Source organism: Carcharodon carcharias, chromosome 21 (assembly GCF_017639515.1).
Source record: "Carcharodon carcharias isolate sCarCar2 chromosome 21, sCarCar2.pri, whole genome shotgun sequence".
Classification (NCBI taxonomy): Eukaryota; Metazoa; Chordata; class Chondrichthyes; order Lamniformes; family Lamnidae; genus Carcharodon; species Carcharodon carcharias.
In genome coordinates, this window is record NC_054487.1 from 73,842,822 (window position 1) to 73,987,000 (window position 144,179).

The 144,179-nt window shown below is 42.3% G+C and overlaps 1 protein-coding gene across 3 annotated transcripts; it reads right to left on the reverse strand.

The window, feature by feature from the left end:
• Positions 1–5,427: 5,427 nt before the first annotated feature.
• On the reverse strand, positions 5,428–67,807 carry lrig3 (leucine-rich repeats and immunoglobulin-like domains 3). Of its 3 annotated transcripts, none has more exons than XM_041216249.1 (19): positions 67,574–67,807; positions 53,367–53,438; positions 53,188–53,262; positions 28,381–28,509; positions 27,011–27,154; positions 26,710–26,853; positions 26,148–26,291; positions 19,027–19,170; positions 16,811–16,891; positions 16,057–16,128; positions 15,571–15,642; positions 15,185–15,348; positions 14,640–14,960; positions 11,977–12,258; positions 11,289–11,738; positions 9,333–9,491; positions 8,769–8,915; positions 8,428–8,679; positions 5,428–6,162 (listed from the first exon to the last, which is right to left on the reverse strand). In XM_041216249.1, exons 1-19 carry the CDS (start codon positions 67,789–67,791, stop codon positions 5,918–5,920), a joined length of 3,315 nt encoding a protein of 1,104 aa, XP_041072183.1. In that variant the 5' UTR covers positions 67,792–67,807; the 3' UTR covers positions 5,428–5,917. The 3 variants fall into 3 exon arrangements, with proteins under 3 accessions (XP_041072183.1, XP_041072185.1, XP_041072184.1); XM_041216251.1 differs by lacking the exon at positions 67,574–67,807 and adding an exon at positions 66,985–67,016; XM_041216250.1 differs by lacking the exon at positions 67,574–67,807 and adding an exon at positions 66,664–66,695.
• Positions 67,808–144,179: the final 76,372 nt, after the last annotated feature.

Genomic DNA, 144,179 nt, shown 5'->3' on the forward strand with positions numbered 1-144,179 from the left:
TATGTGATCTCACTTTGATGGCCTAATACCACGGTTAAGGATTGCAGTTTTCACAGAATATTGAACCTCAAAACACCAGTTAAGAATTACTATTGCAATTCGACACCTTGTTTGCTGCCCCACTCCCAAACCTTGGTTGTCTTGCTCGTCACCCTCCTTGCTGCCTCACTAGCCACCCCACTCCTGATCATTTACTGCCTCCCTCCCACTTGTTGCCCTACTTCTTCACTATCTACCACTCACTGACAGCAAGAGCTCAGGAGAGGAGTGGCAAACGAGGTGGCCAAGTGTTGGGAAAGGATGGTGAGCAGGGTGGTCTAACATTGGGATTGGGGCAGCAAGCGAGGTGGCGAATGAAACAGCAAGCAGGACCTAGCAGAGTCTGGAGTAGGGCGATGAGTGGGAGGCAGAGAGTGTTCGACGGGTGCACGATAATGACAGCAGCGGCGAGAGGAACCGCGTATGTGTCAACAGACGGAGAGGGTGACAACTTCCTGCTTTGGTTCGGCGTCAGGAGATAGTTTTTTTGTGAAAGGCCAGAACAGTACCTCCTCCCTCACTGCACCAAATTCCTGGATTTAAACACTCGGCCTCGTTGCACTTAGTCTCTAGTGTACACCTTGTTGTGACTTACTTTGTGCATGTGCTGAACCTCGTCATGGCTAGGAAATTTAAACCTACTCACTCAGAGTCAGTCACTGCTGTCTAGGGACCTGATCTAAATCGTTACCAAATTAACTACCCTGCAGGTACCTCTAGACAGGGAAGGACCTTGATTATCAATAAGACTGAAAGTAACAACAATTTACTGTTATAGTTGTGTTAAATGCAAACTTAATTAGCCTTTAGAAAGTGATCAACTCTTAAAACTCTCTTACATCTCAAATTCCTGGATTTAAGCATTCGTCCTCACTACACTTAAGTCTCAAGCTGCCATCTTTGTGCAACATGGTGCTTAAAACAGCTGCACAGAAAAAATGTTATGGATCAAAGTAACTTGCAAACAATTGAATGCTCACTGTGCTGGTGCAGTAAATCCAGATTCAAAAGAAAATGAATTATCCTAATTCATTGTACCAGATTGTTTACCGTGAAGATCAATGTTTGCCAGTTGTCATGCAAGAAATGCAAATCTTCGACTCTTGATACTTTCTTTCTCCCTTTCTTCCTGAATAAATGAGATTCCCCAGGTTTAATTTTGCATTTAGTGCCAGTTGCTTCAAAATTACTTCAATATTTCATATTGCATTACTATGCAGCCTCAGACCACTCCTGCATCTGCTGCAACTGAGATGATGACGCCACAAAGAAATAAAAGGCTAAAACTTAACTGTGACCAACGGCTGCAAATGAAAAGTTTTGAGTTATTGTGGATCACTTTTCAATCCCAGGAATACCTTCCGGCTGAAGTACTTGCAGTAAGTCTGAACTGCAGAGAATGTGAAAATAAATGCTGTTGACAGCCTTCACTGGTTGGAGAATTCTACCTTCAACTGAAAATGTAAATTAGTGGTATAAATGCAAAGCAATGATGAAAACAAAGTAGAGGTGGAGTAGTTCTGAAAGAAAGTTATAGAGGACAGGTATGTAGTTATTAAGTGAATTACCAAGTAATGAAACTACAAACCTTTCTTTTTTATCTATTGAACATTTAAGTGGATTAGCCCCTTGGCTGAGCAAATATAGTCATTAAATATATTGCTTACCAGGGGAAGAGTTAAATTATGACGTACTGCATAAACTTGGTATGTATCTCTTTAATCTTAGCACTGACTGTTAATTTAATAGGTGTTCAAAGCAATAATAGGATTTGATAAAGGAAATTATCCAGATTAAGAGGGCATATTTTAAAATGAGAGCTAGGCCATTTAGGAGTGAAATCAAGGAGCACCTTTTCACACAAAGAGTAATTGAAAGATTGCGAATGATGCTACAATTGAAAATTCTATATTAAATCCAAGTCTGTGATGAGTTAGCTGATCGCAGGCCAGGTGCTTGCGAAAATATATCGTTAAACTTCAGTGTCCCAACAGGATTCCAGGTAGCTATTCAATGGCCATCACTGGAAAGTGGACATGTCAGTCAACTGAGAATTAGATGCCACTACAACTGAACAGCGCAGTTGAATGTCCAGTGCACCTTCTTTAAGTGTGAGCCTGAACAATGTATTTTTGCATGAGGCATTGGTATGACCATTGTTGGTGTAATCACCTCCCAACATGACTTCAAGAAGAGGGAAGACTGAGCTAGGGTAGGCAAAACCTGACAGTGTAGTAAATTAGCACACTTAAAACAACAGTTTATTTTTATACTGCACTCCTTGCATACCCAACAACTTAGGATGGTCAACCAAATGCACAAACTCAGAAAGTATGGGAATAATTAGGGGACTGTGTTGCAAAACGAAGTCAGAGAATTTTATAGCAGGTTTTTGAAGTCAGACAGATGTAATGTTTAGGGGGACAGCTTCAGAAGGCATGGATGTAGTCATTGAAGAATTCATCACCAACAAATCAAGTGAGGGGTAAGCAGCAAAAGTCAAGGGAAGAGGGGAATGTGGTTGGAACAGACAAGGCATAAATTGGATGCCAAGAATCTTGAAATCAGTGTGGAGAAAGGGGATTTTCACTGTCAAGGTGGTAACCAGTCAGGAAATTTCCCAACTCGACAGGCACACCTCAGTTTAAAGGGGCTCCATTATGCCCAATTTTCGCTGCGGGGGTGATGGGGAGGGGTGGGGGTGGGATAGAGTCAGGCTCACCAACCCCAGAAGCAGGTCCTGGGCAGCCCTGGGAGCAGGCAGAGGCCAAGGTGAGCTGATTAGAAGTTTTGCCTCAGTTCCCTGGGACTTTGTCACAGTTGTTATAGAAGCTGCTAGGTCCACCAGCCCTCACCCTCCCACCCAACTCCATGTTCTCTCATACTCACATGCCACCTCCATTCCAACTCGACACCACCCACCCCCATAGCCACTCCTCCAGTATTGACTAAGGACATACCTCAGGAGCCACGGAAATGTTTGAATTTTTAAAAAAACTATCTAATACCGCTCTGAGTCATATAAACTTGATAGTGAAAAAAAACTCCCCTTCATGAAACCCATTTAAAGCTTTTAAATATCAAGTGGTTAATCTCTTATAAGAACAAACTTTTATTCAAAGTGAGCTACTCCTTTAATAGCCTCTTTAAACTGTCAATCAAACTGCAAACTTCAAACTCCCCTAAGATAATTGTAGCTTTTGGAAATTAGCCAAGCATTCAATGAATAGCCTTTGGGGAAATGTCAAAGACCTCTTCTGAAACCGCACAGATAGTAATTTTTTTCTAACCTATACCAGATAGCCTGTCAAGTCAATCAAAGCAGTCCAGCAGAGGGTTTCTTTTTGAACTCTCATTGACATCTTCAGCCTTTTTCAAAAGAACAGATAATCTAAAATAACTTCAGATCATAAGATTTAAACTGAACTTATCTGCCTTTCATGAGCATTTGTGTACTCCATCAAATTGTGATTCTCACACTGTGGGTTGAGGCTTTGGGCCTGTCCAAGTAGGGTGTTTGAACTCAGCACTAAGATTAATAACCCTGCTGAGTTTGGGTTTCCCTCATGTGTGTGTCAAACCCTGCCTCCTGCTGCAAAAAACTGGATATATTAGAAACGGAGGCAGGACTTCCACATCCAGTTCCCACCCAACATTTTTAAAGGTTTGTAAAGATTTCCCAACTCTGAAAATCTGGCCCAGTCAGCAGAGTCAAGCAAGAGAGGTATTGGAAATGTACAACAGGGTGCACAAAAGCTGCAAAATTCTGATGAGAGGTTATGAAGGGCATGGGAGAGGTCAATGAGGGAATGGGGAAATGAAGGATGGGGGGTGGGTGAGGTGAGGGGCTGTGAGGGCTAAACTGCATCTAAAACAATTTGGACTAATGTCCCAGAGAACTAAAGCGGGCCTTCTAACTAGCAGCCCTGGCATTTACCCATGCTTGAGGCCGCCTAGGATCTGTTCCCAGGGTCAGCAGGCTCAAACCAATCGGGGCCCCTGCCTTTCCAGGGTGAAAATTGGGTGTAACGGGGGACTTTTAAACTGAGGTGGGTCTGCTAAGTCAGGACCCTTATTCTCAATCAGAATGTTCAAGTCCTTTGAATCACATGTACGTTGAGAAATCCAACTTGTAATTCCTAGTGGGGGGAAATGAGTCATTGCTTTCTTTTCATGTAATGCATGCGCAAATTAAAACAAATCAGTTGTGAATTCTTTGGTTGTACTTTTCTATAGATTTTACACTACAAATAGGCTAACTGTGTCTCAGTCAAAAGTCAAGAGTGAACAGTTAAAACATTAATTAAAACATAGAAAATAGAGGCAAGAGTAGGTCATTCAGCCCTTCGAGCCTGCTCCGCCATTCAAAATGATCATGGCTAATCCTCTATCTCAACACTGTACTCCCACTGTCTCCCCATACCCCTTGATGCCTTTAGAGTCTCTCTTGCAGTATATCTACACATTATCTAACTATATAAATCTTACCTAACCTGAGGTTTGTTTTGATTGCACACAGACTTTTTAAGAAAAGCTTAAATCCCAATGGCTAGACATACTACTATACATACTTTGAATACAGGACAATGATTTGCATCTGCAATTAGCCGTACATAATATTCTGGTAGTCTAACAGCCTGGATTCTGTCACTGCGAAGCAGGTAAGACACTAAAGTTGTGGAATTATGTATTTTGTTAAAGAAAGTATAACTTTCTCCAGACAATCTGTACGCATATCCTACTGACTGGGTAGCATGGCACCACCAGAAATCTGAAAGTATAAGGGATATGGGCAAGAATAAGTTTATTTTCTTGACAGAACAATTAGGGACAGAAAATAACAAATTAACTTTAGTGATATTTTCCTCTGTATACAATTTGAGGGATTAAACATCAACACAAAGAATGCCCTTTAAAAATAATTTACCATAGTGTTCAGTAAACAGGATCTTATCTGGGAAGATCCATAAATTACAAGATGTAGGACCTGAGCAATTATGGCTTCCTTAAAAGGAAAATAGGAGTTGAGCTTTATGTTTTATATCAATCATTATAGTGCACTACAGCAATATAAACCACAGAAATATAGGCACCTAATGTTTAGATCACAAAACTTATCCCGCTGAAAGACAAATATCTATACTGCTACAGCTCCTTCATAAGGTACATATACTGCACTCTAATGCCAATGTTCATCATTTTAGGCTCAACACAAAATATCACACCTCTAAGTGCAAATTTTCTTCTTCTGTATGTTGTCAAGGTTACTCAGTCAACTTCAGCAGCGGCTACGCTGGGCTGTTAAGAGCATAATGCAAGTTATAAAGATTATGTAGTCAACAAACTCAAGTCAGAACACAAATACAACGGGCTCCTTTGGAAACATAGTTTAAAGCCAAATGTCATTTTATTGTCAACATAAATGTGCAAACAAGGCACTAAAATTCTGACCTATAGTCAGACTTAGCACCACATAGCTAACATGCTGTACCGCCAATGATAAATTCTAGCATACCAACAAGAAGTTTCAGTAAAAAAAAAGTATCCCCTATTATACAAACATAGGTAAAATACTGGTTAATTATTTACATAATTTACAGGTGAAAAATTTATAATATTCAGTAAAAAAAAGTATAAAATAATAAAAAATATAGCAAATTCATCATACTTCAGAAGGATAGTGTTCTCAAAATAAAAGCATACATTGGCAATGCTTCCTCTTGGTCCATCAGTTTATGCCAACCTACAACCAGTTCAAGATACAAGTATTTCCTAAATGAAAGAATCAGTTTCTGGAGAACTGAAGCAACACGGCTTTATGAGGTAGTTTGTTCCAAGTCTTTCTTTGGTACAATAAATTTCAGTGTGATGGTGATGTCTACGTATTAACTCTGTAAGGTCGAAATGTTGGAGTCCTGCATTTATCAACGCTGTGCTCATAAGTACTATTGTGTTGCCCAGTGACAGAAACTGAGGGATTTGCTGACTCTTCTTCAGCCTCAGAGTCAGTGTCCAATGAATCGTGAGGATTATGATGAAGAGTTAATGACTGAGATGCAGCTGCTTGGGTACAGTCAGAATAGGGATCTTGGAATGTTCTCCACAAGGGCTTTCCAAATGTCCCTTGAAACAAAAAAGAGGCAAATGTCAAAAAAGCATGAGATCTTCCAAGTTAGTTGCGCAAATTGTCAAACTGCTAATCTATATAATTTTGCTTTTACCACCAAGTTCTAAATATCAAATTTAGTTTTTGAAAAGCACATTTGCTGTTATGCAACATATATAAATAAAAATTTCAGAAAAAGACATGGGCCAATTTAGTACAAAACATCAAGAATGAAGGACAGTACTGTAACGCAGGGATTCAAGGGACGTGGGGAATGGGTGAGAAAGTGGAATTGAGGTAGAAAAGCAGCTGTGATCGTATTGAATGGTGCAGCAGGTTCGAGGGGCCAAATGGTCTACTCCTGCTCCTATATCTTATGTTCTCTGTACACACAGAAATACAAATGAACTACAAATTTAAAAAGGTCTAGCTAATGCATGAAACATTGCGTACTCTTTATCCTTTGCCTTGTTCAAACTTCAGAATAAAATTTACAGCAACCGCTTTTGCTGGCAACTGGAATATTATAACAAGTCTGAGGGTAACACACTTAATGTAATCTGAAAAATAACGAAGTAGTTCAATTTTTGTGGTGACAGATTTTACAGAAATGTAAATGGACCCTAGTAGTTCCAAGTGTGCTGGTTTTCAAAGGGAAAAAAGTCACACATGAAGTTACTTCTAAATCTACTAAAGGATTTTTAAGTTGGCGACATATTAGTGTCCGGTGGAAGATGGAGCCATAAGATAAATTCTTTCCCCTCCTTATCCAGTGGAGCAGAAAGGATCTGTAAATTTTTAATCCTGAACAAAAGCAGAATTAGGAAGATTCACTGAACCACAAAAACCATAGTGTTCTTTGAACATTATTCAAGTTTCCAGTTTAGTTTTATTGACACAAATCTTTCTCCCTTTTTCAACCCAAGTCCCAAAAAAAAAAAGCTCATGAGAAACTAGCATAAACACTGACACTGAACTGATGCTGCATCTAAAAGGATCTAGTTAAAAAGCAGTGCGTATCCTTTTTTCAATTAAATCTAACAGTCCAATTTTAGGTCTATATACTTTACTATAGAAATGTGATCATACATTGTAAAAAACAAGTTTCTGAACTGTTACTGACAGCTCCTCTGATACCAGTTTATTCAGCGAATAGCTGAACCTCATGGGCTTCTAAATTTCAAGTTACACAACAAGTTTATGACAAGGCAAGTGATTTTAGTCAGGCTGGTAAGAGCACTAGTTTGCCAAAAGAGCACTGGGTTATGGAAAAAAATTCAAACAAATTGACTTCTGCATGCGCGCAGCATGTATATTTTGTTAAAGAATGAAGAAAACATGAATGGAACAGCACAGCAAGATTCTCAGTGAAATTTACAAAAACACGTGCTTGTGCTTTAACTATCAAACAATAAAACAATTTTAAAAATGAAATCAGTGCTACATCACCTTTAAATATATTCTGATGAAAAAAATGGGCATTTAGGGCAGGATTTTCCCCTCGGTGGGTGGGAGCGGCTGCAAAACAGACCACCATAAGTGATCAGGCCCCAACTGCGATTTCCCGCTGGCTAGCCAATTAACAGAAAGACATGCTGAAATGTTCAGCGCTGTCGGGGTGGGGGTGGGGGGGCAGGAGGAGCGCGAGCGCTGGAGTCTGCGCGTGCGTGGGGGAGCACGCACTGAAAACTCCCTGAAGGCACAGAGCTACCTCAGGGGGCTCAAGAATTTTAAATACAAAAATAAAAGTTTCACACATGATATAAACATGTCCCCACGTGACTCAGTCACATGAAGAGGGACATAAAAAAAAATTTTTAACGTCAGTTTTTACAACTGTTTTTCTTTCTTAGTAACCGTTGGAAACTTCATCTTGCCTGTGGATGAGGTTTTGTAAAAAAATGCAAAGGTCGCTTGGCCTATTCGTCTGCCCGCCAACTGAACGGTTGTGTGTGCAGTGAAAAATAAAAATTAATTAATTGCTTAAGGGCCTTAATAGGCCTCTTAATTGTCGGTGGGCGCGCCACCATCTCTCGAGTGCACCCGCCGACTGAAAGATCGTGAGACTGCACCGTGAAAGTCGGGATGCTCACCCGAGTTCACCGCACATTATTTTACTCCCTTTCAGGTCGGGCATGTGCCTGCCGCAGGATGAAAAATTCTGCCCTTAAAAAAGGAATACCGCAATGGTTAAAAAAGTTAAAATTTGGTCACTCAACGTGCACGACTAGGCTTTTCATAATCCTGTCATTGTACAATCAGTAGAAAAAAAAAATACCTACCACCATACATGGTTGCTGGAAATTTTCCTGGATTTATGGAAACTGGAATGCTGACAGCAGATCCTTTGTGCAGAGTTTGCATAGAATTGAACAAGTTTGAATTTGGGAGCTGTACCATTATCTTTGCAATGGCTTGGTCGAAGGGGTCTTCTGGGGATACCTGGGTGTACTGACAATATTCTTTTTTCTTTGAATGTATGCTGGAATCATTGTAGGCACCTGCACAAGCTACCACCTGATCGGAGCTTCCACCTGGTTTGAATAACAAAATATTACAGTGAAAAACAGAGACGCAGCTGCAGTAATCTGGTTTTGTATCAAAGTACTTTACTTGCATTTACCTTGCTGATGGATTCCTTCCAGCGTTTCAGAATCATACACAATTCCTCCCATGTACACTGAGCCTCCTCGGTCCGGGTCATGAAAAACTAGTGGGTCGGTCAAACCTTCTATGTCTGTGTCACTTCCATTGTCAATGTGACAAAGATCTTAAACAAAAAAAAAAACATTTTCTAATCAAGCTGGTTCATATGCATTTGGTTTTATTTGTTCTAAAAAATCTTTTCCTGCACATCACTACCTTTAACAAAAGCCTCAAGAAAGGAAGTTACATTCATATAAGTGCTATCACATCTCAAAAATATCTCCAATCCCGCCCTGCTGCTTGCTACCAAACTGTTAAGGAAGCTTTTTTTTAAGAATATTTTCATCTTCCCTCCAAAAGACAGCCAACCAACTCCCTTGGAATACTTGTACGCGGAAGTCAATGCCCAAAGCATATAATTTTGGTTTAGCAGCTGGGACTCATGTGCGTACAAGTTATCAACATTCACTAGTTTTCAGTGCAAATGAAGGCAGTTGGATTATTGATGATTTTCCCCATGCAAATTAGTTTGAATGCTTACCATCACTTCCTCTGTGCTGAAGTAAATATCCATTCATAGAAGCAGTCATAAGCTGATGGTGACTTCCAGCTTCTGATCGTCCATACCCTTCCTGGTGATCTGATAGTGTTCCCTGGGATGATAAGTAGCTTGGGATATCTGCAGGTAAGTTTGTCTCATCTGTGAAACAAATATTATAATTTAAAATTATAAATTATCATAAGAACATACTTGTTTTAACTCAGTTTAGAAAACCTACCGAGTAAAATTCCTTAAAGTCACGTTAGGTGCCTTTAGTGCAGAACATATTTAGGTTCAATACATTTATGGCAAATGCGGCCAATTCTGAATAGGGCAAGTGATGGATAAATACTTTTGGAAATTACTCTGTAATCTCCTTTCTAAACAACACTCTGGTGTGTTATATGTAATTATTATAATCTCTTCTATGGTCTTATACCCTTGTATTAACCATAAAAATTACAACTTTGAAAGAGCCACTTTTTGTAATTTAGTGCGTTCAATTTGAAATCCACAAGACTACAAAATCATGTAATTCTTCCATTAAGGAAAATAAAGTAGCAGCAAGGTAAGAAACTCAGCGTGTGTATAAGTGCTCCATAAGAGGTGGCACTGAGTTCTGCCGGCCAAGGAGACCTGAATATGACACTATCACTTGCGTTAGGTTAGGCCAACTCACTGAGGGCAATGATGGGTACAAAACAATTTGTAGCTCCACTGGCAAAGAGGGAAAGTGTTCTTGTTTCTGGTCACTACTTGGTTCCTCCTATTGGAGGACTTTAGGGACACCAATGGAAGGCAGGGTCAGGCTGACTGTAATTAACCCCAGAGTCAAAAGTGAATGTCTACAAGAGCATGGTTTACAGCCTTCAGAAGAGAAAGAATGACAGGGAGGAATGAGAAAAAGTAAGCAAAGATGCTGGGTCTTTATATTGATCAGGGATAATGTCTAGTGATGCTGTAATATTATCTAGGTATGTCGTCTGTAATTGACAAGTCAGTCAATCTGAAAGAACAAAACCTGTTTTAAAAAAAGTTCATAAATATTAAAATTTCAAAGTGCTTTTTTATCCCTATTTTTCTTCCATATCATTTTTATAATTAAAAACTCAGAAGGTAGTTTGCTTTAAAGCAGACTGTTCTGCTTAAGGAACTGTTAGAACAAAAACAATATGTTTTACACTTGGGAATAAATGTTGAACATTCTGTCTCCAATGCCTTCAAAATACTGTAGTGTGTCATAACACAAAAATGCAAATACAGGTGCAAGCGATGAGTTAAATTATCTTGGGACCATTCCTGTTTTTATTTACTTATAATAAGGGTGGATGGGGAGGGGGAACAGGTTAAATAAAAACAAGAGTTTATAGGAAAAAGTTTGCCAGTTCCTATGATGGCTTTGTAATTCAATCCAGTGAATAGCTAAGCCTTACATGTTAGTAACATCTCAGGTTCAATCCCCAATACGTGTTGACTTAAATTATCTCAATGGGAAGTCAGAATACTACAACTCCCAGGATGTTTGCATGGGAGGGGGGGGGCAGAAATAAAAATCAGCAAGGATTTTCTTTCCCAATTGTTAGTATACATGCCTGGATGTGAAACAATTTTAGGATTAAGCTGGGTTGTGATCCTCCCCATTGGGGAATAGCATACCAATACTAACAGGTCAAGGTCCAGTCACAAATGACAACCACTTTTCTAGGGTGATCTCTATTTATGGAATTGTACCCTATCCCGGCAACACTGAATGCAGTCAAGTGGAGGAAGCAGGGTGGGCGGTGGTAAAAGAGAAAAGTTGCGAGAACCTCCTTTTAAAAAATGCAAGCTTTCTTATTATTATTTCCAATTCTTCTCCTCAAAATTAATAAGAATGGAAAGAGAAAGTTAAGATAGGACATCTGTGTTTTTAGTGTTAAGTAATTATAAGCTTACAAACACAAAGCGTGTTCACACCTGTATTTGTTACACTGCAGTCCTCACTCTTCCTTCTTGTATGGTAAATGATAACCACCCAGACTAAAGAAGTGCCAACCACACAGCAGACCACAGCTATGATTACAATTCCAATCGTAGACCATCCATCCTCTTCGAATGGTGCAGCACTCTGGGTAGAGTCGCAGTTTGGTATAGGAATGACATTTAGACGTATGTGGCCCCGCTCAGTTCCAAGGGTATTTGACATTTCACAGGTGTACTTCCCAGCATCTTCCAGGTTGGAGTCTACAATAATCAGCAGCTGGTTTCCAGCAGCAAAAAAGTGTCTTTCAGTCACTGTTAAAGGGCTATCATCTTTGGTCCAGTTTAATCTTGGAGGAGGGCTTCCAGCTGCTATGCATTGCAGAACCGCAGTTTCACCTTTTGCTACTGTTTTATCAACCAGAGGACGTACAAATGAAGGTGTTTCTGGATCAAAAAAACATACCATAAGAAATAAGAATCTATTTTGTTATTAACGTCACTCAAAAAGAGTGCATTGGCTAAATACTGCAGATCACACAAGCTGCAAAATATAATTTCTCAACTATGTTGAACTGAACATTTTAAGAAAACAAGACTTTCCCTGTTTTATATTATAAAACGAAATGATTTACTTATTTCTAAAACTTCTGTTTACATTTGTTAAATGACGACATTGACTCACCTAGTACAGTTAGTGTTGCATTTGCTGAAATGGCTCCAGCACTATTTTGAGCTGTGCAACTATAGATTCCAATGTCCTCTATTTTCACATCTACAATAAAAAATACATCATCCTCTGGCATAACATGCATCCTTCTTTCTCGTGCAGCAGGGAAATCAGTGCCACCATCTTTTTGCCAGGCTATCTGTGGCGTTGGATGACCAACAGCAGCACATTCTAAACGGGCCATAGCTCCTGCCCGAATAGTAAGATCTGTTGGTGATTTTGTAAAGGATGGCAACACTGAAAAGCACAAAAAGAGAAAATTATGGAAGATATTATTGGACATTAATGGACATCCGAATTCTATACACAACCATGAGTCTACTCACACCTTAACTACAAGTGAAATAAGGCAATAGAAAATGCCAGAAATATACAGCATCCATAGTAGAAAAGACAGGTAGTGAAGTTTCAGGTGTGTACGTTTCAACAGAGCAGATGACGTATCACTACCCATCTTTTTTCCTTACACAGGAAATATATAGCAAGCAGATCAGTCACTTTCCATGAGAAGCAAGACAGGTAGCGAGGTTTGATCTGTTCTGTGGGAGTATCATTGATTTCCAGCTGTGTATTTCTGCCATTTTCTGCTTATTTCAGATTTCCAGCAATTGTTTTTTATATGTGAACTTGTGAGAGACACACTCTCTCTCTCTGTCGCTCTCTCTTCCCATTTCTCCACCTCTTCATTCCACTGTGATTGATCCACTTCTGCTACTTGTTCCAATAACACTGACTGCCGTTTGTGACACAGAGGTGGCCAGATAATAAAGGAATAAATAGTTTCTTTCTCAGGTTAACTAGTAGGCAAAGCACAACATGTGTTGCTACAATAGAGTCAATAAAGCAGCAAATACCATCCAGGCAATTTTATTTATTTTTATTTGTTCATGGGATGCAGGCTTCACTGGCAAGGCCAGCATTTGTTGCCCATCCCAAATTATCTGTTAAGAGTCAACCACACTGCTGTCTGGAGTCACATGTAGGCCAGATAAGGTAAGAACAGGAGATTTCTTTCCCTAAAGGGCATTAGTGAACCAGATGGGTTTTTACGACAACCGACAATGGCCTTTCTTTTAACTCTTTCATGAGATGTGGGCATTGCTGGCTCAGCTAACACTTATTGCCCATCCCCAAATGCCCTTGAGAAGGTGGTTTTGAGCCACTTTCTTGAACCATTGTAGTCCATGTGTTGTAGGTACATATGCAGCTCGCCAAAGTATAGCATTACTGAGATTAGCTTTTAATTCCAGATTTATTAATTGATTGAATTTAAATTCCCACCAGCTGTTATGCTGGGATTTGAACCCATATTCCCCAAAGCATTAGCCTGGGTCACTGGATCACTAGTCCAGTGACATTACCACTATGCCACTGCCTCCACACAAATAACATGACATGAGAAAATTGCCTTCTAAGAGTACTACATAATAAAGTAATTTTAGTAATTAGTAATTGATCAAATTAACTGAATGAAGTATAAAGCAGGACACAGGATTACATTGTTGTTATACAAAGATTGCCAGTTGTGAAGTCATGGCAATTTTAAAATCAGTTTAGTACATAGTTAATGCTATTTCCATACTTTCCATTGATTATATATCGAAGTTTGAACACAATAAAATAGTGAAAGGCTTACAGGAATAAAAGACAAATATAAAAAAGAAAAAAAACTGCGATCTCAGAACACTGGTCCATGAACACAACTTGTCGATTCAAGAGAAACAGCATTATTTTTGAGCACACCCATTTTCTGTTAAAGCAGGCGTATGTACCAAGACAGTTGCTTCACAAGACCATCAGGATGGGACAAGAAAAATGCACATAAACGTTGCTGCCATTGTGACAAATGAGAACACATGTTTCTGAAATTCCTACTAGAGAAGGAAAAAGGGGTTCAAAATAACCAGCACTTATTGGCAAGGATTTCACTGTGCCACAAGTGCCAGCTTGGCTCATTTGGTAGCACTTTCACACTACAATCAGAAGTTTGTAGATTGAAACTCCAATCTAAGACTTCATAACACAATCCCAGCTGACACCCTGGTGCAATTTCTTGTATTTAAGTCTGGGATAGACAGATATTTAGTCTCTCAGGGAATTAAGGGATATGGGGAGTAGGCAGGCAATGGAGCTGAAGCCCATGATCAGCCATGATCGTACTGAATAGCCCAAAGGCCATATGGTCTAGGTCTACTCCTGCTCCCATTCCTTATGTTCTTGTGGGAATGCTGGTGGTGTTGCCTCTTTAAATCAAACATTAAAAATGAGGGTGCCTGATACTAATCAAAGAATAGATGCCCTGGCCATCATTCCTCTATTAAGCATCACCAAAAAAATTAACTGGTCTTTCATCTGACAAGCTGTTTGAGTGGGGGAGGGACAGGGGGAGAAATCCTGTGCAAAAAATGACTGCCGTCCTTGTTTATACAGAACAGTTCTCATATTTCAAAGTAATTAATTGTATGTGAAGTGTTTCAGATGTCTAAAGAGGTGTTAACAAACATTCCTATACTGGCTTTTGTGTGCTACGAAATGTTCAGGTGGAAAGTTTCAAATTAAATATATTTAAAACTATATACCAACATTAACTTTCAGCAGTGAAAATAGTTGATACATACTGTTCACAGTTAGCTTAGCTTTGTTGGAGTAGGAAGAACCAAAGTGGTTGGAAATGACACACTGGTATTTTCCTTCACTACTGAAATTCACATGTCGAAGGCGCAAGATGGTAGTATATTCCATTACTTCGCCACCTTGAGACCGAAGATGTGCATAGTTCTCAATCTCGCCATTATGAAGCACTTCATTATCCTTCTTCCAGGCAAATGTCATCGGCGAGTCACTGCTGCTCGCTGCTGAGCAGATAAAACTGACATTGGAATCCTTTACAGCTGCTTGGGTTTCAGGCTGTTCAATAATCTCAGGTTTGGGGAAGTCATCTGTGAGGAATCATTTTCCAATTAAATTTAAACTAAACAAAAACAAAAACCCACAATAACTGTGGAATATTTCAGTGTGATAATTTGTATATAGACAGATGCTTTATGCAAAGTTTGGATTAACAAGACATTTGAGAATAATTCACATTAGGCATATATTAACAATTTTTGGTTCTTAAATGATTTAAGATTTTAATTTGCATTTAAAAAAGCTCACCACTTACCACATACAAAGTCTTCTGGTTTGGTAGCAAATATACTTTTGCCTTTCAGCCACTGGGGATGAGCACAACTTGCATTAATGAATGGTTGAAATCCATTATCTGTCACCCACTGGTGCAGCCATTTTAGTTGGCAATCACAAAGGAGGCTTGTAGTGTTCAAATACCTAAAAAAAACAAATGCTCTAATATCATGCAAGTAAAATAAGTTCACAAAAGAAAATAATTCAAAAACGAAAGTTACGGCTTGTAACTAAACTGTACGAATAGAACTTTAGATATCAAACTGCAACACTGCAATCACTTTGCTTTCAATACACCCAAGAGAGATCCAAAATTTAGTTACAGCCCTTCATGTTACAGAATATTCACAATCATGTTTCACTTACAATTCATGAAGTTTCTTCATTTGAGAAAAGGTATTGCTTTGGACAGACATAATTGCATTATTGCTCAGATCACTGTAAAAAAAAAACAAAAAAGTGTACTAAAACGTGTATTCATGAAGTACAACACCCACAAAAATTTTCTCTACACAGTTAGTAATTTTTTTACTCCATATTACTACTCCAACTTTGTCTGATTTAAAATATTGGGTTAAAAACACTAAAAGAGTGACTGCGCTCAGAGGACTAGTAAGCTCTGATTGCTTAAAGGCTACTAATAACATAATTTGATTGTAAAGTGACAATAAGCAAAAACAATTAAAATCCACAGGTCTTTGGCATGGCGCAAAGTGTTCATCTCTACTTCGATACACTACAATTAATACACACTTAAAATGATCATTTACCACTTTATCAGCAAGTACATACTAATGATTTAACTGGCTTAAGCATTCAGCACCGTCTGTGCTGGAATTAAGAGATACTTACAGGTATTCAAGTGCATCCAGGCCAGAAAATGCTTTTCTTGTGATTGATCTAATTCGGTTTCCCTGTAGTCCCCTAGAGAATAAGCATTTCATTTTAATTATAGGGCAACAGAAATGTGCACATTTGAGTAAAATCAGCAATATTAACTGGGCTTTGGAATAGATAGATGAATCAAGCTTCACTTCATACAAAAATCTCTTCTATATTCTAATAAGAGACACATTTTGCAAGCAAGTGATCACACAAACTTTTTGTGAAATAACTATTGCAGCGCCATTTTGCTAACCCTTAGTTGAAAATTCTGAAACTAAAATCTGCAGTTGCAGGCAAGATCACTCTGTTTAACAAGAAATCCAATTTTGTTGCAATACCTGCCCTGTCTTCTGCACTATGAGGTAAAATGAAGTAATTTTTGTCTGACTTATTATTCAAGCACAATCCTGTTTTAGATTTGCAAAATAAAGCTCAGGGTCCTCAAATTCCAACAGCATCTCCAATTGCATGACTGTATCGAGCTGCCCTGATCAAAGCATATCCGCAGACATGCTTACTTTTCTCACCCTACAGCAGAAAGCCCTCATTACTTTCCATACCCATAGGGCTCACTGAGCCTGAAATAGTTTGCTTCAACATTTAAAGTCACCTCTGATCTATCTTTGCATCTAAATTCAGATCACATGCACAAAACATTACACTGAAAGCATCCTAGTTATTTAGTGATTATCCAATCATAAACAAAATAACCAGCACTTACAATTTCTTAAGTTGGCTCAATTCAGAGAAAGCCCCATTCATGTCCTCAATAGTCCACGATATTTCATTGTTTTTCAGATCTCTGTTTGGGTCGATTAAAAAAAAGGAATCAAAGGGAATAGATAAGTAAATGTTTTGTAAAATATAATTTGACTCAATGCTACATAAATTTAAAACACGGTGTCCGAGAACTCAAACTTACTTGAACTGAACTGTAAGCCACCTTTGATATTAATACAAATACATGTCATTTGCATAAAAAGGTTATATTTCACCGTGTTTGTTCAGTTACAAGCTTTTACCATCACCAAGCTATTAAAAGACAACTAAGTTACTGACCAGACCAGAATTATCTAAGCTTTAAAAATAAACTGCATAAAAATTTTATAGGCGAGGAGGCATTTTGAAAGTCAAAAATAATCCATTGCCATTGATAAAAGCTGCATAATCAATTTATATTGAAGACCGGTTAAGATGAATAGGCTCTTATTAATTCTTGTGGCACAAAAAGGGCCCACATGAAATTACACTGACTTAACTTCAAATGGACAACAGGTTCAACTATCCTTTCACCGGCCAGCTGAATGGCCCAGAGCCTTAATAATCATCTCCAGCTATACACCTGCCTTTTAATGGCCCTACAAGCATCATTTATGAGCTACCTTGGATTTTATATCCACTAAACCATGAAACAAGCTTTCAGAATGTTACCACTAATTATGTTATTGGCTCTTTTCAAACCTACTCAAAAAAGTACAAACATGAGGGGTGAAATAAGCTCTTACAACCACTGTACAAGCAGAACAGATAAGAAATCTGATTAGATAAAGCTAAGCAACAATCATCTAAGCTCCATTTCGATTGCTGGGTGGACTTGACAACAAATTAAGAGTTTCAACATTCACCTTTGTTGGCCTGTGAAGTCACCTAACCCAGGTGCAAGGTGATTATATTAGTCCACTACCAGCACACAGCAGTTAGAAGCAGCCAGTAGAACTACTTCCCAAATATTGCATGATCTGTTGAGTATATCCTGCATTTTCAGTTTTTGTTTATTCCCCAAGTAATGTTTTACCCCCACTCTAAATCCTGACAGTCCTGGCATTGGGTTGTGTGTTATACAGAGCAACAGATAGATTGAGTGGGCATAGTTATGTACGTTTTTCCCTTGCATTGGTTCTCTCACCACCTGCTGCAGGTCTAGTTTGGCAGATTGGTCCTTCAGGACTCTGGTTTAGCAGCATCACTACTGACCACACTGGCACTCTCGGTGATGGACATTTAAATCCCCCGCCTGGAGTAGCTTGCTACCTCAGTGCTTCTTCCAAGTGCTGTGGTAGGTGGAAATCAGCAAGTGGTTTCCTTGCCTGTTTTTGAACCGATGCCATGCAACTTCATGGGGTCCGGAGTCAATGTTGAGGACTCCCAGTGAACTTCCATCTGACTGTATAGCACTGTACTGCCGAATCTGGTGGGTCTGTCCTATCAGTGGGACAGGACATAACCAGGGATGGTGATGGAGAAATCTGGAACACTGGCTAGGAGTATGATTACATCAGGCTGCTGTTTGTCCAATATGTGGTACAACTCTCCCAATTTTGGCACAAGTTTACACGTGTAGTGAGGAGGACCTTATAGGGTCGAATGAGCAGGGTATGCCTTTGTAGCTTCTGGCACCTAATGGACGCTGACAAGCGATCTGACAATTTAGGTACAGTGGAGGGTTCTAGAGAGATGGTGCTGAGGTAGAACTGTGTACGTGCAGAAACTGATGCTTTGCTTTTGAATGCCGAGGGACAGCATCAAGATTGGAAATAAGAGGGGACAAAGATAAATCCAAGGGGGACTCCAGAAATTATGGTGTAGAATTGAGAAGAGAAGCCATCGAAAGTGATTTTCCAGCTGTGACTGGATAGATCACAGTGGAACCAGGTGAGTGCAATCCAACCCTGCTAGATGATAAAGGAGAATGTGGGGGTCAATTGTGCAAAGGCACAGAGGAGAAGGTTGAGGAGAGTTAGTTTACCACTGTCACACTTGCACATTGTTATCTGTGACATGGAGTTGTTTTGGTACTGTGGCGGGGCAGAAACCTGACGAGAGCACAAGCACCAAGAAAACATCTTGGCAAACATAGGCTGAAATAAACACTTGCGTTTCACACGTACACCATTATTATTTTCCTACAAACAAACAGAGGACATATATAAAACTTACAGGCTGTGTAAGCTGGAAAGTCCTCCAAAGGCACCATCAGCAATGTAGCTCACTTGATTGTTTCCAATATACAGCTGTGCAAGGAGGCTCAAACCAACGAAGCTGGAATCTTCTAGACGTGTTAACTCATTGAATGAAACATCTCTGTCAATGGGAAAAATAAATTGAGCATCATGAACAGCAAATAAAGGTACAAGGATCCATACTAGTTATACTTAAGTAATCTCAAAATCAATATCTTTCCAATGGTTCAACAAGATTTTCAAGTAACCTGTTGGACTATACAAACCAAAAACACATCAGGTTTGATCCCTGGTCAGTTCCAAATTATTCAAGTTCACATAGTACGGAAGCAAGGTCCATGTTTTGACCAGGGCTGTAGTGAGGTCTAGCGCGGAGTGGTCTTGGTGGAATCCAAACTGGACTCAGTGATGCCTCAGTGCTGTAATGGATGCTCTATTTTTTCCCCTCAAGGTAATACATCTAGTTTATAGTCTGCACATTCACTTTCTTTGAATGCCCTCCAATGATCTGTTACTGCTTGACCCTGCAATTGCTTTTTCCTCTCTATCTGTGCTAGATAAATTCTTATATCGCAGATTAGCTCTTCCCCAGTTGAGCATTTTTACTTCTGATCTCTTTTCAGTGATTCTAAACTGAATTATGCCGCGGCCACTGTTATACGATATCCTACCGTAACACACTCCAACTGTCGTACGGAAACAGATCCAACATGCTTCCTTCTTTGTTGCAGTGGAGATATATTGATCCAAAAGTTGCCTCTACTTATTTGAGAAATCCCTCTCCTTCCAAACCATTAAGGTAATGAAACACTAGTCTGAGAAAAATGCAAGTATCTCAACATCACTACTCTTATTTTTGTTACACAACTTTGAAACTTGCCCACAAATTTGCTCACCCATCTCCTTCTCCCTCTGTATAAAAAAAAGACTCCCAACCATTTGACAGTTCACTCTCTGTTCCTCAACTCAAGCCTAATAATGACAAATTATGGAATCCTTTTAGGACAGAACTTGTAAAGAAAAACTGGAGGGAGAGAAAAAACCCTTAAAAGATTAGATATCCCAGCAGGTAGCTAGCAGTGGCTGATTAAAACAATGGAGAGTACTGAAATTTTGTCAAATCTCAGCACAACCGCAACTGTTCAAGTTTGGACAGTCAGTTTGTTCTTGGGTCTGTTTTGTATTGTAATACTGTACCAGTGAGTCAGAAAGTTAATAGGAGGGTTTTGCTTCAAGGCTCATTATTACAATACATACTAAATTGCCCCACGAGAGACCAGAGTTTAATTCTACCCTGTTTAGTAGGATTGCTTTTATATCATTTTACTAATTGAGATTCAGCTCCTGATATTACACTGTGAAATCAATATTCTGCAGCATGGCAGCAAACTTGTACACCCAGTTTTACCAGCTCCTAAAAATGTATATCTGTCTTAAAATGACAGATCATGTCCAAACAATAAACAAACCCAAGTATTAACATGGGATTCTGGATTATTAGTAATGCAGCAAGGGATTAGAGTGGATAGGCGGACTAAATAGACAAAGGACGTTTTCCTGCCTGAAACTGTTGCTATGATCTTTGTACTAGCAACAGTCTCCATTTAAACTAAAGCAACTCATACAGGTTATGTAGTTGGATTTTGTGCTCTTGTGGCACGGTGAGGGGGAGGCACTACAGAAACTGAGTGGTCCACTAGCTACCGCTGCTTCAGCTCATTGAGTCACGCGTCGGCTCGCCAATTAGTAGCTGCCCAGCAGGAAGGTGGCCAATTAGATGTGGAAAGGGGCAGCCGCTCCACACCCAAATCAGGCAGCAGAGGGGTTATGCTGTAAACAGGAAGTCGGTCACGGGTACAAATTTAAAGGCCCTCTGTTCTCAATATCTGTTTTTATTTGTAAAGAAGGTTCAAAATGGATTTAAAAATGAGTTGAAACAACACTACCACCTTCCCCAGCAGAATTTGTTGCTACATTCAGCCATGGTTCTGGTTACAGGCCTTTTCTTCTGCCCTCATGCTCCCTTGTCACAGCTGCCAGAAAAAAATGACCAAATGTTTTCAAGCCCAACACCTGAAAAATGCATTGGGCGATGAAAAATTGTGGGCGACCGGGTCATTACTAATTAATTGCTACTGGTAATTACAAAATGGCAGGCGGGCTACCAATTTCTGTGCCCGCTCACCTGCCATAATTTTGGAGGCTGACATGATGATGTCACATTGCAAACCCGACAATATCACGCCCTACTTTGCACTCATGTGGGTGGGTCGGGGGCAGCCATAAAAACAGCCCAGTGTAAAGATTGCTGTAATTTTGCGCAAATTCCGTAAACTAAGCTACAATTGGACAAGCAACCCATATTTGCTGGTTAATGTGTAACTTTCTCATTACAATGCTTGTTTAATGTTAACAGCCCCAAAATACCACAGGTACCCACTTCTCTCCAGCACTAGCATCCCCACAGGGGTGTATGGTCAGTAGGGTATTCGTGACTGGCGGATGAAAGGATCACTTCAAGCACTGATTCTACTGGGACACTGTCTGCAACAAATTCCCATTACCCTTCCCCAGACTCCAAAAAGTTTTTGGTAAAAGGATTTAATGCAGGAATTTAAAGAAGGATTTTTTTTTTTTTAAAAAAGAGGCCCAAGCCATTTGCTAAACAGCATTCAATATTTAACAGTAGCTCTGGTTCTCTAAACTGCACTCCCTTTGAGCACAGCTTCCATGCTAGAATGTGGAGATTAATGTCAATTAACCACAATTTATCCATTATCAATGGACTAATTTCTAAACACTCATGAAAGTTATCTTCACAAAAAAAAAGGCTTTATACACCATCATTACATCATTGGGACATCTCAAAACAGCCCCAAATAAACCCTAGCCGTAGGGTAACTTTTGAGGTGTAGTCATTTCTGTTATTTAAACAAATACAACAACCTAGATTCTCCCACAAGAAGAAACATCCTCCCCACATACATCCTGTCAAGACCTCTCAGGATCTTAAAGGTTTCAATTAAGTCCCTTATAGTCTTCTAAATTCCAGCGGATACAAGCCTAACCTGTCCAGTCTTTCCTCATAGGGCAACCTGCCCATTCCTGGCTTTAGTCTAGTAAATCTTTGCTGAACTGCTTCCAACGCATTTACATCTCTATTTAAATAAGATGACCAGTGCTGTACATAATACTTCTCACCAATACCCTGTACACCTGAAGCATAACCTTGCTACTTTTATAATCAATTCCCCTCACAATAAATGATGACATTCTATTAGCTTTCCTGCTGTACCTGCATACTATCCTTTTGTAATTCATGCACCAGGACACCCATATTCCTCTGAATCTCAGAGCTCTGCAATCTCTCACCATTTATATAAGCTTTTTTTTTATAATTCTTCCTGCCAAAATGAATGATTTCACATTTGCCCACATTAAACTCCATTTGTCAGATCTTTGCCCACTCACAACCTATTCATGTCACTTTGTAGCTTCCTTACGCCCCTTTCACAATTTACTATCCTACCCATCTTTGTGACGTCAGCAAATTTAGCAACCATTCCTTCCGTCCCTTCATCCAAGTCAATTATATGAATTGTATAAAGTTGAGGCCCCAACACTGATCCCTGTAGCACACCACTCATTACATCCCCTGCCAACCAGAAAAAGACCCATTTACGCCAACTTTGTTTCCTGTTAGCTATCCATACCAATATGTTACCCCTTGCACCACAAGCTTTTATTTTCTGCAATAACCTTTGATGTGGCACTTTATTAAATACATGTAAAGGTTCCCCTTTATCTACAGCCCATGTGACCCCTTCAAAAAATGCCAATAAATTGGTTAAACATGATTTTCCTTTTACAAAACCATGTTGACTCTGCCTGGTTGCCTTGAATTTTTTTTTGAAGTGTCCTGCTATAACATCTTCAATAATAGCTTCTCACGTTTTCCCTCTGACAGATGTTAGGCTAACTGGCCCATAGTTCCTTGCTTTCCGTCTCTCTCCCTTTTTGAATAAAGGAGTTATATTTGTTATTTTTCAATCTAAAGGAACCTTCCCCCAGTTTAGGGGGCAGAATTTTTAGTTGGGCAGGCGTGTGCGATCGGCAGGCCTCGGAGCGGCCTCGGAATGGACTGCCCCCGACCAAGATTTCACGCTGGGTGGCCAATTAACAGCACACTGAGATGCTTAGCAATGCCAGGAAGGGGGCAGAAGAGGGAGAGGGGAGGGCATTGATGTAAATATGGGTGCGGGGGAGCATGAAAGCTCCCTGAAGGCAAAATACCTGTTTAGTTCATCCACTATCTCCCTACTTTCCGTTATCAATTCTCCAGATGCACTCTCTATAGGACCAACGCTCACCTTGTTAACTTTTTTCTTATTTAAATATCCACAGGGCAGAATTTTGCCATGGTCGGGTGGGCTCGGTGGGGGCAGTCGGGAAGCTGACTGCCACCAGCTATCGTGGCAGGGCTGCAATTTCAGGCAGGCGGGCCAATTAAGGCCCACCCGCTGTGAAATGCGAGTGGCAGCGCTCAGCGCTGCCTGTGCAGGCAGAGGAAGGCAGCGAGCGTGAACGTCGCACATGCGTGTGAGTGCACGCTTAAAAATCTCCAAGGCGCAGAGCTGCCTCAGGGAGATGAAGTTTTCCAAAAAAAAGATTTAAAAAATGTTATAAAACCTGTCTCCTCATGTGATTCTGTCACATGAACAGGGACACGTTATAAATGAAGTGTAAAATGTTTTATTTTACTGTTATTTGCTATTGGAAACCTCATCCCGTCCTTGGTTTCCTAAAACGTGTAACGGCCGCTTGGCTTTTTCGGCTGCTCGCCAACCTGTAAGGTTGGACGGGCAGCAAAAAAACGTGGGTTATCTTCTTGATGGTCTTAATTGGCCTTTTAATTGTGGGTGGGCTGCCGATTACCGCACGTGCCCACTGAACTAAATATCGCGGGACTTCACGTTGACACTGGGACGCTCGCCCGATGTCAACGCGCGTCATTTTACATTCGAGCGGGTCGGGCACGTGCCTGCCTGCCGAGGTAAAAATTCTGCCCATAGAAACTATTACCATCCATCCTTATATTACTAGCTAGCTTTCTCTCCTACTCTAATATTTCCCTCCTTATCAATCTTTTTGTCATTTTTTGCTGGCCTTTATATTCTTTCCAATCTTCTGACCTGCCACCTGTCTTTACATAATTATATGCTTTTTCTTTAAGTTTGATACGGTCTTTAATTTTTTTTTAGTGAAACATGGATGGTGGGCCATCTCCTTGAAATTTTTCTCTCTCATTGGAATGTATATATTCTGTGTATTCTGAAATATCCCTATAAATGTCTGCCACTGAACTTCTATTGACATATCCCTTAACTTCATTTGCCAGTTCACTTTGGCTAGCTCTGCTTTCATGCCCTCAGAATTGCACTTATTTAAGTTTAAAATACTAGTCTTGGGCACACTTGTTTCTCCCTCAAAATGAATGTAAAATTCAATGTTATGATTGCTGCTACCTAGGGGTGCCTTCGCTATGTAGGTTATCAATTAATCCTATCTCGTTGCACGATATCAGGTCTAGTATAGCCTGCTCTCCGGTTGGCTCCAGAACGTACCATTCTAAGAAACTATCCAGAAAACATTCTATGAGCTCCCCACTTATGTTACCTTTACCCATCTGATTTTTCCAGTCTATATGTAAATCAAAGTCCCCCTTGATTATTGCTGTATCTTTCTGGCAAACTGCCATCATCTCTTCTTTTATATTCTGTCCTACTATGTAGTTACAATTAGGGGGCCTGTACATTACGCCAAGTAACTTTTTGCCTTTATTATTTCTCATCTCAATCCAAACCGCTTCTACATCCAGGTTTCCTGAACTTAGGTCATCCCTCTCTAATGTGTTAGTACCATCATTAATTAGTAAAGCCACCCATCCAGCTTTTCCTAACTTTCTGTCCTTCCTAAATGTTACATACCCTTCAATAACCAGGTCCCAATCTACGTCATCCTGTAGCCATGTCTCTGGAATGGCTATCAGAGTGCAAATAGAAATAAGTAAGTACCATATCAATTCATCTGTTTTGTTTTGAATGCTACGTGTTACATGTTAGATACAGAAAAAGTTTTGTCCTTTTTGTAGCATCTAGCCTTATCTGCTGATTTATTCTTAGATTTGTATTCTCTGTCCCTTCCTCACAGTCTGTTTATCATTGTCCATATTAATACCTGTCTCTCTTGCCTTGTCTCTGCTCTTGGGTTTACCACATCTTCCTAAATTTGATCCCTTGCCCCCACTATTCAGTTTAAAACCCTTTACTTCCCTAGTTAGGCGGCTCGCGAGAACACCAGCCCCAGCATGGTTCAGGTGTAGAATGTCCCAACGGTACAGATCCCACTTTCCCCAATACTGGTGCCACAAACCGCAAACCACAACAGTCTTTGAGCCACGCATTCATTTCTCTAATCCTATTTGTTCTATGCCAAGTTGCAAGAGGCTTAATCCAGAAATTATTACCTTTGAGGTTCTGCTTCTTAATTTGGTGCCTAACTCGTCATACTGACTATGCAGAGTCTTCTTCCTCATCCTGCCTATGTCATTGGTACCTACTTGGACCATGACCACTAGATCTTCCCCCTCCCACTGCAAGTTCCTCTCCAGCCCTGAGCAGATGTCCTGAACCCTGACACCGGGCAAGCAACAAAGCCATCTTGCTCTTTGCTACATAGGACAGTGTCAATCCCCCTTACTATACTGTCCCCTACTACCACTACATTCCTTTTTGCTCCCCCAACTTGGATGGCTTTTCAGTAAGATGTCTAGTTGCTAATCATGTTTTACATATTAAAGGATATTAAGCTAGTGCAAACTTCATTTAAGTTGACAGTTGTTAAAATTAGAAGTAGAAAAAGAGCAGCATAACCAACAAGTCATTTGTGGTTTGAAAAGAAATCTTGTATCTTACCTCTTATAAGAAGCATTGCTTTGGTCATCTTCATAAAAAACTTTATGAAAAATACTCACAAACACAAACCTAACGTTTTGGCTTTTGTCTACACTGAAACTGGAATGGAATAAAAGCTACTCACAGCTCACTGAGTTTCTGGCAGAACTCCCAGGCATCTGGGTTGATCCTGTTGATGGCATTCTGGCTGAGGTTAAGTTGCTGCAACATGAGCAAGCCATACAACCATCCTTTCGTTACTTCTGTTAAATTGTTAAAATCTAGTTGTCTGGAAAAAAAAATTAACAACAACATCAACTTGCATTACCCTGAAAAACAGGGTTTTATTATTTCTTTTACCTGTTTGTTACACGTTTAAAAGCTTGGCAAAGGCAATTTAAAAGAGCGAAGCCATGTGGCTGGAGTCTCTGGAATGAGAGTCAATTGCCAAAGCTGCTAGGCCAAAAAGGTAGAAAGCAGCTCATTTTACAACCAAGTTTTTTTTTTTTTACATATTTTGCTGAACCGAGTACTTGGTTTAAAAAAGAAAATGTTTTTTGGTTAAAACTCAAATGAAGTGATTTCATAACCTGTGAACATCCGAACATAAAATCTTTTACTGCATCTACGATTCACAAATCAATTCTATTTTTGGTTTATGAATTGTTCATATAAAACCATGCTAAATAATTAAAAGCAGTTCTTACAAGGTCTCAATGTTACTCAGTCCCCAGAAAGCTCCATCCATGAGTTTAGTAATGCCATTTCTTTGTAATCTAAGAGATTTCAAAGCACTAAGTCCTTGAAACGCAAGGCCGTCCACTTTTTTAATCTTGTTGCGGCTGAGTTCTCTGCAACAAAATAAAAATTAAATAAAGAAAGACTGGTATGGCAGAGCAACAAATTTTTCCATTTTAAACAAAAATTAACAGGGGCCGTAGAATTTGAACATTTAAACCAGAAATTCATTCGCTTTTTTTTTGCAATTTTGACATAAAATGAACTTACAAGTGCTGAAGATGTGGCAGCTTAAACATCTTGGAAGGAATAGTTGAAATTTTGTTCCGGTTTAATTTTAGGACTTGAAGTGTGTTGGAAAGATTGTCAAAGCAACCAGGATCCAGAGAAGTTATTTTGTTATTGTTGATGTACCTAAACAATAACACACTCATGATTAGGGATCTGTGATCTGTAAAACTACACCAAAGACATTTGCAGAAGCGTTCACTGAACAAAGTTAATCTGATTTCTTTAGTTCTTCCTCCTCCCCCTTCCAAAAATATCTTAAAAAACAGATGTCATTCCACATTCACATCCAAAATCTTAGCTTCAATCCTTAGAGCAGGGCCCTCTCACCAACATGTAAAATGACGCTCAGTGACGTGTACAAGATTATGAGGGGCATGGACAGGGTGGATAGGGAGCAGCTGTTCTCCTTAGTTGAAGGGTCAGTCACAAGGGGGCATAAGTTCAAGGTGAGGGGCAGGAGGTTTAGGGGGAATGTGAGGAAAAACTTTTTTACCCATAGTGTGGTGATGGTCTGGAATGCACTGCCTGGGAGGGTGGTGGAGGCGGGTTGCCTCACATCCTTTAAAAATACCTGGATGAGCACTTGGCACGTCATAACATTTAAGGCTATGGGCCAAGTGCTGGTAAATGGGATTAGGTAGGTAGGTCAGGTGTTTCTCACATGTTGGTGCAGACTCGATGGGCCGAAGGGCCTCTTCCGCACTGTGATTCTGTGACATCGGGCGGAAGCTGATCTGTGGTTGATTAACTCATTTATCTCAGAACTAGTGCTGTAAATACCAAATGGGAAGAGCTGGGAAGTTCCCCAATGTAATGGGAAAGTCATTATTAGTGACTCAGCTCACCAATGTGTTTTCTCCTCCAAATTCACTGTCTTCCTGTCAATACACCTCCAATACATATTCCTGGCCAACCGTGCCATCTCTTCTTGCCTCTCTGCCAATCATGACCCTCCTTGATAACCAATCCTAATATTTCCTCCATTGGTTTGAAACCCACTTGTTTTTATTACACCTCTGTGAAGAGTCTTGGGACATTATTCTACATTATATTAAATGCACAAAATAAATTCAAGCTTTTGTTGTGGCTACTTTTTACATTTGTCGTTACTAGCATGGTGCTCAGGGGAATGTCAGAAAGCATTCTTCGAAGGGAAATTTAATGCATTAAACAGGGTTTTGCCTGGTGAAAGGCAGCCTGCAAAATAAATAGGGTCCTATATTTTGAACGAAGTCAAGTTGAAAGGCTCCAGTTTTCTCTGCTTAAACTGAAGCGTTACTTATTTGCTAAGCAGAATTCTTTCAGCATGATTATCAGAAAATGCGTTCGAAACTATCCAACATACTTACAGATATCGAAGCTGTAGAGGAGGGAATGTATTCAGTTCAAAAATGTGATTGTTACTGAGATCCAGTGTTTCCATTGACTGAAATGGTGTCAGTTGTTCAGATTGTACCTCGACAATTTTATTATTAGACCTGCAGAGAAATCAAAATCAGCTGAACAAAATCTACTTTTACAAAAACATAACCTCTTGAAATAACGCAAAGTACCATACTTATAATTAATTTACATTTAGTATGAAAAAATTAAATAGAACATTATTTTCGGTAATTATAACCTTTTTCCTGTCAAAAGTGTGGTGTAGCAAAATAGCATATATTATAGGTGTAGACAAATTTGGAAAAATCCAGATTGTTGTTGCACTCTGAGAAAACAAATATCTTCTTAACCAAAACATGGCAGCTTGAGTTCAGAAGGCTACAAAGACTGTAGAGCATTGAAAAAATTTGATAACTTATTTGTGGCAGGATGCAACTGACTGGCTCTCTCTGGGTGCTAGATCTCCAGCCACAGTCCAGCATGTCTCAAACTGGACCAGGTTTCCCACTAGAACTATCAGGCGACCAGCCAGCTGCCATGGTACGCTTGCTTGGTTGGGGGGGGGGGGCGGGGTTGGTATTTATTTCAGAAAGGGAAATCTTACAAAAGTTACAGGAAGAAGATAAGACAATGAAGAAGGTAAAATGGATAAAGCTTGAGAAAGCCAGCAAAGGTGTGTGGTCCAAATGGTCTCCTTCTGTGCAATAGAACGATGATTCAAAGCTGGATAAGTGCACGAATAATTTGCATTTATATAATCTTGACATATCTAAAATTACTTGCAAGCAATGATGAACAACTCTGAACTGTAGTCACTTATGTAGGCAATGATTGGAGCCATTTCATGCACAGGAAAAATTCTAACAGCAAATTTAAATGAGTAACTAAATTAATCTGCTGTCTGATTATATTGATTGAGAAAACAGCAGTAGCCAGTTTGCTCACTGCTCTTCTTCAAATGCTGTCATGAGATTTTGAACATCTCATCTAAAGAACAGCATCTCTCAGTGCGTTGCAGTCAGTCATTATTGCATTGCAGCTGTAATGCACAAAATGCACAAAATTGTGTGCTTGGATTGAGGCTTGAGTTGACAAGCGGCAAGGTGAAATTTCCACCAGAGTAAAATTACCAATCTGTAAATGTATAAAACAAGAAAAAGAAGTACTGTCTGTATCTCGGTCTAGAATTGATTTCTACTAACTCAAACATCTCTGGCTCAGCATGAAAACCTCAAATGCTGACTGAGCAGTTTTACTCCTGAAATTTACCCATAAATAGTTATTGGAATTATTTTAAAAGTACATTCAAATAAGTTTATTACAGTTTTCTTTTACCAATGCTCAATTGATAGCATCATGAATGATCACCAAAGGGGATCAATTAGAAAAATGTACAATTTTCCACCATTTTAAATTTACATAACTAGATATTTCTAAAACTTGCACAAACCATTTATGGATGCTTACTTGAAAATCTGATTTATTTATAAAGGGAGTTTATTTATGCTGGTATAAGCAAGCAAAATGCAACACCGATTCAATATATTCTGTATAACTTCATGGGTTACAGCTGGAATTTATTTCCACATTTTATTCAGTTCCAATAGCAAGTATTAAGCTTCCGATTAAGTTGTCATTTTTAGGCAATTACATTTCACACTAAGCATGTGCACATTCCATTAATGATGTTAATGGAGATTCTGACATGCTAATATGTTAAAATTATAACTTTCAAAATAAACGTGTTCCTTTAATACCAGCATTCAGGCTGGTATTCACGAGCATTGGGGCAGAATCTTCTGCCTGTTGGGCGGGCTGGTCGGGAACAGGGCTGATCGCCACCCGCAATCGGCTGCGCGCCACCATTTTACATGGGCGGGCCAATTAAGGACCACCCAGCATGCGGGTGAAAGAGCACAGAAATCTCCGAGGCATGGAGGCTGCCTCAGGGAGATTAAGTTCAGTTTTAAAGTTTGGAGAAAAGAATAAAATTATTCAGACATGTCCCCTCATGTGACAGTGTCACATGAGCTGGGACATGTTTATGAATCATCAAAAGTGTTTTTACTTCTTTAATAAAACCTTCATGAAACCTCATCCCACCCAGGGAAGAGGTTTCATGCAAAACGCGAAGGCCGCTTGGGTCTTTGCCTGCCCGCCAACCTTAAGGTTGGACGGACAGCCCCGTCAATTGCCTAAATTGGTTCATTAATGGCCTTAACAGGCCTTTGACAGTTCAGCAGGTGCATAGGTGACTCCAGCAGACGGCCACTGAACGAAGGATTGCGATGACGCGCGGTGACTTCAGGACGTATGCCCGACGTCACCTCACGTCATTTTATGTGTCGGCGTGCGGGGCTCACCCCCGCAGGCCAAGGAGAAAGGCCCTTGGTTTACCATGGCCAATACAGAACACATCTTCCTCTCTCCTCTAGCTCTGAAGAATAGTCTTGAAACATTAACTGTGTTTCTCTCTCCACAGATGCTGTCAGACCTGCTGAGTTTTACCAGCATTTTCTGTTTTTATTTCTCTCTCCTCCAATCTGCTAAGTGCGATTGGGTGGGGGGGGGGGGGGGGGTGTTGTTTATTTTGTATTCAAGCTAGATGAAAGATTAACTATTTTAAAATTACACAAACAGGGGGAGGCTAGGAGGGTGGGGAGGGGGAAGAAATACAACCCTGCAAGCAGTAATCACACAATCCAAACAACAGGGATCTCTCCTCTGATGTTCAGGAACTACTGCATCAGGTGATGGAACAGTAAACTAAAGTGAGCTCGAAAACTCTCAGCTTCAGTGCCTGGCCTACTCAGTAACTCATCCAAGTCCACAGAGCATTGGGTTTGCTTCAGTGTTCCTAGGATAGGATGAGGGAGAGAAAAGAAAATGTTTTTTCTTGGTCACTAGCCAGTGGTTCTGCTACAAATACCTGTGTGGACAGGGTCACCCTAGCTCCAACTGGCCTCTATGGCTGAACAGACAGCCAATATTTACTGTGCAGTCAGTTGTGAAGAGCTATCATCATCACCCATGGAACTGTATCGGTACACAAGCTGCAACTTTTGTGAGAAGGCAAGGATGGATTGAAGGGGAAAACTGCACACACAAGGGAAAAGAAACAGAATAGACAGTTTTCTATACATTTTCCAAATATACATTAGAACTATAGAATCTTACAACATGTAAAAAGGCCATTTAGCCTGCCAAACTTGTGCTGGCTCTATGAAAAAGAGCTGTCCAATATAGTGCTACACCCCATCCTTTTCCGCATAATCCTGCAAATTAGTGATCTTCAAATACTAGCCTAATTATTAAAAGCGTCAATGATATCCATTTCTACCACTCCAAGTAATGCATTCCAAATCTGAATAACCCTTAATTATTTTAAATATACAACTTCTGATTACTGACCCACGGTGCAAATAGAGCAAGGTGCAAAAAAATTATAAAAACCTTTCAGAATTTTGAATACCTTTATGAGGTCTCACCGTTCCCTTGCTGCTCTAGGGAGAACAATCCCAGCTTCTCCAATCTCTCCATATAACTTAAGACCCTCATTCCTGGCAAACCTCCTCTCTACCCTTGCTAGGACCTTGACACCCTTCAAATGTGCTGCCCAGAATTATACACAATACTCCAGCTGAGGATTAAACAGAGGTTTATAAAGGTTTAGCATGACTTCCTTGTTTTTGAATGCAATCCCCCTATTTATAAAATTAACAGTTCCATGCACTTTAACTGCCTTAAAACTTATCCTGCCACCTTCAAAATTTATGAATATACATCTCTTCCGTTCTTGCACATCCCTCCAAACGGTACCAGTTAGATTAACTCTCCATGTTATTTCAACTAAAGTGCAACCTTATCTACATTATTTGACTTGCCATGTGTCTGACCATTTCACCAGACTGTGTTCATACTGAAGTCTGCTACAATGCTCACTATCTACTACGTTGCCAAGTTGTGTATTGCCTGCAATCTTCAAAATTTTAGTCTCTATAACCAAGTCCAGGTTATTTATATAGACGAAAAGAATAGTCCTTATGATCCTTGGGGAGTCCCACTGCATACTCCTCTCCAGAAAAGCAGGCATTCAGCGCTACGCATCACCTCCTATTGCCTGGTCAATTACGTACCAAAGTTGCATTTTTGAATAAGCTGGTTATGTGATACTTTATTAAGTGCTTTTTGAAAGTGCATATATACATCTTCTGCATTACCTTTACCATCCCTTTCTGTTACTTCAAAAATACTCAATCAGATTACTCAGCCAAGATTGTCTATTAACAAATCTGTGCAGGCTGTCTTGTATTAACCCTTGCTCCTTTAATCTCATTGCCTGTTTCCAAGTCTCAATGAGCCCAGTAAAAAGTGTGCTAGCAGGGGCACAATCTTCACTATGTACATGTATGCACTCAATGATGCTGTCATGACGTAGGCTGGGATTTTCTGATTGCGCCTGCTGTAGGACCCACCCAGGGTCAACCAACCTTGGCTGATCCATCAAACTTTCCATTCAGCCACAACGATTCCCATCGTGGGCGGGACCAGAAAATCCCAGTGGCTGAGTATACACTCCAACCTAGTACACAAAAAACACCACTGTTTTGTATCATCGTGATGTAATCACATTGCAAGTGCAAAGCAATCAATTTTTCAAGAAACATTTGCTGTTTGAAATATTCGCAGTCGCTGAGGAAGTTAGCTCAACCTAGTGAATTGGAATAGCAGCCCTCTTGGGCCGCTGTCTCAAGACCTAGCTCTTTGATTTAAGTGGCCTTCCCAAGTCCTCAGGGATGGAATGAGTGAAACAAGATACAAAAATAAATTATTCAAATTCAAATGGATTACACAGCAACAATACATCGCAGGACCAATGGGCTCACTTCTCACTCAATATAGCAAACCTAGAGACTTAATTATAAATAAACAACGTTTCTAAAAGGGCAAGAGTTAGTTCTTCAATAGTTTTACAGTTTATATTATGCAATGAGCAAAACTTCAGTACCAAAATTCAATAAAAAAAAGTATCTCACTTAACACGATCTTCTCTGAATTTACTATGGAGCATGTGAGCAACTCATCCTATGACTGTTTTCCATGTTTCATGGTCATTGCCCCTGGATGCTATTACACCATTTCCTTTGTCTGATCCAGAACACAACATTATAGTTTTGAACTGTACATTGGACAAGAGGTTGCACTGATTTCACAATGGTTGAACTGGAGGGACAAAAACAGGTGATCAAATATTATTGATGGATGTAAAATAACTGAGGAAAAGGTCAAAAAAAAGTGGACACATTAGATCTCCAAGGAATGAGAAACTACACAAATGGGGACATGGGACTGGAAAAGACTACTGTAGTCCATCTAGCCAGCCACACTGTCTCACAAATTACACATCACTTGATATTTAGCCATTTCCTGAACTTACATGTGCAATCTGCCCTCACTAGCCACCTCCCTCCCTTCCATACATTCACCAGCCTGTGTATAAAGTAGTTAGATCTAAATGTTATCTTCAGAAAATGCAAGTGAAAAGGCTAGATGCGCTTAAAAAAAAATAGGGCAACCTTATTTGGACAACATGGATCTTAAAAGTCTAGAAATAAGGGGGATTCAAATTAGTGAAATTGCAACAGACAGTTCACTGAATTCAGGAAATTTTGAAAATTGGAGAGCAGCACTGAAAAAGCAAACTCTGGAACAAGAAAGTGGTCTTTTTCAATATATGTGTGGTGCCGATCTGGCACAAAAGTGACAGCAATGCCAGTACAATTGGCTTTGGCACCTAACGCAGGGTTTCTGTTACTAGCCAACAAGTAACTCTAGCTGCAAAGTATATGCATTGGTGCAGAAAGATGGCTGAGCTGCGAAGCTTGCCATTAGTCAATGTTAAAGCGCGCACACACAAAAATTAAGTATTCTGGAATAAGAAAAGTGTCAGGTGGACTGTTTTTACACAAAGTACATTAGGTTTGAGAAACAAGTTGTCTGCAAAATGCTGCAGGAAATTTTGCAAAAAGGTTCTTTATAAACAGCTATGAATTTGCTACAACGAACAAATCAGAAGAATTTTTCCCCACAGCAGTATGAGATGATGCAAATTGAGAAGATGAACAGATGAGATATGATCAATTGAAGGGGAACGATCAGTGAGGGCTGACTGCACCTGTACGTTCAGGAAATGGCTAAGTATCAAGGTATCAAGTGATATGTAATTTATTAGACAGTGTGGCTGGCTAGATGGACCACAGTAGTCTTTCCCAGTCCCATGTCCCCATTTGTGTAGTTTCTCGTTCCTTGTAGATCTAATTTGTCCATTTTCTTCCTTTTTTTGTCATTTTCCTGAGTTTTGATTATCAGTTTTCGTCCCTCCAGTTAACCATTGTGAAATCAGTGCAACAGCTTGTCCAAAGTCTAGTACAAAACCTAGCAGTAGATTAAAGGTGATCCAGCAGTAATGTTGTGTTCTGGAGCAGACAAAGGAAACATAATAGCATACAGGGGCAATGACCATGAAACATGGAAAACAGTTCTAGGATGAGTTGTTCACAGGCCCCATAGCAAATTCAGAGATTATGACGTTGAGTTTGGTACTTTTTAGTGAATTTATGGCACTGCAGTCTTGCTCATTGCATAATATATATTGTAAAACTATTGAATAGCTAATTCTTGCATCTTTCTGTCTGATGGGCATAAAGTAAATAAGTGACAAAAAAAAATGAACAAATTAGATCTTCATGAAAAACTACACAAATGGGGACATTAGTGGAGGGCCGAGGTCATAGTCTTGAGTTGGAAGAGCAAAAAGTGTGGACTAGGAGGCATGGGTTTGGATAACCTTTTCAAATAAAAGGTGGGGGGGTTTAAAAAATGAAGATCACAGTCATAGAAAACATTTCGAGGGATTATACGTAGCTGAGTGTGCTGGGCAAAAATGAGAGTGATGGCTGTGAATAAAGCTTTGGGAGAGAATAGAAAAGTTTGCATTTTTCACATTATTGTACTTATTTCCAATTTCAAGTGAGGTTACTACCTCACTAGACATGTTTCATGTGCTCTTCTGTAACTTAACTAAAGTGTTAGGCATGTGAGACCATGACTGATGTGCAACTATTGGTCCAATCCAAACAACTTAAAGGATTCTTTCTATCAAAATTAAAATAAACAATTTGCCGATGATTGTAAGGAAGTACACTTTAGGCTTTAGTACTGAATCATGCAGATGCTGAGCTTGCCAATTCCACAAAGGCTTTTGGTGGGGATATTGCAGGGTGGCCGTAGCATCTCTGGATGAGGGAAGGGAAAAACTGAACAAAGTATAACTAGACTGCCATTACCTGAACAATAATGCATGCTAAATCTAGAGAAAAGGGAGAAGAGAAGAAAGGTTGCATAGCATTTATTCTATGACTGGTATTGTTTAGCAGAAAATGCAAGGAATACACACTGATTTTGTCATCTTCTATGTAGGACACCTTTGTTACTGCAAACTATTAAAGTTAATTAAAAGATAGGGATTTCTTACATTCAAACTGGTAAATCACATTTTTGTTTTGAATGAGCTGTGAAGGAAGGGGACTTCCACGGTTGCTTAAGAGGGTAGTTGAGCCATTGAACCCTGGAAAGTCTTGGGTTTGATTTGTGAAATGTTCCTGATTGTTTCATCCAACAACCAATGCAAGAGGGCTGTGACATAGCTCTCACTATAGTTTTGATAACGCAGTTCATAAATCGTTTCCAACTATTGTTAATAAACATTCTTGAAATTATCAATTAATAACTTCAGTAGTGAGTTATATTTTTGAAATTTAAATGAATCAAAAAAAAAATTTGGGATCCACAGCAACAGTACATGGCAGGACCAATCGGCTTACTTCTCACTCGAAACAGCAAACCTAGAAACTTAATAATAAATAAACGAGCAGCCTCTAAAGGGGCAAGATGCAAACTTTTCTATTCTCTCCTGAAGTTTCATTCACAGCCTTCATTCTCATTTTTGCCCATCGCTCTCAGCTGTTCCTAATCCCTCCAAATATTTTCTATGACTGTGACCTTCATTTTTTAAACCCCCCCCCACCTTTTCTCGAAAAGGTTATCCAAACCCATGCCTCCCAGTCCACACTTTTTGCTCTTCCAACTCAAGACTATGACCTCAGCCCTCCACTTCACCAAACTTTCAAAGATTACATTTCTGCCCCCTGGAAATTCCCTTCCAAAACAATTTGGCCTTATTTCCATCTCAATCCTTCAAACGCCTTGTAGAAAATTCATTACTATATGCCTTCAATCTCAAATCCCTTCAGTTCTTGTTTACTGTTCACCCAGAGATGTTATTTTACTTGGAGTTATATAAACGCAAGCTGTTGTTTCACCTCCGTATATTATCTGCTAGTATAAAGGTCAGATTTGATCAGTATAAATAGACATCACAGACTTATTTCACTCTAAATAAAGTAATTTTATTCCACAAAACATTGCAATAACATTACAAATTTAATAAAAGAGTCAGTACGACATAGGAATATAAGAAATAGGAGCTTGAATTGGCCTCTCAAGTCCGTTCTGTCATTCAACAATATCTTCTACTTCAACTCCATCTTCTTGCACTATTCCTTAATTCCCGTAATACCCAAAAATCTATTGGCCTCTGCCTTGAATACACTCAATGACTGAGCATCCACAATGCTCTCTTTGAATGAATAAAGTTCTCATCTCAGTCCAACGCCTTATTCTGAGACTGCAAAGGAAAAAGGAGTAGAAAATGACTATACAGCAATCAAACTGCAATACTTGAGCAACTGCCTATTTGAACTAGCTAGGTAACTAGAGCAAATTTTCACCTGGTGCTTAACACAAACCACCTCAACTTGTAATAAGGCATCTTTTGTGCATGGGTGTTCCAAAGGTCTTGAAATGGCAATTAGTTAATTTTTCTCAAACAATAGAAATGCACACTGCAAACCGAAACGTGAGCAGATACTCAAAATGGAGTGCTCGCAAAGAATGAAACCCGAATATCCAGTTTGAGTTTGGATATGAAACCAACCATTCAAACTTTGGCTTGCTTGTACGAAACTTACATTCAAATACCTTCTCACACAATTTGGCATTAGGGATTTCAGATTAGAACTGTAAATGGCCGAAGACTTCACTCCTGGCCTATTAAAGAAGCCCAAAGTGTATTTTAAAAAGGAGGAAAGTTGATACTTCTACCTGCTTTTATATTGCTGTATTTGTCATGGCATGGTATACAATTCTGGAGGTGTATTTGTAAATACAGGGCATAATAGTTATGTTACGAGGCCAATACATGATCTGGAGAAATGAGTTTAAATCCCACCATGGCAGCTGAGGAATTTAAATTCAGTTAGTTAAGTAAATTAATTAAAAAGCTAGTATCAGTAATGATGACCATGAAACTACCAGATTGTCATAAGAACCATGTGGTTCACCGATGCCTTTAACAAAGAAATCGGCTATCCTTCCCTAGATTGGGCAAAACGGCAGAGACTCACAGCAATGCAGTTGACTCTTAACTGCCCTCTAAAATGGCCTAACCAACCCACTCAGTTGTCAAGAGGGTGGCTCAACGCCACCTTCTCAAGAGCTCTGGCAGCAATGTCTATATCCCATAAATGAATTAAAAGGACAGTGCTTGATCCTGCTTTGGAGGTGTTGCATATCAGTGGCGCATAAAGTCTGCCAATAGTGGTACTGGAGGATTATTGCTACCCTGCAATCACACATCTGCAAGGAGTCAGTCATTTCAACAAATTTTACTAAAATAAACTTGCCAGATTTGTTAAGGCTAGCAACTGGAAAGCTCCAATTTTACTGGGCATTCCTAGCTGCATTAAATCTACTAAGTTTACTTTGGTCTGACCATCTCCTGTGCAAGCCATGCACATCCAGAGCCAGTAGTAGGGCAGAAAAGCATACAAGGGCACTTTCTGGCTCATACTGATTAGGAAGGTCCCAAATTCAAATGACTAGGTTTTGCTGTGTTAGCTAACTTCAGGACAGTAGCAGGGTTAATGTACTTCACTGTAGCATCTATAGGAAAGCAGCAGCAACAGACACGATTGGTCAAAGGAGGATTCCAAAGGCTTTTAAAGGATATCATTCATGGGATGTGGGCAGGCTAGAATTTATTGTCCATTCTTAATTGCCCTTAAGGTGGTGTGCTGCCTTCTTGAACTTCAGCTGCCCATGTCCTGTAGGAACCCCCACAGCGCCTTTAGGAAGGCAGATGCAGGATTTTAACCCAGCGACAAGAGAAGGAACGGTAATTATAGTTCCAAATCAGGGTGGTGTGCAACTTGAAGGGGAACTTGCAGATGGTGGTGTTCCCATACATCTGCTGCCTTTGTCCTTCTTAAGTGGTAAGAGGTCTTGGGTTTGGAAGACGCTGTCGAAGGAGCCTTATCAAGTTGCTGCATTGCATCTAATAGATGGTATGCACTGCTGCCAGTGTGCATTAGTGGTGGAGTGTCAATCAAGCAGGCTGCTTTGTCATAGATGGTGTTGAACTTGAATGTTGTTGGATCTGCACTTAGAGGCAAATGGAGAGTATTACATCACACTCCTGACCTGTGCCTTGTGGCCAGGCTTTGGGGAGTTAGGAGGTGGGTTACTCTGCACCTTGGACCTGCTCTTGTAGCCACCTGCTCTTGGAGCAGGTTATTGCTGAGCAAGTGCAATTTGATGACCCTGTCAACGACATTTTCCATCACATTGTTGATGATCAGGAGTAGACTGAAGGGGTGTTAATTGGCTGGGTTGAATTTGTCCTGCTTTGTGTGGACAGGATATACCTGCACAATTTTCCACATTGCCGGATAGATACCAGTATTGTAACTGTAATGGAACAGGTTGGTTAGGGGCATGGCTAGTTCTGGAGCACAGGTCTTCAGTACTATTGCTGGAATATTGTCAGGGCCCATAGCCTTTGCGGTATCCAGCGCCTTCAGCCATGGAGTGAATCGAATTGGCTGAAGACTGGAAGTGTGGAACTGGGGACCTCAGGAGGAGGCAGAGACTGATCAGCCACTCGGCACTTTTAGCTGAAGATGGCTGCAAACATTCCAGCCTGGTCATTTGAACTGATATGCTGGGCTCTCATTTGAACTGATATGCTGGGCTCTCATTTGAACTGATATGCTGGGCTCTCATTTGAACTGATATGCTGGGCTCTCCCATCATTGAGTACGGGGATATTTGTGGAGCCTCCTCCACCAGTGGGTTCTTTAATTGTCCCATCACCATTCACAACTAGTTGTGGCAGGACTGTAGAGTTTAGACCTGATTCATTGGTTGTGGGATCACTTAGCTGCCTATCACATATTCTTCTGCTGCTTGGCATGCAAGTAGTCTTGAGTTGTAGCTTCACCAGGTTGGCACCTCATTTTTAGTTATACCTAGTGCTGTTCCTGGCACGTCCTCGGGCGCTCTTCATTGGATGAGGGTTGATAGCCCGGCTTGGTGGTAATAGCAGAGTGGAGAATATGCCAGGCTACGAGGTTACAGATTGTGGTTGTATACAATTCAGCTGATGTCCCACAGTGCCTAATGGATGCCCAGTTTTGAGTTGCTAGATCTGTTTGAAACTTATCACATTTAGCATGGTGACGTGCCACACAACGATGGAGGGTATCCTCAATGTGAAGATGGAACTATGTCTCCACAAGAACTGTGCAGTGGTCACCCCTACCAATACTGTCATGGACAGATCCATCCATGACAGGTAGACTTTTGAGCATGAGGTCAAGTAGGTTTTTCCCTCTTGTTGGTTCCTTCACCACCTGCCAGAGACCCAGTCCAGCAGCTATGTCCTTTAGGACTCAGCCAGTTCAGTCAGGAGTGGTGCTATCAAGCCACACTTGGTGATGCACATTGAAGTCCCTACCCAGAGTACATTGTGCCCTTGCCATCCTCAGTGCTTCATCCAAGTGGCATTCAACATGGAGGAATACTGATTCATCAGCTGAGAGGGGACAGGAGGTGGTAACCAGGAGGTTTTCCAGCCCATGTCTGACCTGATGCCTACAGACTTCATGTGGTCTAGAGTCGATGTTGAGGATTCTCAGGGCAAGTCCCTACCAATTGTATACCACTGTGCTGCCACTTCTGGTGGAACTGTCCTGTCAGTGGGACAGGACATATCCTGACACACGAATGGTGATGTCTGGGACATTATCTGCAAAAGGTATGATTCTGTAAGAATGACTGTCAGGCTGTTGCTTGACTAGTCTATGGAACAGCTCTCCCGATTTTGGCACAAGCTCCCAGATGTCAGTCAGGTCGTCGTTGCGGGGTTGCCAGGGCTGAGTGTGCTGTTGTAATTTCCAGTGCCTAGATAAATGGCAGGTGGTCCGTCCGGTTTTATTTCTTTTAGACTTTAGGCCATTTCACAGTGCAGTTAAGAGTCAACCACATTTCTCTGGGTTTGGAGTCACATATTGGCCAGACCAGGTAAAGACAGCAGATTACCTTCCCTAAAGGACATTAGTGAACCAGATGGATTTTTACGACAACTGACAATGGTTTCGTAGTCATCATTAGACTAGCTTTAAATTTATTTATTATTTGAATTTAAATTCGACCAGCGGCCATGGTGGGATGTGAAGCCGTGTCCCCAGAGCATTAGCCTGGGCTTCTGGATTACTAGTCCAGTGACATTACCACTATGTCACCGCCTCCCCCTTTTTATACTAAAACAAGCTATTCAGCCAATCAAGTGTGCATTGGCATCTTTCTCCAATCCTATTCTCCTGCTTGCTTCCCACATCCTTTCTCCGTCTATCTAATTAATTCCAATTTAGAAGAATTTATGCACTCTGCTTCAACAACACTATGTGGTAGCAGGGGACCCTAACCAATTTCTGTGCAGAGTTTTCTTGTCTTATCTGTCCTTCAATTCTCCTGCTCTAAACTGCTATAGCAACCATATTTGCAGCTGGGCACATGCTAAGCTAGAACAGGATGAGACAGGGCCAAGCTCAGCTGTATTGCCCTTCATGTTTGGAATAGTCTATGGATACTCACCATCAAGGTTCCCAGGTGAAAATAAACACTTGTGGTACTGGAGTTTGGCTGCTGCTCTTGCAACTACTCCCCTAAAAGGAATCGGTGTGTTTAAAAAGGGAAGAGAAAATTGGAGATTCTTTTTACAGCAGTTTCAAACTTTCCTGCCCTTTTCCCCTAAACCAGGTTAAATTGTGAAATCATAGATACATTCAAAAGAATTCCACTTTTTTTTTTCCAGAATTACATGTTGGGTGTTCCATTTTGTTTCCCCAGGGCAAGCCACCTGTACCGAGGCCTCAGACGATACCACTTCATAGCTTGCTTGCTGGGAGGTCTGCAACAGCTGACATAGCCAACTTCAGCTCATATTCCTTCTTCATCTCATGACAGAACTGTCTGGCAGAGGTTAAGGGGACTTACTGGATTAAATCACAGCCATAAACTGGTACTCTTGGCACAATGCAGCAATAAGTATAAAATTTTATTTCAGCACATAACATCATGGGGAGACAGTGACTGGTAATCCAGAATCCAAGCTAAAGCTTTGGTGATATGGGTTCAAATCCCACCATAGGAGCTGGTGGAATTTAAATACAATTAATGAATTTGGAATTATAAAGCTAGTCTCAGTAATAACAATCATGACAACTATCAGATTGTCATAAAGACCTATCTGGTTCACTAATGTCCTTTAGGGCTGGAAATCTGCCAGCCTTACCTGGTCTAGCCTTCATGTGACTCCAGATCCACAGCAATGTGGTTGGCTCTCTGAAAAGGCCTAGCAAGCCACACAGTTCAAGGGCAATTAGGGATGAGCAACAAATGCGGCCTTGCCGGTGACGCCCACATCCCATGAAAGAGTGAAGGGGAAAAAAAAATCCTCGAGAATCTCATCTACGCAAACTTAGATTAAAACACTTTAGTCACCCAGCATGCAGGGTTTTTTTTAGTTTTAAATTCTTATGTCATGATTTGATTTTTAAAGTTTGCACATATTACAGAAACTATTAGCAGGATGATTTAATGCGACAATATAACTTTTTGTGCAATCAATATCTATCTTGTGAAACATGTGAAATTAGAGCGTGATGGGGAAGCTAAAGGCATTACAATCGCCTATTCATGAAGTTACTATATGAGCGAGACAAATGCCTTCAGCTTTCTCTGACCTATCATCCTCAGGATGCAACGTGGTTAGTACTGTACAAATAAGCTCAAATAATCTTAATCAGCCAGAAGTCAAAGATAGAAAGGAGCAGTATAGTTTGATGGTGTTGGTGGTGGTGCGTGGTGGGAGAGAGGTGGGTGAGCACAGTGAGTGCAGAGTGAAGCTCAGATTTATCTTGTACAAGATGTACTTAACACTATTTGAAAGGAATTCCAAGTGCTTTGGATTTAGACAGAGCAAATATACAACATTAGATACAGAGTTTCACACATTCCAAGTGTGTAAAAGATACCGTGAAGAATGCAATTCAAACCTGGACTAATACTAATGACACCTGCTCCACGACGTCAATGCATTGTTCAGTTCTTGAAACACTGAATTAGGACAAGAGAGATGAGAAGAACAGAGAGAAAAATAGTGTATTTATTTCTGCAGTATGGTGAGAACTACTGGTGTCTGATATTTGCTCCAATTAAATTTCTGGGCAAATTACACAGCACCAACAATTGGTTTTGGAAACTATTTGAAAGTAGCAAATTACAGTTTTCATTTTTGGCCACCAAACCTGCTTCCATATCTGGCAATACATGCCAGCAGGAGACAAACCACAATACAGACCTATGGGGACTGGCTGAACACAAAGCCCACATCAAACCAAAAGAAAATATACGGCCAAAAAACACCCATTTACATCACTGTTCTAATTTTTTCTTTATAATTTCATGAGCTGTGGGTGTTGTTGGTTAGGCCAGCATTTGATGTTCATCCTCAATTGCCCTCGAGAAGGTGGCGATGAGCTGCCTTCTTGAACCGCTGCACTTTATCTGGTGTAAGCACAGCCACAGTGCTGTTAGGAAGTGAGTTCTAGATTTTGACCTAGCATCAGTGAAGGAAGGGTAACGATGCAGTACCAAGTCAGCATGGTGTGGGGTTTAGAGCGGAAATTACTGCTAGTGGTGGTGCCATGGGTTTGCTGCCTTTCTCTTCAAGGTGGTAGAGGTCTCAGGTTTGGAAGGTGCTGTCAAAGGCGGCTTGATGAGTTGCTGCAGTGTATTTGCATATGGTACACACTGCTGCTACTATGTGTCAGCAGTAGAGATTGAAGGTTTAAGATATGGATGGGGCGCCAATCAAGGGCTTTGACTGGATGGTGCTGAACTTCTTGAGTGTGGTTGAGGTTACACTCATCCAGGCATGTGGAGAGTATTGCAACGTTCCTGACTTGTGCCTTGTAGATCGCGGACAGGCTTTGGGGAATCAGGAGGCGAGTTATATGCTGCAGAATTCCCAGCCTCTGTTCTGCTCTTGTAGCCACAGTATTTATACAGTTGGTCCAATTAAGTTTCTGGTCAAACGTTAGCCCCCAGGATGTTGATGGTGGGGGACTCAGTGACGGTAATGACATTGAATGTCATGGGAGATGGTTAGATTCTTGGAGATGGTCATTACCTGGTACAGGTCGAGTATCCTTTATCCAAAGCCCTCAAGGCCAACTGTGTATTGGATTTCAGATAATTTTGGTTTTTGGATACTGCATATAAACTTACATTACAATAGCCTAAGCCTAGGCAAGCTATAGTTCAAAGTAAATAAAATGGCTAGCAAAGTTAGATATATCACTGAATAATAAATAGAGTACCTTTAATAAGTTTCTTTTTCACATGTTCACCACAAAAATTGCAAGGTAAACAGTGCAGACAAACAACTAGACGTCCCGTGCTAAAGGTTGACAAGGTTCAAAGAAAGTGCGGTTTTTGGACGTGTTCAGTTTTCAGATTTATGGATAAAGGATACTTGACCTGTATTTGTGTGGCACAAATCTTGCTTGCCATTTACCAAGTCTGAATATGTGTCTGGGTCTTGCTGCACATGGACATTGACTGCTTCAGTATTGAAGAGTTGCAAATATTACTGAACATTGCTATCATCAGCAAACATCACTACTTCTGACCTTATGATGGAGGGAAGGTCACTTATTGATGAAGCAGCTGAAGATGGTTGGTCCAGGACACTACCCTGAGGAACTCTTGCATTGATGTCCTGGGGCTGATATGATTGGCTTCCAACAACTACAACCATCTTCCTTTGTACTAGCTATGACTCCAACCAGTGGAGAATGCTGCTGTTGTGACAGGTAGAAGGAAAAACCACTTCAAATAGGACTTGGTATATGTATACTCAGTAGCGCCAGTTCATTTACCTTCCAAAGTTACAGTCAAAGTAGCGGTTCTTGTTACTGGAATGACTTTAAAGCTAAATTTAACCGAAGACAAACTTTGAATTTATTGATGCACAACTTCCTACCACCTAAAATATGGAGCATTTTTAATCTTATATGTTGAATTTAATCTTTCTGAAGCGAAAGGCAACAATGTCACATGAAGTGGTTATTTTTATGTCCTCAACTTACAGAGCAGAATTTACTAAATTGAACATTTAGTAAATTATCTTTAATCCAATAAAATATCAGCTGTCTATAATGTAAGCACTACAATTACTATACTTCTTTATACCCCAGGCTACACAATAATGAAGATTGACACTGTTATTTCCTACTCCTACCCACACTCAATGCTTAAACTATTTCACTTGTTATTGTTAAGACTTCTTAAACCATGGCACAGACATTTTAAGAATACCGAACATTATTTATATTCATTTATACAAGTGCGTTAAGTAGAACAGTATGAACTAGAATTTCAGTTCTGATTCATTCGTTACAAAAAACACAGCTGCCTTACAGTAATGTTGCAGTTTTTAAGCAATGGGCAACTCTATCTGGGTACAAAACTCATTTGAGAAGATTTTTCAAAAAAGGTTTAATAATACTACAAAAACAAGCTTTCCATCCCTTTATATAAGCTTTATTCTGGGTCACTGCTCAAGCCACAGATAGCATTACTCCAGTATCTTTAAACCGTCAGTCTCAATTTACAAATCTCAGATCAATAAAGAGCCATCAATCTACTGTCACACTTGCCTTGAACACAACATTCTTCTCTTCCTTCCTCACATTTCTACAATCTAAAATCACCTCGTTTTATTATGTCCCAGCATTTGTTTACGCACTTCAAAGCTATGCCCACCCCAAGCTATAAAGCTTTATACACCTACGCTGTTGTTTGTAATCTTCACATTTACATTTCATAGCACAAATCGACCTACTTACAAGGCCATCTTAATCTATTTGTACTTCATATGGCGGACAGAAAAAGGGATTTCTTTGGAGTCCTTTGGGTATTCAACTGTCTGTTTGAGTCCCACACTGGGTCTGCTGGATCCTGACCCCCCTAGCCTCACAGAGCTAGCAACAAAGTAAATTTGCTAGATTTGCCAAGTAAAAAAAACAGCTTGTTTCTGTGGTGTTGCCACTTGCTGCATGAAACTCACATTCCAGGATCCAGCTACATCAACAAAGGCCTCGTGGAATATAAAAGCAGCCTTTGATATGCCACGCTCATTAACGTTGGCTGTTAATTTAACTATGAAAATCAGACTTTTCATTTTTTCATAAGAATTCTACTGTGGACCACAGACAATCAGCATTTATACTTCACCTGACAACGTTCCCAAGAAAAATTCTTAAGGTTTCGCCTCCTATCCTTTAAATATTAGTGCATAAAACAGTTTGCATGTTTAATAGCATTTTTCCCATGTGCCATCTGGTTTTCCCCTTCACTCCTGGAAAGCTCACATTAATATCATGTGTCACTTAACTCTTATTCAAGCAGCACTGCAGACATGCTGACTGGACCAGCTGACCTGGGCCTAATAAAACAAACCCCAATAAATCACCAGATGTAAGTAATTGAGCTGTGATCAGATTAATTAATTGAATAGTTTCCTGGGAATTTATTGTGTTACGTAACTCTCAAAACTCATTTTGAAGTAATTACTCTACATGTTAATTTCAGGTTAGAAACTGTGGTATGTCACTTTCTATAAGAACGAAAGTTTGATTGGCTGAAGTTGAGAACCTTGCTAAAAATTAACACATGGTGATGGTATAGTTTCTCCCTGAGTAAAGTCTGATTAGCCAACATCCCATGTTTATCTGCTAACATTCAGTACTAATTCCCAAGTTATTTCATTTCATCTTATGAGTCAAAGCCCTTCAAAGTGTAGATGATTCTGTTTCTCATTAAAGGGACCACGGAATAAAAAATTTTGTATTATGGCTTACAAATGTGTGTTCCTTCTCCAATAGGAAATGCCACACATGCAGTGAGGGTCGTGCCAAAGTTGCAAATGATGATGCAATTCCACAGAATAGAGTTTTAAAACAGACACATTAAGCTCATCACATTTATATTTAAAAAAAAACCTTTCCCAAACAACGGAATGTCCCAAGGCTGTCAACTGTCACTGTTTAGAAATCACACATGAACAACAGCTACTTGGAGGTGCCAAAATGAAAACTCAGAAAGCCAGATGGTGAAGGATAGAACATTGGAAACTAGTCTTTATTCCCCCACTTACAAGCTTCTACCTACAGAGAAGTATTGTATATTGTGCATCTCCAAAAAAAATCCCCCTTTCAGCCTGTTCCTGTAAGAGCACAGTTGAGTCTCCAATTAATACCCACAGCCAGAATACAATTAACACCCAACTGATATACAATTAACAACCAAGTACTGCTGACACCATTGAAACTACCAGCCAGCAGTCACCAAATGCAGTAAGAGAATAAGCCAAGACTTTCTCCCCCCCGACAGCTAACATTAGTTCGTAAGTATTTATGTCAAAATCTATGCAGGAACCACATAAATGGGCTATGAACAGCATGGAGATAACAGACAGGCTCAAAAATAATTCAGATCAACTTTGTAATTGAAAAAACACAAAACTTATGCATGTGACTGACATAATAGTCAACTGAAGACCAAAACCATTGAGCTTCTGGCCTGTCACGCATTTAAGAGGTCAAACAATCTTCACATCATTGATTTAATTCAAGCATTTTGTGCAATGTGGTGTTCCTGAATACTCACCACCAATACCACATAGCTTCTCTCACGGTCAACTTTTTCTATAATCCATTTGCTAAATGTATCACTATTCAACTTTCACAATCCTAACTGAAGCTTTTTGTAAAGAAACAGAAGCAAGGTCTCTGGTTGTAACAAGGGCATTCTGCAGCTGAGCTGTACAGTGTCAATATCTGGTCTCCTGGAGCTCTAAGGATAGAAAAGTCTGGCTCAAGTGTTCCTGCAGACAGGATTGATCTTCGCTGATTCCCTGCCCCAGGCAACCAACACTCACTGTCTAGCCTCACAAAGAATGACTACTTCACTGCAGGATGTCATGTATTTTGGTGGAACTATACCCCATACACAAAATGATGCTTTCAGAAGAAGTTGAAAGGAAAATCAAAACAAAAGTTATCTAATTCCATTCAGACAATGTGTAACAAATGACCATGATACAATTACATATAGTTGATGTGATTCGGTAGTAGCATACTCATCTGAGTCGGAAGTTGAAGATTCATTCCTAATTCAGAGACTGGAGAACAAAATACAGGCTGACATGCCCTATGTGTACTGAGGGAGTGCTATACTGTCAGAGGGGCCATCTTTCAGATGAAACATTAAACCAAGGGCCCAAATGCCCTCTAGGGTCATTGTAAAGTTCCCATGATATTATTCTGAAGAAGAGCGGGTTATTATCTCATTGCCATTTTTAGGGGCTTGCTGCAGCCAAATTGCCTGCATCTCCTACATTAACAACAGCAAGTCCAACTCAAAAGTACTTCATTGGCTGAAAAAAGTTTTGGGATGTCTGGAGGTTGTGAAAGGAGCTATATAGATGAAAGTCTTTTCTTTATATCCATGTAGCTCATGTTAAAATATAGCATATGGTACCATCAATTTTGATTATAAGAGTACTGCTCTTTAGCCCTGGATCTAGCTTGAGCTGGAGCTGTGTTGTTTGGTTCTAGAAAGGTCTCTGCAGTATCATTCCGAAGCTCATATTGCTTCTATATGAATACAGTATCTGCAAAGGTCAAATTTTGCAACTTTCTCAAAAACTTCAAAGAAAGAAATTTCAGCAAAGGGAATAAAAATGGAACTACCGATCTGAATATTAAACAAATATTAACACTCCTTCAAATGGAGTAGCGGGAATGCAATGCACAACTTCTCAATGACTTGGTTGATAAAGACAGCAGATAACTAAGCCAAAGAAACTAGAGGACCTAGGTTCAATTTCCAGGCTACATTAAGCTCTCACAATAGCAAAGAAGTGAAAACCAGCAATAACAAAATAAACACTATTTATTGGGGAACTGATCCATATAGATATGGAAGGTTTGATTTCAACCCCAGTTGAGATGAAACATTTGACTTCAACACCCCTGAACTAGTGGGAATGGGCCAAAGAAGAAAGTTAGGATTCCCACTTCCAATTGGTATGTATGGAAAGTATATGTGTGGAAGGTGGAAGAAAAGATTTGGTGAAATAAGGGACAGCAGCAAGGCTTTTGAATGGGAATGAGGTGGTAGAAAGAAATGATTAAAACTGGCTACAAGCAGAAAATTTGGAAGATTACTAAGTACTTTACAGTGCTTAATTCTATGCGTGGAAACTTTAGCGACAATTTATATAGAGAGAAACATGGTAGGTTTGGTATGCCTGTGAGAATTATTTTTAAAATCACAATGCTGTTGGGACATTGCACTTGACATATTCTGCAAGTAGCACAAGGAAACAGGCCCTGATCGCACATTTTCCTACACAAATGTTCAGTCTCAAGAGAACTGTTTGGGGAGCCATGCTTACTTATGGAGGAAGTCACAAGCAAGAGCTAAACCAAACTGCTCATATGTTTTCCTAAATTACAAAACAACAGCATAATTGGAGGTCTGGACCTACATGCCACACCTACACTCTTGTGGTTTGAGGGACTTTGTGCAACATAAAATTTAAAAAAACACGGGATTTTATTAAGATAGATCTGCTTTCAATAGCAGCATTCATTCTACCTTTTGTAGTAAAATACAGATACTGTAAACGTTCATATTCAATGTGATTTTAAAAATTGGGAAAAAGCAGGGAGTTGGGGCCAATAACTAACATTAACAACACAAAAGACTTATTTTAGTACTATGAGCAGTAAACATTAAACGCCTGGCTGCTTCTGAAGATTTAAAATGCATCTGGAGCTCAGTTTACAATGCCATGGGGCTCCTTAACTTTCAATGTTGTTGATTCTTCTATGCTGAGAGATTGTTAGGACCTACAAAATTGGTCCTGCAGGTATCTGATGGATAAATGGGCAGAAAGTAGGGTTCTATAGTGACAATGCTCAGACGTTTCCACGTAACCAGGATTACTACAGAGAACCAGCGCTCCAATGGATAAGCATTCTCTCTTTCTTTCTCTCCCCTAAATCTGATTCTGATCACTGAAAATACCATTTGACTGGTTCATAAATAACAAATCCTTTGTAAGATATCACTTGTCATGTCATATTCCTGCTATTATTGCATAAAGGCTGTGTGAGGTTTCTGAAATCAAGCAGTTCTGGTCATGTTCTGGTCAAAGCTATTCAATGCAGTGGTCCAGCAGTGCAGCATAGAGTCACACACCATTAGCTAACGAGCACAACAGCACACATGAATATGTTCATATAGTGGCTTTTAAATACAACATTTAAGTTTGAGCTTGTGAATCCAGCTCAAACACAATCCTAGTATTCATAATTCCATTACTCCAGTGGCAGTCATCTACCCAGGGCAAGTTCACGAATGTCTATCTTCTACAATCAGCTTTCAAACAACATACTGTATACAAGGTACCAAAGTTTTGCAACAATCCAACACATGATACTTGCATTAACATAGCACCTCACACAACCTATTGCTTTAAAGTGCAGTAGCTGTTACATAAGCACATGAACACAAAATATAGGAGTAGACCACATAGCCCATCGAGCCTGCTCTGCCATTCAATACGATCATGGCTAATCTTGGGTTTGAACTCCACTTTTCTGCCTGCTTTCCATATCTCTTGTTTCCCTGAGAGACTAAAAATCTATCTGAGCCTTAGCTATATTCAACAATGGAGAAATTTGCAAAATTGAAAATGCTCCATTTGTGCCCATTCTCTGCTTCCTGTCCATTAACCAATTCTCTACCCATGGTAACACATTACCCAACTCCATGAGCCCTTAAGCTCTTGTGTGGCACCTTATCAAATACCTTTTGGAAATCCAGGTATACATCTGCTGATCCCCATTATCAATCCTACTAGTTACATTCATAAAAAAACTCCTAATAAATTTGTCAAACAAGATTTCCCTCTAGTAAAACCATGCTGACTTGTACTAATCATACTATGTTTTGCTAAGTGCATTGTTAAGACTTCTGTCTTAATAGATTCCAGCATTTTCCCAACAACTGATGTTAGGTTAGCTGGCCTGTAGTTCACGATTTTCTCTCTCCGACCTTTCTAGAAAAGTGGTGTAACATTTACCAACTTCCAATCTAGTGGGACCCTTCCAAATCTAAGGAATTTTGGAAAATCATAACTAGCGCATCCACTATCTCTGTAGCTACCTCTTTTAGAACCCTAGGGTGTAAGCCATCAGGTCCAGGGGATTTGTCGGATTTTAGTCTTTTCAAGTTCTTCAATACTTTTTCTCTGCTGATATTAATTTCCTCACTTTTTTAGCCGCAAGGTTACTGTCAATTTCTGGTATGAAAACTTGTGTCTTCCACTGTGAAGATAGACAAAATAACTGTTCAATGCCTCTATCATTTCTTCATTCCCCATGATGATTTTTCCAGCCTCTGCTTCTAAGGGAACAGTGTTTACTTTAGCTACGCTCGTCCTTCTTACATACTTTTAAAAGAATGTAAGAGTTTTTATATTTCTGGCTAGTTTACTCTCATATTTTTCCCTTTTTTAATCAACCTTTTGGTAGCCCTCTGCTGGTTTCTAAAATATTCCCAATCCTCAAAATTGCTGCTTTTTTTACAACATTATAAGCCTCTTATTTCAATCTAATATTATCCCAAACTGCCTGAGTGAGCCACATATGAGTCTTTCTTGCTCAATTCTGTTTTTCAATGGAATGGGTTTTTGTTGAACATTTTTAATTGTTTCTTTAAATGTCTCCCACTATTCATTTACCATCATACCTTTCAGTATATTTGCCCAATTAACCTTAGCCAGTTCTTCCCTCATGCCTATGTAATTGGCTTTGTTCAAGTTTAAGATTCTTATTTGTGATTGGATTATGTCGCTTTCAATACTGGAATTCAAAGGTGTTATGATCACTGTTTCCCAGTGGATGTTTTATCATGATATTAATAATTAACCCTGCTTCATTACACAATACTAGATTTATTCCTAGTCAGTTCTACAGTGTAATACTCCATAAAATTGTTATGAAAACACTCCACAAACTCATCTTCTAGACCATTCTGTCCAATTTGATTGTGCTCATCTATATGAAGTTAAAGTCCCCACAATTATTACATTGCCTTTGTTACAAGCTCCAATAATTTTTTGTTTAATGCTCTTGTCCAATAGTATAAATAATGCTACTCTCACCAGTGTTTTGGATTTTTGCTATACCTAATTTCCACTCATACTGATTCTACTTCATGATCTTGAGAGGCCAGGTACGTTCTCACTAATGTCTTATGTCATCATTTACGATATGGGCTATCCTCTTCCTTTGTTATTCTGTCTGTTTTTCTGAAACAGTGTGTACCCTTGAGTATTTATTTCCCAACTTTGATCACCTTATAACCATATTTCTGTGATGGCAATTAGATCTAAATCATTTATCCCTATTTGTGCCACTAATTTATCCATCTTATCACAGATGCTTTGTGGGTTCATAAAAAGAACATTTCATTTAATTTTTTTTAACTCCTATTCCCTGTAATTACCTTACTCGCTGACGTACAATGTATGTTAAACTCTCTGTCCCTTCCTGTTCCATTCTGGTTGCCTTTACCCACATTGATAAACTGTTCTGATGCCACGACCTTTCTCTTTGGATTTCTAAATCTCCCTTCATCCAGACCCTCCCTCTCCTTTGTTAGTTTGAAGTCCTGTCCACAGCCCGAGTCATATGGTAGGCAAATGTGGCATTCTGTACCAGTTACTTGCTACAGACAAGTAACGTGATTGATCAGTGAATGTGATTTAAGATGTAGGAGTCAGAATACAAAAGAACTGCTTTTCTCTAAATAATGCAGCCTGAGAAACCAATACAGGTGGTTCATACCACTGTTTTATCATTTAATCCAAAGAACAGCATGTCCAACAATGCAGCAACACTCAGGGCTACAGTAAATTGAGGACGTAAATTATTATTTTAGCTGTGGTCTAGATCTCATTTCCACAATCTTCTGACCAAGAGGCCACAATGCTAAGTGATACACTTCTAGAATAATAGATCATGCCACAAATGTAAAGTGTGCGGATTATTTTTTTCCCTGAACTATCCAGCTTCCATGGAAACTCAGGACACCATCACAATACACGCCTGCCTGATGGTACCATAAATTTCAAATAAAGCTAGAAGACTATGTAAAAATTTGACACTTACAGTGAAAGAAGGGTAATGTTCGAAGCCACAATTCCAAAGCTAGGTACCGCAGTTAATTCGTTGTGGGTTATTTTTCTGGAAGTCAAAAATTGTGAAACAGTTATAAATGAATAATAAATTGATCAGAATCTCATGCAACTTGAGTCATATTAATCTCTAGAGGAAATTGTGAGACTTACACTTCCTGTAGGTTATGAAGATTGTTAAATAAGCTGCTATCGATAGAAGTAATTCGATTGTGGCTCAAATCCCTGTAAAATATGACACACATTACATATTAATGTGTAATTCCATTTCAATGCATGTAATTTACAACAAAATAACAGAATAATCAGTAAAAACACCTGCACAAACTACAATGCTGGGGTCATGGGAAAATTAGTTAAATTTGCACGCACATCTCATGCTGAATTTTTAAATCAGTTAAGTTCATAAATAAGCTGCAAGTTTTAAACTACAAAAAGTAACTGCCTGATAGCACAGTGGGTATTTTGTAGCATAACCCTGAGACACACAAAACCAAGAAGGTCACAGGTTTAATTCTTGTTCCAAATTAAGTTGTCTACAGCAGGACAGCAGTGGCGGAACTCCAATTGTATTCTGGGGACAGAGAGTTGAGCAGAAGGTAATAGGGTCAGGTTTCCTGCTCTGCTTTCTAATCATTCATACTAGAAATTGTATATGTGGTGCACTGATCCAGGAAGTCATTGGGAAGTTACAGCTTATAACTAGACAAGCTGGGAACAGGATCAGCTGTGACATCCTTTGGGGTAAAATGGTGTGCCAAGTGGTGACTGTCCAGGCTAACTGAATGATTGAATGATTATTTAGACAATATGACAGAGAGCTGTTGGTGCCAAGGTATCTGTGCCGCAGAATGTAAGGAGCACTGTCTTCAGAAGAAAATGGAGACAAAGATTTTTTAACAACATATTGTTGTTTCTAATATTCTTAGAATTTTGCAGTGCAAGATGTTTACAATGTGCTGAATCGCAAACATTTAAATTACATTTTTCGGCCAATAAAGGACGTGCTCAAACTGTTACCATGCTTTCAGACAGGATTTGAACAACTAATAGAAAGCATATAATACTGCACCGTGCTTAAGCAACACGCCTCTGAGTATTAGAAGCATGCTGGAGGGAGAAGAAAATCAAAAACAAAACTTTTTTTTTTTACAACTCAATCTTCTCAAAGTACAAGTGAAAGACTGGATACACATCACTAAACCACAAGGGTACTAATACAAAAGTTTCCAATGCTGTAGGATATAAAAATATAAGCAAGAGTCAAAGTCTGAAAGTCTTTACTTAAATTTATGCTTTGTGCTGTTCACTGGAAAGAATTAAGTTTCTGACTTATACTGAAACATTTAAGAAAATGGTGAAAACACTCAGGCCAGACAGCATCCGTGGACAACGACAGTGTTAACAAAAAGTCATCTCAACCTGAAACATTAACTCTTTCTTTGCACAGGTGCTTGCTGACCTGAGTATTTCCAGCATTTTTTGTTTTTATTTCAGATTGCCAGCATCTGCAGTACTTTGCTTTTACATTATAAATAAGGTTATTCTGGTTGAACTCAATCAATTGTTCTGCATCAACGGTTGTACACAACCTTGTCATGAATTAAGCTGGGAGGTTAATGATCAGTAGTTTTTAAAACTGCAATCCATGCCAGAGAACTTAAACCAAAACCCTTCAAAAAAAATTATTTAAAGCATGTTTGTAAAGGGACCCACCAGACAGCTACAGACACGAGCAGAACTGTTCTGCTGCAGTTGCAACATGTACTGAGCTGGCAAAGGATTCAAACTACAAAATCCGCCAATTACTAAAACTGCTGTGCAAAATCGCCACACTGGAGCCAGACACTTTTGCTTGGAGTACAAGCTCCATCCCATCTGTAGTCTATCAGTGACTGCGAAAACAGCATTCAATCCATTTGAAGTAAAGTTGCCCCAACTACTTTCTGCAGAGGATTACAAAAAGTCAAAATACAACTATAGCAGAAATTAAAAACAGTAGAGTGCATGGTGGTAAATGGATTTGAGAGAAACTTGGAGCCACACTCAAGCTCAATTTATCGCACTCTTGTGCACACAAGTTTAAGAAAGATATCTTAAATTATTTATCACTTTTTTTGGAACCATTCAAGTATTTCAATTAATCTGGCACACTACTGCAAGTGCAAAGAAAAATAATGTAGTTGAATTCTGAAGTAACTTATCTCTCCAAAATGCTTTGGGGGGGGGGGGGGGGGGGGGGGGGGTACTTGAGCTGCACTTTTTCCATTTGTGGAAAAGCCTTCCACTTAGCACTTTTATGCAACAGGTTTTAGAAAATGCAGACACTATAGTCTGGAAGCACATAGGTGCAAGTCTCTACTAGAAGAACAGCTTGTTTTAGTAAAGGATTATTTTCAGCTAAGGAATTTTCTACATATGGCAACTTGCCCTTGAAAAGTGCTGTGTCCCACTTCACATATAAATTTCTTTATACACACACAAAAAAAAAATCCCAAGGCAAGACAATCACCATTTATGGAATGAAATTCTAGACACAGTTGTTTTGACCAAAGAAACTAAGCCTCTAAAACTATTGATTTTGTTACCTTCTTTTGGTACAAAATTGTCTGAACTAGTTTTAGGAATTAAGTTTCAAATTAAATTGAACTGCAGCTGATAAAATGGAAAAAAAAAATTCACACATAAGTGTGATTAAAACTCATCAGTCCTGTCCACGTGGCTAAGTTGGTAATTTTATTATGAAAAGTGGAACCGAGCCAAAAAGGCCAAAATGTCCCAGGTTTAATGGCTGATCTTGGTTTGGTTGACTGCCTCCACTATAGCTGCTGAGATCAAAGTGATCACCCTCAGTATCACTGGCTAAGGGGCAAGGGGTGGAGAGAAAAAAAAGTCAGTCTTCTTGTCTTTATCCACTGAACCTTGATGTGAAGTGTGCATTTAGCCTCTGAGTGAAGCCAACCTGTGGCTCCTCTGCAATGCCCCTTTCTTCCCTATTCCCACCCAAAAAAGAACTTTGCAGAAATTGCAACCAGTCATCACCACCTTTAGGAGGAAAGGAAAAGAAAAGTCAACCCAACAAAAAAAAATATTTAATGGAAAACATTTGTCTTACTGCAGACCAAAACAAAAAAAATTGTAAATAGGTACAAAGAAACAAATGCCAGTCACTGCCCAGCAGAACACTAATCTGTACAGATCAGAAGGTAGCAATTTTGATCTCCTACTTTTGCTGGGTTAGTTGTTTTCAGTCAAAGGGAGGCTGCATTTGATTATTCTGTTCATAGGCTTGAGAAGATTTTTGAAAAAACACAGCTGCAATTTTCACTCCTAATTGATATCCAAGTATCCCACTGTTGAAAAATGAGTATATGAACACAGTGGACAACAGTATCAAGTAGTCCAAAAAACGTGCCATTTGGTCAGAAGAAAATATGAATCAACAAGGATTTCCTGTAATTTGTTTGCTCATACCAAAAGCTAGAATTCACTGTAGATTTTATTTATACCATTGTCTTTCTTTCCTTTCTGTAGGTGCTAGCTTGTTACCAAGGTACTGTTCCACATGAAACAGGAGACTTCTTATCCACGTGGGCAAATGTCATGCGAAACGATGTATCAGCTCTTGGCTGAAGTGATCGAAAAACTAAACCCCACTATCCTGCTTTGTCTCTCCATAAACCAGTATCTTCAAAATATTTATCTACACTTTCTGCAAATAAATGCAAAGGTCTCTGCCTCAATTATTCCTTGTAACAAAAATATTTTATAGTCTTACAGCATTCTGCATAAAGAAATGCATCCTAGCCTTCCTCCATATTCACTCACTGACCATTTTAAAATCAATAACCTTTTTTCAATACTCTGCAATTATAGTGACTAGAGAAAGACTATTTACTATCAACTCTTTTCACAAATTTCAAGGCTGCAATTTAAAATCTCTTTCAGCTGTATCTGTTCCAGTAGAAAATCATCCCAGCATCTTAACTTTTTCCTCATGACTACAGTTTCATATTCCTGATATATTCCTGATAAATTTATTATGTGCATTCTCAAAGGCATTAAAGCCCTTTATACAACGGAGCTCTGACATTTACGAAGTACTTAGGTGATCTTATTTTGTTAAAATTCATCATAACTTCTACTCTTTCCCTATCTGTAAAATCCAAATATAAACAATTTAATATAAATACAGATTACAACTTAATATAGTATGCAACTATGTGGTCCATAAAGTTTGGATGTCCCTAGAACGAAACATACGCTCACTAATCCCACATAACTATTTGGACGTGCTATTTTAGGGTGGGCTAACAACCTGAAAGTACAGGTCACTCCTTTCAGGAGTACAGGTGACATTTAGGGTTTAAAAAAGTCTCCTGTAAGGCAGCTAACAAATGCAACACTTGTATTTGTGTAGTGCCTCATCATTTGTAGTGCCTTCTCAAACCATAATCACACAATGAATTACTTGTTGGCATTTGCTCTTCGTTTATTTTGCAAGTAAATTCTTGCTCGTATCATACATCTCCTAAATTAATCAGTCTAAAACAAAATGTTAAAAACTATTGTTACAAATGAATACACAGATGACAGGATATTAAAAAATAACTGAGTTGCCTCCAAAGGCAGATCTGTGATATTGTCTGATGAATAACTGAGCTATATAGAAGATTTAGAGCCCTCATTTAATCCTTGTTCTGTCAAGTGATTTGGGGTTGGATTTTTGTGGAGTTGGGAAGAGCCTGGATCCAGTTGAAGAAAAGAAGGGGGTATGATTCACAGGAGGGAAACTAAACTCAGCAGGGCCACATGAGCTTAGTGCTGAGTTCAAACAGGCCCCATTTTAGCTGTTGCAAGGGCCTTAACTTAGCATAGGAGTCACAAATTGACACAACTAAATGCTCCTGAAGGGCAAAGAAGATCTGTTTAACTGCCATGATCTGAAGGTTTTTAAATATCCCACTCTAAACTTCCTGAGATCTGCCCATGGTGGATACTGGGTGAGTTGAGATGCCATGGGGGGGGCTAGGAGACATAAGCTGCCACAGAGCTTATATGGGGTCATGGGGGTTGGGTAGAGGGGACAAGGGTTTAAGGGCCTAAAATCTTCTAAACCAAATGGAACCAAATCCCAGAGAACCAAGGCGAATCTTCTAACCAGCCCACCTTGGCACTCACCCTCCCCCACATCCTCCTAGCATTTGCTTCTGTGGTCAGCGGGTCAGACTTCATCCCACAATCCTCCTCCCAGACTGAAAACCTTGCGATTTGAGGCATTTGTTCCTGAGGTGAATCCAGCATGTCAGGAGATTTCCCGACTCAAGCTACGCACCTTGGAAGCCAAAATCCAGCCCTTAATTTCATTGAATGCCACAGTGGATTTGGGTCAGAGTTTCCATGACTGATGACAATGCCAGCAGCATCTGTTACATATATGAATTGGTGGCTTAACTATCTACCAAGTCATTATCAGCACTTACTCATGAATACGATAGGTTAAGATACCAAAGGGTTACCATTCATATCAAAAGGAGGGGGGAGGAGAGAAAAGAGAAATAAAAGCAAAGGTAATTTTGCTTTTTGGCAATTTGGAACTTAAATACAAGCTGAGGTGGGAAATACTCAATCACAAGATGTAGACTGTAGACATAGATTAGTGGTTTTATCAGTAACCTGAGTATTTAACACAAACAATGCACTTGGAAACAATTACATGTTAATTACAGAATAAATCGAACAGCAACCAAGTATGGTTAAATGTTACTATGAATTTGTAAATAATCTACATTAAAAGATGTCTGTTCTGGAGGCAACTTCAGATGTTTGTACAAAACATAAGAGCAGCTGATTGCAGACAGGCAGATCTCCCATCTGCAAAGCTCCACTGTGTACACAACTCAGTGTACAACTAAGCTTTTGGGTCAAGGCTAGCTAGCTCTTGCAATAAATGAGGAGCCAAACTTTGGTGTGCATTTGCTGTGTTTCCATATTAACAGCAGTGCCCAGAACAGCATATATAAATTCTCTCCCAACCTAGAACAAAATAGCGAGGAGCAGTGCACAGAACTGAATCCCCCAGTGCACTTGATTCTTGGATCCTGCTTTAGTTCAAAAGTACTTTTAAAATCTTCACAAAAAAGTACTTTCAGATATATTTGTGATCGCATAATATAAGGAGTTTGGTACATTGAAGGGTAATGAATAGTTAAGTCAACAGTTCATAGTTACCCACCTCAATTAGCTAAGCCCAGTTCTTGTGCTCTCCATTTTATAAAAAAACTATTTCTCATGCTTGTTTGAAAGGTGTTAACAAAGAAAGTAAGGAAATAGCCCCAAAACAAACAGAACAAAACAACCGTCACTTGGAAGAAATTAATACCTCCATATATTCTTCCTGCAGGGAACTAAGGCCACATCGTGACCCAGTAAACAATCTGCACCTGGGGTAAATACTGGAGGCCAAAAGACTGTAAGGGGCTAATTTCATAACTCAGGAGAATTGCAAACTGCACTTGTGTTACAGGATAGCAGTTTTGCCGTTTAGTCATAGGTATATAGGGCCATTCCTGCATTGCGAAAAATTTAATCCCATAGTTAAAATATCTGCATAAGCAAAACTAAATAGATTTTAATCAATACCATAGTGTGGTAGATCTGCTAATTCAGCAAAAAAAAAAGTGCTGGGAAGGGAGAGCAAAGCATTAACTACTTTAAGACACCAATACTGAGTGACTCATAAATCAATCTGTATGTTAAATGTTTTTGGTCTGGATTGTGGAGAAAAGCAGCTGTGGAGAACAGCTCATCGCCATGTGTTTTCCTGGCTGCCACAGCAATAAAATCAGTTTTTTTTAAACTGGATCTTAACAGTTACTGTGCTAATTTCAGGAAAAGGATGACTGTTCATACCAAACTTTTTCCTTCTACATGCTATACTTATTTTATTGTTGTGCCAGAAGATTGCCATTCTTAGGGCAGAAATTTCGCCCCGTTTTGAGGCGGGGGTGGGTGGGTGTGGTGGTGGTGGTGTTGCACGGGGGCGGGCGCGAACCCAACCAGTCTGCACTGCCATTTTACATGGGTGGGCCAATTAAGGCCTACGCGGCATGACGTGCACCCGGCAGCGCTGTGCACTCCCTGTGCGGGTGGGCAAGGGGGATTCCCCAAGTCAGGGCCTGCGCTCTTTCGTGCATGCGTGCAAAAGAATGCAGAAATCTCCGAGGCACACAGGTCCCTTGGAAATTAGTTTAAGGTTTAAAAGTTTAAATAAAGAAAATATTTTAAGTCAGGTCCCCTCGTGACAGTATCACATGAGCTGGGACATGTCAAGCAACATTAATGAAAAAACTTATTTAATTTATAAACCCTTCATAAAGCCTCATCCAGCCCGTGGATGAGGTTCCATGAAAAATGCAAAGGCCGCCTGGGCTCTTCGTCTGCCCACCAACCTTAAGATTGAACGGGCTGCTCAATTAATAACTTTAATTGGTATTTAAAAGGACTTAATAGCCCTTTGACAGTTTGGCGGGCACGCAGCCGACTCGGGTGCACGCCTGCCGAACTGAAAGTCTGAATGACACGCCGTGACGTCAAGACAAACGCCCAACATCACTGCGCCTCATTTTATGTGTTGGCGAATGGGCCCAGCCCCTGCTTGCCTACCCAAAAATTCTTCCCCAAGTGAATTTGTGCTGTTTAGACAGAATTTTGCTGAAGGGTTTAATAGCGGGCCATGGATTTATTTGACCATTAGTAGAAACATACAAGGTAAATTAATGCTAATTGTGAATGTAAATCTAAACAACTGTTAGAATATCCTAAAAAAAATCATGTCAGTTCAATGTTAAGGTTGGTGGGCAGATGAAGAGCCCAGGCGGCTCTGTAAATTAGCAAACACACGCTGGAGAAATTCCATGTATAACTGATAACAAATATTACTGATAAAAACACAAAAACTGCGGATGCTGGAAATCGAAAACAAAAACAAAAACAGAATTACCTGGAAAAACTCAGCAGGTCTGGCAGCATCGGCGGAGAAGAAAAGAGTTGACGTTTTGAGTCCTCGTGACCCTTCGACAGAGTTCTGTCGAAGGGTCACGAGGACTCGAAACGTCAACTCTTTTCTTCTCCGCCGATGCTGCCAGACCTGCTGAGTTTTTCCAACAAATATTACTCCTTGATAAATCAGTAGTGATCTCATAATCATAAGTCTTCGTGTGCTTGCTGTGTTGAATAGCCACAGCATAAAGATTACAAGTAAAAAGCCAGACACCACAAGCCTCTTTTTTTTGAAGACTGAATATTCTCTCTCTTCCCAACTTCCAAAACAATAATACATAAATTATAAATAATTGTTGATTCAGAATGATTTCAGAGCTATGATCTAATCTTAGAAATTTATCAAAAGCTTGAGCTTTGCCCTCACATTTGCAATCCCCCAATTAGATTATTGTCTTAGCCAGTCCCAGATAATTATTAGTTCAATTTAAAACCATGTGTGGTCTGAGAAGTGATTTATTTCTGCTGCAATTAATTATTTAGTCCTATTGTTTGTACACACTTCTATCACTTGTTCCCTCATTATCTAGTGTGAAGCTGCTTTTATGCTAGGCTACATGCCCTGCTAATGCTGACTCTTGACAGGGGTATGCCGCAACCCACTGGCAATCCAAAGTAAACTTACCAGAGACACTAGGAAGGCCCTTATTGTAAAACTCTAAGCAAGAATTGTCTGATGTGGCATACTATGTTGCATGGTCTTTTCACCAAACATTTCACATTTATTGTCAAACACAGCCACTTAAAAACTTTATGTTATGTGGATCGAGCATTAATAGACCATAGAAAACAAATGGCATGAGGCATTACTACTTTACTGTCTCACATTTTACTAGTTACGCATCCACTGGATTTGAATAAACTTGTACAGAACAGACCCTTATATATGATAGCCAAAAAAAATGCTACAGCCATTTATGTCTATTTTTTGGCTGAACAGACCTAAAAGATCAGCTAACAAGTAAAGCCAACATTAAAAATAACCAATTAACTATTTTTTTGGTCAGTTTAGGTTGTAATTATGGTTTTCATTTAGAAGTACTTCTCCAAGCAGAAGTTAATTTTCTCCACGTTTTTATTTACACTGCAATTGACAGGTGCTGAAGTATTTAAAGCAATTATGACTGTGACCACAGCTTCAAAGAACAAATAAACCAGTCAAACAGCAATCCACTGACAACAAAGAGCTAATTCAATTCACTGAAAGTTACTCAAATGCCAACACAAGTTGAACAGCTCAGTCTTCAAGAGTGTGCTCTGAAAAAAAAAATCTCATTACGACACAGTGCATATTTTGGCACTCAAATTTAATTTCTCTTTACTTCCCCTACAGTTTTCTTCCTTTACCCCTCCTCCCTGAAAGCAGCAATTCACACTGAAGTAGTTCTATGGCTGGCACCAACTGTCTGATGCCAATACACAAGGCTGACCAACATGCTTTTTAACAAGAGCTATTTATCAAAGAAGTCATCACAGAAAACGAGATCCTAGCCTCCTCAGGTAACACATTTGCACGTTCAGAAGGACTTAATGAATACCAATCAGGAATTGAAGCAAATTGATTTTCCCCTTCTTAAAATAAGTACACTAAGCCAACTGCAGACCATCAGCGAAGATCATGCAATTTATCAGGCCAGAGACTTTACAATCTGTGTGGCAACTTGAATGAAATTCCCTTCGAGACAACAGCCTTGACTCCACTTCCCTCAGGAATCTGGTATGCTGCGACTCCGGGAATTACATTATAACCACTTAGCATTGGTGTAAATCACTGACTGTATTCAAGTAGAGACTTAGACCGTAGATAAAACTGAACTAGACTAACATGAAATTGTACTGGAACTGATTTATACATAAAACAAAGCATCAGGTAAATGTTCATGAGGTTCGAAACTTGATTCCCAAATGAAGGAGCTTTTATTTTTAAATTCTCACATCAGGGAGTTCATCAATTAAATGTTCCATTTTTTTCCACCTTACTCACTTTTGCACGTAATCTGCTACCAGGATGACATTTTTGTTAGACATTGGAATTGGCTCCTTTTCATTTTACACTGTGTGGTAAAGGCTTGCTCAGTGCCTTGTGCTGAGGGTCTGGAATAGGCTGGGAATCTCAATAAATTGGGAATTACTGAAAAACTTTTAATTCTCCCTAAATTGCATTTCTGTTCCAAGTTAATAACTGTCCAAGTCACTTGCATATAGAAAGTTATTTAGCTTGTAACCATGAAAAATATTCAACTTTCCTCATTCTAATTGTGCCTGCTGCTTATCGGTCATAGAATGGTGCTGATAATGGTCAGGAGAATTTTTACAGAGTAGAATACCTTTTCCAATGCCTGCAAAAAGATGAATAATGGTAACTGAGTCTCCGTAACACACAGTCTAACCTGCACCACACCCCCCACTGAGCTTCTTCTCAGTCTTTAAAAGTCTCGTCAATCTTGTTTCTGACCATTCTTATGCCATCTCTGCTAACTCGCCCATTGCAGTGCTTCATAAAGGAGCTAGAGAAATGCTGTTGAAGAAAATAAATTATTGTGCTATCATTTGACAGACTGTATCAAGCTATCTTGGGAAGTACATTGTGATCAAAATAACATCTGATTTTATTGTACAATACATTGAAAACATCACAGCTGATTGCATGTTGGCACCAATACTTTATTGCCAACTCAACTTTTACTTTTTAAACTGTACTTTTTAAAATTTATAAATAGTACTTGGTTCTCACAGAGCACTTAAACTGACAAATTTCAATGCCACAAGGTCCTGAGAGAATGAGGGAATCGTGGAAATTTTAAATTTTCATGATGCTTCCACAACTATAAGACACCTAGCAAAATATAGGGTTGAATTTATGCTGGTTGAAAGGGAGCCAAGTTAATATGGTGATACATGGGGGTGTCAAAAGTGAAACTGGTTGCCAGTGTCTGCAGTGGCCAGTAATGCTAAATGATGGATATTAATTCAAAGGGATGTGGATAGGCTAAGTAAATCACCAGAAAGGTTACAGATAAATTTCAACAAGTGTAAAATTATGAGATTATGTTTAAGAACAAGAAGGTGGATTTCCTGAAGACTTTGGTGAATAGGTTAAAACTGTTGGTAAACAAATAAATGTTGAGATGTGTTACAAATGAGAGAATTGCTAAAGGTTAAAAAGATGATGGTGAAGTATTTTATGGCCATAGTGGGGGGCATCTTTAGTGCTGAGGTTTAATTTCAATATGTGTAACAAAAGGAAAGGCAGAAGGGAGTCCAGAATGAGAATTCCAAAGCTGATTCCAGAATTTTAAGATTAAGTTAAAATAATCTGTCTTGGGACTTCATTCTTTGGAAATAAAGAGATGGGGATGGATAATCTTGAAAGAGGTCTATTTAAATTTGGCCACAAAATTGAAAAAGGAGAGAACAAGGAATAAGGTAATAGTTATCAAAAAGGTGGTTCAGGTAACTTTTTTTTGGAATGGGGTGACAACGTTGTGTAACAGATTACAAACTAGGATGGCTGAATAAAAAAAAAACTATAACCCCTCTAGCAGGTTAAGAAATGAAAGAATAATGTCCACCTGTTCAGGTGGACATAAGAACCAATAGCACTATCCAAAGGAGAGCTGGGGAGTTCTTCCAGAGTCTAGACAATACTTACTTCATTTGAGCTTTAAAGGGCTTAGCTGTGTACAAACTGACTGCTGTGTTTGTCTATTGTATTTCAAAAGTAATTAATTGGCTGTGAAGTGCTTTGGAATATCCTGAAGACATGAAAAGCACTGTCTACATTCAAGTACTTTCTTTGTTGTTATTAGGAAAGGGATTAAAAAAAAATTCCAAAAGCAATTCCAAAATCACAGCAAGGACATTAAAGGAAGATTTCATTGTTTTTTCAATGGGCCAATGATATGTTGTCTGAAGAGTTGTTATATTACTCCATGTGCACAAGGCTAGCTTCAGGAGGACAGTGAATTATATGAAACACTTCCTCAAAACAACCTCAACACAGCCTATTGCTTTCTTCAGGAAACATTTGATTGCTAGTGAATATGCTTAATAACTATTTACACTCTGATAACATTAACACATGGCTTGGTGTAAACAGAAGAGATGCTCACTGATATTTGAACAACTGGCAGAACTCTCTAAAAGGTGATCACAGCATGTGCACCAACAGCATTGCTAGTACTTGTTTACACAACTGGAAACTATTCACAGATGCTTTTCTCATTAACGCTTCTCCACTGACCAAGAGGAGCGTTTGAGTAAAAATCCACATCTCTGAAGTGACTGAAATAATGGAATAATTCAAACATGACTATCCATGAGCTTCATTATTAGCTCATACTTAATACAAAAAAATCTACTTATTATCTTTCAGAAGACATTACTGTGAAGCAATTCCAAACTCCTAAATATTATGAACACATTTAATGGTTGACCTGATGTTGTCAAAATGAAACTCTAACCACATAAATTAGAATTTGAGCCACTTTATCATGCTTAACAAAACTTGGAAAAATTAATTTCATGTTTGGAAGGAGCTGGTATTTTACAGCAACTAAAATGAGGCATAATAAAATGTATTATTAATAATAATTGTTCAATAATAAAGGAAAGCTGGAATCCAAGTTTGATCCAACTAAACCTCAATATCTGGCTCTAAACAAAAAGTGCAATGTTAGAACTCACTACGAGGTGAAAAAAAGAACAGCTCAATGTGTATTTACCCAAAGAAATTCGTTCACTTTCAATGTCAGACAGAATATACTGGAACCTATTATTTAATATGTAACCTATACAAAGTTTAGGCATTTTAATTTGACAAAGGGCACATTTTCTATAAATTATGTAACTTATTTTGGAAATCTGTTGCATTTATTACAATTTAATCCTTGGAAGTTATTCATTCCATTGGCATTCAAATGTTTGAAAAGTGTGTTAAAAGAGCTAGTCAAGTATTGTGAATAAGGCAGCGTGACCTCCAGATGAGCTAATTTAAAAGGAATTAGCCACAACTAATTGCAAGTTTTCCTGCTTTGTTCAACATTTAGACCCTTTTCAGCACATGTTCAAATGTGATTGGAGAGTTGCAAAACTTTAAGAGAGTGTCTATCCCTTGATTTCTTTAATAGTTTTATGGACAAAACTATACTATTAATATTACTCCAACTACCACATAATCCTTCAATTAATTTTTCCCTCTATTTTCCTATCGATTTCTTTGTTCTATATTTCTTCCTTCTGGGGACCTTTGCTCCATTTGGACACAGTTGGGACATATGTACCGTCAGCACTCTGGTACTTCATCCAGGGGGCCCCCGTTCATATTTGAGTCTATATAAACTATTCCACTGCAGAAAGCATCACAGACCAAATACAATTCTGTCCTCACCCAATATTCCACAGCATGTGCATCCAGAGGTATCCAGATAATGATCAGAATTATGAACCCCAGTAGACTTTCCCCCACCAAACCTGGGCCACAAAATAGCTATCACGCTGCACCTGGCTGAGATCAGAGGTCTCAGATCACACATCGGGATCATTTGGGTCTATATAACTCATGCAGTTCCTAAGTTAACCAACCGTGCAATTGAGGAGACCGTCTTGAATAAACTTGCAGCACAAAATCCTAATTGCGACAAATTTTGGAGCAGAATTTAACGGGAACACTTTGACTGCATTTGACCTATTCCGAGCGCAAATACCGTACCTGATTTTAAAAGCCATCTGCAAAACCAATACAATCTAAAGGCTGTTGCTGAATGTAGTTATTGTAACTGGCTTGTGTTATGGATGTTGGTACCAACTATTTTAATTGGACGGCCACCAGAAAATGCATTTCTAGAATCAAACGCAGACGCAGCAAGACTCCTGGCACCACGATCCATCATCCAGACCTCAACTCAGCCACAACTTTGGCAGACCCATTCCAAATCCTTTCTTCCCCTCCACCCACCGATGTGGCCCGTACTGTGTGCAAGAAGGAGGGAGAGAGAGAGAGAGAGAGAGAGAGTCTGGACCCAACGCCGGAGGAGTCTGACGACCCCCCCTCCCCCCCCCAACCTCCAACACAAAAGCTGGCAGCCTGGAAAAGTTGCTGGAACTCCGGAGAGCAAAGTTGCGGTGCGGTGACTATAAAATATAACTTAAAAAAAAAAAATGCCCGCGACTGCAATCGCATCGCGCTGAGCTCCGCTTCTCGGTGCGCGCGCGCGCGTTTTGGAAGGTGCGGAAAGCGAAGCAAAATAAATAAATAAAAATTAAAAATAAAATAAATAAATGAATAAATAAATACTCACAGGCGGACGATCCAGCTGGGCAGCGGGGCCGGCGCCCGGCTCAGCTTCCTGCGGCTGCAGTCCAGCAGCTGACCCGGGCACGAGCAGCGGGCCGGGCAGGCGCGAGGCGGCTCCAGGGCAACGGCGTTCGGGGTCCGGGCGCCCAGCAGCGCGAGCGCTCCGCTCAGCAGGAGGAGCGCCGCCGCCGCGCTCACCGGCCGCTGAACGATCGGAGACATGGTTTATTCACCACCACCACCACCACCACCACCTCTCCTCCTCCTCCTTTTCACCGTTTTGTTTCCTCTCCCTTTCGCGCTCGGGGTGCTGGAGATGGAGGACTGGGGGAGAGGGGGGCGGGGGGCGGTGTTGAGGAGAGAGTTGGGGTGGGGGGGGGAGAAGAGGGAGCGATGTTTTCCTACGGTTCAAAAACTTTCAAGCTTTTCAACCCAAACGGAAGGTGAGGGAAAACAACGATCGGGAAGATGGTGGCGGCGGCAGCTGAAGAAAGTTGGTACGACTATTTTTTCCTCTCTCAACTTTTTTGATAAATCCCACTCTATCCCGTTCGCCCCTCTCTCGATTCACCGCAGGTAGAAACAGCGACGATCGATATCGTCTCCTTCGCTCCCCCGTGTGAAGAAAAATCTCCACTCGGCCGGAGCCGCTCCGCCCCCCTGGGCGGCCCTCATTGGACAGCGTTCCTCCCCCCACGTGACCAAAACAAGGCAAGCGCTTGGCGTGCAGCAAACCTCCTGCCCCTCGCCGCGGTGGTTTCTGGTTGCTGGAGTTTCCCTATGGCGCTAGCGGCCGTTCATTGCCGTCAGCGCGCCAGCACGGCGGGGACTACAGTTCCCAGCCTGCCGCGCGCGGTTGCTGGCGGACTGTTTGCTGCCTTGAGCTTGCAAGGCGCTGGGAAGGCACGGGCTTGGAGTTGCAAGGGATGCATTGCCAATCTGATATACTGACCATGTTATCTGATGCTCATACTGATCGGGAAGATGCAGGGCGTGTAAATAAAGCTCCTCAACAGTCAACAGTGGCGAATTGCGACATGCATTATACAAGGACGCTATTCAATTATATATAAAGCTCAATAGATTGTTTGCAAAATTGGTGGTTTGGACTATATGTGTACTCATAGGGCCCTTTCTCTTACAAAAGCAAAATACTACAGATGCTGGGAATTTAAATTAAAAGGGAAAATGCTGGAAATACTCAGCACGGACTTGATGAGTATGTCCAATATTTTCTGTTTTTAATCCCACTTTCTGTTAATTGCTTAGTGCTGTAATGGAGCAGTGGTTAATGGAACTTTTCCCAGCAAGAGTTAGCACCTTCAGGAGAGCAGTAGAGGAAATGGGAAATCAAAAGCCAATCAACACACAAGAGTCATGATTGTGAGCAGGGAACAGTTTGCACCTATTTGCCAAAGGCTGTAGACTTGAGAAATTAAGCAAACACTGAAATGTATAAAAGCAAAATACTGTGGATGCTGGAAATCTGAAACAAAAACACAATGCTGTAAAAACACAGCAGGTCTAGCAGCTTCTGTGTAGAGAAAAAAACATTTCAAGATTCAAGTCTGTATGACTTCTTCAGAGCTAAAGGGAAGTAAAGATGTGATGAAATTTATACTGTTTAAGGGGGGTGGAACAGGTGAAGCTGGATGGAAGGCCAGTGATAAGTGGAGGCAAAGGAGAGGTTGCCAGAGATGTCATGGACAAAAGGACAAAGAGGTGTTAATGATAATGGTACTGGCTGGAGGAGGTGCTGATGGTGGCATTAAGGTCAGAAAACAGAATGTGATAATAGCAGGACAAGGGCAAGCACTCTGGAATGAACAACATGAACAAGTGACAGATAGCCCTTTGGGGGTCAGGGGGAATGTGGGGAGGTGGGGTTGGGGCAGGGACAGTGGTGGGGAAAAAGATTGAAAATAAGATACAAGATGGTGATAAAACAATGAATAAAAATGAAAATAATTTTTTTAAAATATGGATAAAAAAACTGAAAATGAATATTGAAAAAATGGGATATAAAAAGGGGTGAGAATGGAAGAGAGGCTTTATGGTCTGACGTTGTTGAGTCCGGAACGCTGTAAAGAGCCTAATCGGAAGATAAGGTACTGTTCCTCCAGTTTGCATTGGGGATGTTGAAATGGCAAGCGACAGGGAGGTCCGGGTCATGCTTGCGGACAGATCGAAGGTGTTCTGCAGAGCAGTCACCCAGACTGCATTTGGTCTCTCCAATGTAGAGGATACTGCATTGGGAGCAGCGAATGCAGTAGACCAACTTGAAGGAAGTGTAAGTGAAGTGCTGCTTTACCTGAAAGCAGTGTTTGGGCCCTTGGACGGTGAGCAGGGAGGAGGTAAAGGAGCAGGTATTGCACCTTCAACGATTGCATGGGAGGGTGCCGTGGGAGGGGGACGAGGCGTGGGGGTGAAGGAGGAATGGACCAGGGTGACCCGGAGGGATCAGTCACTACGGAATGCTGACAGGCAGGGTGAAGGGAAAATGTGTTTGGTGGTAGCATCGTGCTGGAGTTGGTGGAAATGGTGTAGGATGATCCTTTGAATGCGGAAGCTGGTGGGGTGAAAAGTGAGGACAAGGGGGACCCTATCATGGTTCTTGGAGGGAGAGGAAGATGTGAGGGCAGAAGCGCAGGAGGTGGGTCAGCCACAGTTGAGGGCCCTGTCAACCACAGTGGGTGGGAAACCTCAGTTAAGGAAGCAAGAAGACATGTCAGAAGCGCCGTTTTAGAAAATGGCATCATTGGAACAGATGCGACGGAGGTGAAGGAACTGAGAGAATGGGATGAAGTCCTTACAGGAAGCAGGGTGTGAGGAGCTGTAGTTGAGGTAACTGTGGGAGTCGGTCGGCTTGTAGTGAATATTGATGAACAGTCTATCACCAGAAATTGAGGCAGAGTGGTCAAGGAAGGGAAGGGAAGTGTCAGAGATGGACCATGTGAAGGTGATGGAGGGGTGGAAATTTGAAGCAAAATTGATAAAATTTTCCAGGGCCAGGCGTGAGCATGAAGCATTACCGAAACAGTCATCAATGTACCAAAAAAAGAGGCCCTGACCCTCAGCTTTTTTCAAACCCACTGTCTCCCGCAGCTACCTTGACTACAACTCCTCACACCCTGTTTCCTGTGAGGACTTTATCCCATTCTCTTAGTTCCTTTGCCTCTGTCGCATCTGTTTCAATGATGCCACTTTCCAAATCAGCACTTCTGACATGTCAAAAACAAAAACAGAATTACCTGTTGAAGGGTCATGAGGACTCGAAACGTCAACTCTTTTCTTCTGCGCCGATGCTGCCAGACCTGCTGAGTTTTTCCAGGTAATTCTGTTTTTGTTTTGGATTTCCAGCATCCGCAGTTTTTTGTTTTTATTTTCTACTTCTGACATGTCTTCTGTCTTCCTTAACCGAGGTTTCCCACCCACTGTGGTTGACAAGGCCCCCACCTGTGTCCAACACATCTCCCACGTCTCTGCCCTCACACCTTCCTCTCCCTCCCAGAACCATGATAGGATCCCCCTTGTCCTCACTTTTCACCCCATTGGCCCCTGCATTTAAAGGATCATCCTCTGCCATTTCCGTCAACTCCAGCATGATGCCACCACCAAACACACCTACCCTTCACATCCCCTGTTGGCATTCCATAGGGACTGTTCCCTCCAGGACACCCAGATCCACTCCTCCATCACCCTCAACACCTCAACCCCCTCCCACGGTGCCTTCCCATGCAATCGCAGACGGTGCAACACGTGCCCCTTTACCTCCTCCCTCCTCACCGTCCAAGGGCCCAAACACTCCTTTCAGGTAAAGCAGCGCTTCACTTGCACTTCCTTCAAGTTGGTCTATTGCATTCGCTGCTCTCAATGTGGTGGTCTCTACATTGGAGAGACCAATGAAGACTCTCCTCCATCCTCACCCCCTTTTATATCCCCTTTTTTCAATATTCATTTTCAGTTTTATTTTTTATCCACTTGTTTTTATTTTTTTTAATTTATTTTCATTTTTACTCATTGTTTTATCCCCACCTTGTATCCTATTTTCAATCTTTTTCCCCACCACCGTCCCCTCCCCCATCCCACCCCCACAAGGGCCATCTGTCACGTGTTCATGTTGTTTTTTCCAGAGTGCTTACCCTTGTCCTGCTATTATCACATTCTGCTTTCTGACCTTAATGCCACCATCATCATCTCCTCTAGCCAGTATCATTATCATTAGTACCCCTTTTTCCTTTTGTCCATGACATCTCTGGCAATCGTTCCTTTGCCTCCACCTGTCACTGGCCTTCTATCCAGCTTCTCCTGTTCCACCACCCCAAACAATATAAATTTAATCACATCGAAATGTTGACTGTTTTTTTTCTCTCCACAAATACTGAAATATATATCTTTGTTTTTACAAATTCAGTAACACACCTTTCATTGGGAAACATGTATGGGGGAGTTTTAACCTAACTTGTCAGGTGGGAAACCCATGGGGTCTGGTGGAATGCTGATTTTCTTGTTGACTTCAATAGAGGGTAAAATCAGATGAGATGTAGAAACAAAGCACATTTTGATTAGTTCCCTGACTAATTAAGGATACAGTAAAATTGCATCCATTAGGTGGTGTTAATTAGCAGGCTGAATTTTCCCAACCTCGTTGTGGAGGAAGGAGAGACCAGAGTTGGGGGCTAGGAAAATAGGGATGTGTTGCATTGGGAATGTGTGACAGGGTAAGTTTCCTCAATCTGTAGAGAGTGATATGGATAGAGAATTGCTCAGCTACCAGGAAACAGAGATTAAGCATAAATGGGTCATTTTCGGTTTGGACGGTCTGAAGGGTGGAGTGCCATAGGGATCAGTGCTGGGTCCTCCACTATTTACAATTTATGTTAATGACTTGGATGAATGGACCAAATTTGCTGATGACACAAAGATAGGTAGGAAAGTAAGTTGTGAAGGGGACATAAGGGCACGTAACTTGCATGGAGTAAAAGGTCAGATTACCACTTCACTCCTACTTGCTTACCTGGAAATGAAGCCGTTCCTTTCTCATCCGACCATCTGACTCAGGCCAGGTGAGAATAGTGTAATGCAGCAGATTTCTAAGCCTTCTGTTGAGATAAGGAAGCTGTGCCCCCCTTTTTTACAACACTAGCTGCTGCAAAGCAGATAGTTAAAGGTCCAGCCACTTTGAGAAGCCAGTGACAATGTAAGTTTGTAAGGTCCATTTGGGATTGGGGGGCCATTGGGTAGTCGGGTGTGGGGTTGTCAGGGGGTATGTTGGATTGTTGGGAGGGGGGGTCGGGTGGTCAGTGGGAGGTGGTGAATGGGGTAACCAGGTGGTCAATATGGGTGTGGGAGCCAAGTGGTCAGAGGGGTGGTCATTAGAAAAGTGGTCAATGGTGGGGGGGGTGGATGTTGGGAGAGCTAGTGGTCAGTGGGGGTGATGGTGTCAGGTGGTCGGTTGGGGTTTGTCCGGTTATTGGGGAGGTGGTCAGTGGTGGGGAGGTTGGGTGTTCAGAGGCATGTGGTCAGCGGGGGTTCAGGTGGTCAGTGGGGGGGTTTTGGGTGGTCAGTGGGGTAGCTCGGTGGTCAGTAGGGGGTGTTAGGTGGTTAGGGGAATGGTCAGTGGGTGGGATCAGGTGGTTGGTGGGGGTGTGGGGCCGAGTAGTCAGTGCCCCCCACCCCCCCCCCCCCCAACAACTGGTGGTCAGAGGGTGGTCATTGGGGAGATGGTGGGTGGGGGTGGTTCTGTGTTGAGAAGGGCAAGCGGTCACTGGGGATTTGGGTAGTCGGGGGGGTTGGGGGTCAGGTGGCCAGTTGAGACTTGGCCATTGTGGGGGGTTGGTTAGGGGGGTTGAGTGGTGGGGATTTCAGGTAGTCAGTGGGGAGGTGGTTAGTTGGTGGGGGGGGGGGTGCATCAGTGGAGATTGGTTAGCATGGGCAGAGTTCAGTGTGATGTGTCCAATGGTCATTGGGCAATGGGGGCGTCAGGTGGTCAGTGGGGTGTGACTGGGTGGTCAGTGGGGGTGTGGGTAGGGTAGTTGGGAGAGGGGAAGGCAGTCGTGGGGGTGTCCCATGGGGTCGGGGATTAGTCGAGGGATCCCTTGGGGGGTGGGGGGGGGTCAAGGGAAGTGATGGGAGTCCTGTGGGAGGTTGGGGTGGGAGGGAGGGACGTTTGCACTACAATAGTTATCCAGAAGTTAGAAGTGGTTTTAACTCTTCTAACTTTTTCTGGGTAATTATTACTGTAAGACAATCGGAACATTCCAAAATTTGTGATTTACGTCATACTTTCGGATAGTTCCCATTTCAGGGCAGGAAGTTTGGATTTCCCGGGCAATTGCTGTGCAATCCTTACCTGGGGACTTCTGGGGTGGGTGGTGGGTGTTTCCGGATTAGAAATCCTCCTTTACACCTTCCCTAATGGCTCAGTTGATAATAAATGGAAGCATGTCATTGAGATATAGGGCGGAATTTTACACCGATTGGACATGAAATTGCATGAGATGACGTCTCGCGAAAAGTCTGATATTATCCCGTGCTTGCGCGATATTTCGGTCGGCGGGAGAGAGTGGGTGTCGGAGCCGCATCCGCCATCAATTAAGAGACCAGTTAAGGCCATTAAAAAGGAAATTGATTAAGATTTCATGTTGCCCTGGCGATTTTGTGCTCATTGAACGGGTAAAATGGCAGGCAGGCAGCCGACATTTTGCAAACCCTCATCCAAGGGCAGGCTAAAAAGGGTCAAAAGCATTGCCACTGAGTAGTGAGGATGTTTGGAGATAGTTTGCTGCTGGTTGCTTATTGGTACTTGGCAGCTTCACCTCTGTTTGGGGTTTCATTGTTAGCATTTCTAGGGTTCATTTCAGGACTCATTAGTGTCTCCCAGAGGATTCAGATCATGTGGACCCTTCCAGGTATCAGACAGCCTTCTTTTACCCTGATAGTGCGGATTGTGGTCTCTGCTGGGGGCACTTCCTCTGAGGAGGTAGAGAGGGGCAGAAGGGAGAGGAAGCCAGTTGTCCCAATGCAGCTTCCAGGGGAGTGACCTATGGGAGGAGAGGCGCAGGCACAAGGGGCACAGGGCCAGCAGGTAGTCCAAGGCGTAAGGGGCTGCAGAAGATGCCACTATCCTGCGGCGATACAGCTACCTCAGCATGTCCAAGGTGCAATGCCGAAGGAGGCTCATCTTTCAGGGAGACCGTAACCTCCATTTGTCAGATGATTGGGCCTGAGATCAGCTCCAACTGTGTGGGTGGACACCCCATGCCAGTGGCTCTGAAGGTCACAGTGGCCCACCACTTCTATGCATCCAGCTCTTTCCAGGGGTCAGTGGGGGATCTGTGAGGAGTGTCCCAATCAGCTGTCCACAGTTGCATCAAGATGGTGGCAGAAGCTCTGTTCAGCTGGGTACTGCCCTTTACTCTTTACCGTACGGACAAGGCCAGCCAGGCTGAGTGAGCCAGAGGGTTTGCAGCGATTGCTGGGTTCCCCCACATCCAGGATGCAACTGACTGCACACATTTGGCCATCAAGGCACCAGCGGGTCAGCCGGATGCCTTCATCAACAGGAAGGGATTCCACTCAATGAACGTCCAGATGGTTTGTGACCACGGGATGCAGATTCTGCAAGTCTGTGCAAGGTACCCTTTCAGCTCCCATGACACTTATATCCTCAGACACTGACAGGTGCCAAGACTCTCCAGTGCTCCAGCTCAGCTGGATGGATGGCCGCTGGGTGACAAGGACTATCCATTGAAAAGGTGGCTTATGACGCAACTCTGCCACCCAAGAACAGAGACAGAGCAACGTTACAATAGGAGTCATGCCTCCACAAGGGTGGTGATAGAGAGCACCATAGGTCTTCTCAAGATGCGCTTCTGATGCCTGGACCATTCAGGGGGTGTACTATAATACCCCCAAGAACAGGTGTCACTGATTGTGGCTGCATGCTGTGCTCTCCACAATCTGGCACTGGCAAAGGGGGACCCACTGGAGGGAGAGGATCTTGAGGCAGCTCCACAGGCCACAGAGGATGAATCCAGTAGTGAGTCAGATGAGGAGCATGGTGAGGAGAAAGCTGAGGGCATGGAGGCAGACATCTGAAACTTTCAGGGACACCTTGATCCAAAGCTCCTTCAGCTAGGCTGCCAAAGATCCGCTCCCATGCCAGTGCTGCTGCCTCCATCCAGGAAGTCTGAAGTGTCCCTATCATGTGAACCGAAAGTCCAATCAGTGCCTGTGCAATAAAGTTTAGAGCTATTTATGTCTAGCATTACATATTGGCATACCCTGCACCAAAAATAAAAGGTGAAGCATACTCAGGCCATCACAACAAAAGCAAATTTAATGTTATTGACACATTCCAATTACATTGACATGACCACCACTGATGTTGATGTCCACACCAGTAGGCATGTAAACCAAACATAACTGAATAGAAGATCACCCATGAACAGTCCCTCTTGTGCTCATGGTGTGTTAAACTTACATTTGCGAGTGTTGCGTCTTGGTGCCCTCCCTTAATGGCAATGGCATTGGAGGCAGCCTGCTGACTCTGATATCCTGTTGGCCTTGATGACCTTGGTGATTCTCCTCTGGCCAGTGGACCCTGTACTGACCCCACCTGGGAGGGAGCAGCCAGTGTCATGGCTGGCATCTCCCCAGTCATTGCAGCCTAATCAGATGCCACGGTCGCTGGCAGAGGGGTGGAGGAGCTGCTGCCATCATTCTGAGTGCCCTGAGAGGAGCCAGCAGAGACATCAAGCAGGTCGTGCGCCAACATGAGGTCGCAATGGACCTCCTTGCTCACCATTGATGGATGAGCACCTAGCTGGGATACTGGGTGCCTCATCCATCTCCCACACTGGCACTGACCACCTGGGGTCATTGTCTGTGTGAAGGCTTGCAAGTCCAAGTGCAACTCCCGGAACCCCTGATTTGCCACTCTCTCAATGGAGGAAGCAGTGCACTCGGCCATGAGGGTCACCACAGTGTTGATGATCCACATGGACTCCTCCATAACAGAGGCATGGCACGCATACCCTCATTGATCTCTGCCAGATCCTCCCGTACGTCCTCTGGAAGTCCAGTATCTGCTGCCTAATGGATGATTTCAGAGACTAATCATCTGCCTTCAACCCAATTTCATCCTGGTCTCCAGCAATCCTCTGACTGCCAGCACCCTGGGCACTCTCTGCCTCCGCCTGCATCTCAAGTCAGTGTGAAGGGTCCTCACCAATGTGCACCGACAATGTAGCCAACAATCTAATGCCCACTGAGGTGCTGGTATCTGTGCTGGTGCCTGGTTCAGAGTGCAGGTGTGATGTAGGTACAGATGAAGCCCAGTGGTCCTCTGGCATCAGGGGTGGCCCTTCTGGGTTGGCAAATCTAAGGGAGAACAAGGACATGTCATTAGTTAAAGTCATCACTATCACTGTACATGCCAGACACCCTGAGACAATAGGGATCTGCATAATGGTGCCATCGTCTTTCAATGATCAATGAAGATGCCAGGCTTGAGGCGCCCATCAATTAAGAGACTACACAAGAATGTTTGCACAATCCCAAACTCTCAGCTCTGTGCACTGCACTGTTATCTTAGTCTGACATCCATGCCTCTCCAGGACTGATTGCATGGGGAACGTGCCGGCTCTCTTTCTCCAGAGCACCCTGCTCGATCGTGGTCAGCAACAACAGGTTGGGCGGGCCTCCCCTGTCCACGACCTCTCCAATTGGTTATGGTTTGTCTTCTGAAAGGACAGAGGAGCATTGATTGGTCCATTCTGTATCTGTAGTGCCATTGCAACCTGGCCGACCCTACCTGAGGAATACCTTGCAGGGCACATCCGATTTTTGGCCCTTGAGTCGCAAGGCTCTCAGCCCAAGCTACCAGGGCTCATCCCCTTGGTCAGCTCTGGCATTATTGACAGTTGGCATACAGGTTCTAACACCCCTGAGCTCCACAGGGGGATGGCCAGCCCTTAACACTTCACCACGCTGATCCATGCCAACCTGGTACTCACCCTTCCTGAGTGCAGCAGGTCATTGAACCTCTTGCGGCACTGCACCCATTTGCGGCGCACAATCTCGTGTTTGCTGATATGTGCTGCCACCTCCTCCCCAGCTGTTTTCATTAGGTTCGGTGGCCTCCTCCTTTCATCCCTTGGTACAAGGGTGTCCCTCCTGGCAGCCACCTCCTCCAGGAGGACCACGAGGCACTCTTCTGAAAAGCAGGGGGCCGAGTACCCACCCGACCTTCCCTCCTGCTTTGTGTCTCCGTCCGCTGCCAAGGCCATAGTCCACAATGCAGTCTGTATGCTTCTTCACCGGCAACCTTCAAGGGGCTGCCTATGCCATTTTTAAATTGGTCGCCTGGTCACCAGGCCCCCACCCCCGCCTGGCCCTTCCCAACTACTGGGAAGTCACATTTCATGCTGAGTGGGCCTTAATCGGCCTGTCAGCGTGAAATCGTGGTCATGGGCCAATCGCGGTCGGGGGTCAGTTTCCCAGCTGCTCCTGGCCTCGACGATCGTGCCCGCCTGGCGAGCTGAAAATTCAGCCCATAGTGACCAGTATGTCCAGCTCAATGATCAGTATGTCCAGCTCAATCTCAGTAGGGGTGCTACAGTTGGCTTTAGGGCTTCAACAATGGAAATCTTTCCATTCTTGAAGATTATCCAGTGACCCTGCATGGAAGTCTGCATGTGCATAAAACAATTGAGGATTGGATCAGGCTGGATTGTGATGTGTTCCACCCACCAGCCAAAGCATGGTCACTCACCATCTCAGGTCACGTAAAGAATTAGTACTCTTACAATGTTAGCAGGACTGCGAGTGCAAGAGTCAATATGTTAAGTAGAGGAAGGGACGAGGGACTTCAGCTATTTCTATAGACCAGAGAAACTGGGAGAAGAGATTAAAGGGATATTTAATTGAGGTGTTCACAATTTTGAAAGGTTGTGTTAAGAGTAAACAAAGAGAAACTGTTTCAACTGACTGGAGGGTCAGTAAACAGAGGATACAAATTTAAAGGTAATTGGCAGAACCAAAGGGGGAATGAGGAGAAACGTTATGATGCAGAGAGCTGTTATGATCTGGAATACACTGTCTGAAATGTTAACAGAAGCAGATTCAATAGCAACTCTTAAAAGGGGTTTGAATATACACCTGAAAAGGAAACAAAATTTTATGACTATGGGAAAAGAATGAGCGGATGTTGGTGGGGCTAATCGGATAGCTCTCTAAACGAGCCAGCACAGGCATAATGGACCGCATGGCCTCTTTCTTTGCTGTAAGAATCTATGATCATATAAACAATAGTGAAACATTAACTCTATAGAATGCTACAATATAAAATCTACAGCCTCAAAAAAATGGCTTGCTAACACTGGAATTGTTGCTATAAAATCCACATTGTTTATATTGCAAAGTAATTTCTTCAGCAACTGGATCAACTCTAATATATCAGTGCATGCTGCGAAGAACTATTAATGGCCAGAGGCAAAAATTTTAGGTCTATGTAGTGGCTAAAACTAGATATCATAACGTAACATTTTCGGGCTTCATCCTTTTATGGTTTCAGGGCTAAAAATTCAGCGCATCATCACCTATTGTGATCTACTTTGGTTCAATGGTAGCATTCTCATCTCTGAGTCAGTATGCTGTGGTTTGGAGTCCTGCTCCAGCAACTTGAGCACAAAACCTAGGCTAACACTTTACAGCAGTACTGAAGAAGTGCTAAAATGTTTGAGGTTCCCTCTTTTGAATAATTTGTCAAAGCCAGGACTTAGATATCCTCTCAGGTGGATGTAAAAGATCCAATGGTACTATTTGAAGAAGAGTAGATGAGTACTCTCATTGCTCTGCCAATATTTATTCCTTGCCCAATACCTAAAAAATAAAATGATCTTGTCATTTATCTCTAACATTTGTGGCACCTTGCTGTGTACAAATTGGCTATACATTATAGCAGTAATTGCACTACTGAAATAGCTCATTGGGATATTTGAAGCACATGTAAGATGTTATTTATGATTCTTTTCAAAAGAATGACTTAACAACTGTGCTAAAATGTTAGAGGAATTTCTTCAGAATGTTTTACTACAATTTATTTATTACTAATATATAGAAATAATGATTGATTTTGTGTACAATATACATTATGAAGTGTCCCCAATAATGTAAAATTATTTGAATGAATTCTTCCCTTTTGTTTGGGAAATATAATCTGTTTACAAAGCCCATATTACATTTCTCCATAGCAGGGTGTTTCTCTCACATAACAGTGAACTGCAAGATCTAATATTGAATTTTTAAATTAACATGTGCTTTATTTCATGAAATGAAAAACGGCAGCATTTTTCTCATGTAGTTCAAAGCAGGGTTCATACTTGGATGATTCTATATATACAGGACACAAACTACTTCCCCAGGGAACACTTTTAGAAGCAAAAACAGAAAATGCTGGAAAAACTTGGCAGGTCTGGCAGCATCTGTAGAGAGAAAAACAGAGTTAACGTTTCGAATCCATATGACCCTTCTTCAGAGCTGAAGAGAAGTGGAAATGTGATGAAATTTATATTGTTTAAGGGGGGTGGGGCAGGTGGGGCTGGATAGAAAGCCAGCGATAGGCGGGGACAAAGGAGGGATTGACAAAGATGTCATGAACTAAAGGACAAAGGGATAGTTAATGGTAGTGGTTAGTGCTAAAAAAAATGTTGATGGTGGCATAAAGGTGCGAAAGCGGAATGTGATAATAGCAGAACAAGGGTAGCATTGTGTGAAAGAACAACATGGAACAAGTAACTGATGGCCCTGTAGGGGAAGGGTTACAGGGAGGGGGCAGTGGTGAGGGGAAGAAAGGATAGAAAACAGGATAGAAGGGGGATGAAACCATGGATAAATGAATAAAAATAAAAATAAATGTGTAAAAAAAAAAAAATGAATGTAGAAAAAAGGGGATTAGGGAAAAGGGGTTCTGAACTTTTAGAAGTTCTGTTAAAGGGTTCTACCTAAAATATTAACCTTGCTTTTCCTTCCAGATGCTGATTTGCTCTGCAGTTCAAGCGCTTTTTGTTGTTATTTAATACATCTATGAATTCAGCCACCTATATAATTAAGATGTCTTATTAATTATATTAGGTTTCCCTTCAATATTTATAGCTGTTCTTTTTAATTCTTTCATGGGACGTGAGTGTCGTTGGAATGGCCAGCATTTGTTGCCTATCCCTGACTGTTCATGAGAAGTTAGTAATACTCAAAATAGAAGTGGAAACTTTAATCACATGCAGCTTCCTTCAGGCTCAGGTGATGCCCCAGGAGCCTGTGTGTGTCTAGGAGGCTGGGTTGGATTGAGCTGTCACTGATTCCTAGCTTCAAAAGCAACAACCACATTCAAATTTTTCACAGTTATTTGGGTAAGTTTGAAATGCTGAAGGCAGTCCCTGGAACACAATATACCATTCCTAACTCAGGATTTCCCAGTCGGCGAGCGGTGGGGCCCGCTCGCCGATGTGTAAAATGACGTGGGATGACGTTGGGCGGAACTCCCCACGTCACCCCACCTCTTATAAATTTTCAGGTCGGCGGGGGCTCAGTTGAATTAGCTGTGTGCCTGCCAACCTATCAATGGCCTAACTAGTGGACCTGCCCATTCAACTTTAAGATTGGTGGGCAGGCCGGGAGCCCTGGTGGGCATTGGAAAAAGCATGAAACCTCATTCACTGGCAGGATGAGGTCTCATGTAGGTTTTTAAATATTTAATAAAAATGTAACTAGAAGTGATGGACATGTCTCAACTCAGGTGACAGTGTCAAATGAGAGGACATGTCTGGAATTTTTTTTTCTCTGTTTTTAAAATTTTTTACTGTGGAGCCAACCTCCCTGAGGCAGCACTTAGCCTCAGGGGGATGAATGCGCTCTTTCGCGTGCAAGCATGAAAGAGCGTACTCTCGGCTCAGGGAATCTCCTCCCATCCGCACAGGAAGCACAAGCTTCCTTGCGGACGTCACGCTGGGTGGGCCTTAATTGGCCCACCCATGTAAAATGGCATTGCGCCCCCCATTGGGGGTGCCGATCGGAGGAGCGCCTCCATGCGCCCGCTCCTGAACTCCCCGCCCCACCCAACAGGGGGAAAATTCTGCCCCTAATGTATTTAAATGTCTAGTACCATTAATGATTAGGGAAGCAGTAGTGTAGTGTTATTGTCACTGGGCTAGTAATCCGGAGACCCAGGGTAATGCTCTGGGGACCCGGGTTCCAATCCCATCATGGCAGATAGTGGAATTTGAATTCAATAAAACTCTGGAAGCAGAAGTCTAATGCTGACCATGAAACCGTTGTCAATTGTCATAAAAACCCATCTGGTTCACTAATGCCCTTTAGGAAAGGAAGCCTGCCATCCTTACTTGGCCTACATGTGACTCCAGACCCACAGCAATCTGGTTGACTCTTAAGTGCCCTCTGAAGTGGCCTAGTAAGCTATGAAGTCTATAAGGAATGAAACTGGACAAACCACTCGGCATTGGCTTAGGCACCAGAAATGACAACAGCAAACTCTGTCAACCCTGCAAAGTCCATCGACTGCAGCAGTTCAAAAAGGCAACTCACCACCACCTTCTCAAGGGCAATTAGGGATGGGCAATAAATGCCAGCGATGCCCACATCCCATGAATGAATTTTTAAAAATGTCCTTTTTATTTTTTTACCAAAATATGATAGAAGTTAAGAGTTGCAAAAAATGCACTCAAGCTACAGACGTGTGTAGTTCAGTCTGTGTATATGCACTTTACATTCTGTATAGGATGACCTCTGTGCTGAGATAGCAAGTAATGTTATAAGTTTTCTTTTCAGTATTAATTTAAAAAAATATTTAGGTCAAGGAGATTGAAATTCAAATGGAAAAATCAAATGTGATGCTGGGAACAGGAAGTTTCTGGGACTGAGGGACTTGTAAAAACTAAATTCAATCACTGCAGCTGGTGGTGTCAATCGCCTGTGGAAAATATTTTTCATGGTTATTGCCTACACCTGTGGTATAAAAGCTGCTATGAGTTTTAGTGGCTTTGAATCATAAGAACAATGTAATGGAAAATATAATTTCAAACTAAACATTAAGTTCATAAAATACATCTCATTAAGAAAGAAAATTTTAGGGATGCTCTAATTGCCCTGTGAATTCATCCAAAAAAGTAGATGAAGCATAATAACATATGGGTCCTAGGTTTGATCCCAGGTCTGTGCTGAGTTAACTAATCACAACCAGGATGCCTATAAAGGTGTTACAACTGGCCTCTGAGGTTCAGGAGGGGAAAAAATCAGCCTGAGTTTCTTCTTCTGATCATTATCCAGTGACTTCTGCTGGAAATGTGTATATGTGGAATTTAACTGATAATACGATCTGGGTTGACAGTGATGTCTCCCCACCCACCCCCACTACGAGTAAATAGCAGTGCAATGCTTACAGCTGTAAATCAAATGTGAATAAAGGATGCTACAGCAAGAACCAGGTAGTACACATACCCCAGCCAAAAGTTAGTGGCTTCTGGTGAGGAGGACAACATTTGTGAAGTGCACAAAGAATTTAATTATGTTTGAAAAATAACACACATCATTTAACTGAAATACACTAGTTAAGGCTGGTGATGCTATAGCAATATCTGTATAAAGGCATTTGGATATTACTCAATCAGATCTCTGTTACCTGTAATCCTTGTAGATTATTGTAATCTTTCAGCATTCTGCTAATTAGAATGTGGTGACTTCAAAGAATCATACCAATCCTTAAGCAACAAAAAAAGTAAATTATATCTTTTAATATGCCAAATAGGGCAATTTAGATTTATAATATTTAGATAGAATAAAGAAAAAAAATAAACAAAGAAATACATCATGGGTTCAGATGGTATAAAAATGGAATTGAAACTTGAATGGTTTATATACATAAGATGATGCTGTTAATAACAACAACAGCTTTATTTATATAGCATCTATAACATAATAAAACATCCCAGGGCACTTTGCCCAAGTGGTAACTAATTCAGCTATGAGCATATATCAAGGATGCTTGCAAGTTATCTAACAAAGAAGACATAAGAGTTAAATCCAATCCTATCCCCCAAAGCTCTAGCTGTTAAACACTTTCACTTTTATTAGGGATCACTATTTAGTGGTTAGAAGGGAGAATTTTGATCCTGTTTTTCCCCCATCTTGAGTAACTGCAGCCAATTTTACCACTCCCTAATATTGTCCCTAGAAACTCATCATAGACTTGGGATACATCTACTTCCTGTTGTTCATCTCTGACTCATTTAGATGTCAGATTACTTCCACCTTTGACAAAGATCTACAATGGTAGATGCCTGGAATAATAACTTTCCAAACACTTGAGTTAATTGTTAAATTAAAAGGAAAACAACTTTTCCCTATTTTTTAGAGGGAGGAAGAGATGACAGAGATAAAGCAGCTCACAGTTTAGCTACTTTTACATTGCATTTAATAAGCTGAGGGATGCTGGTTCTCAACTTGAGGGTCTCGTATAGCCAGCAGCATTTCCAGAGTAAACCTAATGGATTCACAAAGGTCAGTGGCTAGAAAGATTCAATATAAAAGTGTCCTCATGTTCAGGTCAAATTCTGGGACACTAGTATCCTTGAGCCAATTCCTGTTGACTACATTATTATAAAACTGACCTTGTCTGTGTGACATAGGCCTATGAAAATTTGGAATTCCATTGAAACAAGGCACTTTCGGTAGCTGCTTTTAATTTAGTGCTTAGCTTGCAGTTTGTAAAAGTTTAGGCAAGAAGAGTTCCGATTTTTAGCTTGATATAAATGTTTGTGCTTATGTCTCATCATCTTTGGATGATTTGCATTGATATTTCAACACTATGGGTGATTTTTGCCAGTATTTCTCATTTACCGTAAACAGATATAAATTTTTTTATTAGAATATCACATTGTCAGATTAAATCCTCTTTGCATTAATTGTACAAGAAGACCTTGAGAAGTTTTAATAACCCGAAAACTTGGTTTGTCAATGCTGTGTATCTCAATATATGTTTAAATATTTCAGATGATCTTTTATACTAAGACAGCAGGTATCCAAGATACTTTGTTTTATTTCCAGTACCATTTAAGAACAAAAACCAGTATGGGAATATACCTCTGGACTTTTATTGACAAAAGACCAATTAACAGGATATTTTTAAATGTACCATATCATTACAGTAAATTGTTTCACTTTAAAATATCCCTTAAACTCATGCTCATTTAAAGAAGTTCCTGTTATCATTCATTATGTTTCTATGTGCCTTTGAAGGAAACAGTAGAGTGTACTTAAGTAATTTCCTACTAATTCAGGTCCTTTTCTGTGTGTTATGAACACATGCTGGATGTCCCAAAGTACATGTAGAGGTTCTCTCATTGGTAACAATTATGCTCGACTTTATGTGATCCCGGACTGAAACTATGGCAACTAAATTATGCATAATTTGAATGCTGTGATTGCAAACAGCAGAACCACATGAACTTTCACGTCCTGCCTAGGGCAAAGAATGTTCAAATTCTGTTAATTTAAGTCAAAATGCAAAATAGCGTTTTCTTTTGAATTAAAGGAAAATAAATGGACAACCTAAGGCATTTCTAGTTCTTCAAGATATCTGCCACACGTGTTCTCACCATGAAACGTTGGGTATTTGAGTATAGAAGTAATTACAGAATCAACATCTATAAAGGCTAGGTTGTGAAGATAAATTTATTTATAACAACAAAGGCATTGCTTGAATGGATGTGGTCAATAAAATGGTGCTTTTAATTATCTTCAAGTTGTTGTATGCATTCAATGGGTCAGTGAAGGTAGTATGCACGGAAAACGCCAAAACTACTTTGAATATGAAGAGAATGAACATCTAAGTCCTTACTGAAATTAATTCAAAAAAGTGGTTAGATATGTTAGAGCATTCTGCAATCCCCTTGACATTGCTGAGCTGCTTCGACTTAATGTAGTTCTGCAAAATGAATCTGCCCCTCCATCTTGTAGTGGATTTCAGAGTACAGTTGTTCAAAAAGTTATAATTCTGTTTTTTATTTGTGGCTGCAAGTCCACTAGTATCTGCCCTTATTGGCTGAGGAAAATCCATACTGAGCAGTGTGGGGAAACTGAATCGTTGGCCTGTACATGTAGAGAGAACCCGTTACTGTGAAAGTTGATAGCCAGTGGGAAGAGCCAGTGGCTGCATACATTCCTACAGTATTTCAAGGAAAAGTCTCAGATTTTCACAAGTGTGTTATTGCAGTTGCTTTGTAAGAACAAAATACATTTTCTGCAATCTTAGCATAATTTTTCTTTGGATGGCTGATATTTAGCGGAAATGTCTGATCCCATTGGTGGTGGTGTGAAGGCAGGCAGGGGGGACAATATGGCGAGAAGGCCAAAAATCGGTTTCAGTTTGCGATCATCCTCTCCATCCATCAATGGTGGGCTGCGTTTCCCGCTGCCGCACATCGATAACCTAATTTTGATATATTAGCATCTCGTTATAAGCCCTGCTCACCAGAATCAAGCCCCCCAGTCACATTTACTGCCCAAGTTTGCGTGACTTCAGAATGGCGTGTTTCAAAACTGCCTTTAAAAGGCATGCAGCTGTCGAGCTGAACTTCGAGGGGAACTTGGAGGCAAGTACACGCAAACTTGCACAGCACTCGTGAGCATTGCCCATAGAACAGCAAGGAAGAGGCACCGCACATTCGGTTGGAGGGGTTGGGGAGGGGCGGAGGTGGCGCACAGGCAAGTTGCCTTTTCCTGGCTGACTTTCAATGCCATGCCAGGGCAAGGGCACCAGTGCAGGTGAGGCCTGGAGGTGGGGGAGATGATGGCAAGGCAGCACTGACTGACGCAAGTACAGAAGCACATGCCGGGGGAGGGGGGAGGTTTGGGGGAGGGTGGGTGGTGATGGAAGTGGCCACACATTTGTAAAAGCTTGTCAAAAGTAAGCATCGTCCACAGCGGAGACCGTTCAGCAGCAGCTCCAGTGATATGCTTCTAGATGGGCTTCTGAAGCTTTTCTGTCCACTCAAGCAATGCAAAAATATGAAAGTGCCAACAAATACTCCAGGACTTTTCATCCCTCGGATGCAGACTGCAAATTATTGTGCATTTTAGGGGGCAGCAGAACAATTTGATAACTGGGCAAGTTGTAGAATCCTCTTGCAAAAGATGGCCATGGCGCAGTCAGTTGTGGAGGCAGTCACAGCCCCTTGCAATGTCTTTATTAAGGTTTGGACCAGTATCCCTCATAGTTCAAGCTAATAGCACAGCCTCGCAGTGAGGGTTAGGAGAATGTCTGTACCTGAGCTGTGAGCACAGCATGCAGTCCAGTGGCCAAAGCCACTGCCAATTGGTCAAGTGGAGTGGAGTGGAGGTCAGAGGGGTTTCAGACAGCATTGAAGTGCACTACACAATGGCCATCCAAGTGGATGCCACCCTCCTGCATGCCTTCAGACTTAACCAAGAGAGGTTCTTAGGACACATATGCTAAGCCAGGTTTGATTCTGCAGGAGGAAAAAATTAGGATCATGGAGCTGGTGATGTCGCGATATTCCTCATGGCTTACAGGGAGCAGAGAAGAAGAAGAAGAGGGTGGCAGAGGTGCCTGGCTGGGCAAAGGGCTGAGCACCTCCCTCAAGTTGAAAGGGTGTCAGGGCCTGCTGTGCAAGCAGCTGAAGGTCCACAGACAGCTGTTGCACGTAGGTGCTTCGCTAGACTCAGGGTCTATGGACAGTGCTTTTCATTCCTGAACATGACTGAGAACCAGTATTGCAGCAGACTCCACACATCTAGGGAACTGGTCGGTCACATATGCTATCTATTGGAGGATTTGGCACCACGTGGACATAGAAGGCAAGCACTGCCAGAAGCTATGAAAGTGACCACGGTGCTCAATTTTTATGCCATTGGCTCCATCCAGGGCTCCACAAGTGACCCGTGCGGGATCTCACAAGCCTCCAAACACAAGTATATCCAGGAGATCACGGACAGCATCTTTGCAAAAGCACAGGAATTAGTGCATTTTGCCCAGGATCAAGAAAGCCAGGAAGCAAGAGTGCTGGGATTGCACAGATCTCTGATTCTCCATAGGTGCACGGTGTAATCAACTGTACTCATGTACCGCTTAGATCCCTGTGGCAACAAGCAGTCAGCTAGGTCAACTGCAAGGGCTTCCACTTGCTGAATGTTCAGCTGGTGTGCGACCACCACAAATGCATTCTACAGGCCTGTGCACGATTTCTAGGGAATGTCCATGACTCCTCCATCCTTAGCAGGTCTCAGATCCCTGAAATCGTCCAGGGTTCACAGATGCTGCAGTGTTGGCTCCTTGGGGACAAGGGCTACGCATGAAGATGGCATCCGTGGCCTTTTGGATACACTTGTGCATGGAGGCTCACATCGACAGCTCCAGCGAAGCACTGCAATATAGTCCGCCGAGGCATCGCGCATCATCGTAGCCTACTGCACCCTACACAACCTGGCACTGCTACCGGGGGGAGGACCTGGCTGAAGAGGTGATGGAAGAACTGCATGTCTCCTCCAATGAGGAGGACATTGAAGGGGGTGATGAGGATGCTGGCATTGAGGCCATCGCACTGGCCAGATGAGGCAGACGTGCTCGGGAGGCCCTCACAGCCGCAAGCTTCGTGGAGGATGATGACGAGATGAAGTGAAGATAGTCCTAACATCTTCACCTTGCATCTGTTAACATTTGACTCTTGTTGACTGATGGCAGCACATTTTTTTTCTTCATTCATGAAATGTGGGCTTTGCTGGCTTGGGCCAGCATTTATTACCCATCCTTAGTTGCCCTTCAGAAGCTGGTGGTAAGCTGTCTTCTTAAACGGCTGCAGTCCATGTGGTGTTGGTACACCCACAGTGCTATTAGGAAGGGAGTTCCAGGATTTTGACCCAGCAACAGTGAAGGAACAGTGATGTATTTCCAAGTCAGGATGGTGAGTGACTTGGAGGTGAACTTCCAGGTGGTGGTATTTCCATCTATCTGCTGCCTTTATCCTTCTAGATGGTAGTTGTCATGGGTTTGGAAGGTGCTTTCTAAAGAGCCTTGGTGAATTCCTGCAGTGTATCTTGTAGATGGTACACATTGTTGCTACTGTGCGTCGGTATTGGAAGGAGCGAATGTTTGTGGTTGTGGTGCCAATCAAGTGAGCTGCTTTGTCCTGGACAGTGTCAAGCTTCTTCAGTGCTCAGGCTCATGTCATGGAGATGCAGTGGAGGACCTAATAGTCGCTAGATTCCAGGAGGATGATGACGGCATGCAGTGTGGACACTTCTTGTTATCAAACCCACCAATAAGGGTTGTGCTGTTGTTGTCTGGTGTACTGACCTCTACCTCACAGAGGCTGAGTGCCAACTCTCAGACACTTCCTCCTACCTCCCCCGGAACATGATCCCGCCACCGAACCAACCATTGTTTCCAGGACTGTCACTAACCTCATCTCCTCTGGAGATCTTCCCTCCACAGCTTCCAACCTCATAGTCTCCCAACCTCTGACAGCCCACTTCTACCTCCTCCCCAAAACCCATAAACAGGATTGTCCCAGTAGACCGATTGTGTTAGCCTGTTCCTGCCCCACGGAACTCATTTCTTCCTATCTTGACTCCGTTCTCTCTCCCCTTGTCCAGTCTCTTCCCACCTACATCCGTGTTTCCTCTGATGCCCTACATCATATCAACAATTTCCAGTTCTCTGGCCCTAACCGCCTCCTCTTCACCATGGACCTCTACACAAGGATGGTCTGAGGGCTCTCCGCTTCTCCTTGAACAGAGGCCCGAACAATGCCCATCCATCACCATACTCCTCTGTGTGGCTGAACTTGTTCTCTCACTGAACGATTTCTCCTTAAACTTGTCTCACTTCCTCCAAATAAAAGATGCGGCTATGGGTACCCGCATGGGCCCCAGTTATGCCTGTCTCTTTATGGGATATGTGGAACATTTCTTGTTCCAGTCCAACTCAGGCCCCCTCCCACAACTCGTTTCTTGGTACATCGATGACTGTTTTGGCGCCACTTCATGCTCTTGTCTGGACCTGGAAAAATGTATCAACTTTATTTCCTATTTCCACCTCTCCATCACTTTCACATGATCCATCTCCAACATTTCCCTTCCCTTACTTGACCTTTCTGTCTCAATTTCTGGTGATAGACTATCCATCAATATTCATTACAAGCCCAACGGCTCCCATAGCTACCTCTACTACAGCTCCTCACACCCTGCTTTTTGGAAGGACTCCACCCCATTTTCTCCGTTCCTTTGCCTCCGTTGCATCTGTTCTGATGATGCCACTTTCCAAAACAGTGCTTCTGACGTGTCTTCCTTCTTCATTAACCAAGGTTTCCCACCTACGGTGGTTGACAGGGCCCTCAACTGTGTCCAACCCATCTCCCGCGCCTCTGCCCTCACACCTTCCTTTCCCCCCGGAACCATGATAGGGTCCCCCCGTCCCCATTTTTCACCCCATCAGCCTCCGCATTCAAAGGATCATCCTCCGCCATTTCCATCAACTCCAGCATGATGCCGCCACCAAACAGATCTTCCCTTCACCCCCCACCCCGTCGGCATTTCACAGGGACACCCTGGTCCATTCCTCCATCACCCCCAACACCTCAGCCCCTTCCTATGGCACCTTCCCATGCAATCACAGGAGGTGCAACATCTATCCCTTTACTTCCCCCCCTCCTCACCATCCAAGGGCCCAAACATACCTTTCAAGTGAAGCAGCCTGGGTGACCGCTTTGCGGGACACTTTCGGTCTGTCCGCAAGCATGACCCAGACCTCCCTGTCGCTTGCCATTTCAGCACACCATCCTGCTCTCATGTCCACATATCCATCCTTGGCCTACTGCAATACTCCAGTGAAGCTCAACACAAACTGGAGGAACAGCACCTCATCTTCCGATTAGGCATTTTACAGCCTTCCGGACTTAACATTGAGTTCAACAACTTCAGATCATGAACTCTCTCCTCCATCCCCATCCTTTTCTGATTCCCCCTTTTTTTCTTATTTTTTATTTTTAAATGTTTATTTTATTTATTTATTTTATTATTTTTTTCCTCATTTATTTTCATTATTATTATTTTTTATTTCCATTTTATTCATTGTTTTATCCCCAGCTTTTGGGCTTTTCGATCTTTTTTCCACCCACCCCATCCCTACTAGTGCTATCTGTCACTTTCCAGAGTGCTTACCTTGGTCCGGCCATTATCACTTTCTGCTTTCCACTCTTAATGTCACCATTAGCACCTTCTTTAGCCAGAACCACGACGATTAACAACCCTTTGATCTTTTGTTTATGACATCTTTCGCAATCTCTCCTTTGCCTCCACCTATTGCTGGCCTCCTATCCAGCTTCACTTGTTCCGCCCCCTTTAAACAGTATCTACTTTGCCACATTTCTACTTCCCTTCAGCTCTGAAGACGAGCCATATGGACTTGAAACGCTAACTCTATCTTTCTCGCCGCAGATGCTGTCAGACCTGCTGAGGTTTTCCAGCATTTTTTGATGTTGTTTCATTTCCAGCATTTGCAGTATTTTGCTTTTATCTTATTTGGGACATCAGAGGAGACGATGGCGTCTTGGTATTGTTGTTGAATGACTAATCTAGAGATCTAGCATAATGGTCTCCACAGAAGATGGTGGAGTTTGAATTCAATAAAAATCTGGAATTAGAAGTTTAATAATGACCGTGAAACCACTGTTGATTGTTGTAAAAACCTATCTGGTTCACTAACACCCTTTAGGGAAGGAAATATGTCGTCCTTACTCACTCTGGCCTACACGTGACTCCAGACCCACAGCAATGTGGTTGACTCCTAAATGCAGTCTGAAATGGCCGAGTAAGCCACTCAGTTGTAACAAACTGCTACAAAGTCACAAAAAGGAATGAAACCAGATGGACCACTCAGCATCAACCTAGGCACTGGAAATGACAACGGCAATCTCAGCCCTGTCGACCCTGCAAAGTCCTCCTTACTAACATCTGGGAGCTAGTGCCGAAATTGGGAGAACTGTGTTGCAGACTAGTCAAGCAACAGCCTGACATAGTCATCCTCATGAAATCATACCTTACAGATAATGTCCCAGACACCATCATTGCCATTCCTGGGTATGTCCTGTCCCACTGACAAGACAGATCCAGCAGAGGTGGTGGCACAGTGGTATACAGGCGGGAGGGAGTTGTCCTCAGAGTCCTCAACATTGACTCCGAACCCCATGAAGTCTCATGACATCAGGTCAAACTTGGGCAAGGAAACCTTCTGCCACGTACCGCCCTCCCTCAGCTGCTGAATCAGTACTCCTCCATATTGAACACCACTTGGAGGAAGTATTGAGAGTGGAAAGGGCAGAGAATGTACTCTGAGTGGGGAACTTCAATGTCCACAACCAAGAGTGGCTCGGTAGCACCACTACTGACCGAGTTGTTCGAGTCCTGAAGGACATCGGTGCTAGACTGGGTCTGTGGCAGGTGGTGAGGGAACCAACAAGACGGAAAAACATACATGATCTACCTGCCACGGATGCATCTGACCATGACAGTATTGGTAGGAGTGACCATCTCACAGTCGCTGTGGTGTCGAAGTCCCGACTTCATATTGAGGATACCCTCCATCGTGTCTTGTGGCCCTACCACTGTGCTAAATGGGATAGATTTTGAACAGATCTAGCAGCTCAAGACTGGGCATCCATGAGGCGCTGTGGGTCATCAGCAGCAGCAGAATTGTAATTGAACACAATCTGTAACCTCCTAGCCCAGCACACCCCCCACTCTACCAGTACCATCAAGCCAGCGGATCGACCCTGGTTCAATGAAGAGTGAAGGAGGGCATGCCAGGAGCAGCATCAGGCAATCCTAAAAATGAGGTGTCAACCTGGTGAAGCTATAACACAGGACTACTTGTGTGCCAAACAGCATAAGCAGCAAGTGATAGATAGGGTTAAGTGATCCCACAACCAGCAGATCATAAATAAGCCCTGCAGTCCTGCCACATCCAGTCGTGAATGGTGGTGAACAATTAAACAAGTCAGTGGTGGAGGAGGGTCCACAAATATCCTGATCCTGAAAGATGGAGGAGCACAGTGCATCAGTGCAAAAGATAAGGCTGAAGAATTTGCTACAATCTTTAGCCAGAAGCACCGAGTGGATTATCCATCTCGGCCTCCTCCAGAGGTCCCCAGTATCACAGATGCCAGTCTTCAGCCAATTTGATTCACTCCACGTGATATCAAGAAACAGCTGAAGGCACTTATCACTACAAAGGCTATGGTACTGAAGACTTGTGCACCAGAACTTTCTGCATCCCTAGCTAAGCTGCCCTAACACAAAACAAAAACAGAATTACCTGGAAAAACTCAGCAGGTCTGGCAGCATCGGCGGAGAAGAACAAAGTTGAGGTTTCGAGTCCTCATGACCCTTCAACAGAACTAAGTAAAAATAGGAAAGGGATGAAATATAAGCTGGTTTAAGGTGGGGGGAGAGAAGTGGGGGGAGGGGGGGTGCGGGGTTGCTTGTAGGGACCAGCAAGCAGTAATAGGAGCAGATAATCTAAAGATGTCACAGACAAAAGAACAAAGAGGTTGGTGATATTATCTAAAAGAATATGATAATTAAGAATGGATGGCAGGACATGCAAGGTACAGCTCTAGTGAGGGTGGGGTGAAATAAGACCAAAAGGGCATAAAATGCATAGATTTAAAAATAATGGAAATAGGTGGGAAAAGAAAAATCTATATAAATTATTGGAAAAAACAAAAGAGAGGGGGAAGAAACGGAAAGGGGGTGGGGTTGGAGGAGGGAGTTCAAGATCTAAAGTTGTTGAATTCAATATTCAGTCCGGAAGGCTGTAAACTGCCTAGTCAGAAGATGAGGTGCTGTTCCTCCAGTTTGCGTTGAGCTTCACTGGAACAATGCAGCAAGCCAAGGACAGACATGTGGGCAAGAGAGCAGGGTGGAGTGTTAAAATGGCAAGCAACAGGGAGGTCTGGGTCATTCTTGTAGGTGTTCTGCAAAGCGGTCGCCCAGTCTGCCTTTGGTCTCTCCAATGTAGAGGAGACCGCATTGGGAGCAACGAACAGTAGACTAGGTTGGGGGAAATGCAAGTGAAATGCTGCTTCACTTGAAAGGAGTGTTTGAGCCCTTGGACGGTGAGGAGAGAGGAAGTGAAGGGGCAGGTGTTGCATCTTTTGTGTATGCATGGGGAGGTGCTTATTTCACCCCTTTCCTACTTTTACTTAGTTCTGTTGAAGGGTCATAAGGACTCGAAACATCAACTTTGTTCTTCTCCACCGATGCTGCCAGACCTGCTGAGTTTTTCCAGGTAATTCTGTTTTTGTTTTGGATTTCCAGCATCCGCAGTTTTTCGTTTTTATCTCTGTGTTTAATTGACTGCCACCTCTCTTCAAGAAATACCTACCTAGAAGAAGTATTGCTCTTCTCTCTGACAGGATTTCCGTATCTCTCTTTTGCCTTGTTCACCTTCATTGCTTTCCATTTCTCTCCTGATGTTTGACAAGGTGTTTACTAAAACCCGCTTTCACAGCCATATTTCTTTTCTTAGTGACTGTCTCCGTCTCCGACTTACCCCACGTGGATTTCAACTGAAATTCCATCCCTCATGTTTCGAACCAACACTTATTACAGGTATTACAGGTATCTCCGGGGTATAAAACATTTCTTGGACTGCTGTTCCTGTCGCATTCTGAGATCCACACTCAGTGCCATGCACCGCCATGTGAACACACTCGACCTCTCCCTCCAGCAGCATGGCCGTACCCTTTTTCAAAGTGCGCATGTCCCCAGTTTCATTTTATTCTTCGTCTCATCTGACGCCTCAACAAGAAACTTTTTCTCTTTCTCTCAAGTGCTAAGGAACGCAAGCTCCAACAACTCATCGACACCAACACCCATCTAGGACCCTCCACCACTGCCTGTCTCTCCGTCCCCACCCCTGGGTGTCGAGGGATATACAGGATTGGATAAAGAGACAAAGGGAGGCTTATGGCAGATACCAAGGGCTCAAAACAGCGGAAGCCCTAGAGGAGTATAGAATGTGTAGGGGGAAACTTAAAAAGGAAATTAGGAGATCAAAAAGGGGGCATCAAAAAACATTGCCAGGTAAAATAAAGTAAAATCCAAAGTTATTTTACAAGTACATTAAGAGTAAGAGGATAACTGGAGAAAGAATAGGGTCCATTAAAGACCATAGTGGTAATCTGTGTGTGGAGTCGGAAGACGTAGGTAGAGTTCCAAATTAATACTTTGTGTTGGTGTCCACAAGTGAGAGGGAGAGTGTGGGTATGGAAATCATGCAGAAGGACATTGATATAATGAAAGAAATTGGCATAGAAAGGGAAGAGATTCTAAGTGGTCTGGCAGGCTTAAAAGTAGATAAATCTTCAGGCCCAAATGAAATATATCCCAGGCTGTTAAGTGAGGCAAGGGAGGAGATAGCAGGGGTGCTGGCAATAATTTTCCATACCTCTCTGGCCACAGGAGAGGTGCCAGAAGCTGGAGGACAGCCAATGTGGTATTGTTATTCAAGGAGGGAGGAAGGGATAAACCAGGGAACTACAGACCAGTCAGTCTCACCTCAGTGGTGGGGAAACTATTGGAAGCAATTCTGAGGGACAGAATTAATCTACACTTGGAGAGGCAGGGATTGATCAAAGACAGTCAGCATGGTTTTGTTAAGGGGAGGTCATTTCTGACCAATTTGATTGAATTTTCCGAAGAGGTGACCAGGTGTGTAGACATAGTCTACTTGCACTTCAGCAAGGCTTTTGATAAGGTCCCGCATGGGAGACTGATAATGAAGGTAAGAGCACATGGGATCTAAGGCAATTTGGCAAATTGGATCCAGAATTGGCTGAGTGGCAGGAAGCAGAGGGTGATGGTCGAAGGGTGTTTTTGTGACTGGATGTCTGTGTCCATTGGGGCTCCACAGTGGTGCTGGGTCCCTTGCTGTTCATGGTATATATAAACGATTTAGACTTAAATGTAGGAGGGTTGATCAGTAAGTTCGCAGATGACATGAAAATTCATGGGGTGTTAAATGGTGAGGAGAATAGCCTTAGATTACAGGAGGATATAGATGGGCTGGTCAGTTGGGTTGATTAGTGGCAAATGGAATTTAATCCGGATAAGTGTGAGATGATGCACTTGGGCAGGACAAACAAGGCACGGAAATACACGATGAATGGTAGGATCCTGGGAAGTACCAAGGAGCAGAGGAACCTTGGCGTGCATGTCCACCAATCCCTTAAGGTAGTGGGACAGGTAGATAAGGTGGTTAAGAAGGCAAATGGGATACTTACCTTTATTAGCCGAGGCATAGAATATAAGAGCAGGGAGGTTATGTTAGAACTGAATAAAACACTGGTTAGGCCACAGCTACAGTATTGTGTGCAGTTCTGGAATCTGCATTATAGGAAGGATGTGATTGCACTTGAGAGGCAGAGGAAATTTACTGGGATGTTGCCTGGGTTGGAGAGTTTTAGTTATGAGGAGAGATTGGATAGACTTGGGTTATTTTCCCTGGAGCAGAGGAGATTGAGGTGGGACATGATTGAGGTATATAAAATTATGAGGGGCATAGATAGGGTAGACAGGAAAGAACTTTTCCCCTTGGAGGGATCAATAACCAGGTGGCATAGATTTAAGGTAAAGGGCAGGAGGTTTAGAGGGGATGTGGGGAAGAATTTTTTCACCCAGAGGGTGGTGGGAATCTGGAACTCACTGCTTGAAAGGGTGGTAGAGGCAGAAACCCTCATAACATTTAAGAAGTATTTGGATGTGCATTTGCGATGCCGTGGCATACAAGGCTATGGGCCTAGTGCTGGAAAATGGGATTAGAATAGTTAGGTATTTGTTTGACCGGTGCAGGCTCAATGGGCTGAAGGGCCTTTTTCTGTGCTGTAGACCTTTATGACGCTATGTGGGCATGAGAGCAGGATGGCGTGTTGAAATGGCAAGCGACAGGAAGGTCTGGGTCATGCTTATCATGCCACCATTAGCACCTCCTTTAGCTGGTATCACTATCATTAACACCCCTTTGTCCTTTTGTCGATGACATCTCTGGCAGTCTCTCCTTTGCCTCCAGCTATAATGCCTCCTATCCAGCTCCACCTGCTTCACCCCCACCCCCGCTTAAACAATATAAATTTTTATTTTACTTTTCTTTAGCTCTGAAGAAGAGTCGTAAGGACTCAAAATGCTAACTCTGTTTTTTTTTCTCCACAGATGCTGTTAGACCTGCTGAGTTTTTCCAGTATTTTCTGTTTTTGTTTCTGATTTCCAGCATCCACAGGATTTTGCTTTTATCTTATATGAGAAGTGCGTTTGTGCTGAGTAAAGCCATGGTTGGGATGAGGAGGCAGTCTCCTAAGGAGATGAGGCCAAATTGAGATGTGAGAGTGCATGTGAGAGACTGAGTGATGATGTCCCTTGAGCTGGCAGTGAGTGAGATGCCAGTCAATGTGATGTGCTTGCCACCACCTCCCAAACTGGTGTGGTGAGATTGATGGGCTCCTGCGGCCAAAGTGGGGGTACAGGACTTCATGTCAGGCCTCCAAAGTGTCCAGAAGATGTCCCATGAATGCATCACTGAATTAGGGGCTGCAATCTTCCTGGCTTTCAAGGCTACGTCTTCAGTGGACCAGTCCTGGGCCTCAAGCATTGAGAAGTGTGCGCACGGCTGCATTTTAAATATGGCGCTTGGCATGAGGAAGCGGTGATGTAACCGTGTGGTGTGCTGCCAGCAATCCAGCGTGTCTCCCATGACTGCATAATGTATGAGGTGCGAAGGGGACAATACAGCCTGAAAACCTGCCACTGGTGCCAGTGTGTAAAACATCATTTTTCACACCCGCTATTGCACTTAGTTCAAATCTGGGACGATTCTACCAATTGTTTTTAATTAGATGGAGAGCTGGAGTTGCTTTCTAACATTTGCAGGATGTCCTACACACAGAATCACTGGGCTGAATTTTAGGCACCCCTGTTCCCCGCCCCCCCCCCACCCCCAACACACCCTCATGGGTGGGTTGGCAACCGTGCAGGTGAGTCGTAAAATTCCCACTGCCTACTTGTTGCTTTCCCATTGCAATTTTACTAGTGGCATGGGAGGTATTGGAAGATCTGCTCACCCATGGACCAATTGAAGCCCTTAATTGGCCAATTAATGGCCACTTAAGAGCCCCCTCCTTTCACTGCTGGAATTTTACGGAAGGCTGGCACCAAGTTTCCAGCCCGCCAGGTTTCACTGGATGGGAAGGGGCTGGGAAGAGATTGCGTACATCCTCTTCAGGGCCCCTGTGCCCATCAGAGGCCCACCACTTTCACACTCCTCCCCCCCCCACCCAAAGAATGTCTGACCTTCGTTTACATCCCCTTCCCTGTCTACCCTCGCTGAGGCTTGCCAGTCTAGCCCTGTCAAAATCCTGGACTTACCTAAAGTCTATGCTCCATCGCAATGCACTTTTCTCTCGGACTGCTGCAATCTCAGCAGTGGCTACAGCTCCTGGTGACACCACTGGGATTGGAGCTGTCAGCTATTTGTTTGGCTGGCTGATTTTGGAAGCAGGACTTCCTCCCCGATGGGAGCAGAAGGCCAGCTTCAAGACAATAATGACCCCACCCTTGTTAAATCCAGCCCACTATTCTTGTTCAACTATCTTCATGTACAATTCTATCCAACCCAATCTCTGCAATCTTCCTCAATATTGGGCTGTGTTTATAGTCCCCAACTGACTTGTTTTCAGAGGGAGGGAGAGGCACATAAAATATGACAGGTGGGTCGTCTACCATCTTTTCACCCACCCCTGACTTGTTACCCATAAAACAATCCCTATAATATGGTCCTCATAATAAGGCACCCATTAACCCATCCATCATTAGGCTTATTGAGTGGCCAATTGATGGCCTATTAAGGACCTCAATCCACTTGCTCTGATATAATATGCTGAGCAGTTGAAGGCAGGTGCGAGTGGGAAAGCCGTTTATCTTCACCAAAGTTAGTGAGCAAGCAGGAAGGAAGCGTGGTATGTCCTTTGGGGAGTGCCCTGTGCACATTGGGGGCACTCCCCCTAAGAACGTACTCTTCTTTGTGCCTCCCTGCCTGGCCTCCAAAACCCAGCACCCCCACCCTTGGCCCCCTCTCTAAGGTGCTCGATCCCTCACCTCCCAAAAAGGCTCAATTTCCCTGTCCCTGGTGTCCATCATACTTCTTTGTAGGCCTCCTTGCAGTCTCAGCAGCACCCACCACAGTCTTCTGGCACTGCAGGGACTGCAAAAACACCTCCTGAGGGCTGGACATCCTTCTACTGAGGGACAGAAGTCTGACCCTCAACTTGCTTAGTCGGCCCCAGCGCTTTATTGCTGTGGGTTGGCCTTTTTTATAGTTGGTCAGTTTGGAATGGACTTTTCTTCAGTGGCTGGGTTGAGCAATATGCCTTTCCCCACACCTCACCCCTCGCCCACCCACCATAAAATTTAGCACATTCTGTCCCAGGTGACATTGTGTCCCAGTTTTTGTCATTTGCTTTCTGACTACTGTGCACACCAGTTCCGTCAGAGCAGAGTAATCAACTACCGTGGTCCATGTGCTCTGCTTTCTGTTTCTCCTTCTCTTCTAACATTCAAAAGACTACCCATCAACCATGTCTTCATTTACTTTCACTGGCTCATTTTCTGCAGTTTCCCTCTTGGTTTTAGAAACTTCTCATCTCACTTATGTGAAGTGCTTGTACGATTTATGTGTAGGTGTACTGATTGTTGATGGACTAGCAAGGATAGTTTGTTCACTGTTTCTGCAGTGTGACTGATCCTGGCTAGCTTAATGATGAATGTGCAACCCTTTTCCTGATGGGGAATGAGGAAGTTGATTCCTGGAAGTAAATTCTGAGTTTGTCTCTATTTTCCTTAGCAACTTGGTTCCTGAGTGGAGGGAGGATTGAAGTTGTTTCATGGTTTAGGATTGCTCAGTAAACCCCTCTGTCTCTATTTCTTTCTCCTTTTTAAATATTTCCTTAAGACTCACTGCTTAGACTAATTTTCTATTATCCTTCCTAATAACTCATTTGTTTCAGCACTCATTTTTGTTTAATTGTGCCTCTGTTAAGTGCCTTAGGACGACTTTCTACATAAAATATTAAATAAATGCAAGCTGGTGATGATATTTGATCCTTCTGGCTGACAGTTCATTTAATTCCAGTATAAAGTTCTGACTCCATTGCAGAGTTTGAATGCTTACGCATCTATTTTCACCTCTGGTATTACTTTCCATTGAAAGATTCAGCAAAGATTGGGAACCTTCCTTATTGAGGTATCAGAAGGTCATCAATCCTCATTGAGGTACATCATCAATGTTTAATAGTTCATCACCTTCGGTGTCACCAGGCTTCTGTTGTACGCTTTCTAATTTCTAATCATTTTTTTGTCATTGTTCCTAGTTTGAACAGAGCAAAATTATCATCTTACTGACAGCATCTTACTGAGATTATCATGCTTACTAATTTGCAATATGAAATTAGCCAATATACAGATTTTGGATTAGAGTAGGTAGAGTAGGTGGGGAGAAGCTGTTTCTGCTCATAAAAGCATCAAGAATGAGAGGGCAGAGATTCAAAGTGATTTGCAAAAGAAGCAAATGTGACATGACAAAAATTTCTTCACACAACGAGTGGTTTGGGCCTGGAATGCATTGCCTGGAAGTATGATGGAGGCAGGTTCAATCGAGGCTTTCAAGAGGGTATTAGATGGTTATTTGAATAGAAACAATGTGCAGAGGTACGGGGAAAAGGCAGGTCAATGGCACTAGGTCATAATGCTCATTTGGAGAGCTGGTACACGCACGATGGGCCGAATGGCCTCCTTCTGTGCCGTTAAAATTCTGTGATTAAGGGATTACATGTACAACTACCTGCCTAAGATATTAAAATAATAAGAATTTATATATGATACATTCTAATTGTTATATTCAACATGATTGTAAATTTTACAGTTTTTTAATGTTTCTGTTATCTGTCGCTATGTTGTTTATATTGCAGAAATTCATGTTTGTGTGGTTACCGCCCTCTCATTAGGTATACAAATTCACATTTTTTGTTAGTACAAGCACACACAAAGATATGCTATAACAAGGCCATGTCACTAATAAAATAGCAGAAGAAAGGGGGAAACAGACTTAAACAATGATAATGAAGATTTTTCTCTCAGATGTGGCTTCTGTATGCATTTGTTAATCCCTTTTTGGCAGTATTTTAACATTTCTAGTTTGGTGCGACTTAATTTTGGTAACCATAAGCAGATATTGTTTTGTATCATGCCAGATCTGTGGGTAATATGATGCAACAGTACTCATAACTTCCTGTTGAGACAAGGATGACCAAAGAAAGGCAACTTTGATGAACAAAATCAAAGGATTTGAAATTAACTCAGTTTTCTCTTCTTCATAGGGATGCAAATATGACCTCTATATTTTTCACCATTTTTCGGTGGCTCAATCAGAGTGTACAGTGTTTTAAAAATATAGAGTGTTCTTCAGTTGGTTCATTTTTTTACTCACGCATGACTGGCAAAGGCAGCGTTTGTTGCCTGTCCCTAATTTTCCTCGAGAAGGTGATGGTGAGTCGTCTTGAACCACTGCAGTCCATGTGGTGTAGGTAGACCCGCATTGCTGTTAGGAAGGAAATTCCAGGATTTTGACCCAGCATTACCGAAGTAAACGCAATATAATTCCAAGCCCGGATGGTGTGTGGCTTGCAGGGGATCTTGCAGGAGGTGGTGTCTTCTGCCCTTAATTTTCGAAGTGGTGGAAGTCGTGGGTTTGGAAAGTACTGTTGAAGGAGGCTTGGCAATTTTTTGCAGTGCATCGTTTAGATGGTACACATTGCTACTACTGTATGCCAGTGGTAGAGGGAGCAAATACTCAAGGTGGTGGTTTCGGTGCAGATCAAGCAGGCTGTTTTGTCCTGGATAGCCTTGAGTTTCTTGAGTGCTTTTGGAGCTGCAGTCACCCAGGCAAGTGGAGAGTATTTCATCGCATGACAGACTTGTGCCTACTTCAAAAGTACTTCTTTGACTCAAAAGCATTTTCGGACATCCTGGGGTTGTGAAAAGCACACTCCTAACAAGTGCTTTGTTTTTGGTGGATAAACTTTGGGGAGACAGGAAGTGAATTACTCAGCACAAAATTCCCAGCCTCAGACCTGCTTTTGTAGCCACAGTATTTATATGGCCAGTTAGGTTTTTGGCCAATGGTAACACCAGGATGTTGATGGTTTGGGATTCAGCAAGAGTAATGTTGTTGAATGTCAAGGGAAGATGATTAGATTCATTCTTGTTGGAGATGGTACAATTTAAGCTTGTTATGGACAAAGAAATAGATAGGTTGCACAAAAATGTTTTGGATTGGGGTAGAGGGGATTTTAGTAAAATAAGGCAGGATCTGGCCAAGGTAGACTTGGAACAGCTACTTGTGGGGAAATCTGCAGAGGAGAAGGCAGGGGCATTCCAAAAGGAAATAGGGAGGGTACAGTCTCAACATGTTCCACTAGGGTGATAGGAAGGAGTAACAAGCCCAGAGAACCATGGATGACCAAAGATATTCAGGTTACGATGAGAAGGAAAAGAGAGGCTTTTAGCAGGTACAAGGGAAGCAAATTAGCGGAGGCATTAGTGGAGTACAGAAAGTGCAGGGTGGAACTTAAGAAAACAATTAGGAGAGCAAAGAGGGGATATGAGAAAGCTCTGGCTGGGAAAAGTAGGGAAAATCCCAAGATATTCTATAGGTATATCAATGGGAAGAGGAAAACCAGGGCAAGAGTAGGGCCCATTAAGGACCAAGGGGGCAATCTATGGGTGGAGCCAGAGGACATCGGTAGAGTTTTGAATGAAAACTTCACATCCGTCTTCACCCAAGAGAATGAGGATGAAGGCATTGAACTTAGGGAGAGAGACTGCGAGGTTCTTGAGCAAATTGATGTAGGGAGTGACAAGGTATTGGAGGTGCTGGCAGGCTTAAAAGTGGACAAATCTCCAGGTCCCGATGATATGTGTCCCAGACTGCTGAGGGAGGCAAGGGAGAAGATCGCAGGGGCTCTGACCCAATTTTTTAATTCCTCTCTGGCCACGGGGGAGGTGCCAGAGGACTGGAGAACAGCTAATGTGGTTCTGCTATTAAAGAAGGGTTTTAGAAATAAGCCAGGGAACTACAGGCCAGTGAGTCTTATGTCAGAGGTAGGGGAACTTTTGGAGGAATTCTGAAGGAGAGAATCTATCTCCACTTGGAGAGACAAGGTTTGATCAGGGATAGTCAGCATGGCTTTGTCAGAGGGAGGTCATGCCTAACAAATTTGATTGAATTTTTTGAGGAGGTGACTAGGTGTGTAGATGAGGGTAGTGCAGTTGATGTAGTTTATATGGATTTCAGCAAAGCCTTTGACAATGTCTGACATAGGAAACTTATAAAGAAGGCAAATGCACATGGGATACCAGGTAATTTGATAAGGTGGATTCAAAATTGGCTTAGTTGTAGGTGACAGAGGGTGATGACAGAAGGATGCTTCAATGACTGGAAGCCAGTGTCCAGTGGCATACCACAGGGATCTGTGCTGGGTCCCCTATTATTTGTCATTTATATAAACGACATAAATAACGATGTGGGGGGTAGGATTAGTAAGTTTGCGGATGACACAAAGATTGGCCAGGTGGTTAACAGTGAGGTTTAGTGTCTTGGGCTACAGGAAGATATAGATGGGATGGTCAAAGGGGCAAGTAAGTCGCAGATGGAATTTAACCCTGAAAAGTGTGAGGTGATACACTTTGGAAGGAGTAATTTGACAAGGAAGTATTCAATGAACGGTTTGACACTTGGAAGTTCTGAGGAACAAAGGGACCTTGGTGTGTGTGTCCATAGATCTCTGAAGGTGGAGGGGCATATTAGTGGAGTGGTGAAAAAGGCATATGGGACACTTACCCTTATCAATCAAGACATAGATTACAAAAGTCGGGAGATCATGTTGAAGTTGTATAGAACCTTGGTGAGGCCACAGCTGGAGTACTGTGTGTAGCTCTGGTCACCACATTATAGGAAGGATGTGATTGCACTGGAGGGGGTACAGAGGAGATTCACCAGGATGTTGCCTGAGATGAAACATTTAAGTTATGAAGAGAGGTTGGATAGATTTGGGTTGTTTTCGTTGGAGCAGAGAAGACTGAGGGGTGACCTGATCGAGGTGTACAAGATTATGAAGGGCATGGACAGGGTGGATAGGGAGCAGCTGTCCCCCTTCGTTGAAGGGTCAGTCACGAGGGGACATAAGTTCAAGGTGAGGGGCAGGAGGTTTAGGGGGGATGTGAAGAAAAACCTTTTTACCCAAAGGGTGGTGACGGTCTGGAATGTGCTACCTGGAAGGGTGGTGGAGTTGGGTTGCCTCACATCCTTTAAAAAATACCTGGATGAGCACTTGGCAAGGCATAGCATTCAAGGCAATGGGCCAAGTTCAGGTAAATGGGATTAGGTAGGTAGGTCAGGTGTTTCTCACATGTCGTTGAAGACTCGATGGGCCGAAGGGCCTCTTCTACACTGTGTGATTCTGTGAGATGGTCATTGCCTGGCATTTGTGTAGCACAAGTGTTAATTGCCACTTATCAACCCAAGCCTGAATTTTGTCCAGGTCTTGCAGCATATAGACATGGATTGCTTCATTATCTGAAATGTTGTGAATAGAAAGAGACACTGTGCAATCAACCAGTGAACATCCCCATTTCTGACCTTATGTTGGAAGGAAGAGTACATTTACGAAGCAGTTGAAGATGTTTGGGCCGAGGATACTACCTTGAGAAACTGCTGCAGTAACATCCTGGGGCTGGGATAATTGGCTTCCAACAACCACAACCCCATTATCCTTTGCGCTAGGTATGGTTGCACCATTGGAGGTGGTTCCTATTGCTAGGGCTCCTTGATGCCACACTTAGTCAAATGTTGCTTTGAAGTCAAAGGCATTCACTCTCACCACAGAATATTGCAAGGTGAGTGGCTGGGAGAGTTGGCAATCTGTGTGACTCCCAAACAGGGATCAGCACTTCTGGTATCATACCAGAAATAGAATATCATTCAGGCACTCTTTCATATTTTTGCTACAAGAAGTTGCCATTTGTTACAAGGGATTTTTAAAAATATGCCGTCCCCCATCATTTTTTAAAATTTATTCAATGGCATAGCAAGATAGCACAACCAGAAGCAACGGTATCTGGAACTGGTATCTCAGGTCATTGATGCTGATAGCTGCTGTTAGCATAGAAAAGCTTGAAAAAAAATCATCTTTATTTTTGGAGACAATCTAAGAGCATACTTGTGACTTAAAACATGCTCCAATAACCCTGGTTTAGCATTCAAACATCTGCATATAAAGGACAGTGTATCAGTAAGTAACAATGTCTGGAATAGTTCCACAGATTAAAATAAGTTGATGTATAAACCTTCCCTGCTGGTATTCATTACAGTCCTTTTTGACTCGTACAAAATTAAGGTCTACAGCTGCAGCAATTCCTCTGTGCCAGGTACAAGATGTTTGACTTGATCACAAATGTATGCAGCCCTAGTAATGATCTTGTAGAATTAACCTAACCCCAGTTTCGGGAAGATGGAATCAACACAGTGTCAGCCATTCTCATCTAGTGATTATTCCTAGTGACTTTGAACTAGTTTTAAAAAACTCTCAAATTGCCAGTAGTATGAGCCATTTGGGCTGTTGTCCAAATGGCCATGCTTAAGGAATAAGATTCAATGGAAACATTGGAAGACAATTCACCATGGAAGATACCCTGGCAGCCAACCTCAATCATGTTTTGTTTTGATGTCCATAGACATTATTTACAGTAGAAGCCACTGGAAAGATGAGAAGTGGGCACTCTGAATAATTTTTTCCCTTCCGAAGGGAGGGATGCTGAGGTCCATTTTAGAACTCAAACCTCTACCTGAACTGAGCTCCACTAACACAGTACAGATTGTGGACAGAAGTTGGAACCTTCTGCCCTGCATAGGTTAGCAGCACACTGTGTGAAGGAGATTCACCCTTGATTTATAATACTATAATTGTTGCTGTTTGGAATATTTACCACTTACAATCTACCCATGGTGACAGCCTATTTACTAACCCACAAGCATAGAGTCATTGCAATGCTATTACAAGTCTTTACACCTAATATAAAAATGTTCCAGCACAGGTTGGTACAGGCGCAGTGAAGTCTTGAAGGACAACTCTAATAAAGATCTTTCAATCAAGTTAACTTTATAAATTACTTTTGGCATGATTTTTGGCACTTTTGTATTAGGTTTGACCCAATTTCAGTCTACCTATAAGCACACATTGTTTCCCTATTATGCTAGCATTTTGGCCAGTATGATAGTGCAGCGCTGACAATGTCCTATTATGACATTGATGAATACAGTAGCTGCAGGCATGCAGAGTGTCTCTGTTGTAACATTTGTTTTTAAAGGCCCATTTGGCATTAGTAATAAATTTCTGCATAGTCTTGACATAATAGTTCCGGGCATCAATGCCTTGATTTGTTATAGGAAGGAATTCAAATAGAAGTAATATTTGGTTCATTTTTCATTATTGCAATTGCGTGCCCAAGTTAAATGCTTGACTTTCAATGTGTTTTTTAAATCATGCAAAAGCTTGTCATAGCAAAAGAATTATAAGTCTCAGGTATTTCAGGAAGGCTGAGCACTGTTTTTGCAATCAACTTTACCCTACCTCTAGTTGTTGTAATACAAATAGTATCTGTTCTGATTTATAAAACATTCCTTTGTGCATTGAAATAGCCTTTTATGACCAATTAAATGATAAAATGAAAACTTGGCTCCAGGTAACAAAAATGACTTGCATTTATGTAGCACCTTTAAAGTAGTGAAGCATCTTAAATTTATTTAAACCATATTGACACTATTTTTGCTTATTGATTGCCTTTTTTATGAAACACATATTCTGAATGTTTAATCACACTTACATGAGAGACATTTATGTCACTGTACCCATCTAGAGGAAAGGTAGCCTCATCAACTTTATAATGGAGGCTGATGGTGGAGTGAGGTAGACAATGAACTGCTTGAATTCAATGGGATAAAAGTCTTGTCTTTTACTGCCTATAAGCATCTCAACAATGACAACAACATGCATTTACCTAGTGCGGTTTTCCCAAACCGTTTCACAGGAGCATTTTTAAAAATTCATTCATGGATGTGGGCATCGCTGGCTAGGCCAGCATTTATTGCTCATCCTTAATTGCCCTTTAGAATCACAGAATCACAGCGTGCAGAAGAGACCCTTCGGTCCATCGAGTCTGCATCGACATGTGAGGAACATCTGACCTACCTACCTAATCCCATTTACCAGAACTTGGCCCATAGCCTTGAATGTTATGACGTGCCAATTGCTCATCCAGGTACTTTTTAAAGGATGTGAAGCAACCCGCCTCCACCACCCTCCCAGGTAGCGCGTTCCAGACCGTCATCACCCTTTGGGTAAAAAGGTTTTTCCTCGCAACCCACTTAAACCTCCTGCCCCTCACCTTGAACTTATGTCCCCTCGTGACTGACCCTTCAACTAAGGGGAACAGCTGCTCCCTATTCACTCTGTCCATGCCCCTCATAATCTTGTTCACCTCGATCAGGTCGCCCCCTCAGTGTTCTCTGCTCCAACGAAAACAACCCAAGCCTATCCAACCTCTCTTCATAACTTAAATGTTTCATCTCAGGCAACATCCTGGTGAATCTCCTCTGTACTCCCTCCAGTGCAATCACATCCTTCCTATAGTGTGGCGACCAGAACTGCACACAGTACTCCAGCTGTGGCCTCACCAAGGTTCTATACAACTCCAACATGATCTCCCGACTTTTGTAATCTATGCCTTGATTGATAAGGGTAAGTGTCCCATATGCCTTTTTCACCACCCCACTAATATGCCCCTCCACCTTCAGAGATCTATAGACACACACGTCAAGGTGCCTTTGTTCCTCAGAACTTCCTAGTGTCATGCCGTTCATTGAATACTTCCTTGTCAAATTACTCCTTCCAAAGTGTATCACCTCACACTTTTCAGGGTTAATTTCCATCTGCCACTTATCTGCCCATTTGACCATCCCATCTATATCTACCTGTAGCCCAAGACACTAAACCTCACTGTTAACCACCTGGCCAATTTTTTTGTCATCTGCAAACTTACTAATCCTACCCCCCACATAGTTATCTATGTCGTTTATATAAATGACAAATAATAGGGGACCCAGCACAGATCCCTGTGGTACGCCACTGGACACTGGCTTCCAGTCGCTAAAGCATCCTTCTGTCATCACCCTCTATCTCCTACAACTAAGCCAATTTTGAATCCACCTTATCAAGTTACCCGGTATCCCATGTGCATTTGCCTACTTTATAAGTCTCCTATGTCGGACCTTGTCAAAGGCTTTGCTGAAATCCATATAAGCTACATCAACTGCACTACCCTCATCTACATACCTGGTCACCTCCTCAAAAAATTCAATCAAATTTGTTAGGCATGACCTCTCTCTGACAAAGCCATGCTGACTATCCCTGATCAAACCTTGTCTCTCCAAGTGGAGATAGATGCTCTCCTTCAGAATTTCCTCCAATAGCTTCCCTACCACTGAGCCTCACTGGCCTGTAGTTCCCTGGCTTATTTCTACAGACCTTCTTAAATAGCAGAACCACATTAGCTGTTCTCCAGTCTTCTGACAACTCCCCCGTGGCCAGAGCAGAATTAAAAATTTGGGTCAGAGCCCCTGTGATCTCCTCCTTTGGTGGTGGTGAGCTGCCTTCTTGAACCGCTGCAGTCCATGTGGTGTAAGTGCACCCACCCACAGTGCTGTTAGGAAGGGAGTTCCAGGATTTTGACCCAGCAATAGTGAAGGAACGGTGATATATTTCCAAGTCAGGATGGTGTGTGGCTTGCAGTGGAACTTCCAGGTAGTGGTGTTCCCATGCGTGTGCTGCCCTTGCCCTTTCAGATGGTAGCAGTTGTGGGTTTGGAGGTTGCTGTCTAAGAAGCCTTGGTGAGTTCCTACAGTGCACTTTGTAGTTGATACACATTGCTGCCTCTGTGTGTTGGTGGTGGAGGGAGTGAATGTTTGTGGATTATGGAACTTGCCGTAGATGGAGTGCAGCGAAGGCTCACCAGACTGATTCCTGGGTTGGCAGGATGTATGAGGAAAGTTTGGGCCGATAAGCCCTGTATTCACTGGAGTTTAGAGGAATGAGAGGGGATCTCATTGAAACGTATAAAATTCTGACAGGACTGGACAGACTGGATGCAGGGATAACATTTCCTCCAGCGTGGGGTGGGGGAGGTGGGTGGAGGGGTCTAGAATAAGGGGTCACAATCTCAGAATATGGGGTAGGCCATTTAGGAATGAGATAAGGAGAAACTTCTTCTACGGAATTCTCTATCACTGACGGCTATGGAGACCAAGTTACTAAACATATTTTAGAAGGAAATAGAAGGTGTCAAGGGGTAAGCAGAGAAAGCAGGAGTATGGTGTTGAGTTAGGGGATCAGCCATGATCATATTGAATGGCGGAGCAGGCTCAAAGGGCCGAATGATCTACTCCTGCTTCTATTTTCTATGTTTCTAAGGAACAAAATTAAACACTGAGCTACATTAGGAGATATTAGGCCAGATGACCAAAATGTTGGTCAAAGGGTTGGTTTTAAACAGCGAGATTATGGAGAAAAGAGAGGAGCAGCAGTGGAGAGTTAAGGGGAGGAAATGCCAGAGCTTAGGTCCTATGCAGCTGAAGGCACTGCAGCCAATAGTGTAGTGATTAAAATGTGGAATCCCCAATAGGCCACAATTTACAGATCGCAGAGATTTAGGGGTCAATATGGCTGAAGGAAATTACAGAGATTGAGATGGGCAATTTAAAAAAGAATGAGAATCTTAAAATTGAGGCATTGTTTGACCAGCAACCAATGCGGATCGATAAATACAGGGGACATTGATGTGCAAGACTTGGTGTCAGTTAGGCCATGCATAGCAGAGTTTTGAATAAACTCAATTTTGCGGAGGGTAGAAAAGGGAGACTTGCCAGAAGGACATTGGAATAATCAAGTCTCGGTGTAACAAAGGCATGGTGAGGGTTTCAGCAGCCCATAAACTGAGGCAAAGGCATTTAGGCAATGTTATGAAGATGGAAATATGTGGTCTTGATAATGGCAGATGTGTGGTAAGAAGCTCATCTCAGGTCAGATCTAATACTAAGGTTATGAACAGGTACCAGGGATGGAGATGGATGGATGGCCAGTGTAATGAGATGGGATTAATTAATGATCTCAGAGTAAAGGATCCTCTAGGGAAGAGTGATCATAGCATGCTAGAATTTCAAGTTCAGTTTGAGAGCAAGAAACTTGAGTCCCACACTAGTGTTCTAGAGTTAAACAAAGGTAACTACATAGACATGAGGGTAGATTTGGCCCTAGTGGACTGGACAGGAAGACTACAAGGTAGGACAGCTGATGAACAGTGGCAAATATTTAAGGAGATATTCAATTCCTCCCAAGTAAAATATATTCCAAAGAGGAAGAAAGATGGCAAGAGGGGGTAAAAGCATCCATCGCTAAGCAAGGAAGTTAATGATAACATATAGGCAAAAACTAAGGCATACCAAATTGCAAAGGTCAGTGGCAGGCTGGAAGATTGGGAAACTTCTAAAGATCAACAAAGGGTTACTAAAAAACTAACAAAAAGAGCTAAGGTAAATTATGAAAGAAAACTAGCAAAATGTAAAAACTGATAGCAAAAATTTCTACAAGTATATAAAAGGAAAGAGAGTAGCTAAAGTGAATGTTGGTCCCTTGGAGGATGAGACTGGGGAGTTAATAGTGGGGAACGCAGAAATGGCAGAGATGCTTAATCAATATTTTGCCTCGGTTTTCTCGATGGAGGACACTAGTACCACCCCAATAGTAACAGGTAGAGCAGAGGGTATAGAGAAGGAGGAATTTAGAACAATCACTATCACTAGAGAAAAAGTACTGAGCAAACTATTGGGATTAATGGGTGACAAGTCCCCAGGACCTGATGGCCTACATCCCAGGGTCTTAAAGGAAGTAGCAGTGGAGATAGTGGATGCATTGGTAATAATATTCCAAAATTCCCTGGATTCTGGAAAGGTTTCAGTGGATTGGAAAAATGCTTATATAATGCAAAAAGGGTGGGGGGGTTGGGGGGAGGGGTGGCAGAAAGTAGGAAACTATAGACCAGTTAGTTTAACGTCTGTCATTAGGAAATTGTTGGAATCCATTATTAAGGAAGTAGTAGTGGGGCATTTGGAAAGTCAAAATGCAATCCATCAGAGTCAGCATGATTTTATGAAGAGTAAACCATGTTTGACTAATTTGCTAGAGTTCATTGAAGATGTGACAAGCAAAGTGGATAATGGGGATCCTGTAGATGTAGTATATCTGGACTTCCAGAAGTCTTTGATAAAGAACAAAGAACAAAGAAAAGTTCAGCACAGGAACAGGCCATTCGGCTCTCCAAGCCTGCGCCGATCATATTGCCCGTCAACTAAAACATTTTGTACTTCCGGGGTCAGTATCCCTCTATTTCCATCCTATTCATGTATTTGTCAAGCTGCCTCCTAAACACCACTATCGTACCTGCTTCCACCACCTCCTCTGGCAGTGAATTCCAGACACTCACTACCCTCTGTGTAAAAAACTTGCCCTGCACATCTCCTTTATAGTTTTCTCCTCTCACCTTAAATATATGTCCCCTAGTAATTGAGTCTTCCACCCTGTGAAAAAGCTTCTGACTATCTATTCTGTCCATGCCACTCAATTTTGTAAACTTCTATCAAGTTGCCCCTCAATCTCCATCGCTCTAGTGAGAACAATCTGAGTTTCTCCAACCTCTCCTCATAGCTAATAACCTCCAGACCAGGCAGCATCCTAGTAAACCTCCTCTGCACCCTCTCCAACACCTCCATATCCTTCTGGTAATGTGGTGACCAGAATTGCACGCAATATTCCAAAGTGTGGCCTAACCAAGGTTCTATACAGCTGCAGCATGACTTCCCAGCTTTTATACTCAATACCCCTGCCAATGAAGGCAAGCATGCCATATGCCTTCCTAGCTACCTTATCCACCTGCGTTGCCACTTTCAGTGACCTGTGGACCTGTACACCCAGATCCCTTTGCCTGTCGATGCACTTAAGTGTTCTGCCATTTACTGTATAATACCTGCCTGTATTAGACCTTCCAAAATGCATTACCTCACATTTGTGTGGATCAAACTCCATCTGCCATTTCTCTGCCCAAGTCTCCAACCGATCTATATCCCATTATATCCTTTGACAATCCTCTTCACTATCTACAACTCCTCCAACCTTAGTGTCGTCTGCAAACTTACTAATTAGCCCAGTTACATTTTCCTTCAAATTATTTATGTATATCACAAACAGCAAAGGTCCCAGCACTGATCCCTGCAGAACTCCACTAGCCACAGCTCTCCATTCAGAAAAGCACCCTTCCACTGCTACCCTCTGTCTTCTATGACCAAGCCAATTCTGTATCCATCCTGCCAGCTCACCTCTGATCCCATGCAACTTTACCTCCTGTACCAGTCTGCCATGAGGGACCTTGTCAAAGGCCTTACTGAAATCCTTGTATATAACATCCACTGCCCTTCCATCGTCGATCATCTTTGTCACTTCCTTCAAAAACTTGATCAAGTTAGTGAGACACGACCTCCCCTTCAAAAAACCATGCTGCCTCTCACTAATACACCTATTTGCTTCCAAATGGTATTAAGTCCTGTCACGAAGAACCTTCTCCAATAATTTCCCTACCACTGATGTAAGGCTCACCAGCCTGTAATTTCCTGGATTATCCCTGCTACCCTTCTTAAACAATGGAACAACATTGGCCATTCTCCAGTCCTCTGGGACCTCACGCGTAGTCAGTGAGGATACAAAGATTTCTGTCAAGGCCCCAGCAATCTCCTCCCTTTCCTCCCTCAGTACTCTGGGGTAGATCCCATTTGGCCCTGGGGACTTATCCACCTTAATATTCTTCAAGATGCCTAACACCTCCACTTTTTTGATCTCAACATGATCCAGGCTATCTACACACTCTTCCCTAGACAAATTGACCACTAAGTCCTTCTCTTTGGTGATGAGAAGTATTCATTTAGTATCTCTCCCATTTCTTCTGGCTCCACACATAGATTCCCACCTCTGTCCCTGAGTGGGCCTACCCTTTCACTGGCCACCCTCTTGCTTTTTACATATGTATAAAAAGCCTTGGGATTTTCCTTAATCTTGGTTGCCAGTGACTTTTTATGACCCCTTTTAGCCCTCCTGACTCCTTGCTTAAGTTTCTTCGTATTTTCTTTGTATTCTCCATGGGCTTCATCTGTTCCCAGCCTTCTAGCCCTTACGAAAGCTTCCCTTTTCTTTTTGACTAATCTCACAATATCCTTCATTATCCAAGGTTCCTGAAACTTGCCATGCTTATCCTTAACCCTAGCAGGAACATGCTGGTCCTGAATTCTTATCAACTGACGTTTGAAAGCCCCCCACATGTCAGTTGTTGATTTGCCCTCAAACATCCGCCTACAGTCTAGATTCCTCAGTTCCTGCTTAATATCGTTATAGTTAGCCTTCCCCCAATTAAGCACCTTAATCCGAGGACTCCTGTTATCTTTATCCACCAGTACCTTGAAACTTACTGAATTATGGTCACTTTTCCCGAAATGCTCTCCTACTGAAACTTCGACCACCTGGCCTGGTTCATTCCCTAATACCAGGTCCAGTATTGCCCCTTCGCTAGTTGGACTATCTACATATTGTCTCAGGAAGCCCTCCTGGTTGCACCTTACAAATTCTGCACCATCCAAACCCCTAGCACTAAGTGATTCCCAGTCAATATAGGGAAAGTTAAAATCACCCATCAAAACAACCCTATTGCTTTTACATCTTTCCAAAATCTGCCTACATAACTGTTCCTCAATCTCTGGCCGGCAATTGGGAGGCCTATAGTAAACCCCCAACATTGTGACTGCACCCTTCCTATCCTGGAGCTCTACCCATATTGCCTCGCTGCATGAGCCCAACAAGGTGTCCTCCTGTCGTACAGCTCTGATATTCCCCTTAACCAGCAGTGCAACTCCCCCACCTCTTCTACATCCCTCTCTATCCTGCCTGAAACATCTAAATCCAGGAACGTTTATCTGCCAATCCTGTCCATCCTTCAACCAAGTCTCTGTAATAGCAATAACATCATAGTCCCAAGTACTAATCCAAGCTCTAAGCTCATCTGCCTTGCCTGTTATACTTCTCTCATTGAAACAAATGCACTTCAGACTCCCAGTCCCACTGTGTTCAATAATTTCTCCCTGCCTACCCTTCCTCTTAGTCCTACTGGCCATATTTACTGGTTCCCAGTCCTTTATTTCACCTGCTGTCCTATTGCTCTGGTTCCCACCCCCCTGCCATACTAGTTTAAACCCTCCCGAGTGACACTAGCAAACCTCGCAACCAGGATATTGGTGCCCCTCCAGTTTAGATGCAACCCGTCCTTCTTGTACAGGTCTCACCTGTCCCGGAAGAGATCCCAATGATCCAGATATCGGAAACCCTCCCTCCTACAACATCTTTTCAGCCATATGTTCAGCTGTGCTATCTTCCTATTTCTAGCCTCACTGGCACGTGGCACAGGGAGTAATCCTGAGTTTACAATCCTAGAGGTCCTGCTTTTTAATTTTCTGCCTAACTCCCTGAACTCCTGCTGCAGGACCTCGTCACTCTTCCTGCCTACGTCGTTAGTACCAATGTGTACCACGGCCTCTGGCTGAACTCCCTCCCCCTTCAGAATGCCCCATACCCGATCAGAGACATCCTGGACCCTGGCACCAGGGAGGTAACATACCATCCTGGTGTCTCTTTCACGACCACAGAAGCACCTATCTGAGCCCCTGACTATAGAGTCCCCTATGACAATTGCTCTTCTGTGCTTTGACCCCCCCCTGCTGAACCACAGAGACAGCCATGGTGCCACTACTCTGACTACTGCTGTTGATTTCCCCTGATAGGCCATCCCCCCCAACAGTATCCAAAATGGTATACCTGTTAGAGAGGGGGACAGCCGCAGGGGATTTCTGCACTGACTGCCTGCCCCTTCTAGCAGTCACCCATCTGTCTGTCTGTACTTTGGGTGTGACCACATCTGTAAAACTCCTGTCAATGATGCTTTCTGCCACCTGAATGCTCATAAGTGCATCAAACTGCTGCTCCAACAGATCCATACGGTCTGTGAGGCGCCACACAAAAGATTAATACACAAGGTAAGATCACACCGAGTTAGGGGTAATATATTAGCTTGGATAGCAAATTGGCTAACCAACAGAAAGCAGAGAGTCAGGACAGGGTGGGACAGAGAGAGACTTGAAGATGGCAAGAAGATAATTGGGATTATATTGGGGTTAGATAGATGGGTCTCTTTCTGGATGGCAAACTGTAATAGTGGGGTGCCACAGGGTTCGGTCTTTGGGCTCCAACTATTTACAATCTATATTAATGACTTGGATTCAGGAATAGAAGATACTATAGCTAAATTTGCAGATGACACCAAAATAGTTGGGGAAGTAAGTTGCAATGAAGAAATAAGAAATTTACAAATGGAAAAGGACAGGTTAGGTGAATAGGCCAAAATTTGGCAGATGGAGTTTAGTGTGGATAAGCGTGAGGTTATCCATTTTGGCCAGAAGAATAAAAAGGTGACTTATTATTTAAATGGAGATAAACTGCTCAATCTCCCCTCATAAGAGGAACCCCACATCTCTGGAATCAATCTAGTGAACCTCCTCTGAACCGCCTCTAATGCAACTACATTCTTCCTCAAGTAAGGGGACCAAAACTGTGCACAGTACTCCAGGTGCGGTCTAACCAATGTCTTGTACAGTTGCAACAACATTTCCCTATTTTTATACTCTATTCCTTTAGCAATAAATGCCAAAATTCCATTTGCCTGCCTTATTACCTACTGTACCTGTATACTAGCTTTCAGAGATTCATGCACGAGGACACCCAGATCCCTCGGCACTGATAGCGTAAAATCACTGCAAGGTCAGGGTAGGCGGGAACCCGGAGGGAATCCCATCCCTGCAATTTCATGCTCCAAACACCACCCCCCTAATCCTGTCCTCCACAACTGCCTATAAACCTGCCGGGGGAGACCGTAAAATTCAGGCCCACTGGTTAGACAGCTCAATGCTGTAAAAATGAATGGAGCTTTGACAGCACATACTCAACCTATTTGACCCTTAAAATTGCAATAGGGATCATACCACATGTGGGCTCGCATTAAAAAAGGTGGGTGTTCTGACTGAACTTCTTAGGACCTCATCCAAGTTGACAATAGCTTCAGCATCAAGAAAGTAAGGTGGTAAGTGACATAACGTCATTTTCTGACCACCATTTTTACCACTCAGAGACGCTAAAAAAATTTCCTACAATTTCTGAAACCCACAATTAAAGCTTTGCAATCAGGATCATTCCATGCTGTAAAAGTATTGGCATTAGTAAAAGAACCACTCTCTATATAAATCACACCCCCTCACAAACAAAGATCACAAACTTTGCTCAGTGTAATCAGGCCAAGAAAATGCTTTCTTTGATTTGAGTTTGTGAAGATTTGTATTTAATTTTAATTGTTTCAAATGAGCTGGAAACACAGGAAAAAAGCTTAAATTAACAGTGAGATGGAGGACGAAATTGAACACAAATCAGGTCAAGTGAGTAAGTCTGATCAGGACCAAGATTGGATTGCACTGAGCTTCTAATGCAGACTGTTTGTTCAACCCAAATACAGTGATAACAAATATTGTATATACTGTTACCCAAGGTGATTGCTGCAATATTTACTTTCATTCTATTAATTTCTTGAAAGCCCTTTCAAGTGTTCAAAATTATACTTTTCCTTATCTAACAGCTGCAGAAATATTTTTTGGCTGGGTCGATGCTGAGCTGCAGGAAAGTAAATAAAATGGAAAGCAAACTAAATGAATTTAAAAAGCAATGTGATGACCATAAAATATTTATTGATTTGTTGTATTCTCTGAACGTAAGATTGTAAATTTGTTACATTTTTGTTTTGTGCTTATTACTTCAATCCTCAAAAGATGAAGAAAATTGCTCTGACAGTATACAGGTACAATAGTTTACATGTTTTCCCCATTGCTTACCAATAAATCCAATTTCCAATGATCTACCACCTGAGACTCCTGGTAAAACTGTTAAGAGCCCAACAGATATTAATGTTTTGTTTCAGTGGCTGCTGTTGACAGAGAAGATTTTTGGGGAAACCTAAAGAAAGTACATTTCCATATACATTCTATATGTATGACACTGTAATACATCCAGGCGTACTTTCACAAATCTATTTTGAAAAGTCTTTGTGCAATTAAGTGCACGTTCCCATAAATATTTTATGGGGACCTAGTACATTTAGGTATACACTCATATATATATTTTATGAAATTGTGCATTCCCGTACATATTTCATAAAATCGTTGCATATCCTAACTTCACTGTGCATATGGGATGAATGCATCAACACATTCAGGGTTTTTAACATGACCTGCATGGGTGAGTAAATTGGCTTGGGGGTCTGGTGGCTGAGGCAGCTTGTATAACCTTGGATTCTGGGGTTTAGTTATGTCTGGAGATGGGAAAAATTTATGGAACTACTTGCTATAACTTCAAATGGATAAGATTCAAATCATATATTTTAAATTGTTATCACTGAAAATGATAAAGCCATTCTACTGTTCGGACCTATGTTGACCTGAAACTGCTTTTAAAAGAAGTTCTGATGTAAGGCGACATCATAAGAACAGCTGACATTTATTTAATGCCTTTAATGTAATAGATGATAGTGAGGTTAAATAACAGTAGGCCCTGATGGAAGAGGTAGAAGAGAAGCCATGAAGTATCATTGAAGGAATAAATTTGAGGAAACATTTAAGAGATAAATTATAGGTAGAGAGTTTTAGGGAAAGAATCCCAGAAAGTAGGTTTTAGATGACTTGTGGCTCTGCCAAAAAATTGTGAAATTACAAGAGAAGCAATGCACAAGAGACTAGAGTTGGAGAACTAAAGGTTTTGGGTTAGGTGTAGAGAGGATAAGGTTGTATGGTAGGCTGGGTTGAGACCATGCAATGGGTAAATAAAGAATTTGAACACAGTTGATTGGAGAATGGAACAACAATGATGGTGAATGAGGATAGAGGTGAGAAAAGGGACTTAGGAATAGATTTTCGCAAAGTCAAGCCGACTCTGGAGACTTTTAAAAATAGTGCATGGGACCTAGGTGCAGACGTCCTGACCCCTTTTCTGACAGATCCCATTTTTGCCAGTGGGGCAAGGGGAAAGAGGCATAATTCACACAGGCAGCATAGCCAAACTCAGCAGGGCCATTTGAAAATAATGCTGAGTTAAAAAAAGACCCATTTTTGCTGTTCCAAGGGCCTAAACCTGCAGTGTGAGAGTCACAAATTTATGGAGTACATATAAATGTTCTTGAAGGGTAGATAATGTCTGTTTAAGTGTCTTAATATGAACTTATTTAAATCCTTAATCCTTTAAACATGTAAAAAGGCTGAAGCTGCCAGCTAGTGTGAAACAAACACCAGCTGCTGGACTGCTTTGATTGATATGCCACCTGGTGTAACTTAGAAAAAAAATTACCATGTGTTCCTGCAATCTCAATATAGTTCATTGTTGACATTTCCCAAGGGCCATTATTATAGCTGAGATCATTATGAATGATTGGCTGAGTTCCATAAGCTGTAAAACATTTACGCCAGGAGGGACTGAGTTCAGATTTTGATTCACAGGCCTGAAATTTTCCTGCGTCAGGCAGGCTCAGCAGGAGCGGGCCGGGGCAGTTGCAGAGCCGACCACTGCCTGTGATCAGCTCTGCATTGCCATTTTGTGCAGGCGGTCCAATTAAGGCTACCCAACGTAATACGTGAGCAGTAGCGCATTACCTGTGTGGGTTGGGGGGAGAAGGGAGAGTCAGGTCCAGCGCTCTTTCACGCATGTGCATGAAAGATGCTTCAATCTCCCTGAGGCATGGAGCTGTCTCAGGGAGTTTTAAGCGCTTTTTAAAATAAATAAATGCAATAAAAATTAAATGAAACATGCCCCCTCATGTGACTTGTCACATGAGATGGGACATGTTTTTTTATTTTTCAGACAAAGTTTTTATTTAATTTGTAAAAGCTTTAGGAAACCTCATCTGCTCGTGGATGAGGTTTCCTAAAAAACGTAAAGGCTGCTTAGGCTTTTCGCTTGCCTACCAACCGTAAGGTTGGATGGGCAGCTTAAACTTGAAATTAATTACTTTGTTAATGGACTTAATAGGCCTTTCAATTATCAGCGGGTGCACAGTGCATGCCCATCGAATGAAACATCGTGAGACTGCACAATGACGTTGGGACACATGCCCGACATCATTGCACGTCATTTTACATTCTGGCATGTCGGGCTCGCCCCTGCACACCGAATGTAAAATCCTGACCACAGTTTCAAGAGGCTATTAAAGGATTAGTTGTCTTTGATGTGGTTAATGAATCGAGGTTTTTATTTCATAACAGATTGAACACTTGAGGGGATGTAACATCTTTGAATGCATTTCATGAATGAGAGTTTTTTCTGTAGTAAGTGTATATCAGTGAGAGCTCTATTAGATTGTTAGAAATTTAATTGTTTTCATTTCCACATGCTCCTGAGGTTTGCCCATGGTGGATACTGAGTGGGTGGTTAATGAGGTGACATGAAGGTATGAGGTTGCATGGAGGGGCATGGGGGTATGAGGGGCAAGATGGAGGTGGCATATGTACATGAGTTGGCATGGAGGGGCATAGAGAGTGGATGGTGTGGTGAGGTGGTGTGAGGGATGAGGGTTAGAAGGCTTCAAAGTTTCTAAATCAACTGGGATGAAGTTCCAGAGAACCAAGGTGGACCTTCTAAACACCCTTCTCTGCACTTGCTGGCCCCTATGGCTACCTATGATCTTCTGCTGGTGCTGGTGGGACTGACCCTATCCTGTCCTCGCTTCTCCGGAGCGAAGATTGATGAAATGGGGCCCTTTAAACGGAGGTGGGTTTGCAAAATCAGAAAAATTTTGCACCTCAAAGTACCTGCCCCAGTAGTGAAAATATGAACATACTAATTTGGAGTAGGAGTAGGCCACTCAGCCCTTTGAGCCTGCTCCACCATTCAATACGATCATGGCTGACCTGATTGCAACCTTAACCCCAGATTCCTGCCTACCCCCAATAACCTTCACCCTCTTGTTAATGAAGAATATATCTACCTCTGCCTTAAAAATATTCAAAGACCCTGCGTCCACTGCCTTTTGAGGAAGAATTCCAAAGACTCATGACCCTCTGAGAGAAAAAAAATTCTCCTCACCTCTGTCTTAAATGAGCAACTTCTTATTTTTAAACAGTGACGCTGGTTCTAGATTGTCCCACAAGAGGAAGCATTGCCTCCACATCCATCCTGTCAAAGACCCCTAAGGATCTTAAAGGTTTCAATCAAGTCGCCTCTCACTCTTCTAACTTTCAGTGGATACAAGCCTAACCTGTCCAACCTTTCCTCATTAGACAACATGCCCACTCCAGTATTAGTCTAGTAAACCTTCTCTGAACTGCTTCTAATGCATTTACATCTTTCCTTAAATAAGGAGACCAACACTGTACACAATACTCCAGACATGGTCTCACCAGTGCCCTTTACAACTGAAGCATAACTTCCCTATTTTTGTAATCAATTTCCTTCACAATAAATGATAAGATTCTATTAGCTTTCCTAATTACTTGCTCTACCTGCATACTAGTATTTTTAGCATTAGTGATTCATGCACTAGGATAACCAGATCCCTCTGAATCTCAGAATTCTGCAGTCTCTCACCATTTCGATAGTTTCTTTTTTATTCTTCCTGCCAAAATGGACCATTTCACATTTGATCACATTATACCTCCATTTGCCAGATCTTTGCCCATTCACTTAGCCTATCCATGTCTAGCCCTTAGTTTGAGACGGTGCCTGATGTGGGGTTTTGGATGAGTTGAAATTTGTGTAGGGTATGGGTCAAGGTGGTAGTTAGGCTAACAGTAAAGAAGTTGAGTTTGGAGGTAACAGTAGTATGGTTTGTAGTTTTAATGGTGATGGGAGAACATATAAAAGTATTGAGTGATGTCAAAGTAAACCAGAAGTAGTCTTGGTGATGGATAGTATACATGATTTTTAGAACATCCAAAATGTTAGTTTTGCTCTCAGATACTGACCAACAATTACCAGGACTTTATCTTGTTACTTCATGTTTTTGGCATTTGTTGTTTTTCTTGTTGTCAATACATGGGAATGGTTGATAACACAAATACCTATCAATGGTTTGAAATTACATTGCATTAGTTGCAATTGTTCTGAGTCAGTAGGTTGTGAACTCAAGCCTCACTCCAACAATGTGGGTACATTATCTAGGTTATCACTTTTGCAGTGCAGAGGTGCTGTTTTTTTAGATGAAATGTTAAACCAAAGCCTTATCTGCCCTCTCACGTTGAGGTGACTGCTCCTACTGCACTATTAAAAGAACATTTACCCTCAATCAATATCATTGAAACAAACAATCTAGTATTTTATTTCAGTTCTGTTTTGAGGGAGGTTACAGCCTATAAATTGGCAAGTTCCCCTAGATAACAATTATGGCTATGTTTCAAAAGTAATTAATTATCTTAGAAGCACTTTGGGATATCCTGGGCCCATAAAAGGCAAGACTTTCTTTTCTTTCACAGATAAAATTCCATTACTTGCTATTTTAAGAACTACATTAACTTGTTTATGTTAAGAGTTAATACTTTTGTTTAAATGGCAGACAGGAGCTTCATCTGACTACATTAAAACATCTGTTCCTAATATGATACAGTGAGATTTCACACAAGTATCATTGATTTAGTGTCCCATCTTTCTGTTCTAACAGAAATTATTCAAAAATCTGTAAATTATACGAGTTGTGTATTTTTTATTTTTTCAAAATTCTGTAAGATTACACATTTCATTGCCCTTTTATCTATAATCTTGATGAAATATATGGGATGTCTTACACTGCACCAGACAAATACTAAATTGCTGACTAATTTGTGTCTGCAATTGCATGTAAGTGCAACACATTCCATTGTAATGCTAACTTATTCCTCGAATAACAGTAATATTTTAGAAATATATCTGGACTTTAGGCAGCATTGATGCCTTATCTTGAAAGTATTTGCAAAACGAAGAGCAAGCAAAAGGACCTTGCATGGCCTCGATGAAATTACTTTTTGAATAAATGCCTGCCACAGAGCAGGCATCTGCTTACTCTGAGGTGGCACTCTGAGGTGCCACAGGAAGCTGTTTTGTGTATTTTGGAATTCTTACCTTTGGTTCTTGATTAACTACTGCTGTAAGACTGGAAAATAGTTCATCATGGTAATTGGATGAGCTTTATGAAATGGGGCTCGGCTGAGCAGTCTGCTTTTATATTAAGTTAACTCCATAATAAATGATGTTTTTATGTTAGTTTATTTGGGTGCAAGGTGGCAAGTCCAAATTAAAAGCTGCTTTAATATTGCCAGTGAGGTGCTAGTACCACTCATTTCTGAAACCTGGGTCTTCTAGATGCCTGGTTCACTGTCAGAAGTGGAGTTTTAAAACATTATTTCATGGGATGTGGGTGTTGCTAGCTAGGCCACCATTTATTGCCCATCTCTAATTGCCCTTGAGAAGGTGGTAGTGAGCTGCCTTCTTGAACCACTGCAGTCCATGTGGTGTAGGTGCACCTACAATGCTGTTAGGGAGGGAGTTCCGGGATTTTGACCCAGCAACAGTGAAGGAACGGCGATATATTTCCAAGTCAAGATGGTGAGTGGCTTGGAGGGGAACTAATCATACACAGTGAGCCAACAGATACACATAATCAGACAACACTGAACAACTCAACTACTGAATAATACAACTTTTGCCCTTATAAAACTAAAACACCTTATTTTAAATTAAACCATCTTAAACAACAAAAACACATACATCAAGTCACTGCTTAGTGAAAATGGACAAGTTGAATTCTAAATGCAGAAATAGTGCAGAATTGTCCCAGATTTGCAATAAGTGTGGTAGTGGGTGGGAAAAGGACATTTTACCCACTGGCCACAATGCCAATGTTTTTGTGCCGTAACGTCCCAACCCTGCCTCATCAATCTTGCATTCCCAGGAAACACGCCATTTCGCTGGTGGGCGGCCTCTAACCCACCAGCCATGCTGTCACCTTGCCACTTCCTCACACTGGGCACCATATTTAAAGTGCAGCTGCGTGCATACCTCTCAGTGCTTCCAGCCCAGGACTGCTGCACAGAAGACGTAGCCCTGAAAGGCAAGAAGACTGCAGACTCCCCGATTCAGTGACGTATCCCTGGGATGCCTTCTGCATGACGTTGGAGCCTGCTGTAATGTCCTCTACCTCTGGTCTGGCCGCAGGAGGCCCATCATTGTCACCACTTCAGCTTGGGAGGTGGTGGTGAGAGCCAACACTGCACAGAAGAGGTTTGCCATCCAGTGCAGAAAGAGGATGAATAATCAAGTCCCTGCCACAGGGTAAGGCAGCCGTCTCATCACTCTAAACTCACACACTCACAAGCCCATCACGCATTCACTGGCACCTCACTCACTACCAGCTCAAGGGACATCACCACTCATTCTCTCACACGTATCCCCATATCTCCATCTAGACTCACCTCCTCTGAAGACTGCCTCCTCAACTCTCACCCTCTTTAGGCCACTTGAACATATCAACATGTGTCCCCACCTTCCCCAATAATGCCCTAGCCCTGCAGTCTCTTCCCTTACTTGAGGTCACTTCTCCCCTTTTCCCAAGAAAGCCACAGCCCTGCAGCTATTGAAAAGCCAACCCCCAGCCATACCGCTGGTCTTGTAAGTACACACCTGCCCATGAGCCCCCCTAAGAGTGATTGGTGCTGCCTGTGAAGGCTGACGTTGATGACTGTGAGTGCTGCCCGAAGCACGATTGGCAAACAATCCTCAAAGTCCTGAGCCAAGTGTAGCTCGTCAGGTGCATGTCGTTTATGTTCAGTTGTTAAACACATTGGCACGGCCCAGATGATACAGCATGGGGGAATGACTCCAGCAAGCTGGGCCTATAATGATATGCAGATGTATTATAATGAAGTTACCGATGTGTGGCAGCGGGAAACGCAGCCCGCCATTGACGGGCAGAGCAGACGATTGCAAACTGGCTTCACGACATCGTGAAACCGATTTTTGGCCTACCCGCCATATTGTCCGCTCATGCCCACCATGACGCTCGATACCAATGGACAGGGAAAATTCCGCCCGTAGTCTTTGAGATATGAAGGTCTCTGATGATGGCTCCAAGACCTACAAATTTGAGGTTGTGGTTCTGTACGATCAACTCAGTGTGTGAACCTACGAGATACTTGACCTTGAAATTGTCCTGATGAAGATGTTCTGACCATCTATAGATGTGTAGAGCTCAGTGACTAAACTCTGACATGGCTAACAATGCTTGATGAGCGATGCAAAGAGTGAATTTTGTACTATAAAGATACACGTACCGATGTTCAGAAATAGATCCAGACTAATACTTCCTGCTCTCCAGCACAGGATTTGCAATCAGTTTCTGACAACAGACATGACACATAGGCCATTCACTTCCTTCAATGCACCGTGAGAATACAGCTCCAATCGCATTTCCTGGCACAACTATTGTGACATAAGTTTCCGCATGCGAGTTGAAATGTGCAAGGACTGGCGGAGATGCTATCTCCATCTTTAACGTATCAAACACTGTTTGTTGTGTGATTATCTATTCCCATTGTGCACCTTTGCATAGTAGCTTCTGAAGTGGCCCTGTGAACTCTGCGTTACTTAGGAATGAATTTGCGATAAAAGTTAGTAGTACCGATGAATGATGCCAACTCTTTCCAAGAGGGTCGGAAACAAATGAATGGCTTTGATGTTGTTGCATGTAGGACTTACTCCAGCTGCTGTTAAAAAGTCAATCTTAAATGCTGGAAATGTACATTTGTTCTTGTTGAGTGAGCATCGCACATAACTGCTGATCTTGTTCTGTTTTGTGCCTTTCGTGGACAATGACATCATTGAGTAAGTTGAGGGTACCCTCAAGTCTGATTAGACTGATGGAACAATCTTACTGAATGTGCTTTGTGCTGAATCTAGTCCAGAGGGCATTCTGCGATACTGAAACACAGCTTCATGAGTCCCAAAAGCTGTATGATATTGGCTTTGTTCCGCTAGTGGTATTTGGAGATAGCTTAATTGCATGTTGAGTTTCATGACCTCTTTGGAGTCATGAAATAATGGCAACACTTCTTAGGTCATAGTAAGTCGATACTTATCTGGAATGATAGCTTTGCTGACCGCCTTGAGGTCAATGCATAGTCTAAGTTCGCAATTTTTTGTCACACGATGACTAGGTTCAAAATCATGGCAGTGAGTCGATTTGCTCCATGATGCTGTCTGCTTCTAGTTGTTTCCACTCCTGTGACACTTAGGCATGCATTGCAAATGGCAACTGTCTCAAATTTTGAAACACTGGTGGAATTGACTTGTCGATGTGAGGAACATGACAGTATCCCTTAATCACCCCAAATCTGGTAAATAGTGAAGGATACTGGATAATATAGCCTGTGTCATCGATGACATTAATGTGTGCTCCAGCAGTGTCTTCAGATTTGAAGCCAAGCCTATTGAAAAGCATTGCCCCGCTCACCTACCCTCACTCACCCCCAATAAAGCTTCTGCCTTTGGGGCTATGTAGAATGTCAACCTGTCTAGGGTGACATTTTTGTACTGCACTGGAACTGTGATACTGTGATCATTCCCAAAACTGGAATAATTGAGTTATCATAAGCTGGAAGGGTACCTGTTTCAGGGGTAAGAGAATGGTAGAGTTTGTCGCTCAATATAGATATTTTTGCGCTAATATTGATGAGCAGCAACACTGAGATGCCTGCAATATCAACTGAGCATTCCTTAAAATGACCTAGTGCTTTACCCTTTGTGATGGTATACACGTGCTGCACCTCACTCTCAGCAGGACTCCCCTATGTGTCAAACCACTGAAGTTCCCCTCTAAGATGACCTGCACACCTTTGCCAAGTGGTTCTAATTTAAACACAAGTTGCACTTTTTCCCTCAAGCTGGGCTTTGTGCAGAGAATTGATGAGTATTGCCACCATTTGGGCATATGTTTGACGGCACCCAACTAACATGTTGATGAGTCTGCTGAGGTCTCTTTTTCCATAACCTTTGCATTGAGCTGGTTGGCCAAGCTGTGCTTGTAACCTTGAGTCTGAGGGTTCATTTCTGCGTAACCTCTTTGAATCTAACATGGCAGTTATTATTTGGACCACCAAGATTGTGGCTTTTTCCAAAGTTAAATCATCATCCTCCATGAGGAGGTGTCCCCTAATTCATGGAATTGAGGTTTTTTTGAATTAATTGGTAACAAATTAGTTAGTTAGCTCGTGTGCCAAATTTGTTTTTTTTTTATTCATTCATGGGATGTAGTCTTTGCTGACTGGGCCAGCATTTATTGCCCATCCTTAGTTGCCCTTGAGAAAGCGGTGGTGAGCTGCCTTCTTGAACCGCTGCAGTCCATTTGGTGTAGGTACACCCACAGTGAGGTTTGGGAGCGGGTTCCAGGATTTTGACCCAGTGACAGTGAAAGAACGGTGATATATTTCCAAGTCAGGATGGTGAGTGATTTGGAGGGGCACTTCCAGATGATGATGTTCACATCTATCTGCTGCCCTTGTCCTTCTAAATGGTAGTGGTCGTGCGTTTGAAAGGTGCTGTCTAAGGAGCCTTGGTGAATTCCTGCAGTGCATCTTGTAGATGCTACACACTGCTGCTACTGTGCATCAGTGGTGGAGGGAGTGGATGTTTGTGGATGTGGTGCAAATCAAGCAGGCTGCTTTTTTCCTGGACAGTGTCAAGCTTCTTGAGTGTTGTGGGAGCTGTACTCATCCAGGAAAGTGGGGAGTATTCCTTCACACTCCTGACTTTTGCCTTGTAGATGGTGGACAGGCTTTCAGGAATCAGGAGGTGAGTTACTTGCCACAGGATTTCAAGACTCTGACCTGCTCTTGTAGCCACAGTATTTATATGGCTAGTCCAGTTCAGTTTCTGGTCAATGGTAACCCCCAGGATATGGATGTTGATAGTGAGGGATTCAGTGATGGTAATGTCATTGAACATCAAGGAGCGATGGCTATCTTTTACTGGAGATGGTCATCACCTGGTACTTGTGTGGTGTGAATGTTCCTTGTCACTTGTCAGCCCGGGCTGGGATATTATCCAGGTCTTGCTGCATTTGGACATGGACTGTTTCAGTACCTGAAGAGTCACAAATGGTCCTGAACATTGTGCAATCATCAGCGAACATCCCTATTTCTGACCTTATGATGGAAGGAAGTTCATTGATGAAGCAGCTGAAGATGTTTGGGCTGAGGACACTACTCTAAGGAACTCCTGAAGTGATATCCTGGAGCTGAGATGACTGACCTCCAACAACCACAACCGTCTTCATTTGTAATAGGTAAGACTCCAACCAATGGCGAGGTTTTCCCCTGATTCCCATTGACTCCAGTTTTGCTAGGGCTCCTTGATGTCACACTTGGTCAAAGTGGCATTGACTCTCATCTCACCTCGGGAGCTTAGCTCTTTTGTCCATCTTTGAATCGAGGCTGTAATGGGGTCAGGAGCTGAATGTCCCTGGTGGAACCCAAATTGGGTGTCAGTGAGCAGGTTATTGCTAAACAAGTGCTGCTTGATAGCACTGTTGATGACCTCTTACATCACTTTAATGATGAAGAAGAGTAGACTGATGGGGTGGTAATTGGCTGGGTTGGATTTGTCCTGCTTTTTGGATGAACAGGACATATCCCGGCAATCTTCCACATAGCCGGGTAGATGCCAGTGTTGTAGCTGTACTGGTTCAGCTTGACTAGGGGTGCGGCAAGTTCTGGAGCACAAGTCTTCAGTACTATTGTTGGAATATTGTCAGACCCATAGCCTTTGCACTATCCAGTCCCTTCAACCATTTCTTGAAATCACGTGGACTGAATCGAATTGGCTGAAGACTGGCATCTGTGGTGCTGGGGGCCTCCGGAAGAATCCGAGATGGATCATCAACTAGGCACTTCTGGCTGAAGATTGTAGCAAATGCTTCAGTCTTATGTTTTGCACTGATGCGCTAGGCTCCTGCATCATTGAGGATGGGGATATTTGTGGAGTTTCCTCCTCCAGTCAGTTGTTGAATTGTCCACCACCATTCACGGCTGGATGTGGCAGGACTGCAGAGCTTATATCTGATCCGTTGGTTGTGGAATCACTTAGCTCTGTTCTATCACTTCCTGCTTATGCTGTTATAGCTTCACCAGGTTGACACCTTATTTTTAGGTATGCCTGGTGCTGTGCCTGGCATGTCCACCTGCACTCTTCATTGAAATATGGTTGATCCCCTGGCTTGATGGTAATGATAGAGTGGAGGATATGCCGGGCCATGAGGTTACAGATTGTGTTCGAGTATAATTCTGCTGTTGCTGATGGCCCACATCGTTTCATGGATGCCCAATCTTGAGTTGCTAAATCTGTTCAAAATCTGTCCCATTTATCATGGTGGTAATGCCACACAACACGATGGAGGGTATCCTGTGTGGTAGTCACCCTTACCGATACTGTCATAGACAGATGTATCTGTGGCAGGCAGGTTGGTGAGGATGAGTTTAAGTATGTTTTTCCCTTTTGTTGGCTCCTTCACCACCTGCGGCAGACTCAGTCTAGCAGCATATGTCCTTTAGGACTCGGCTAGCTTTGTCAGTAGTGGTGCTACCGAGCCACTTGGTGATGGACATTGAAGTCCCCCAATCAGAGTATATTCTGCATCCTTGCCACCTTCAGAGCTTCCTCAAAGTGGTGTTCAACATGGAGGAGCATGATTCATCAGGTAAGGGAAGGCGATACGTGGTGATGAGCAGGAGGCTTCCTTTCCCATGTTTGGCCTGATGCCATGAGACTTCATGGGGTCCAGAGTCGATATTGAGGATTCCCAGGGCAGCTCCCTCCCGACTGTATGCCACTGTGCTGCCACCTGTGCTGGGTCTGTCCTGTCAGTGGGACAAGACATACCCAGGGTTGGTGATGGTAGTGTCTGAGACATTGTATGTAAGGTATGATTCCATGACAATGACCATGTTAGGCTGTTGCTTGACTAGTCTGTGAGACAGCTCTCCCAATTTTGGCACTAGCCCCCAGGTGTTAGTAAGGAGAACTTTGCAGGGTCACAGGGCTGATGTTTGTGGTTGTCGTTTCCGGTGCCTAGGTCGATGCTGGGTGGTCCGTCCTGTTTCATTCCTTTTTTATGACTTTGTAGCAGTTTGATACAACTGAGTGGCTTGCTAGGTCATTTCAGAGCGCATTTAAGAGTCACAGGTAGGCCAGACCATGTAAGGACAACAGATTTCCTTCCCTAGAGAGTATTAGTGAACCAGATGGGTTTTTACAACAATCAACAATGTTGGACTTTTAAGTTAGACTTTTAATTCCATATTTTTATTGAATTCAAATTCAACCATCTGCCGTGGCAGGATTCAAACCTGGGTTCCCAGAGCATTACCCCGAGTCTCTGGATTACTAGTCTACGCTGTCACCTCCCCATTTACATGTAGAAGCCAATTGCTGAAATGCTGCCATGTACTGTTTTATAGGCTCACCATTTCCCTGGTGTTTCTGGAAGAATGTATATCATTTGATCGCTACACTTTTCTTTGTCTCAAAGTATTATGAGCATTTACTAAATGTAGAAGTGTCTTTTGTGAGCTGCTCGAATATCTGGTCACCTTCTGCTCCAACACAATGTATTATCTTCTTGTGGATTGCTGCTACATTCAGACTGTCTGTTCTAGAGTGAGCAAATCTTGTACCCCAAAATCCATCCATCCCAATGGCATTGGGTGGATCTCCGGGTGAGGAAGAATAGGTGCAGGAGCCAGTAAAATTTAAACTATTCTTCATCATCCTTGTTGCCAGTTGTTGTGTTTTATGCCTCAGAGATATGCAGATATGATACACCAGCTTCTATGTGTGTAACAGGAGTTTTATTCAATGTTTTAAAATGTCTGCTCTCTCATGATGTCTGTTATAGCAGCTTATGTCAGTTTAGCTTTTTTTTCTAAGTGACTGCACCCAGGCTTAATTAATCATTCAGTGAGCAGTTGGCAGTCAACAGACACACATAATCAAACACTGAACAATTGATTAAATGAATACGATTCAGTTCTTACATCCCTTCCAGTTAGAATCCTTCCTTGTTTGTTAAATTAATTCTTGGGGATATTGATACTGCAAGGCCAAGATGTACTAGTTGGCCTTGAGAAGATGGTGGTGAAAGTATCCCCACTGTGGTGTTAGGAAGGGAGTTCCCAAATTTTGACCCAGTGATGATGAAGGAACAGCAATGAAGGGGCAAATCACAATGGTGTATGACTTGGAGGGGAATTTGGAAGTGATGGAGTTCCAGTGCACCTGCTTATCTTGTCCTTCTAGGTGGTGGTTGTCACCGGCTCAGAAGGTACTATCAAAGAAGTCTTGCTGAGTTTCTGCAGTAAAACCTGTAAAAGTATACACTGCAGCCATGGTGAGCCAGTAAAGGAGGGAGTGGAAGCTCTATGCCAAAAAAGGGATAGACTAGGTAGGGTCAGGTCCTGCTCAAATTCTGCCCCTCCTCCTTCTGCCCAGCACACTCGCTATCCCAGGAATTTCTTTGAAAAGATCAATAAGTTATTGCATTTTGTTTTTTCCCTGTAGGTCTTTTGGTTCATTTATTAATTTAGTGAGCATTTCACCGCTTTCATGATTTCTCTGGCATTGCATCATGATTTTGCTAAGACAGCAAGGTGCCTGTGACCAGACTGATATCAAAAGAACTCTTCAGGTGGTCATTTAGAAGCCAACAAAAGCACACTGGGTTAACTGAGTTCCTCTCCTTTTGGGGAAGTGTCAGCCTTTACTCCATGTCCTCCCCATGTGTACATGACAACTTTAACTCTGTATCACTGTAACATAGCTCTTTGAAAATCATGTCCATCTTGCACCATGGCATCACTGCATCCCTCCTCCCATTGCATATCACAAATAATAGATCTTAAGTTTCAACTATGGCTCAACTGGAAGCACTCTCACCTCTGAGTCAGCAAGTTCTGGGTTCAAGCCTCATTCTAGAGTCTTGTGCACAAAATCTAGGCTGACACTCTAGTGCATTCCTGAAAGACTGCTATGCTGCCAGAGCTAATCTTTCAGACTAGACATTAAACCAAAGCCCCATGTTTCCTTTAACATTGATGTAAAAGATCCCATTGCACTATTAGGCAGCACCTTCCAAATCCATGACCACTAACATCTAGAAAGACATGGGGAACAGACACATGGGAACACCACCACCTGGAAGTTCTCCTCCAAGCCACTCAACATCCTGACTTGGAAATATATTGCTGTTCCTTCACTGTTGCTGGGTCAAAACCCTGGAATTCCCTCCCTAAAAGCACTGAGTATACCTACACCACATGGACTGCAGCAGTTGAAGAAGGCAGCTCAGCTCTATTTTCTCAAGGGAAAGTAGGGATGGGCAATAAAAGCTGGCTTAGTCAGTGATGCCCACACTCCATGAATGAATTTTTAAAAATATCTTGATAAGATGGACTGGGCAGGTGGGCAGAAAAGTGGCAAATAGAATTCAACTTAGAGAACTGTGAGGCGATGCATTTGGGGAGGTCAGGCAAGGCAAAGGAATACACAATTAATTGGAGAATACTGAGAGGTGTAGAGGAAGTGAGACCTTGGAGTGAATGTCCGCAGATCCCTGAAGGTATAAGGACAGGTCAATAAAGTGGTTAAGAAGGCAAATGGGATCCTTTCCTTCATTAGGCGAGGTGTAGAATATAAGAGCAAGGAGGTTATCCTGGAACTATATAAATCATTAATTAGGCCACAACTTAAGTACAATGTGCAGTGTGGTCACCTTATTACAGAATGGATGTAATTGAACAAGGGAGAGTACAGAAGAGATTTACAAGGATGCTACTAGGACTAGGAAAATGCAGCTATGAGGAAGAATTGGACAGGCTGGGGTTGTTCTCCTTGGAACAGAGGAGGCTGAAGAGAAATTTGATTGAAATGTACAAAATTGTGAGATTCCTGGATAGAGTGGATGGGAAGGGCCTATTTACTTTCGTGGAGAGGTCAGTGACTAGGGGGCATAGGTTTAAAGTGTTTGGTAGAAAGATTAGAGGGGAGATGAGGAAGCATTTTTTCACCCAGAGAGTAGTAAGGGTCTGGAGCTCACAGCCTGAATGGGTAGTAGAGACAGAAAACTTCAACTCATTTAAAAGGTGTCTGGGTATGCACCTCAAATACCATAATCTGCAGGGCTATGGATCAAATGCCGGAAATGGAATTCAGCTGGGTGGCTCATTTTTTGGCTAGCACAGACACAATGGGCCAAGTGGCCTCCTTCTGTGCTGTAAATTTTCTATAGACAGGATTTTTATCTCGTCGGGGGTGGTGGGGGGGTGGGGGGGGTGGTGTGTGGCATGTGGGCCCACGAGCGGTCGTGAAACTGACTGCCGCCCGCGATAAGGCCCCGACTGCGATTTCACGCCATTTAACGGCCAGCCAGTGTGAAATGCACGCTGCAATGCTGAGCGCTGCTGGGATGGGGGTGGGAGGAGGGTGAGAGTGGAAGTTTACGCATGTGTGTGAATGCGCGCACAGAAAGCTCCCTGAAGGCACAGAGCTGCCTCAGGGAGCTGAAGAATTTTAAAAACACAAATAAAGAATTTTAAAATGTTAAAAACATGTTATAAGTGAGATTTAAAATTTTTTATTTTATTTTTAATTCCTGTTGGGAACCTCATCCCACCCATGGATGAGGTTTCATAAAAAACCCAAAGGCCACCTGGCCAATTCACCTACCTGCCAACCGTAAGGTTGGAGGGGCAGCGAAATATTGCGTTTAATTATTACTTTAATGGCCTTAATAGGCCTGTTAATTGTAGGCAAGTGCACTGCTGACTCATGCGTGTGCCCGCCGACCAAAATATCGTGCGAGTGTGGTGTCATCGCACGTCATTTTATACCTGAGCAGGTTGGGCGCGCATCTGCCCATTCAACGAAAAATTCTGGTCTGTTACTCCATCAGAGCATGTCATTATCTCATTGCTATTTGAGGAACCATGCTGTGTGCAAACTGGCGACTGTGTTTGCTACATTACAACAGTCACAATCTTTCTGTAAAGCCCTTTGGAATATCCTAAGGTTGTGAAAGATGCTATATAAATGTAAGACTATCATCCCTTTCATCTTTCAATCTTAAACTTTGAATTTATAAAATGGATTTGAAATTAACAAAGGAAACTGCAGAAACAGAAGCTGTTTAAATGCAACACAACAGTATAGGTATACCATGCCATTTTGAAGCAGAGACAAACTACTTCTTGAAGTATTATCAAATTTTATGTACCAGCAATCCCATGGGAGTTCTACTATTTTAAAGGCGCTATATAACTGCAAATTGTTGTGGTTGTTTCTGCATTGCTGACAGCTGTGACAGCATCTCATTTATCTCACAGCACATCCACTCTGACAGCTACATTTTATGCTCCAAGTAAGAGCGGTGGCGAACCCAACTCCACTTGGTCAGCTTGCCCTGTAGCCAATGGCCATTGGGCCTTTTATCAGCTTGAGGAGGCCCTTCTGCCCCATTCCAAGAGGAATCTCTGCCTCCGAGAGCTGCCAGATGATCAGAGGACCAATAGCTCTCTTGTCCCAACCATACTACTGGGATGGTGGCCACTGCTGGGATGCCAGTGAAACCCCAATGTAAGCCTGGGGTCTTGCCGGTGCTAAGCTGGCATGCTCTGGCGAGAGGGGTGACGGGCCAGAATCTCCAGGGTAGGGGGAGAGGGGACACCCGGGGAGAGTTTACCTTTGCAGAGGTTGCCTCTGAGTGCCAAAAAGGAGACAATATCCCCCCACCTTGCCCTCTCCCCCTTGCCCAGCCACCAGTGTGCCAGTTTTTACCTGATGGGCTAACACTTGGCACTAGCTTCATCCATTGCAGGTAAAATCACAACAGCGGTAGGAAGAGGCTCCTAAGTGGTCATTAATTGGCCTTCTGAATTGGCTCGTAGGCGAGTGGGCTGCCCAATGTCTTGACTGCTGCTGGTGAAATTGCAGCGGGACGGACAGGGTGGGTAGGTTGTGGGCACAGAGCCACTGCTATGGCACCCAATTTTACGTCTCTGCCAGCTGCCATCCCACACCTGGGGGCTCATCAATTTCTGGTCCTAATGTCAGGGCACCTAGCAGCACCAACAGCATATGTAAACACAACAAGAATGCTGTCTGCCAACAGCTCCCCACTGATTAAACTTTGAATTTGTGACTATTAAAAGTCACAGAATTTTGCCAAAGTAGTTCAGCTATCAAGTTTGATCTTCATAAGGAACAGTTACAGTAAGTGCTCTGTTATATGTAGTAGATTGGCCAGACAAAACATTACATAAACCAGACTAGTGCAGAAGCAAGCTGATGATGATTACTGAAAGGATTCTGCACGTGAAAAAAATGCATGCAGCTTGTCTTACATTTACCAAAGTTCCTTACTTGAAGTCCCAATAAACCTTATATTTGCTGGGAATGTCAAAAGAAAAATATAATTAACAGTGCATTACCTATACACTCTTGGACAGCACTGACGCTGAGGGGGAGATGAAAAAGTAAAGTTTGGAACTGTTTTTAAAATTCCTATCCTTGTTTTCAAATCTGTCTTTGGTCTCACCCTTCCCTGTCACTGAAACCCCTTGCAGCCCTAGAATCCCCTCTGAGTTCCTCTGTGTGTCTGGCCTTTTGTGCATGCCCAATTTCCTTTGCTTCATTATTGATGGTTGTGTCTTTACATAAGCAAAATAATGCAGTTGTTGGAAAACTGAAATAAAACAGAACATGCTGAAAATATTCAGCAGGTCAGGCAGCACCTGCCTTTTGCATTTCACGTCAATGACCCTTTATCAGACAAGTTGTGCCTTTAGATGCCTAAGCTCTGGTATTCCATCCCTAAACCTCTTTACTATTCCACCACTCTTTCCTTCTTTAAGACGCTGCTTTAAACCTACTTCCTTCACCATGTTTTTGACCAGCTATCCTAATAATTCTTGATATGGTTCAATGTCAAATTTTGTTGGAGAGCTTGAGATGTTCAGTATGTTAAAGGTGCTTTATAAGTACAAAAGCAAAATACTACAATGTTGAAAATCTGGAAATACTCGGCAGGCCAGGTATCAAAAATAATTGCCACAAAAGACATTAGCCCTGATCTTCCAGTCTCTGCACAGTAAGAGACCGGATATAGCTCCCAAGATACGCCCCTGGATCCCTTGGAAGTCCCAACGTAATGCCTCTGTGGGAATTGCCCAGGAAGTTTGAACTTTTGATGGGCAATTCCCCTGCTCCCCAGAACCCTTTGATGAAGTCCCCAGCACTGAGTTAGAGTCACAGACTTCTGACAGTTCTGACTTACTTTCCAGGATATTTACCCAGGAACATTAAAACTTGGTCTAACCCTTGGATAACTACAGAACTGTCCCCCTGCTCCCCCCAACAATCACTTACACTGACACCCTGACTTCCCCTCAACCTCCCAATTCCCCACCGGCTCCCGACTCCTACCAGCGAGTCACCCCCAGCCTCGACCTGATGTGACCCAACCTCACCGCTCAACTTCCCCCTCGATCTAACCTGACTTCACCCCGTACTTACCTGCCAAGCCCCTGCCACCTGGCTCCCCCTAACCCTCTGACTCCACCCCCTGATCAGACCCAACTAGCCCCCAACCCAACCTGAATAGTCCCCGCTACCCAACTCTTCCCAACTCACTGACTCCCCCCAACTCACCAACTACCCCTCAATCCGACTTCCCCCGGACCTCCCCGACCGGACCTGACCTCACCGCTTGACTCCATCCCAACCCCCAACTTTCCCTTCCTACCTGACCTGACTAGCCCCAAAATTGACTTGACTAGCCCCCACTAACCGACTATCCTCCGACCTGATCTAACCCGACCTCCCCACCCTACCTGCCTACCAACCTACCCCCTTACCCACTTACATTACCCACTAACCTTACCCACCCTACCCTTTTACCCACGTAATTTACCCAACCTACTTCCTCACCAACCCTAACACCTTACCCACTTAGATTACCCACCCTACCCCCTCACCCATTCCTTAGCCATTTACCTTACCCACCCTACTCCGTCACCAATCCTACCCACTTACCTTACCCACCCTACCCTTTACCCACTCTACTGCCTCACCCACCCTACCCAATTTCCTTACCCAACTTACCCTCTTACCCACTTAATTTACTCAGCGTAATCCCTCACCCACCCTAATCCCTTACCCACTTAGATTACCCACCCTACCCCCTCACCCACCCCTTAGACACTTAGCTTACCCACCCTACTCCGTCACCCATCCTACCCACTTACCTTACCCATCCTACCCTTTACCCACTCTATTGCCTCACCCACCCTACCCACTTACCCACTTAGCTTATCCACCCTACCTTGTCACATTCTCTATCCACTTACCTTACTCATCCTACCCCTTTACCCCCTCCCCACCCACACTACTCCCTCACCCCCCTACCCAACCTATCGCCTTACCCACTTACCTTCTCTCCATAGATATTCGAGGAAGCTTTGGAACGTTTAAGCTTGTTACTTACCAGAATACAGTCACTAGTGCTGTAAATAGGGAATGTGGCTTCTGGGCAGATTCTCTTTGCTGCTCCCTCCAGGCCTTCCTGCACTTACTGAGTTCTGCTGAACCCTCCGTCGGAAGATTGCCCTGAAAAATTGGAGGAAGGTAAGTGTGTTTTTCTTTCTCTAATCATGGCCAGCAATAGAGGTTCTGACCCTAAATGGGAGATTTTACACCATTGACTGCCTTCCAGCCAATTTAGCTTATTGGATAATCAGTCAAATATCTACATCACATTACAGATTTAGTAGAAGAAACATGTTCAGTCAGGGAATAAAATTTTTTAGCCGGCATGGACTTAATAGGCCGAATAGCCTCCTTCTGTGCTATAATGACTCTGTGGACACAATTTTCAGTTCAGCGTGCAGGTGCGCAACCGACCTGCTTAAGCGTAAAATAGAGCGTGATGACATCAGGTGACCGTCCTGATGTCATCCTGCGCTCACGTGATATTTCATTCAGCAGGTATGTGCAAAAATGACAATTAAGAGAGCAATCAAGCCCATTAATGTTGTAATTGTCCCTGATTTTTTGTGGTCTGCCCAATCTTCTGGATGGCAGATGGGCGAATTGGCCAGGCAGCCTTTACATTTTTCATGAAACTTCATCCAAGGACGGGATAAGGTTTCCGTTATTAAATATTAAAAAAATAAAACTCTGTGGACAGAATTTTTATTATGTATATGTTCAGATGACTGTGATGCTTGGACATTTTTGTTCTGATTTTAAAATCTTTATTTAATACTCGTGAAGTCTTCAGCTCCCTGAGGCACTCTCTGCCTTCAGGGAGCTTTCATTCTGCGCTCGCCCGGGCCTGCACTTACGTCAGTGCTTGCCCTCCTCCCGCTTCCACCCTGGCAGTGCTGAGCATTTCAGTGCGTGCTTAATTGGCCAGCCAGCGTGAAATCGTGGTTGGGGGCTGATCGCGATCATCGGTTCGTTCCCCGGCCACTCCTGAGCCTGCCGATCACGCCCATACGCCAACCTAAAATTCCTGCTCTGTGACCCAACAATTTGTTAGTATTGCATTCTAGCCTTTCATATTAGTTTGAACTAAGTGGTTTTGTACAAACACTTCTTATAGATTAGTCTTAATTGATCCATGTTATTTTACTCACTCTACTGATATAGTTCTTTACCTAGACATATAACATAACAGGCATCTGCATATCATCAAGGCTAAACATGAATGCTTCAGACTTTCTTCAACTGTTTCTTCCAATGCTTGCTGAGAGAAATATTTTAACTCCATCTTCCTTTATGTACCACATTTTGTCTTTCAATCAAAAAGCCATGTGTTTTCCAGCTGGGATGTCCTGCCGGTTGGCCCCTGCAAATATCCCCTCCCCCACTCCACCCCAATAATGATTGACAGTACAAAGTGAAAATCACACCTGTGCATATAGGTATCAAGTTAAGCAGCTGCTGTGTCTATCGCTATTCATTTTCAGGTGTGAAATGCTTATCCAATGAATAGACTGTTTGAAGTTGGTTTCCATTCTTTTGTTGTTCCAATGATGAATTGCACATGTCTAATCACTTACAAAGCAGAATGGCTGGAGGAAGTAGTACTGCATTACATCAGCCTGAAGAAACTCTTTGCAGAAGAAAAGTAAAATGATGTTAAAAATATTGTTAGATTCAAGGTTTTTTTATGTACTGTTGCAGCATTACGTTGCAATTGATCATTATAACATTGAAACATGTATGATTTGAGAAGCAATTTGTGCTTTTTGCTGATCTTTCGTTACCACTAAATGTGCCTTTATACTACTAATGGGTGAATGCTGTCACACACTGGCAGCAAGCACGACTATCCTTTTTTGGCTAAGTATTATCACTTATTTTCCTTTGATCAACTGGGTGCCTAACATGTGAGGAAAACTATCACCATATTTAGAAATCTTCAAGTCAAGCTACTGATGAACCCGCACAGGTAGTGTGCACACAAGTCTCCTCATAGGGATTTACTTCATGTACCTAAATCAAGACAGTTTAGACACAAGTTGACAAAGCCAAAACTTAGCGGCCCCAAAGTCTGCACTAAATGTGGCTAGAGCTTAACTGGCCAATTTGTCACTTCCCTTTAGAGCACTAATAGACATTGCATCGCTGCTTGCATGGTTAGGATCACATAGGGTCCATGAATGTATTCGCTAACAATGCCTCAATTTCAAATTCTTATTTTCAAATTTGTCCATGACCTCACCCCTCCCTATCAATGTAATCACCTCCAGCCCTACTACCTACAAGATTTCCACATCCATCATGGCCATCACTGATTTTAATCGCAATACCACTGGTGATCAGGCCTTTTGTTACCTAGATCCTGGACTATGGAATCCTCTATCTAAACCTTTCTTCCTCTTTACCACTCTCTCCTCCTTTATGTTCCCTAAAACCTACCTCGCCACCTGTCCTAATTTCTCTTTACATGGCTTGATGTCAAATTTTTGTTTGCTAACTCTTCTGCAAAGCATCTTGAGATGTTTGACAATGTTAAAAGTGATATATAAAGGTAAGTTTTTATTTTTGTTGTTGCTGTTGTTGGAGCTGCATGGGAAGAATACCCATTGACACATATACTCCAAATTCATTTAGTGATCCAGTCAGGTCTCACAATGAGTAAATCCCAGCAGGGAAAAAGAGGAGGTCCTCTAAACTAAGTTTAAAAACTTCCCTTAGTAAAATCAGGAGGAGCAGGAACAACTGTTGCTATGGGCAACTCACTTCCTATCTGTGAAGCAGCCCATAGTCCATACCCAAAGTTCATATCCATTGCAAGCAGGCTGCCTCCAACTCCCAAAATTTTGACCTGCCCTGTAGTTAGCAGGCTAGATGAAAGTAAGGTCCAGGAGTCAAAATAGTCCCAGGTCTCAAATTGATGGCCACCTCTACCCTATGTTACAGCCCACCACTAGTTAAAGTCCCCCTAAGTTCTGGTGTTGTCAGGTGTCTAGAGTTCTTATGCTTTATATTAGAATGGTCTGCCAACAGCAGGAGTGCCATGTGCCTTTCTATCGACACAATTTCATCAGTGTAGAAGTGTTCAAATGTAGTCAGCAGAATGAAACAGCACCAGGAGTATAAATATTGACATGTCTGCTGCAGGGCATTAGGGGCTGCGAACGTGAATGAAAGCTTCATGTCAGGCACAGCCAACAAAATCCCTTTTTATGTAACACCATAGTTAAAGCAAGTGATAAGTGTGTCAATCACACTACTATCTGATCCACAGGCAAGAAGTTAAAGAGAGGAAATAAACAATTTGTCAACTCATGATGCTTGTATCCTATAATCTTTGTCTACGACATTTTTTTGTGTATCAAGATAAACTTTCTTATCTCCAATTGCGTATGGTTGAAATTTGACACTTTGTATAAAGATGTTGTATTCACGGAGGCAGGCAACTGAAGGCTCCCTCAAACGTTTGAATTCATCTGAATAGTATGCAAGAAGCTATCACCCTAAAGGTTTCTGCTGGTTCATTGAAAGTTGTGAAACATGTTTAGAACTGTTAAAATGTTCCTCCTTCACTGGGATTCAGATATAAGGTAATTGAATGGAGGAATTTAACTGGAGTATAGAACATTTCACACATCGTGCAGCTGTTTGATTAGCTAGGGTGCTGTTGCAATGCATGCCTTCTGATGTTAAAGTTGACCTTATTAAAACACTAATAAAGAAGAAATAAATTAACTCTAACACACTTTTAATTTGATTTCTAGCTTTTTTTCAACACTGAAGACAAAATGTAGCTTTCAGGCATGTAGGTTTAAAACACAAGCCCAAACACACCTTGTCATAACTTGCAAACTGTATCATATTTGTGGTTTTCTTCATATATAGATACATAAGTATGAAAATGAAAAAAAAGTATTTTCTGAAAGCTTGCAGTTTTTTCAAGACAATTACCGAATGCTTATTCTCCTCACAAATCACAAAAAGTGCTGCAAACATTTATAGTATTGAAAATATTGCATATGTTAGTTGATCTCCCATGGAGTTTCTCATGGGTATAAATCAGACAATGTCCCATTACAGGGATATAATCTTCCCTGCCCGATTTTCCATGAGACTCTGTGCCCAGGTGATGCAATATGCTCAGCATGGGAACAGAGAAATCTCTCCCTGTAACTCGCTGAATTTTTGTCTTCACCTCTGTTCTTTTTATCTTCCACTCTTTCTTCTTGTGTGGCTCTCACATACTTGTTCTCACAAAGGTCTATGCCTGCAAAATTAACCCATTTGTTCTTATCACCATTGCTGCTTGATCTGCTGAGCGTTTCCAGCATTTTTTGTTTTTGATTTCACATTTCTAGCAATTGTGTTTGTTCTTAATTTTTATATTTTCTTCTAGTTGTCTTTTTATCCCTGATTTTATTTCCCCATTCTTTTTATCCTTCTCTTTCTGAAAAGTCAATCTTCCCTCAGAATCTTTTATTTGCTTTTCATTGTTTCCAAATACCTTGCACAATTGGTTCCTTCCTAATTAACTGAATTTGTATCATTTCCTTTTTTTAAAGGTATTGTGCACTGCAAAATAGTGGCCAATTTGTAATTCTGAGAGTGAAGAACCACTGGTCCCATGTAGGGAGAGGCCCCCATGGGAGGCAATGCAACATGTAATTGTGTAAGAGAAACTGGATTCTGGACCTAACTTGGGAGTGAAAGGGCTGGTTGGAGTTGAGGAGCAGGATGGGGGATCCTGATAGGGGTTGCTGTTGCTTAGGTTAGGAAAGGGCAGAGTTTGGAGTATGGGTTGGGAGGGAGCTCGATGTGAAGTCAGCTTGAGGGAATAGCAGGGATACAGGAGTGATAGCCTGGAATGTATTTCTGTTCAGATTGTAGCCACAGTGGCTGTGATGGCATTCCAGACAACAGACAGGGAGGAATGTGCAGCAGGGCAGGATCACTATGAAGCAGACCGGAAGGAGTGTGCAGCAGGTCAAGATCACTGTGGAGCAGGTTGGGAATCACTGTGAAGCAGCATATGATCACTGAAATGAGAGAGCGAAAAAAAAATCAAACTGTGATATCACAGGAAGACCATGAGTTGGTTGAATAATGAATTTAGTAGTTTTGTTTCCCTAGGCAATTAGTCAAGGACCCTGGTAATTGAAATTTTCATTTTGTTTGATAATAAGGGTTAAGTAAAGCACTTCAATTAACCTCCCTATATTTAAGTGACAACTAAAGTGAGTAGCTGGTGAATCTTTATTTTTTCAGTAGTGAGTTTTATTATATAATAGCTAGAGGAATGGCAGGGCATCTCCAACCTCTGGAGTGCACATCCTCTTTCATGAGGGAATTGCAGGACATTTTCTGTGGGCAGCATTTTATGGCCCCTTTTTGGCGGGGACGGGGCCATAAAATGCGGCGGGCCATTATAAATCCCATTGACGACAGCAGGAACATAAAATCCCGCTGTCATAAAATTCTGCCCTGTGTCCTGGATAACCATATGTGCAGGAAGAATCATTAGTGTGGCAGGGGAGGGGTGGGGGTGGGGAATGGGTGTGGTGGGTGTGGTGGGAGCTGCACGCCTGATTTGGGAAGGTAAAATCCAGGCCAAAGCCTAAATCAGGGTTACAGGATCCCTATGAGAACATGAGTGGAGAGTTCTTCCGGCGTGTTGCCCAGCATTCCCCTCCCTAACAATGCCACCAAAAGACAGATTAACTGTTTGTGGGATCTTACTTTGTATAACTAACAACAGCGATGTCCTGAGAATGTAATAAGATGCTATATAAATGTGAGTACTTTCTTGGAGCACTTTAATCTCACTAAACTCTTTCCCCACTTAGGTTTCAAAAATTGAATATTGCTACACTCGCTCTCACAACCGCTTCAAGTCCTGGGCGTAACTGTTTCACTCCTTTGCAGCTTCAGGCCCTGCTTGCTCCTTGCCCCAACTTTGGGTTCTGGAACCTGCCTGCTCCAGGCTCAAAATTTCTCCCTGACCCCTGTCCAACAGCAATAAAACGCCCGAGAACATTGAAGTACACCTACAATAATGTATATGAACAAAGCACATGTTCATTTTTGTTTTTATATACTGGTAATTTTTGATTAGAATTAGCTATAGCTGATAAAATTATGAAAACACCAAGGCCACAAAATTTGGCTCCAGTATTTTGACGCTATGGGTATTGGTTTAGGTGGAAATTGATATGCTACTTGCTCCCACCCATTTCTGGTGCAATTTGTGCAGACCACCATGTGCTGTAACTTCTGAGCTCCAGCATCTCTATAGATGCACTGAGTAATCCCCTTTGGAAGTTCCCGGGTAAAGTTTGCACAGCAATGGCTCAGAAGTACAAACTTTCCCTGGGCAATTGCCCTTCACTGGGAACCATTTAAAAATGCGATTTTAATCACAAACTTTGGGTGGTTCCATCTGGGTGACATCAATAGTTAGAAGGATTATAACTACTTCTGACTTCCAGGTAGCTATTGTACAAATCCAGGGGACTCCCCCATACCGCTGACTACCCCCCTACAGGACTGCCCCCAACTCCAAGGGTCTACAACCCCTAACAGGAACTCCCAAACCCACAGGATTTCCCCAAGGGGACTGTCCCAACCTCTGCCCCCCTCCCCCACCACCCTCCACCCCCCTCACCCAGCCAGGCCCAAATCTTACCCCTACCCTCCTCCCCGCTACACCAAGGCCGGACCTGATCTCCGACCCCACCCCACCACCAGGCCTGACCTCCTCCCAACCTCCCCCCTCCTACCTTCCCCCTTCCAACACCAACTACCATACTCCCACCCCCGACCTCCGACCCTCCGCACCCCCCTCCCCCTCCCCACCATTTCCAATTCTGCCCCCAATACCCCAAATCCTATCTACTTGCGTTAGGCACTGAGCTTTTCCCTGGCCTGCCAAGGATTTTTAAACTTCACTGGACCTTTAATTTATGGCAGCTAGTGCTGTAAGAAAGGTGACGTGGCCTTCTTCACTTCGAGTCAGGTGCACTTCGGCACTAGGCCCCAGCGATGTACTCACTGCCTGGATTTTGCCCAGCCTGAGTTGGAAGGTCGGGCAAGATAGGATCAAAAAAAAATTAAGTTAAGTAATTGGGCACAGAGTGGCAGTCAAACACTACCATTCTGAGGAAGTTCAGGGCCCGTGTTGTTGGGGGTGTCGGATATTAGGTGCTTGTGCTAGAAGCTTACACAGAAGGCAGATTGTAACATGAGTCAGCACCGAACACTGATTTGAGACCTGAACAGTCATTTTCGACCTCATTCTGCAGTTTGGGCATTGTAACAGATTGGTGGTTTAGGGGTAAGTGGATTTTGAGATATATTAGGCAGGAATATACCATCATCCTAGGTACACTACTGGTTATTGTCCCAGTGCCAGACACTTCAATTATTTCCAGCACTGTCTCCTCCATTGGGGCCAGCATACAGAGTCACATCCTGTCCCCCACTAGTTAGCTGCTGCTGCCATCTATTATGAGTCACCTATTCCTGCAAAAAAGAGGAATGTGTGTCAGTGAGTATAGTGCAATATATCTGGGTGATGTGCTC

Coding starts and splice junctions, on each gene's coding strand:
- lrig3 (XM_041216249.1), bottom strand. CDS start 67,791: ATGTCTCCGATCGTTCAGCGGCCGGTGAGCGCGGCGGCGGCGCTCCTC. Junction 26,292..26,709: donor CTGAGTAACATTGAGACCTT/GTAAGAACTGCT, acceptor TTTTTTTTCCAG/ACAACTAGATTTTAACAATT. Junction 15,643..16,056: donor CTGGATGCACTTGAATACCT/GTAAGTATCTCT, acceptor TTTTTTTTACAG/TGATCTGAGCAATAATGCAA.